This window comes from Schistocerca cancellata, chromosome 6 (assembly GCF_023864275.1).
Source record: "Schistocerca cancellata isolate TAMUIC-IGC-003103 chromosome 6, iqSchCanc2.1, whole genome shotgun sequence".
NCBI classification, from domain to species: domain Eukaryota; kingdom Metazoa; phylum Arthropoda; class Insecta; order Orthoptera; family Acrididae; genus Schistocerca; species Schistocerca cancellata.
In genome coordinates, this window is record NC_064631.1 from 603697162 (window position 1) to 603841340 (window position 144179).

The 144179-nt window shown below is 44.1% G+C and overlaps 1 protein-coding gene across 1 annotated transcript; it reads left to right on the plus strand.

The window, feature by feature from the left end:
* The first annotated feature begins 33426 nt into the window (after positions 1-33426).
* Positions 33427-114040, plus strand: LOC126191075 (probable nuclear hormone receptor HR38). Its single transcript, XM_049931794.1, has 8 exons — positions 33427-34040; positions 73418-73572; positions 91034-91342; positions 95218-95498; positions 98538-99147; positions 103268-103470; positions 105655-105833; positions 110694-114040. Exons 1-8 carry the CDS (start codon positions 33944-33946, stop codon positions 110948-110950), a joined length of 2091 nt encoding a protein of 696 aa, XP_049787751.1. The 5' UTR covers positions 33427-33943; the 3' UTR covers positions 110951-114040.
* The last annotated feature ends 30139 nt before the right edge of the window (positions 114041-144179 follow it).

Consider the following 144179-nt stretch of genomic DNA (forward strand, 5'->3'; position numbering starts at 1 on the left):
GCACAAAAACTACCTCCTGACACACATCGTATCGTGACTTGTGGAGTACCGTCGTAACCCTAGTATCCGAAGAAATATTCGAAATACAAATTTAAAGGAAATAGGTTAGAAAGATGCGAGCTTAGTTCCTGATCAATCACCAAAGTCGAGATATTTAACTAAACAATAATAATCACCACCCAAGCATGTCTCCATCCTAGGAGAACTGTCGTGCTCTAAAATTTTCTTCACAGCAGGTCCCATAGCTCTTTTGGCTTTTGTACTTTAGGACTGCTTTTGAAATTCTTCTGTGAGGCATCGGCTCCCATAAAGCGGTTTTCGGTACTGCTGAATGTCTCCAATATAGGTCGCAGTCGAAGTTCACGTAGGCGCTCGTCGTTTCTGTTTTCTGTTCCTGTTCCTGTTTGATGCTCGTCAAAATCTCTTCATAACGGTATGAAAGAATAAGGCCGTAAGACGCCTGTTATGTGAACTGGCATGTTTCGGTGTCGAGAAATATGAAAGGGAAGAGAACGTCCTATCGACGTACAAAACATCAGATCAGTTGCACAAGAAATGGAGAGGGGAGGGGGGAGCAAGGTAATTGGTCCGTGGTCTAGCTGAAGGATCTGTGCCGAGGCGGACTACGCAATCAGATGAGATCGACTGACAAAGATATTATCGTATGGTTTACCTGCCTATGTTTGTGAATAATACAAGAAATTACTGTGCTAGAGACGACAGTACTATGAATTAACATATGAGTGTCGGGATGGCTGGGTGGCTGAGTGATTAGCCTATCTGCCGGAGGTGGATGTGAGTGCAGCAGAAGAAGGCAGCATCACGTGGATATAATTGCCGTTTGTAATTTATTACTTAGAAGCATTCAGTCTTCTTGAGCATGCGCCCGTAGTTCCTCAAACGACTTCATGTGCCTGAGTGCCGCCTGTTCCATTCCTCCCACTAAGGAAAAATGCCTGGCACAACCTGGAACTGATCCAGGGCATTCCGTATGGCAGCAAGACTCGCTAACTGCTCAGCTACAGAGAAGAGGAGAACATGCCGGAACAATCTTTAGCTTTTCTTCCTTCCGTTGGCAACACTTCGTTTAAAATAGCAAGAATCCTCCGAAAATTTCAGGTAAAAGTGGTTTTCCGCCCACCATCGAAGATTGCGGACCTTGTGGGATCAGTTAAGGACAATCTGTTACTACGAAAGGCCGGAATTTACAAGATACCGTGCCAATGTGGCACGGCTTACATATGTCAAACCACTCGCACCGTGAAAGAACGCTGCACTGAACATCAACGTTACACCCGCCTTTTGCAGCCAAGCAAGCCCGCTATTGCTGAACATTGTATTTCTACTGGACATTCAATGGAGTATGAGAAAACAATGATTTTGTTCACAGCAACGTCTTTCTGGGACTCCATTATTAAGGAATCCGTAGAAATACGACTGGCGGAAAATCTGTTAAACCGTGACAGCGGCTACCAGCTAGACAGTGCATGGAATCCCATCATCTCCACGATTTGCTCAAATCGAAGACGACAGATTGCGTCGACAGCCGTGGCAAACAGCAACGCAGAGGGCGACTGAGTTCCGCTATTCCACCAGCGAGGGCGCTGCTGGCGGACAGTGTGGTTCAACTATCAAGTTTTCGACGCATGCGCAGAATAGTTACAGTACGCTATATATTGCGGAACGGACGACGTTTTCGCGACCCTCCAAACCCACCTTAACCAGTTCACCACTTGGTGTAACCAGTGGTTCCTCCGTCTCAACCCCTCCAAAACCCAGGCAATCATCATCGGCCGCACCACTCGCTCCTTTCGCCTCCAGGATTTCTACCTCACACTTTATGGTCGTCCCATCCAGCTCACCCCCACCCTGAAATACCTTGGCCTCACCCTAGACCGACACCTCACCTGGACCCCTCATCTCCAGACCGTCCAGCAGAAAGCCCATTCCCGCCTCCGCCTTCTGAAACTCCTGTCTGGCCGGACATGGGGATTGCATCCTTCTACCATCCTCCACACCTACAAATCCCTCATCCGTCCTATCCTCTGTTATGCCAGCGTTGCCTGGATCTCCGCCCCCACCCGCTTTTACAAGGCCCTCCAAATCCTTGAACGCCATGCACTCCGCCTTGCCTTCCGTATCTGCCTTCCTTCCCCCACACGGCTCCTGTATGAACTGATCCCCTTCCCCCACCTCCTCCTGTTCCTCCAACATCTCCGCATCCTTTACATTGGCCACAGGCTTGATCCCCCCCCCCACCCTCTGGTTTCCTCCTTCCTCTCCACCCCACGCCCGTTGTCGCGCCTCTATTGCTGTATCCCTCCCTCTCTCCACCTCCACACCCTCCATCTCCTTCATCAGGGCAATTTCCAACGTCTCCCCCTCCCAGATGACGAACTTTGCCGTGACATCTACCCTTCCTTCCAACTATAACCTGGCCTTGTTCCCCCCCCCCTCCCCAGAGCGGATTTTCCTCCTTTCCCCCCCCCCATCCCCTGAGACCCTGCACCCCATACTTGCCTCTTTCCTTCCCACATCCCTCCCTACCTGGCCCTCTTCAGCGCGCCCCCTGCTCATCTCCCCCATCTCTTCCCCTCCCTCCCTTCTTCCAGTCTCCCTCATCTCCTTGTGCCTGGCAGATCCTCTGTTTTGATCATCGTCAATGTGCCACATCAGTGTTGTGTTTAGTGCTGTATCTCCTGTGTGTCAAGAGGTGTGATTTTAATTGTGTACTGCCTTGAGGTTCGCTGCCAGTGTTTGTTATGTGCTACACCATCCATCGATACCTTTCATGCTCCAGTCATATTGTTCCTTGTGTTCTTTTAATTGTCGCAGTGTGTGGCTTTTTGTGTGTGCTACTTTTAAACAGTTTTAACAGTTTTTTTTATCTCCATTTTACGGTCACCCCGTTTTTTGTCTATCGCCTTCCATGATGTTCCCCCTTTTTTATATCTATGTTCACCATATTCTCTCCTTTGTTCTTTTTAAATGTCTTCTATTGTTTGTTCTATGGCTTTCGGCTGAAGAGCAGCGCATATGCTGCTCCCAGCCCGCCCCGATGGGGAATTGAAATACAATAAAGGAAAAAAAAAAAACGTTTTCGCCAGTCTGCGACGGCTCACCTGAAGATGACTGGCAGGTGCCCAGTTGAAATATCGTGCGAAGTATTGAACGACGACCGGCTGCAAGCCCGAAATTTGTTTGAAAAGCTACTGTTGTACACAGTTAATACCCGCTTGCCCTAAACCATCGTTCAATCGACTACACAACTATCGATCAGCTCTCATTATAATAAAGTCGCCGTTGCGAAATCATGCGCTCTAGCGCCGAAACGACGAAGTTGGTCTTCACTTGGCTCGGAAGTACACTCCACTATATGATTCCGGCTGACTCACCGCCCTCCTTCCACGATCGACTCCACAACTTCGCGCAATCAGAGTAACTCTCGAAATTTGTGGAATGTTTGAGGTCTTTCGCCAGTCACTTCTGCAGATGCAAAATGATCGGCTTGTTTCTCGCTCACATGTATTGTTCCTCAATCAGTCTCCTCTGCAGTTAAAATCCACCTTCTTTCCGTCGCTGGCGCATGGCAATACCAACTTGAATTTAAATTTGCAAGCTAATGAGCAAAAATGCTTTTGTGGCGTCACGGGAAGCTGTTCGAATATTGATGAGATCAGAGATTAATCCCGGAACTCCGGCAATCATACTGAAAGCTTTCGAGTAGGCCTGTGCTTCATTATATCTGGATTTAGGGAAAACTCATCCCCCCCCCCCCCCCGCCCCCGAGGACTACCGCCAAAGGGAATATTCCATATCGTGCGCGATTCCGAATATCTTCCGAAAATCCTGCTGATGCACCTGCTGGTCCCAAGTGTATGAAGTGTATGCAGTAGTCACTATCACGGTAATTAAGGTTCATAAAACTGCTATCGGGATTAAAGTCCGGATTGAACAATTTGTCACACGATGAGAGATTCCTACTGGCCTGGAAATGATGAAATTGCGTATGTTTATCTAAATTATTTACAGGAAACAAAGCAGGTGTATAAACACCGAAAACCATGAAGATCGAACGAGAGAACTCTCTTCTGCGTACTGTATCCGGCTTGTAACCAGGCTAATTAGCACGTTGCCGCACACGATTCTGTGTGTACGCCAATCCCGGAACGCAGTAACGTGGTTACGCTGCCCATTCACTCATTCGTTCGTCGTGATTTTGGAGCTCAGGCGCTTTTTCCGATTTACGCATTCCATGGATCGAAAAGACTTATGCCTGACCCTGTGTACAAGATGTTGCAAAAAAAAAAATGGCTCTGAGCACTATGGTACTTAACTTCTGAGGTCATCAGTCCCCTAGAACTTAGAACTACTTAAACCTAACTAACCTAAGGACATCACAGACATCCATGCCCGAGGCAGGATTCGAACCTGCGACCGTAGCGGTCGCGCGGTTCCAGACTGTGGCGCCTAGAACCGCTCGGCCACTCCGGCCGGCGAAGATGTTGCACTCATTCATGATTTGCATTAAACCGCATCCGCTCGGATTCTCAAACACTAGACATTGTTTGCAGCTACTGCCGGACTGGAACGCTGCAGATACAGAAAATGCTATCGGTGGCTGCATCGGTACAGATATGAGGAAACAGTGTGAACGACGAACTAATTCACATAGAGACTGTACGCCACTTGTTTTTGTTCTTTTCGGAGAGAGAAATTTCGGGTTTTGTTTTAGGGTGCAAAAACGACTAAGTTCATAAGCACCAACGTCAGAGCACTGATACGAAAAAGTAGTTAAAAACGACTACTCGTTAAACCCAATCAGTGGAAGAAAGGAGAAAGGACTTTCTTAAGAGAGGACTTTCGTGTGAGCTTTTCATGTTGCCGAACGAGTGAGAAGTGGCTACCACGGTGAAACGTGGATACGAATTTATTACATGATACGACACTCTACGAATGAAGTAGGTGTGGAAAAATTATCTTAGCTGGGACGCACTCGAGTAAACGCGCAAGGCAGCCTCTTTACTGCATAGTGAACCCGATGTGTAAAATGGACAATAAACAATTACAATTTTGTGCATAATCGTGATTGTTGGCCAATTTACACGCCAGGAGCAGTGTGGACTATCAAGATAACACCGTTCGTTTTCTCGCCTCTATAAAAATCTCAAAGTCAAACAGGTTTTCTTCCGGAAAATTGCTGCTGTTCTCCGCAAAATATAAGCAACCGCAACACTGAAAGGAAGGTTACATGACTGCTGCCACAATACCGGCCAGAAAAAGGAGGCAGCAAGAGGTTACGCAGTCGCGCAGAATCAGTCACAAGGTGATGCAGTTCTTGTTTCAAGCTTGCGAGGAGTTCATGAACCATGGACAATATGACATACATGTTTATGTTAATTCGTCTTTATTTGTATTCTTGTATTGTACAACAACTTCAGCTGTAATTATTTTGCAACAGTACAGTTACTTGTCGGCTTCACAAAGAAGTTGCAGAGACCTCACGATGGCACAGGACAATATCTGGCAGTTTTATAGAGTGGGGAAGGTTGCTTGCCATAGGATAAAATTACAATAAACTATATAGATCGACATAATTTACGTAAGTGTATCACTTTGACACGTAAGTATACCACTTTGGCACCGCCGGCCGTGGTGGCCAAGCGGTTAAAGGCGCTACAGTCTGGAACCGCACGGCCGCTACGGTCGCAGGTTCGAATCCCGCCTCGGGCATGGATGTGTGTGATGTCCTTAGGTTAGTTAGGTTTAAGTAGTTCTAAGTTCTAGGGGACTGATGACCTTAGAAGTTAAGTCCCATAGTGCTCAGAGCCATTTTTGAACTTTGGCACCTACCACTATTCCATTTACTACTTATCGAGATATAGCTTGGTTGAAAGATTGAATAAATAAGCAAAAGAAACGAAATGTGACATCTGTTTTCAAAATGCAAAGAATTGCGAGTCCATATTCAGTTCACTCAGCAAGTAATTCGCGCCACGTGTTCTATAATATGTTTTCGTTCAATAACGATGAGATCACTTTTCTGTTTGTCTTTTTACACTGTCGACAATAATTTCATCAGCAACTCACTTCACCAAATCATCATCTTCTGTGGGCAATGTGTCGCAGGTGCTGCGAACACGCTGTGACAGACGTCTGCCGCCACTGTGGACAGAGACGCGAACAACAAACACAGTCGCCAGCTTGTTGCGAACAACATCGGAAAGCACGCTGGCAACGGGAACAGTGTTTGCGAGTCGGCTTGGACACGTCTAGATTGTAGATGCGCTGAGGGATCGTCCGCTTAAGACTGCAGGATGACTGAGACGGCCCCTCCAGGATGCTAACCGCAGTGCCCCCCCCCCCCCTCCCTTCGCCCAAATCTTTCGCGGACCCTCCCTCCCCCTCCCCTCCCCGAGGCTGCCATGCCTCTCCGAGCTCCCAACGCTCTCCCCTCCTCCTCTACATCCGATTCTCAGTACCGATTACCACTTCTGCTTAGAGCGTGCGATTACCGCAGAGAGCCGCAAAAAAAAAAGGAAACATTTCTCCGACTTTTACGTTGTTGAAACTTCCAGCTGTATAAACACGAGTTATGACATCCGCAGCTATTCTTAGTCTGAGGGATACGGTGCTGATTGTTCGTCCGGATGCGAGAACACCGCCGACCTTGGGGAAGTACGTCAATCACCTCCCTCCGTGCGAAGGCAACCGCGAATATCGTTACGGGAACTCCTGTCGTGGAGCGTCACCTCGTTCATTCATGCCGCCCGTTCGTGGAGTTCACGGTGAAGGACATTTCGCGCTGCACCAAGGAGAGGTCAGCTAACGCGTAAAGAACCAGCCGACAGCCGGAGTGTCGTCGAATTTCCACGGCTATGCACACGCTGATTTTCACACGCTCTGTTTACTTCATAGATTTTGGTAATGTATCATTTCCAGGCTGTCAGTGTGCGCTACCCCTGTCTCCTGTCGTGGTCGTCTCGGCCATTTTCCGGTTAAGAGGGAAGTAAGCTTTTGTTCCACCATGAAATGATGAACTGGTTTCCCGCTAGTCCTAAATGAGAGAGCCGACTAGGCTGATTTTAAGGGTGAGTAATTTTCCCACGACGGCCGATGTTTACCAACATCCGTCGCAGAGAACTGAAAGTCGTACCAGGAATCACCAACTTACCGAAGTGCTATAAATGTGAGCTTCAAATGGGGAATGATGATGCCTACATTCTGCTTCTGATTCTGATTGGCTCGAAGGCCTATTTGATAAACAACTTTTTGTAGCAGTTTGGAACTCGTGAATTCCAGTAGCCAGACGACAGCCCTCGTGGGATTTAGAAATCGTGCGCCCTCTGGGGCGAAGGTGGTGTTTTCGTAGTATACTTCAGAAGTCGATAGAAGCTCATCCTTTCGGGATCAACCGCAGTACGGATTATAGTGAGAATCCAAAAAGGCGCTCCCGTAAGGGGGGCGTAGACTTCGGGTTGGGTCATTCCGGTTTTCCAGGCGAATTGGTAGTAAGAATGATAAGCACCTCCCATTATCAAGTGCTTAAAGATTCTGTGCCATCAGGGGGACAACGTAGTCCCGAATTACGTTGTGATAAAAATATCACACGTTTGACAACTATTGCGAAACATTCTCAGTACCAATTCATGACCAAGCGAGGTGGCGCAGTGGTTAGCACACTAGACTCGCATTCGGGAGGACGACGGTTCAATCCCGTGTCCGGCCATCCTGATTTAGGTTTTCCGTGATTTCCCTAAATCGCTCCGGGCAAATGCCGGGATGGTTCCTCTGGAAGGGCACGGCCGACTTCCTTCCCCGTCCGTCCCTGATCCGACGAGACCGATGACCTCGCAGTTTGGTCTCTTCCCACAAACAACCCAACCCAACCAATTCATGAGACAGTTGTACGATGGCTTCACGAGAGATATTCTAGGCGGATGCTGCCGTTTAGTGAGCGTGCAGACGTTCAGCAGGCAGGGACCTGAACAAGGGCTGTAGAGCAAAGCAGCTACCTGGACGATGGGGTATTCGTGACCGAGGCGTACTTGGCGAGGTTTTCAACGAAGCCAGTAAATTATATTTGATTCCGTAGAATCTGTGTATGACATATTCGTATACCTTCTTTCCTTTTGACTTTAAACTGTGTTTCTATTTATTTTGTCGCGGATATTATCGCCGGAGTTGCTAACAGCCAATTGGAGCCGGTGTTCCAATGGTCAGAAAATATGTGCTCTGTTCCGGTCCAATGGCTGGATCTCGGAATCTTTCTGATAGTAGTTGAGTCATGAAATGTATTCGCAAACTGCGAATGCGGTACCACCACAGCTACACAATGTACTGGAAGCAAATGAAAATTTGTACCGGACCGAGAATCGAACACCGATTTACCGCTTTACTCGAGCGGTTGCCTTAGCAGCTTCGGATATAAATCGTTGATAGTGTCTGTTCCTTCCGACACGCTTGTGTGTCCGAAGTAACATTACATCGAACTTTATAGACACCGTCAGGTACAGTCAATGCCCCAGTGTATGGAAGTTGAATCACCACACGGCATTAATTATTAACTTCGGAGTAGCGAGAAGTTTAGCGGTGCCTCGCAGTTTGCGACTATTATTTAGACTGATTTTACGTGTGTAGCAGTGCATAGATTTAATCTGGGTCCGAGCCCCTCTTTTCACATATCAAATACCTGCCACTATTCAATAACTGTAACACAACACCTGATAGTCCAGCATCTTTAGTGTTCCTATGCATGACACTAAATTTTCTGTACCTCTTTTTCCACTTAGCTATATGATACTGGAACAAAGTACCCAGCAACCAGTGTCCTATCCAAAACCACTCTGCACTGAAGAGAAGACTAAAGCTTTGTCAGTTACCGTCGGTGTGGTCTCCTTCTCGGCATATCCCAGCAGTTTTCCTTCCGCCCAATAGTGGACCGGTATCTCTGTCACTCTGTCAGCACTATCCATGCTTTTCTCATCCCAATATATTTCCATTTTCTTCTTTCCATCTTATCTACTAACCTTGCCTTATTGTTTCCTCTCTTCCTTTGACCTGTCAACTTTTCTCGATTTAATTCCTACTCTACTGCGACCATACATCTCTGTTAGATGTCATTACTCACATTCGACAAGAACACAATGACGAAATTGCTTAACACCGATCGGTGCTCGAGGGATCCATGTTGACTCTTACAGTAGAGGCTTTCGGTGCCCAAAACAATCATTTACAAAGACACAAAATGTGTTCCATGATCTCGTAACAAATCTACATCAGTGAAATAAACCTACAATTATGCGCATCAGAGAAAGAAACGACCCGCGCGTAGATAACACGTCTCCAATCACACTCCCCACAACAGATTTTCAGCATTCCGCTTCACCGTGCTTTGAACATTACCCTTTGACATCACATCTGTTTGTTCACTTCAGCGGCACTTCATTTACGTCATTATCAATGACTATTCACTGCCTCCCCTGTCTGCTTACATCACTTTTACTGTTCTGCACAGCTAAAGTCACGTGCTTCCTACGATACAAGGCGGAAGTTTTGACTCGGACAACGGAGTCAGTTTCCTTGGCAGTAACTCTGTAGCTGACGCTATCCTCCAGAGAATTGCAACTTCAGCGAACAATCTGATCGTGTTATACGTAGTTCCACAGGTAGGAATATCTCAAAACAAAGTTTCCGAAGACAGCTGTCCGTCAGTATGTGCAACTTGATATCTGCCGCGATATTAAGGCAACTGTCGTGCCCATTTTCTTATTTTACAAATGCAAAGCTGTTCTTTCTTTACATACTCGATAACTTTTGAAGATAAGAGTAAAGACATATACTTCTTGTTCGTGTTAAATGCTTCTCTATAACCGGCGAGAAACGTGATCCGCGTGACTCCGATGTCGCTGGCAGCACCCATATCACTCCCGCCGTGAGAGGTACACGCTGCAATGGAGGTGAAGCTGCTCTCTGCCGGCTGAATTTGGCTTTCACTATTAGCACCTCGTCCACATCTTTTAGTGAAAAGTCTAAATGAAGGCACTTTATCATTTTATAAGTTATTCAACTCAATCAAAAACAGCACAACTTTCTGTTTTTAAAAAGGAAAATAGTTTTTTAATATCCAGGTAAATAAAATATATATGTCGATATTAATTACACAGTACATTATCAACACAAAACGGATAGATGTTAACGTCCCGTCGATGACGAAATCGTTAGACACGGGAAAGAATCGCCCTTTGCGTACTATCTCTTCCTGAAATCTTCGATTTCCATGGTTTGAAGCGTTTATGAAATATTAGTTGTTGAGTGGAACATCCTTTACGTATATGATCCCATAACGCTTCCTGGAACACATGTGGCATTACATCTGTTTCTTACGGTTACTCAGAGTGCTGGATAATCTACTGGATTCCATCCATCAAGATCTTTATTGTTAACCAGCACAATAATCAAAGGTATATGTGGTCGAAGCATCAACAACCGTCTAATGAACGTAGCAGAAATGATCTGTTGAACCGTGAAACTATGATTCCATCACGTCTATAAATATTTTGTCAAAATTAAAATTTTATTGAAATTTACTGCAGGCTTGTTTCGGCTTTTAAGTCGTCAAGTTATTAAATACAGCGCGCCAATGGAATTATGATTTTAGGTAATAAACTTCCAAAGATTCCTAGCGATTGTGAAACTCAGTGCAAGGAAAATGATTATAGAACTGAAACAGCACCCACGTTTCCGAAAGCTAAATGGATGTATTACGGTAATACCGCCCACACAAACTCTGCTGCCACAGTTTACCAATAAGCGCGAACTAACATTTCAACTGAAATGTATGACACATTACCCGTACGTTTCTTAGCGAATGATTCTCCTGTTATCCAATAGCAAGCACTGATCACCTTTTACAAGTACTATAATTTGCATCCTCGAAGGCAAAATAGATAAAGAAAACACCCAGTCTTCACTGACGAACGGAACCCTTAAGAAGGAAACGAAAGATTGATTTTTGCTGGACAGGAACAAGTAGATTGGTAGAAACAAAAGTAATCTGTCGGAAACGACCAGCCAAATTACTGTGGCACTTCCAACTTCAGACGTATTGGATGCTAGAACACAACGCACGAGACATCAGAATTGTGAAGGGAAAGGGTGTGGATCATTGACAGTGCCATTTCAGGTGATAACAGAATTGACTAGAAACAACTTAATAACTTGCCAGATACGTCACTTGAAAATCGTAGTGCAGCAACTCTGGCGTATGCCAAAGTTGTCCCGGCGGTTCAAATGTGTGTGAATTCCTGAAGGACTAAACTGCTAAGGTCACCGGTTCCTGGACTTATACACTACCTAAACTAACTTATGTTAAGAACAACACAGACACACTCATGGCCAAGGAAGGACTTGAACCTCCGGCGGGAGGAGTAGCGCAATCCGTGACATGGCGCCTCAGACCGCGCGGGCAAACGGCTCGGCTCCGGTGCCAAATGTAAAATGCCGCGTTACTAGGATCTGCGCGAATTATCCGCCGAGAAGCTGTACCACGCAGTCCTAGACGCTTGGGAAGTACCCGACTAGTGATAACGTACGAAATGACCACAATGGGCTCATTTTCTGTATTTACTGTTATAAACAGCAAGTGCAGCAATAACAGTCTATAGGCAGCATAATGTATTTGCGAGCGCTTCCCGATACTGTATGATCACGTTACAACAAGGAGCGTGCCATCCGTAGAAGTGTCCACACGTGAGCGACGGCCGCAGTGAGAAGCGCCGCAAACAACCGCTGGCGCTTTCGACTGATATCTGCTTCCGTCCCAAACATTTTCCTTCTTAAAATTTTTTTTTTTTTAGTTTCAGGCAGTCACGAGCATTCGAAGAGGGCAGACAGACTTCACTTTACTCTTCACGCCGGCATCCAGGTCAAAAAAATGGTTCAAATGGCTCTGAGCACTATGGGACTCAACATCTTAGGTCATAAGTCCCCTGGAACTTAGAACTACTTAAACCTAACTAACCTAAGGACATCACACACACCCATGCCCGAGGCAGGATTCGAACCTGCGACCGTAGTAGTCCCGCGGTTCCGGTCTGCAGCGCCAGAACCGCTAGACCACCGCGGCCGGCCCATCCAGGTCAGAGAACATGATGTTAACATTCAGGCTACCCGAAGTAGCATCCATAGTAACTGCAGAAATTCCAACGATTCTTCAATGCGCAAAAGAATTTCAAGAAAAAGCAATAATCATTTTGACAAACTGCCTATTGGCTCCTGTCTCGGGTTCTTCGACCGACGTTCATCTAATGATTTTTCTGACGTTTCGCCAGCACGAGTGGCTGGCATTGTCAAAGCTTCACCCTCCATTGCCGGTGGTGAACTGGAGGCGAGCTCGCGGCCGCAGACTATATGTACCTGGCGCGCCAACGTCCGAGGGCTTCTCCGCGGTCATTTCCGGTGCGGTTCTCCTCTTGCTACCTGCGACGGTCGTTCGCTGCAGTACGGGAAGCCAGGATCCGTTTACCTTAAGGTTTTCCTCTTTCTTGTTGAAACTGTTCGCGTGTTTTTGGATTTCTACAGCTTCTCTGAACAAGCGCGTGTGATAGTGCTTCTCTACAGCCAAAACTTCCGTGTCGGCGAATTTTATTACGTGGTCGGTCTCATTCAGTGCGTGCTCTGCCACGGCCGATTTCTCCACCTGCCCCAACCTGCAATGTCGCTTATGCTCTTTGATCCTGGTGTTAATGGATCGTCCAGTCATTCCGACATAAACTTTTCCGCATGTGCAAGGTATACGGTATATTCCCGACATTGCAAGTGGGTCTCTTTTCTCCTTCGCCGATCTAAGACACTCTTTGATCTTCCTTGTCGGTTTGAAAATCGTCTTTACGCCGTGTTTGCGCAATATACGGCCGATTCTGTCCGTCACTCTGGGAATGTATGGCAGAAAGGCCGTACCCGACATTTCTTTTTCTGGTTCCTTACTTCGCCGATTGTTTGGCTCTGTTACACTTCTAATGTAATTTGTGGAGTACCCATTGCTCCTCAGAAGAGTTTCCAGGTGTTGCATTTCTCGTTTGAGGTGTTGAGGCTCACATATTCGTCCTGCTCTCGTTACGAGCGTACTAATCACGCCTCTTTTCTGGCTTGGGTGGTGGTTTGACAGTTTGTGCAGGTATCGGTCCGTGTGTGTCGGTTTTTGATACACGCTGTGTTTAAATGGTGAACTGGAGGCGAGCTCGCGGCCGCAGACTATATGTACCTGGCGCGCCAACGTCCGAGGGCTTCTCCGCGGTCATTTCCGGACCGATACCTGCACAAACTGTCAACAAGTGGCCACGAAAGCCTTAACAATTTTGTAATAATAATTTTATCAGATTCACACTCATCATTAATGTTGTTAAAATATTACGGCGTCAACACCATACAATAAAGGACTAGAATGGAACGGAAACCTGAATATGTCTTACGAAATTAAAGGGAAACTTTATTCCGCGGTGGTACCCAATCTCCCATCACTTCCTTGGCACAAAAATTGCTTTATAGTGACACTTCACAGCGACAAAGGCGTGCCCTCGATTTAATCAGGGAAGAATATGTCAACATCTATACCGCCCAACATGGTCCCATCTTTTTCATGTGGATTCGGCAATGAGGAAGATGTTAACCACAATTTCTTCGGCTGCGACAGAAGATGACAAGAATCTATGGTACTAATGCAGAGTGTAATGCTCTGCGGCAATGCATTACCAACGAATAGTCAAACTCTTTTAGAGACAGAAGAACTAAAAATATAGTATGCTTTCTGTTAACAACACTCCTTGTATATTAACGAATTTTTTAATCTTCTTAGAGAATGGATCCAATTTCAGGAAAATTAATGTAATGTGTAATCGTTGTTATAATGGTAGCTGAATCACATGTTTCCCTTCACCGGTTTTGGGGGTTACCCACTTAAATGTTAAGTTATTCTAAGGCTAACTGTATGAAGCCGTTAATAAAGAAAAAAGCCGAGGTGGTGTTCTTGAAGATTTACCTAAAACATGAACATGTCTAACCATTTATTGCTGTGGAGATAGCCATCTAAATCTTGAAATGTACTCTGATTTCAACGAAGAATATAGCAGCTGTCCCGGCTAGCCTGACCTCCGACTAGCATCGATGCCAGAGGCTGCACTTCTGTTGGCAACTCTAATAACGGCTGTGTAATATGGTTCAAATGGCTCTGAGCACTATGCGACTTAACTTCTGAGGTCATCAGTCGCCTAGAACTTAGAACTACTTAAACCTAAATAACCTAAAGGACATCACACACATCCATGCCAGAGGGAGGATTCGAACCTGCGACCGTAGCGGTCACGCGGTTCCAGACTGGAGCGTCTAGAACCGCACGGCCACAACGGCCGGCGCTGCGTAATATCTCGAGTAACTTTGGCAACCTTTTTGGATATCTTAACTACGCACTTGTTGCGCCAACGACAACTTTCCCATAATGATAGTCCATTGATTTAATGATTTTTTTTATTGTGTTCATCTAACCTCTATGGACTTGCCGGCCGGTGTGGCCATGCGGTTCTAGGCGCTTCAATCTGGAAGAGCGTGACCGCTACAGTCGCAGGTTCGAATTCTACCTCGGGCATGGATGTGTGTGATGTCCTTAGGTTAGTTAGGTTTAAGTAGTTTTAAGTTCTAGGGGACTGATGACCACAGGTGTTAAGTCCCATAGTGCTCAGAGCCATTTTTTTCCTACGGACTTCGCTTTTCGCACACACTCAAACGGAAAGAACTAATACGGTAGCACGTTGCGGCCTACCCGATCAGTCAACGCCCTCTGTGACGCTAAAAGAGCACGTGCTTTCTCGCACCGAAAGCGACGCCACTTTCAGTGGTCCCCCATTCTGCTGTAGGTGTACGCTCGCGTGGTCCCAGCGAAGGCGGATGTACGGCGCAACATTTCCTATCCCCCACCATATAGCACACCGCGCCATCCACTTGCAACCAATCCTGTGAAAAGTAAGCTATTTTTAATGATCATCCATCTTCCGCCGCAAAGTCAACGTGCTTCATATATGCACTCACGAAGCAGTTTCATTGTTGTTAAGCAGTGGGTAATCACTTGAGACCAGTCCGCCCCCAGTAGCTGAGTGATCGCCGGTACGGTAGCTCAGCGTGTTCTGTCAGAGAGCTGGTTGGCCTCTGTAATAATAATAAAAAAAACTGAGTGGAAGGATCAACAAACGAGCCGAAACGATCATACACAACGCTCAACAAAGGAAAAAAAGAGTGGTCAGCGCGACAGAATGTCAATCCTAATATAATGAACATACCGTTCGGGGTTCAGGGTTCGAATCCCGGCTGGGTCGGAGATTTTCTCCACTCAGGGACTGGGTGTTGTGTTGTCCTAATCATCATCATTTCATCCCCATCGACGCGCAATTCGCCGAAGTGACGTCAAATCGAAAGAGTTGCACCCGGCGAACAGTCTACCCGACGGGAGGCCCTTGTCACACTACATTTATATTTTTACTAGAAGCCAGGTTATATACATTTGCATGTTGCATATGCATTTGCATATTTGGCTCCCTATCACTGTTTTTGCATATTTTAACTAAAAGCTAGTGACAATGCATATTTTCCCTCTATGTTTACAACATTTAAAAATTTAGACGGGCGGTCTCTAGCTCGATTTAGTTTTGATGTCTCACAGAGTTACCGCGACCTAGAATTGAGTGCCACTGCCTAGCGAAATCATTACAGAAAAGGAACAGGAACATGCAGACAGAGTCAATGCTCCTGCGCCCGCATCCCCGGTTATTCCCATCCGTTGACATACCGTATGCGTCGGCATCAATTAAATTAAAGTAAGCAAGCTTTTATTCGCACGTCCACTGTTTCAGTTTAGCTTTCTATTTACTGGTACACAGTTGAACGTGTTTACGATGCGTGGTGTGTAACGTGTTGTGCGCCATGCCGCCCGAAAAAAGAAACGTCGTTTCGTAGATAGCTGACCATCCTGGAACATTTACATATGACGGAATTGTTTTGTATTGTCGAATTTGCGAGAAATGCGTTCCGTGCAAAAAAGTTTCAAATAGACCAGCATGTCAAGACAAGTCTTCATATTGCAGGAATGCAGAAGAAAGGATCATGACAACAACTTCTCACAACAGCAAGTTGCGGTAGCAGGGATTTGCCGAAAGGTAAACAAAAAAGTCCGTTTAACATGGATCTATGTGAAGCATTCATTGCAAGCAATATTCCTCTTCACAAACTTACAAACCCTATCCTCAAAGGCTTCCTCCGCAAATACTTGTTAAATCAAAATATAGCACATGAATCAACATTACGTGAAAATTACATACCGACAATTTACGTAAATGTTCTGGAAGAAATACGCAATGAACTATAGGGCAGCATTATCTGGACTTCAGTTCACGAAACTACAGACGCTTGTGGCCGTTACATAGCAAATTTAATTGTTGGTGCTTTAAAATAAAAGCTTTCTTCTTCCTATTTTGCAACCTGCAAAAAACTTGAAAAAGTAAATCATCCTACGATCGCGATATTTGTGAATGAGGGTATTAGAAAAATATTTCCAGAATCTTCTGAAGGTGAAAGGGTGTTCATGCTTATTTCATATGCTGCTCCCTATGTAATCAAAGCAGGAAAAGCCCTCCGAGTACTTTATCCCATTTTGATTCATATGACATGATTTGCTCATGGAGTACATCGCCTTGATGAAGAAGTAAGTTCCATGTTTTTGAATGTTATTAAACTGATTTCATCCACAAAGAAAGTATTTCTAAAGGCTCCTTCTCGCATCAAGATTTACAAAGAAAAACTGCCAAATGTGCCTTTACCTCCAGAATCAGTGGTAACTCGTTGGGCTTGGCTCAAATGGCTCTGAGCACTATGCGACTTAACTTCTGAGGTCATCAGTTGCCTAGAACTTAGAACTAATTAAACCTAACTAACCTAAGGCAACACACACATCCATGCCCGAGGCAGGATTCGAACCTGCGACCGGAGCGGTCGCTCGGCTCGAGACTGTAGCGCCTAGAACCGCACGGCCACTCTGGCCGGCTAACTCGTTGGGGTACGTGGGTCGAAGCTGTGTTGTTTTACAATGAACATTTCGTGGCTATCAGAGGGGTAGTAAACGACTTCGATAGTGCAGAGGCTTTGGAAGTTTGCCAGTGCAAGGATGCTTTTAATAATTCCGGTATTAAAAAAGGCATTGCTGTGTTTAGCACCCATTTTTCTCATATACCTGCAAGTATTAAAAAGCTTGAAAATCAAGGTTCAGCGTTGAATGAATCTATTCAGTTAATGAATAAAATTATTCTAGCGATCTCCTCATTGCCGGCGATATTTCCAAGAAAACTTAAAGAAAAGTCTGAAACCATTTTAAACAATAACTCATTCTTTGAACCCTTCGCCAAATTGATAGTATTATTCATGATATGGGTGAACTTTTACCAGAAACAATTATGTGCCAACATGTCACCCAAATCCAAATGCTGACCAGTTACTTCAGTTAATGTAGAACGATCCTTTTCTGCTTATAAAAATATTTTGAGTGATCGAAGACGCAACCATGCTACTGAACATTTGGAACAGTACTTGGCCATTTATGCCTATAGTAGGAAAATGTAAAATAACTTGTAAATGATGCTTTGGTCCAATAGCATTAATTAAAAGTTAATGATGTGCAAAAAATTCATGATTGTATGTTCTTTTTAAATAAAATATTACGGAGTTTTTGAGCGTGCCCCTCTGCGTGCGATATATCTCGAAGTTGGTCCTGTACATATCGATTGTTTCGCTGCGACTCACTTGCATCGCACCCACTTGTTACCGACAACAATAGCAAAGAAGGATTGGTTTGTGGGGCGCTCAACTGCGTGGTTATCAGCGCGCAAAGAAGGAACAATTCTTGAAACACGGTATGCGTCCCCATTTTGCAACTTTTTAGAAAATAATTCCAGAAAGGCCCCATTGCTAACCTCTACCAGGAATTATCCAGAAAATATCAGCGTTCTAAATGTACCTATTTTTCGCGTGGCCGGCGCTCTTCCTCGTAATCGAAATGCACAAGTTTTTTTGAGATATAATGCACGCAGTAACTACCATGTTTTTTTATTGTTTGATCTTGCATATTTCGACACTTTTCACGTATTTTAAGAATTTTTCATCCATATTTGCTTCCATATTTTAAGCTTTTTATGATGCATATAATCCGGTCTCTAGTAATCACAAACAAAATTCCACCTCATCCGTGAATAGCCTTTATACTAGCTAAGCCAGAAATGCGTCGCGATTGCCATATATGTTTGGGAATTGGATATTCGTCGTAACTTAGGTTACTCTGGGATTTGTGTCAGGACGCAATACTTCAGCTCGCCGTTGCGAGTTCTCCCACTTCGATGGAATGGAACTTGAAATGCAGTAATTCATGTAGAATATGAATGAAAAAGACTCCTTTGTTTTCGTGTTTGGTTTTTATACTTATTAAGAATTTTACGCTTTTGTATACAACGTAATTACAAAATTTCAGAATATACAATTGTTTCCGTTTTTCCGGTACTGTGTTGTAAGAGTATGAGCTGGTTTTCTGAACGGGTCCAGCAGCTAGAGAGGCAAAATACAACTGACCATGCAACATACAACTGACTATGCGAGAAGTGGGTGACTCGACTGCGGTCTTCGGCATACCTGATATGAGGGAGGCCTCTGTGTCTGCTGGATCCGTTAGGATAATTGCTTCAATTGGCACAATTGGATTGTCTTCCTAGCCTGTACTTCTTAAGGACTTGTAGTCAGATAGAACTTTCCTAACATAAAGGTTTCTGTTAAGACCGACTGCGAGAAAGAAAACAAACCATCACATTGTTGTGAATACAATTTTTGTGTAAAATTATACATACGGAGAAACAATATACATAGGAGAAAAAATTTTTGTAATGGTTTAAATTCCCTGCTATCGCAGTTAAAACCGACTGCGAGGAAAACGAAACGAAACCGCACGTTTTCACAGCACACCGTTTTCTTTCTCGAAGTCGGTTTTAACAGAAAAGCTGTACGGTGTTGTTTATTGGAGTCCCTTGTAAAAATACAGTATAAGTAAAACAGTCAAGAGATTTTCGAGACTATTGCTACCAGCTTTCCTCAGTGTCTGTCACAACGTTTATTTGAGTATTGTGTTAAAATTTGAGAAAATCAGTCAAGAACTTTTCGATATTTTTGGAAATAACGTTTCCGCTTTATATATTAGTATAGGATAATGTTGTTCATGCTTTCGGTCTGCAAACCATCATCAGACAACATTACAGGCAGTGGTGACCAGGGTTTCGAGGTAACGCCCAGTGGTATCAGTCACATGGTGAACAAGTTCCACTCGTGAAAGCATTGCAAGCACCAACTTCCAGAAGAATTAAATTCGGGTCTATTAAAGACGAAGTTTATCAACACTTTACCCGTCATTTGTTGCACTATAATTCCTTCAATACAAGTATAAAACTTCTAAATCTCACCACACATATGTCGGTATCGTTACTTGCCCATTCCTGTTCAAATGAGATAGTGTTTCGCCCAAACAACCACAGTATGGAAGAAATAATAGTCTCCTTTTCTCCACCATAATACAAGTACGTGTATCTGACAAGCAATTTATCTTCGTTGCTAATGTCTACCCCAGTGGTCGCCAGAAAGCGGGCCGCGGGCCTATGTGGCCCGAATAAAGTTTTCCCGCAGCTCGCGCTCTCAGCCGTATTTTATAATAATATGCATCAAGCAATTAACAGCCAGATCCGGAAACGTCAACTAAGGTTAAGAGCTTCTTAAGAGCGCATTTTTCTTGCTCAGTAACAAATAAAAATAGTTAGACACAGCAATATTTTAAGAACTGCTTAATTTTCGTTGACGTCGGTGAATTCGGCCCTGAGCTAATTAAAATTTGCTGCTTCCGTCAGGGACAGAGTGGTATGTAGCGCGGCCACTGGAGGGTTAATAGAAGTGAGAGGCGGAGCATTTCATTGTCTGTCTTCGAATGCTGACAGCTGACGAACGCGCGCAACTAGCGCCGCTCAGCTGCTACGGTGCAAACGTCAAACCAAAATAATCGAATTCGTGAATGAGGATTATAAAGACGGTCATCTTCAAATGTAGTATATGTTTGTAACAATTAAAATGGAATCAAATTAAGACTGTTGTACCACATGCAATCAGCAAACATTTAGTAAACATTAGTGATCGTGAAACATGGACGATAACTAGTTTGGACAAGAAGAGAATAGAAGCTTTCGAAATGTGGTGCTACAAAAGAATGCTGAAGATAAGGTGGGTAGATCACGTAACTAATGAGGAGGTATTGAATAGGATTGGGGAGAAGAGAAGTTTGTGGCACAACTTGACTAGAAGAAGGGATCGGTTGGTAGGACATGTTTTGAGGCATCAAGGGATCACAAATTTAGCATTGGAGGGCAGTGTGGAGGGTAAAAATCGTAGAGGGAGACCAAGAGATGACTACACTAAGCAGATTCAGAAGGATGTAGGTTGCAGTAGATACTGGGAGATTAAGAAGCTTGCACAGGATAGAGTAGCATGGAGAGCTGCATCAAACCAGTCTCAGGACTGAAGACCACAACAACAACAGTGATCGTGTCTCATATTGCGGTAAAAGTGGCCGTTACATATTTTTTGCCCTGAAGAGCGCTGCTACCTGCCGAGAAGTGGTCGGTTTAATTCTAACTCACATCGGCATTGTTGTCAGTGAGAATGACGTAGGAAGCTTGCCCTGCTCTGTTTTTAGTAAAAGCGTTTTTGTTTTTGAGTCGTTTATTTTTATTCTTGTTATCTCACTTGTACGGAGAACAATAATATTTAGGATAAATTTTTTCACCATATCAATGTCTGAATAATATCTTCTTCGTTATTTAGTTTGATAGTTTCTTCTGTGGATCACGAATGCCAACATGGTCGGGAGAAGTGTCCGCACTACTCGATACTTCTAAAATAAAACACGCATAATACAACAGCTATAACTGACTTCTAAACCCTTTCATACACAAAGCTATCATTCGCCTTTCTATTTCTTTGTGACAATTTTGAATTAATTAAGTTATATTACTTAAAACCGTCTGTGTTCTGTTATATTTTTGCCTAAAACAATCGTAAGCGGTCTGCTGCAGTGACCGTTTGGTAATCTTTCAAAAACTAGAGCTGAAGAGGCCTAGAAAATGTGCCCGGAGATCAAAAAAACAAAACATGGGATCCCGTCGTGATGCCACTGGCCACAATACCCGTTAAGTAGCGAAAGTTGATGAGTACGTAAGCCTTCAGAAAAATGCATGTACTTCCAATATATTATTTTTCTTTCTCACATTCAAAATATGTAAGTAATAAGCGTCTATCAATAACCATGGTTTGGTGAAAATCGAATTTCTCTTTGAGTGGCCAGTTTACAACCCCCTCCCCCCTCTCTTCCCATTCCCTAAGCGGCTCTTACGCAAAAAAGTTTGACGACGACTGGTCTATCCGAATGTGAGGAGCGAAGATTGTAAGACTTGTGACTCTCGGAAGTACACGTGCATCCACACCCTGAAAACCGTTGTCGACTGCAAGACAGAGGGTGCCTAGGACTTTTATCATACACTCCTGGTAATTGAAATAAGAACACCGTGAATTCATTGTCCCAGGAAGGGGAAACTTTATTGACACATTCCTGGGGTCAGATACATCACATGATCACACTGACAGAACCACAGGCACATAGACACAGGCAACAGAGCATGCACAATGTCGGCACTAGTACAGTGTATATCCACCTTTCGCAGCAATGCAGGCTGCTATTCTCTCATGGAGACGATCGTAGAGATGCTGGATGTAGTCCTGTGGAACGGCTTGCCATGCCATTTCCACCTGGCGCCTCAGTTGGACCAGCGTTCGTGCTGGACGTGCAGACCGCGTGAGACGACGCTTCATCCAGTCCCAAACATGCTCAATGGGGGACAGATCCGGAGATCTTGCTGGCCAGGGTAGTTGACTTACACCTTCTAGAGCACGTTGGGTGGCACGGGATACATGCGGACGTGCATTGTCCTGTTGCAACAGCAAGTTCCCTTGCCGGTCTAGGAATGGTAGAACGATGGGTTCGATGATGGTTTGGATGTACCGTGCACTATTCAGTGTCCCCTCGACGATCACCAGCGGTGTACGGCCAGTGTAGAAGATCGCTCCCCACACCATGATGCCGGGTGTTGGCCCTGTGTGCTTCGGTCGTATGCAGTCCTGATTGTGGCGCTCACCTGCACGGCGCCAAACACGCATACGACCATCATTGGCACCAAGGCAGAAGCGACTCTCATCGCTGAAGACGACACGTCTCCATTCGTCCCTCCATTCACGCCTGTCGCGACACCACTGGAGGCGGGCTGCACGATGTTGGGGCGTGAGCGGAAGACGGCCTAACGGTGTGAGGGACCGTAGCCCAGCTTCATGGAGATGGTTGCGAATGGTCCTCGCCGATACCCCAGGAGCAACAGTGTCCCTAATTTGCTGGGAAGTGGCGGTGCGGTCCCCTACGGCACTGCGTAGGATCCTACGGTCTTGGCGTGCATCCGTGCGTCGCTGCGGTCCGGTCCCAGGTCGACGGGCACGTGCACCTTCCGCCGACCACTGGCGACAACATCGATGTACTGTGGAGACCTCACGCCCCACGTGTTGAGCAATTCGGCGGTACGTCCACCCGGCCTCCCGCATGCCCACTATACGCCCTCGCTCAAAGTCCGTCAACTGCACATACGGTTCACGTCCACGCTGTCGCGGCATGCTACCAGTGTTAAAGACTGCGATGGAGCTCCGTATGCCACGGCAAACTCGCTGACACTGACGGCGGCGGTGCACAAATGCTGCGCAGCTAGCGCCATTCGACGGCCAACACCGTGGTTCCTGGTGTGTCCGCTGTGCCGTGCATGTGATCATTGCTTGTACAGCCCTCTCGCAGTGTCCGTAGCAAGTATGGTGGGTCTGACACACCGGTGTCAATGTGTTTTTTTTTCCATTTCCAGGAGTGTATATTAAGCTTCCTTTCCGTTCTGTTCGCATATGGTCAGCAGAACGAATGTCTAAATGAATCTGCGCACACTGTGTTTAGTCGAATCTTGCCTTTGCGTCACGTAGGCGGTTGTAGTATTTTCCTAGATAGCTCAATAAATATTGATTGTTGAGAGACTTCGTAAGTAGGCTTTGGCCGGATACCTGGTGTCTATCATCAAGTTCCGTCCAATTCAGGTTTTCGGCATTTCCACGAGGCTCTCGCTCGACTAAAACAAATCTGTTCGTCCAGTATGGTGTGGGTCCAACACACTTGAGCAGCATTCTACGATGGGTCACACGGGTGTTTCGTAAACAATCTCCTTTGTAGACGTACAGCATTTCCCCAGTAAGCTACAAATTATCGAACTTTGCTGGCTGCTTTAACTACGATCGAATTTATATGATCATTCCACTTCATAGCCAAAGAAGTCGTTTCGCCCACATATTTGTATGAGTACACTGATTCATTTGTGCTTAACTGATATTGTGTTTTGTGAAATGCATGATTTAACATTTCTGAACGCAAAATGCCATTTTTCAAGCCTTACTCTGCTTTCAAATCCTGTCAAGATCTGACTGAATATTTGTGCAACTTTTTTCAGATAGTACTTCATTACAGATAACTGCAAAACGTTACTATTAATATTGTCTACCACGTCATTAATATGGAACATGGTCAGCAAAGGTTCCAATGCACTTCCTCGAAGAACTCCTGAAGTTATTCCCACATCTGTCGATGACTCTCCATCCAAGATAAAGTGCTGTGCCTTCCCTACAAGAACATTCTCAATCAGTCACCAATTTCTTTTAGTACTCCATACGATCGTAGCATTAACAAGCTTTGGCGTGGAACTTGCTGACATGCACTATCCGTGTGACTGCTCGCGAAGGCCAGTGTCGGTCGATATCAATCAAATACCGCTGCTCGACCTGGTAACAAGACAAGTGTTGTTTAACTTTCGCAAGAGCCCGTTAACGCACTTGATTAGGTATCAGCCGCCCACGGCCGGCTGCGAGGAGATGAATGAACGACAGCTCCGCTTATCAGCCGCTGCGCACGCTACCTATGTGATTCTGCGAATGCTTCAGAAAAGTGTTAGGGACTTGCGTAAGGGAACGATAAGTTTCGAGACTCCCCGATAACTCTCCAAACGCTGCGTCCCTCTCGGCGTACCAGCAAACATGTACGTACTCAGCAGAGCGACAGATAACCGCCCAGCATCCCCAGAAACACGACGACAAGGGACACTTTTGGGCGCTACCGGAAGGGTCGTGTAAAACCCAGCTCGCGCTATTCGTTCACAAGACTCAGAGGGCCATAGACACGGGTTCACAGGTAGATGCCGTGTTTCTTGACTTCCGCAAGGCGTTCGATACAGTTACCCACAGTCGTTTAATGAACAAAGTAAGAGCATGTGGACGATCAGACCAATTGTGTGATTGGATTGAAGAGTTCCTAGACAACAGAACGCAGCATGTTATTCTCAATGGAGAGAAATCTTCCGAAGTAAGAGTGATTTCAGGTGTGCCGCAGGGGAGTGTCATAGGACCGTTGCTATTCACAATATACATAAATGACCTTGTGGATGACATCGGAAGTTCACTGAGGCTTTTTGCAGATGATGCTGTGGTGTATCGAGAGGTTGTAACAATGGAAAATTGTACTGAAATGCAGGAGGATCTGCAGCGAATTGACGCATGGTGCAGGGATTGGCAGTTCAATCTCAATGTAGACAAGTGTAATGTGCTGCGAATACACAGAAAGATAGATCCTTTATCATTTAGCTACAAAATAGTAGGTCAGCAACTGGAAGCAGTTAATACCATAAATTATCTGGGAGTACGCATTAGGAGTGATTTAAAATGGCATGATCATATAAAGTTGGTCGTCGGTAAAGCAGATGCCAGACTGAGATTCATTGGAAGAATCCTAAGGAAATGCAATCCGAAAACAAAGGAAGTAGGTTACAGTACGCTTGTTCTCCCACTGCTTGAATACTGCTCAGCAGTGTGGGATCCGTACCAGATAGAGAAGATCCAACGCAGAGCAGCGCGCTTCGTTACAGGATCATTTAGTAATCGCGAAAGCGTTACGGAGATGATAGATAAACTCCAGTGGAAGACTCTGCAGGAAAGACGCTCAGTAACTCGGTACGGGCTTTTGTTAAAGTTTCGAGAACATACCTTCACCGAAGAGTCAAGCAGTATATTGCTCCCTCCTACGTATATCTCGCGAAGAGACCATGAGGATAAAATCAGAGAGATTAGAGCCCACACAGAAGCATACCGACAATCCTTCTTTCCACGAACAATAGGAGACCGGAATAGAAGGGAGAACCGATAGAGGTACTCAGGGTACCCTCCGCTACACACCGTCAGGTGGCTTGCGGAGTATGGATGTAGATGTAGATGATTCGCGGCGAAAACAAACGTGTCAGAGCTCAAAACTGGTTGCAATGGTCTTACGACGCTTCGACTCTGGTTACATCTTGTTTCCACAGCTTTGCGAGTACGGGCTGTAATACACATAGACTAGCAAGTTTTCTGCCGCCGCCCGTGACAGGTTCGGCGATCGCCGCGTGGTATCCCATCGCTGTGCTGCATACACTACACCCTACTGTTTGGGATGCCATCCATTTACGTCGTGTTCCTATGTTCACACTCCGAAAATGCGTCTATGAAAGTGTTAACGAGTCGTCTTTGTTGACAGTAACTAACTCCGTGGCTGTGCCCTTGGATTATCCGACTTGAAATAACCCTAAGTCTTTTCGTTAGTTGTTATTTCTCAGAACAAAGGTGGGTGAGAAAAGTGGTGAGACCGACAACACTGCGAGCGACCTGGCAACTATATATAGTAGACTGTTGGTTCCAAACCTCGGGATAATTACCTCCTGAGGGGTCAAATGAAATCTTCTGATGAATACAAACTAAACGATTAGGTCTGTTTCAGTCACGGAAGTAAATTATTTTCTAATGATCATTACTATCATCACAATTTTTTAAGACTCTAATATTGATTATATAAGTTATCAATAATTACGTTTCCTCAATTAGTAGTATTAATGCGGTGGAGGTTACGAGTTCCTCACATAGTCCACCCACTACACACACATGTTGTGCTTTGTCCGTACATCGCTGATGATAAAAGTGCGACATATACGTAACAAAACGTAAATATCTGAAGAAAATTTCTTCTCTAAGTTGTAGGTAGTACCTGCAATAGTCCAGAAATGGCTTCGTTACTCGTTTCGAAACAGATACATGAATTACTTAACAGCGCGACACAGCAGTAGCTACATAAGGGCTACTATAGTGTTGCACACGGTAATATTGTTATTGGTGTGGTCAGACACACCGTGTTAAAAGCCCGAAGTCTTACAATTTCCGCCAGTTCAGAAGAAAGGAGTGCAGCGATGAAGTGATTTACGTGCTTACTGTACTTACTGTATGTATATTAACAGCCCGAAGTCTTCCAGTTTCCGCCAGTTCAGAAGAAAGGAGTGCAGCGATGAAGTGATTTACGTGCTTACTGTACTTACTGTATGTATATTAACAGCCCGAAGTCTTCCAATTTCCGCCAGTTCAGAAGAAAGGAGTGCAGCGATGAAGTGATTTACGTGCTTACTGTACTTACTGTATGTATATTAACAGCCCGAAGTCTTCCAATTTCCGCCAGTTCAGAAGAAAGGAGTGCAGCGATGAAGTGATTTACGTGCTTACTGTACTTACTGTATGTATATTAACAGCCCGAAGTCTTCCAATTTCCGCCAGTTCAGAAGAAAGGAGTGCAGCGATGAAGTGATTTACGTGCTTACTGTACTTACTGTATGTATATTAACAGCCCGAAGTCTTCCAATTTCCGCCAGTTCAGAAGAAAGGAGTGCAGCGATGAAGTGATTTACGTGCTTACTGTACTTACTGTATGTAAATCACTTCATCGCTGCACTCCTTTCTTCTGAACTGGCGGAAATTGGAAGACTTCGGGCTGTTAACACGGTGTGTCTGACCACACCAATAACAATATTACCGTGTACAACACTATAGTAGCCCTTATGTAGCTACTGCTGTGTCGCGCTGTTAAGTAATTCGTGTATCTGTTTCGAAACGACTAACGAAGCAATTTCTGGACTACTGCAGGTACTACCTACAACTTAGAGAAGAAACTTTCTCGAGATATTTAGCGTTTGTTACTTATATGTCGCACTTTTATCATCAGCGATGTACGGACAAAGCACAACATGTGTGTGTAGTGGGTGGACTATGTGAGGACCCTATAACTTTCATCGCCAGTGTTCCAAGAAAAGTCTTTCATTCTAGAGTTTAGTTAGGTGCCAAAGTTGGTGAGAATGGATAATGTGGGTGGCGGGGGGAGGGAGGGGCGACAGACGGCAGTGTAGGACACACATTTTAATTGTGGTTGCTTGTGCAGGTCAAGGAAGTGATGCAATGGAGAAAGGAGTAATGCAAGGGAAGTATGTTTTGTGATAAGTGTCTACCCTCACTGTGGATTGTTAGCTTTCTTATCTCAGAAGTAGTTGTTGGTAGCACTTGCAATGCACCATGAATTCCTTCGTCATTTATTCTAACACACACACAGTTTAGTTTGGTGCTACAGTTGGTGATAATGTGGGGGAGGGGGGCAACACACGGCAGGACGGGTGGGGGAGGTCTGGGACTACTGTTCTAGACCGATGTGTTCGCCCCTTTCAGAGGTTCAATCCGAGTTTCATCTCCGTACATCCGTCACGTGATTTCTGAGAGCGCAGTCAGTGAAGTTGTGTTTTTGGGTGCAGTGGAATATAGTGCAACGTTATGCTATCAAGTTTTGTGTTAAACTTGGGGAATCTGCGAGTGTGACCTCCGAAGAGTTGAAACAGTCCCATGGGGAAAATTCCTTATGGAGAGTACAAGTTTTTCGCTGGCACGAATCATTTTTGGACGGCCGAGAACACGTTGAAGATGAACCTCGCTCAGCGAGACATTCAAGTTCAAAAACCGACGAAAACGTCGAACGTGTGCGTGCTCTTGTGAGATCAGACCGAGCGTTTTACAAAGATGTTCTTGAAAGGCTCAGGAAAAAGGTAATCGAGTGAAACCGAACACTGCAGACAAAAAGGATGCTGCATCACGACAACGCCTCATGACGCACGGCCTCTTCCATCACGGAATTTTTGACCTCAAAAGGCTTTCTTATTGACTTCTTGTGACATTTTTCTTCTCCCGGAATTGAAAAATCTCTTACAATGGGACTCTGGAAAACATTCAGAAGAACGTCACCGACATGTGAAGGCGCTACCAGTTGACACTTTTCAGCAGCTGCTACCAAGACTGCGAACAACGACTCTGCCTCTGTGTAGCTGCCGAAGAGATCTACTTTGAAGGGGACAATATTGTAGTTTGGAAAAGACAAAACTTTGTTAGACAAAAAACAGTCTCAGACAAAAAACAGTCTCATTGCTTCTCTGACGCACCTCGTATGTACCTATCAGAAGTTTGGGTTAGGTGAAGCAAATCGGTCCAATGATTCGTTTTCGCAAACCACATCCACGTGTTCACATAATGCACACGCTCCTGGTGTAACAGATGAGTGTTTTCATAACCTCAATTGTCCAGCGACTTCATTTACCCTAGTAAACGCAACCATACTTCATCAGAAAAGACAGTATTTCAGGATCAATCTCTCTATCGTGCACAGACTGAAATAGCTAGTTGCAGTGCTGCTGTCGAGCGATTTCTGAGTTGGTCAGACCCCGAATTACCGTTACTTTGTGCGGTTTCATTTTGAGCGTGTGCACAGCCCTATGACAGACACTACTGACACAACCAGTGCGGAGTGCTCAACGGTGCAAGCATTGGCTCTGACTTCTTTCCGACGCCGCTCCTCAGTCGTCTCGTCCTGATGTGCCGCCCGTCAAAGTCCGTGTAACGGGCCGGGCCGTGTGCAATGATGATACCCCCGCCGCGGTACTAGCTACCCCGCCGTACGCGGGACACACTGTACTTTACACGACTTTCCGATGATTTGAGGTAAGGTGCTCCATAAAAATTCACGCCTTGTACGAGATTATCGGCTGGCCACGCTAAAGAAAATGTGTCGTCTCCAACGAAAGTCTTTCGACAGGCAATGGTTTCAACACCAGTAAATAGTAATGACACAATAGCAAGCCAGATTCCGTAAAAAAAAGTTACTAACGTGACAACTCCCAAAGTTTCACAACGTTCTTCAACGCCACGTCAAAGGGGGGGGGGGGGGGGGGGTCGTGAGGGGGGCTAAGGGGCGCACAGGAACTTACGCTACTTTTCGTGCACTCTGTCTTTTTCTCTGAATGAAATTTATTACGCCGATAAAAAAAGTTACTTCATCTGCTAGGCAGAACAACAAAATAGCTACTAAGTAACCGAAGCGATCAGTACGGAGAGACAATTTCTACAGCTCCAAACATCAATTTTCGACTAAAAATAAGCAACCAGTAGAGTAAAGGCAGAGATTTGCTTATACCTACCACCGAACTCTAGGCCAATTTTGTATCATTTTGCATTCTGCGTAAAATGCCAACTTGCAGACAAGCTATTATTCCAGTCATGTATTAGAAGATTTTCTAAATCTGACATGTGCCACATCATCAGAATACATCATTTATTATATGCTGAACAACAGACGAAACCTTTACATTAAAAAATTTGAAACTGCAATTTTAAAGTCTGTCAAATGAAGACTTTTTTCTAACGCGTCTTAGTGTTTCTTTACAATCCCCAGTACGGATTCCCGACCCAGCACAATTACGCCGATGCACATAAATTACAGCGTCAACTCTGAAGACAGCGACAGCATATTAGCAAAACAAACTGTTACCGTTTTTCCTGATAGGGATATTTATTCTATTACTTCATATATATTTTTCTACGTAGAGAAGGTGAAATGGGAAGTGTGAGTATCGCAACATATGTGATCTCACCTAAGCACTACTCACCTGAGCAACACTCAGTCAAACTAAATGACGAGACACTTTGCAAAGCAAAACTAAAATCACGCTCTTTCAATATACGCTGGGCAGTGACACATTTATATTTCGACATTAAAAAATTCATATCTTTGGAAGTATATGGTTTCAAATACGTTGTTCGATTATTATACTGGACCTTGGTCAGCTGATATTGCAGCTGTTACTGTGACGGCGCCCCGACACATGCACAGACCTGCTTCGGTATTGATCTCTTCCAGCTGCGCGGCTAGAATGCAGCTGTATGGGGAAGCTTCTCTCTAAATTTTCTCCTGTGTGTGTACCGCCATGCCACAACTACTCAAGCGAATAGATGGAAAGTGATGGCTGTAAGATGCTGCCTGTTAACCATATTACGGCATTTTAGACGTTTGCGCGCGCACACAGACACACACACACACACACACACACACATACACACACACACACACACATCCGCACACGTAGATTCATGATGAATACCAGTAAGTGAAGATTGTCGAAGGAGACCACAACAATAAGCCACAAATACTTTTGAAAAGATTTTATTTTATTGCCCTACCGTTTCGAAGAGCTATGCCCATCTCCCGATGGCTACATTTACTTCTGTGGCACAGGCCTTGTGAATGTCTTCAGTGACACTGTAATTGCTGTAAGTCTGCATAATCTATTCACTTACCGTGCTCCAAAACAATCTTTCTACATTTATAGAATATGTATTAGTCATTTAACCGATTTTGATCTGAAGTTTCACAACGTTATAAGTATTGAGTCTCACAGCGGCACAACACGACACAGATGAATTTTTGAACAGATTGATCAAAAATTGTTTTTGTAGGCGGTTGGGTTTCATTCATCTAATTTTATTGCAGATTAAAAAAAAAAGTTATACGAATGGCCTGCATGTAGCGATGTTTTCACAGAGAAAATGTACGTCATTGATAAACCTACGGAGACGCTCCAAAACATAGCGAGTTGTCGTGATGTGATATACAGAACACGCAAAATACTAAACTTCCGCGTGAAACATCCACTGCTCAGAGTCAATGCAGCAGTCTGGAAAATTGGGTACGCGAGAAAACAGACCCTCTTCTTTAGGATTTCTTGCTGATCACATTTAATTTAACAAGAGCCAGGGCGTTCAATTAAAATCTGTAGGACTTTTTTAAACTAATAGCGCACGTATCGTATCACTACATCCGACAAGTTTTTGCCATACTAACGGTACAGACAGATACCTCCGCCAAGCTTACACAGCTTAACATCTACGCAGCAAAATGTTCCACTCACAAGTGCCGCGATGGGCAAACTTGGCCTTTCACCAAGTGAGCGATAGCTGGCAAAACACAAAAGCAACTTGCACATTTCACAAATGTCCGTTAACTGTTAACTGCTACGCCTGTGCTACATTTCGAATGTACGCTGATGAGTTGCCCAACTTTTATTCTGACTTCCTGTGGACGTTTGCAGTCCCGTTGGAAAGTAACCTTCAACTGCTCGTCTCTGCGAGGTGCTCACTGTCCAATTGCGACATACCGCACAGATACTGAATTGGGACTGCAAACGGAACCCAAAGTCAGGAATATCCTGCAGTGACGTCTTTTAACGCAAACACGAAAAAAACATGGCAGCTAGTACAGAATACAGATGGCATTGTTCTAAATGTTTTAAGTGTAGTGTTCGTACGAAATGTAGCGGATGAAAGCAGACTCCATGCGCTATGAAGCTGCTTCATGGGCTTAATTTCTCATCAGGTGTCGGTAACTACTGTGCCAATGTATTTTCCTAGGATTGTTACAAGGCAGGAATTGTTTTTCCCTTATAGTCATTTTGCAATGGATATTTTCATATATCCATGGGACACAGTCTCTGAGAAAAAGTCCGGATTCCGACTTGTGGTCTCCTGGAATACGAAATACAATTATTTATTTATCTTTTCTCTCTGCCAGGGATCACCTGCAAAAAAACAAGTAGTCACTGATGACTCACTGCACATACAGTTCACAAATATCGGTACAATTTTTTTTTAACTAACATAGGGATCGAGAAGTTTGCTGTAATAGCAGTGAGGGCATTTGTGCGCAATATTCTAACGGAAAGGGCAACGCTATTCTTCTGTGATGAATAACAGAAGTGTACGGCAAAGATAAACTAGTTTGATTTGAAAATCTATAAATATAGCGCATCGTTTCTCTATTTTTTTTTCTCTTGTGTGCGAGTCTTATCAAAATTTGAACCTATAGAAGAGTGCGCACCTTTCAGTTAGTATATGTTGTAGTCACTTTTAAATTGGCCCACGGCATTGCCCTAAAATTCCGTGACGTCGTATAAGTGCAAAGGTGCCAGGTTCTGTGTATCTAGAAGCTTGAACAGAAACCTGCACCAAAATAGCAAATCGCTGCCTCAGACTACATCTCATTTTCATACGCTAAGAATATCAATATGTGCACAAATATAAAAAAAAAAATAAGCGGAAATAGCTGTGTAGTGGAGATGTGGCAGTTTAATCTGTCTATTTACTGTCTCCGTAAGACCAAACTAAGCAACTCTCAACAAACATTCCGCAGGCACTCCCGTCGCATGCAGCAACACTTACACAACGATACAGTTACATCCATACATCCAGGAATGCAGTTTTCGCATATATTTTTTGCGAACAAACAGACACACTGACAAGCATGCAAACATCCATACGCGGACAAATGTCACAATCACACTGTTTGCCTAAGCAAATACACAAGACAACACTTGAGGAACCACACGAGTGACAACTGTTTTTTACATTTTCACGGCAATATCCGCCGTGCACTCTCTCGTTTCTAATCCGCAGCGCAGGACAGCGTCACGACGCTGACTTGGCGCCTCTCGTTCCCGGACGGAAATGACGGCGGTACCGCGAGCCATAAATTGAGAAAAATCACAGCCGCTACTAAGCAATTTGAGCGTCGTTTAGTACCCATTGGGATAGTACGGCAGGGAGTGCCCCTTTTCCCGCGCGCTAACGCAAGCCGCGGCCAGCTCCCGCTATCGACCGCATCCGTCTGTCCTCCGCCCGGCCAGATGGTGGGGGCTGGGCAGTGGAGGGGGCAGGTGGGCGGCGCGGGCTCCCGGGGTGGGGACCGCCCCTCCACCGAGCGCGCGCTCTCTGTCTGGTCTGACGTCACTGCAGTGACGCTGCCGTGATGACGGCGCGGCCGGCCAATAGCGGCGCCGCTTCGATCCCTCAGCTGCTACGGCTCACTTCCCCGCCGGCCGTTACGTCACACAGCGTCTGACGTCACGGGCCGGTCTCTGAAGGCGGTGTTTTATAATAGGGTTAGAGGGCCGGTGCGAGAGCCAGTCTCGTGCGATACTTGTCACGGTGCGGACGCGCGCTGCCGTACAGCGGTGCACCCACAGAGGGACACAGTTACTAGCCAGCCGCGCCGCAACTGGACAGTCAGCCACGGCGGATCGCACCGGCAGTGAGTGAGAGGCGAACGCGACGCGACAGGCAGAGTGCAGCGTGCTGGAGCAGTCGGAACAGCAGCAGTCTCCACAGCCGCCGTCTCCGCCCCCACGAGCGTCTCCGCCCCCGGCGCCTACGCCGCCGCCGCCGCCCCCGGAGCCGACTTCGCCGTCGCCGCCAGGTGGGTGGTGAGCCGCCTTGCCGCCGGTTCGCGGCGGCGCGACCTGCCCCGACAGTGAAAGTGCTGTGACAGAAACACCACCCCTCAGACCTCCCAGCCCAGCCAGAAACACACAAACGTAGCCGTTGCGGCCTATGCCGGTTCTGTCCTATGTCGGATAACGCTACCACGTACTGTTCCGTGCGACAGTGCCCGGGGTGTGGGGGGATATCTCGGTCAGGATGATGCTCGGAAGACATGCGAACGACAACGTGCTCCCACCACAGCAAATGCTACGACAGCAACAACAACAGTCAGCAAGGTGTCCACGACATCAACGCTGCAGCGTTCTTTAGTAAGTCTGGCCCATGTACAGAAATGGTTTTTGTTTTGCTCTCTCTGTCTGTCTCTCTCTCTGTCTTTGCTTGCTGAGTGAGAAAAGGAAACACTAACATACACCTGTGCACTGACCACTCCCGTTTCACGTCCAGAGCACCTTGTGCTAACTAACAAACACACCCAGCATGAACAGGGCCGAGAATCCGGTGTATCACAACACGAGCTCACTGCTGCTAAAATGTCAGTAAATCCGCTTTAACCGCACGTATGCCTCTCAGATTGGGCTGTAAATATTACTTTATTAAGAGGTGTAGACGATAAAGGAGGTTTTTGTTTGGGACTATCGTTTATTGATCATTCGTCGAGTGTGCCGACACTGTCACCGAGTGGATTCATTCGGAGCTGTTTTTTGAGCGATTAGAAAGTGCCTGTTCTCGGCTCGGAGGCCAGAAGTGTACTGCAGCTGGGCAGACGCCGCCCGCCGCCAGCCTTAACGGTACAGTGGCGACGCCGCGCGGAGAGAAAGTGTAGTGGACCGTGCTGGTGTCGGTGGTGGTGGCAGTGCCGGTCTGGTGATGGTGGAGGAGGAGCGACAGAACCGGTACCACACGCCCGGCCGGCGCCAAGAAAAGCTGTCGCGCCGCCCGCCCTCCGGATGACTGACGACCGTCTTGACTGAAGGGGACCCACCAAACGAATTGTTTCGCCGGCCAACAAAAACCGCTTGGCGATCTCAATCGTCCGCTGCCGGTGTTACCGAAACTTTTTTTCGACCCGTGGGCTTCCTGTCCGCTCGCTCCGGCACGCCGACGGCCGCCTCGTGTTTATAAATACGCCGGCGCATTTTCGTTTCCCGTGCGTTATTTTCCGCGCGACGCTGGCCGAACGCAGCGTGTCCTCACGTGGCCCGGCTGTGACGCGCTGCCGCTGACGTAACCCCGACGCTCCATCTTCCCCTGCCGCCTCCTCTTTTTTTTCGCCGCAGGCGCCGCGAACACTTTACGGGAGATCCCGTAATTGCTTGCGTCACTCGTGACGTCAATCCACGCCCATGCGCCACGTGACGTCATGCGGGCGCATCAGGGAATTGATCCGGCGGGGTGACGTCATTGCGGGCTATCTCAGTCTTCCCGTGCGCGTCTCTCTCGCACAACCGCATTCTGTCTTTATCTCGCTCGGTAACGCGACCGCAGCGCTTCCCAGCGGCAGCTGCCGAAAGCTCAGCCTTCGCCACTGCCGATACGCGCTAACCTGTGAGCAGCCTTCCACGTAAACTAATCCGTGTTTCTTTCAGGCAGAAAATTAGCGATCGCATCAATCTAATCCATGTTTGTTCCGTAATACATCATAATTTTAATAATACGTCAAAAATAACCCCTGACAATGCTTCCCGTCTATCTGTGCTAGTATTGTCAGGAAGAGATGTATAACCGGCTTGCTAGGGCCAGTTGTCTCTACACAGAGTGTTGCAACCGAGGGAAAAAGTTACGTGAAGAAACGGTAAAAGGGATGTCAGTAGAAAGCACCGGCACAGAAATCCCTCGCACTTGGTAACGAAGAAAATCAGTCTGAACGGCAGGTGCTGTCAGGAGAATAAGTTTTTCTCCCGTGGCTTGTTGCCTCCCAGTGAAACTCAGGCAACGCCCCCTGCCCCCACCTTCGATGCGAGTTCAGTGACGCTCAAATCGAGTGACGTCACCACCCGGTTGCAGTCGGTCCCGCTAGGTGGCAGCAGCGGACGCCGTGGAGATAACACCCCGTTATTGGATCAAGAAACCTCACTTCGGGATTATGGTCACCCCGAAGAGATTCGCAAGAGCAAAAAAGTGACTGCAAACTGACTCTTGTGGCCTCAGCTCTCGCATGCTGGTGGTGAATCCTTTGGAGTAAACAACAGCGCTAACAACAGTTATGTATGCTGTTATGGAAAGACCATTCGATTTCAATCCGCCGGATAGTTCGTCACGCCGAAAGAGAGTGTAGGTCATGTCAGTTAATTGTTATTTAATGATTCAGAAATCATTTGAGTAAAGCGACATCGGATGGCAACTAATGCAACATGCAGGAAGTTAACATTCTAGCTCCTGGTGTGTTAGCATTACGATTTCTAAAATGCATTTATATTTCAACACAGTACTTAAGAAAACTTTGGCTTTTAGGAAGTTGTCGAGTGTACGGCTCCTTCTGTCTGAACGAATATGTTGCTTCTTGTCTTCGTTTTGCTTATATTACTCAAGCCACTCAGAACTGAATAAATCACAAAAAATTGCGGTAATACGCGAGCGTTGAATAGATCAGGCTTTTTTGATTATTCTGTGTACGAAATGAATGACACTGAACGATACAAAATATCGTTTTATAGGTCTTCCGTTTAACTGTGACTTTTAATTCCAGACATCTTTGCGAATTTTTTAAGTTCCGCTTTAACGACATTCACATTTACCTCTCTGGGCTGATGTAATCTCTGCAACTTGTCGAGTGAACGTTCTTTTACGTATGACTGAAAGCGTACATCTGGTGCGAATTTCTGAAAGTGGAAGCAGAAAAAATTAGTCATTATTGCAGCCTCTGTTTAGTTCGCGTAATTTTGTCGTACGTGACGAGACTTTGGTTTCGTCGCATTACTACCAGCAATTTCACCTCCTGCGTGTTCTGCTTATAGTCCTGTTTGCCCTCCAGGCAGAATCATCTTGTTTGGCACAATCCGCCCATTTCCATTCGCTATAGCTACTATGTCTCATTGCTATCTATCGACGTAGTCATGATTTAGCCCTCGGTTACATTTTCAATTGAGAGACACGTTTGTATTTAGCTTCTGGACTAATCCACCGTCAAATGCAGTGGATAGGTGTTCGCTGCTTGCCTGTGTTTCGCTACTGCGTTGCGCCCTTGTAGACCCAACGTCTGCACAGTTGGTATCAACATAGCTACGTCTATACTTCGCAGACCATTTTACGGTGTGTGGCGGAAGGTAACTCTTGTACCATCACTGCCCCCATTCCCGTCCCATTCACGAATGGAGCGTGGAAATAAAAACTGTCGATACACTTCCGTATGAGTTCTAATTTCTCCGACGTTTTCGTTGTGGTCATTTCGCCAGACATTGTCGACTCTTTTTCGAACGTACGCTCTCGAAACTTCGGCGTAACTTTATCCGTCATACATAAAGCTTCTCTTGCAGTGACTCACACTGGAGTCTGTTGTGCATCTCCGCAACGGTCTTGCGCTTTTAAATGACCCCACGACGAAACGTAACGCTCCTCTTAGGATCTTCTCTACTTTTCTGTTAAACCGATTCGGCAAGGGCTCAGACTAATGAAAAGTACTCAAGAACCGGTCGAACAAGATTCTTGTACGCCACTACTTTCGCGGATGAATTTCATTTCCTTGAGATTCTTCTCATGATACTCAGTTTGACATCTGCTTTTCCTACAACTGGTATGTGGTTTTTCCACTTTAGGTCGCCTGAGCGGTTGCTCCTAAGAGTTTTACTTGGTTCAAATGGCTCTGAGCACTATGAAACTTAACTTCTGAGGTCATCACTCGCCTAGAACCTAGGACTACTTAAACCTAACTAACCTAAGGACAGCACACACATCCATGCCCGAGGCAGGATTCGAACCTGCGACCGGGATCGGTCGCTCGGTTCCAGACTGTAGCGCCTAGAACCGCACGGCCACTCCCGCCGGCAACAGTTTTACTGTCTTCACTGTTTCCAGTGGAACAGTAACGTATCAATGCGCCTGTTGACGCACAATACGTTATGTTTATTTACGTTCAGGGATAACTGCCAGTCCTGCGCGACGTCTGCGGGTCGTACCTCGCAGCTCAGTGCGTCGCATGCTATTTCACTTACGTTGTGTCCCTTTGCTGAATGACTGTTAGCAGTTTTTTTCCAGTTTGTGTACGCATAAGGTAGATGTCGGAATAACACCTTTTCGCACCGACTCCTTTCCGACACGCCGGCCGGAGTGGCCGTGCGGTTAAAGGCGCTGCAGTCTGGAACCGCAAGACCGTTACGGTCGCAGGTTCGAATCCTGCCTCGGGCATGGATGTTTGTGATGTCCTTAGGTTAGTTAGGTTTAACTAGTTCTAAGTTCTAGGGGACTAATGACCTCAGAAGTTGAGTCCCATAGTGCTCAGAACCATTTGAATTTTGAACTTTCCGACACGCTCATGTACTCCCTCTGTACTGACCTGATCTTCCTTTCTTCTGAACTAGCGTGTTGCCAACAAGTCTGACAGAATGGTGTACAAAAATTGAACGTGACTGTGAGGCAGTAGTGTTTGTCGCACGGAAACGACGTACACGGCTGTGACAGGGAGGCAACGGGCAGATTTCCGACGTGGAAATTAATTGGGCTCGGCTGACGGCTGTCCAGACACCGCTGCAGATACGCCTGGAGACGGCAGGTCCTGTTCTTGCGTCCCCCTCCGACATTAATCACCGTGGAATAGCTTTCTGGCGACTCGTTTTCCCGCACTCTTTCTGCGCATTAATTACGCCGCGCGCTGCAGTGTGAGACGCCCCGCTGCCGCTGCACGGAGGCTGGCGGGCGCAGCGTTTTTACTGAGGCTCCGATACGACGGCGGCCGCGTGGCGACACACATTAAAAAGCCACGTGCGGGCATTACTCCGCTTTTACGCGAGCCGCAGCCACTGTTCCGCGCTGCGAATAAAAGGCGCGCGCTTATTTCGAGGCCCGTAAAGTGTGTCTGCGCAAGTGGGTCCGTACCACGGCTCTGCGGACACACACCAGAGTCGCTGAAACCAGCTTTCGCTTTTCTCTGGATTTCCTACAGTCCAGCCACAAATGTCGGGAAGCCTCAATGCTGATTTTTTCTCAAATCAGAGATTTGACAATATCCTTTAAATGCTCAGAAACGTGAAATCGTGTCGCTCTCAAAACGAAAACACATAGTGTACTTTGACTACAAAGTCACTGAATCACAAGTCTACATCTACATGATTACTCTGCAATTCACATTTAAGTGCTTGGCAGAGGGTTCATCGAACCACAATCATACTATCTCTCTACCATTCCACACCCGAACAGCGCGAGGGAAAAACGAACACCTAAATCTTTCTGTTCGAGCTCTGATTTCTCTTATTTTATTTTGATGATCATTCCTATCTATGTAGGTTGGGCTCAAAAAAAATATTTTCGCTTTCGGAAGAGAAAGTTGGTGACTGAAATTTCGTAAATAGATGTCGCCACGACGAAAAACGTCTTTGCTTTAATGACTTACAACCCAACTCGCATATCATATCTGCCACACTGTCTCCCCTATTACGTGATAACACACAACGAGCTGCCCTTTTTTGCACCCTTTCGATGTCCTCCGTCAATCCCACCTGGTAAGGATCCCACACCGCGCAGCAATATTCTAACAGAGGATGAACGAACGAATGTAGTGTAAGCTTGGACTTGTTGCATCTTCTAAGTGTCCTGCCAATGAAACGCAACCTTTGGCTCGCCTTCCCCACACCATATAGCAATCTTTTCTAAATCGCTTTGCAGCTGATACTGGTCTTCGGATGACCTTACTAGACGGTAAATTACAGCATCATCTGCGAACAACCTAAGAGAACTGGTCAGATTGTCACCCAGGTCATTTATACAGATCAGGAACAGCAGAGGTCCCAGGACGCTTCCCTGGGGAACACCTGATATCACTTCAGTTTTACTCCATGATTTGCCGTCTATTACTACGAACTGCGACCTTCCCGACAGGAAATCACGAATCCAGTCGCACAACTGAGACGATACCCCATAGGCCCGCAGCTTGATTAGAAGTCGCTTTTGTGGAAATCTAGAAATACGGAATCAACTTGAGATCCCCTGTCGATAGCGGCCATTACTGTCTGGAATCGGTCATCTCATACAAATACCTGGTTATAATATGTGTAGCGATATTAAGTGAACAGTCACATAATACTGTTGTACTGTAGTGAACGCGTACGAAATAGGACTAACATGGGGTAATATTATATAAAGGAGAGGTGGGTAGCACGAATGGTCTCAAGCTGGTTTCACGCATGAAAGAGTGTCACGGACGTATTGAAGAACCTGACTTGGCAAACGGTTGAAGAACACGCAAACTATCCCGAGAAAACTTAAAAAGTTTCAATTAATAACAATGAGCACAAAGGCGTTTAAGCAGTTATCTTTTACCACGCTCCATACGTGAATGGGACGGAAAGAAGCCGTAATAACTGATACAGTGGGAAGTGCCCTCTGAGATGAACTTCACACTGGTCTCGACATTGCAGATGTGGATGTAGAATCTCGCGAGCCTCGGCAAGCAATAACCGACACGCAAAGGCTATAAATTCGACAGTAAGCAGAACGGAAACTCCGGCTGCCCCTGTACGAACGGGGTCCTCCCTTCCGCAGTCTTCAGGATGGTGTACTCATGGTCTGAATAGCGGTCGCTTCCTGACTCGCCTCAGCAGCGGAAATGTATGAGACTCTGCCCTCGATCGCTTAAAGAAGGTGATTACACGGATCGTTGCTAGAATTTAGCCACGGCTCATCTTTGGGTGGCGCGCCTGTCACACGTCGTGCTCAGTGTATCACTCAGCTGACTGCATCACAAGAATTCTCCGCAACAGCCAGTAGTTAAAATTTTTTTCGGTACTTCAGAATAAAATGGTTAAAATTTTATTCGTGGCTGTCGGTCAGCAACTGTGAAGCTCGTTTAAAGAACAGAAATAATCATTCGTCAGCTGCAGCAGTTTAATAACAAAATTTGTGCTGCTGACGGCTGGTTATTTCTATTCTTCAAATAAAATTGTTAAATATAAGTTCCGTCGAAATAAATACAAGCACAGTGAACGAAGACTGGAACAGAAATTAAACACGCCGCAGTCGCATGTTTCACATCTTGATGGAAAAAAAAACACTATTTACACGTTCTAGACTATTTATCATTGGGCTTTCTCGATCTCGGACGTTTTAGGAGTTGGTTGGTTCCCTGCTGGCTTTCAAAATTTGTCGTAGTTCCCTCTTGATAAAACTAACACAATGGTTTAGCCTACTTAAGTGTCAACTTCTCGTATAACCTGTGTTGTGCGTATTTCTCCATTTTCTCATTACCGTATACTGTATACCGACCCTGGCCAGCTACGCAGAATTATCTGAATGGGCGCCTTAAATTGATATCAGTATTACATCCAATAGAATCAAAATCGTTCGACCAGTATACTCACTAGGCGCAAAAGTACAGAAAGATCAACACATTTCGGCTCATAATTTCTGTGAAATACGGAAAAGCCAAATCTTCTTCGTAAATATACTTGTCAAGTTTGCTGGAGTGGAGAACAGGAAAGGTGCGATTATTCCTCGATATTGCCAAGGAATATGGCGATCGTTGAAGAAATTCAGTTCAGATTGCCGTGTAGTTACGAGGAATTAGCTCGACTTTCGGATTAGCAAACGCGTTAATTGACTGAAGTAACTGTAACTGAAATCTCTGCAAAGAAACAGCCGCAGTATCAATGAGAGGATTCAAAGGTACGAGCAAGGCGATAACCAGTGAGAAATGATGTATGCGGGCTAACTTAGTTATACAGTTAACGAAATTACGTTCTCCGAGTAACTTTATCGAACTCCATAATCTTTTTACTAGCTGCTTCTTACTTTGTTCGAGATATCTCTGAAAAAATTAAGAAGCTCAGATGACGAGTGATACTGCACCATTCTGGTACACAATCGTTCTTTACGTTACTGCTTCGGTCACCAGCTGAGCGTGACGAATTAACGCAACATCTCTCCGGTTGTGCGGTTACTTGTCTTCTGGAGAAACAACGTCACGGAAGAGAAACTCGCTTCTCCTCGGGTATCGATATTTATCGACCGGCTGCCGCCACTAAGTAATATTCTGGAACACCTGTTTCGCGAAAGCTGATTTCTTTCGCTCGCGCGCGTACAGAGTTTCGTAACTAGCGTTGCGTTTACGGCGCCGAAAGCGAACCACCACAGGCTTGCGGCCTCAAACCTCAGACTCCGGGCCGCGGCGCGGTTAACTGTTGCGAAGGAGACCCGCACTGTGTCGGAGCTCTCCACCGGTCTGCGCGCTGCCCTGAGCACGGAACCGACCCCCACACGGCACCTGTACGCCAATATAAACAGTCAGATGAATTTTCATCCCATCGTTTGATCTGAACGACTGCTTTTGTCGTCTAATGTACGCAGATCTGCTAAAAAAAGAACACAGGTATCAAAGAAATGACAAGAAGTATTAAAAAATTCAAAAACCATTAAAATGGTGACAGCAGTTTTAGATAACAGGTATTGTAAGCAGTTACTACCCTGTTCTGGTCTAATGAGAAAAAACAGTAATTGTTTATCAAGTTGTTCCCACAACGCTGAGACGTTTCAGAACACTACACTATTACTGGGCAGAAAACGTTATTCGTGATTTTGAGTAGGGCCTATAAATTTTGTATCCTTATGCTCACAACAGAGTAACAGAAGACAACACGTGTAACACAGTATTTACAAAGAGTTGCGTCCATAGCTGAATAGGTGACTTTACTTACAGCACTTTTTTTCTTAAAAATCTCTCACACTTAATTTTTCAAATGCGTAAAAATCTATGATAAGTAATTCCAAAATATTCCCAGCTGGGAATTCATTTGCCTCACTCCCAGATTCCTTGGCTATTTGGCTGAGAAAAGGCTCCCTTGCTGTCGTAAGCACGGAATTCAAAAAAGGAATAAATAAATAAAAACATAAATAAAAAATGAAAACCTGAAAATGTACTTCTTTGGTGTATTTTGTATTAGGCCAGTAGCGAAAGCGCCTAGTGCCGCTATGATATTTAACTTTATTCAGTGAAATGTAGAAATATTATTGAAATCTAGAAGAAATTTCATGACTGCGCTGTGAATAACGGGATTCGACTAATTCTGTCAATGGAGTAATGACGGGTGACAGCACTCTAAAAAGAAAATGAAAGTAATATTTTAGACGGCACAAGGCACGTCCACTGTAATTGTTCTTTTACCACTCCAGCCTTTCATTACTCTTGTCACTTCAGTCACATCTAATTCGATGTTACATGTAAGCTGTAATTAGCATAGTTCTGTACATAATGCTGCAGTTAAAAATTGTGGGTAGAGAGGTCACGATCGATGTATAAAACTATTTACCAAAGTTTCGTCCCCGTCTGCGGCAGACGTCGTCAGAGTAAGGACAGGCAACTGAGGCGAAAGTGTAGCAAATAGTTTTATACATCGACCACGGGCTCTCAGTCCGCAAAGTTAGACGGAAGTTAACACCATCCGTGAAAGTCTTCGTGGTAGTATTTGCACATAATGCCAACTTCCACAATGAAGTATATAATACGTAGTTCTACATCCATATCCATGCTGTGCGCGTGGCACAGGTACTTCCCATGATACCAGCTATTTGATACACAAGAATGTTGAAAACTAGGTGGGCTGATAAGGTAAGGAATGAGGAGGTTCTCCGCAGAATCGGCGAAGAAAGAAACATATGGAAAACACTGACACGAAGAAGAGACAGGATGATAGGATATGTGTTAAGACGTCAGGGAAATAGGGTAAGGTAAGGAGGGTAATTTCGTAGTATTTTCAAAAAATGTATTGTTTTATTAGAGCAAAATAACGAAAAATTTAGCAATTACTTTTATTACGTAATTACGTGTGCGAGGCACACTTTATAAACATATTAATATATTGTTATTATTGGCACTGTTGGTAACTGTACATAACCTTGAAGCATACACAGGAAGGTAATTTTGCAATAGGTAAAGTTATTCTGTAGTAGCGGAAAGGTAACTTCGCAACACAAAGTTTCATTCATCCTACTGCACCAATCCTCATTTTCAGAACTTGAATGTTCACAACAGTGGTACAGATCTAGACAGCTTCCTTAGTCGGTTGTTTTTGGCAGCTTTCGCGGCAGGGTATGAAGCAAAAAGAGCATTGTGTTTCTATCTTCACGTCAGTTATGTGTGTGAAATACTTGTCTCCAATAATATTTGCTACAAATGTCTTGCAGAAAATTGTAGAACTTATATGAGAGGAACGTTGAGAGTCAACCAAGTGAGTAACCCAAAATGGAGTCCGATTATAACGCTAACTGTTGAATTCCTAAGGTCCCTGTCGTCACATATTTCACAAAATAAATAAACCAAATTACTTATGTATCACTATAAGTCTCACAGTGACCTACCGTATATAATTTTAAAAAAACATTTCTCGCTCGTTGAAACACACGACTATAACTTGTTTAAGCAGCGCATGCGGGAGATCGAAGCTGTAGTGCTACTCGAGAATAGAGAGCCTGTATAGGGAGAGAGGGGCCAACCGGACGATACGGCGGCCATTTTTCTGCCAAACTGCGGGCGGGACTTTTGAATGGCCAGTAGTGGAGTAGTGGAGTACACACTCACCGAAACAACAGCACAAGACAATATGGCGAAATCATTCGTTAAATGTCTTTGTTTATAAGAATAATGTGTTATAATAATTTTCACACAGCCAATTTACAGGTCTGTTTTCAAATTTAACTATGTATATTTCAAGTTGTTTTGTATGTAGTAAAAAGCAAAACCGACTTACTTCGCATAAATTAGAGTACTTGGTTGGTTTCCACAAGGCTCCTGTTTGATTTATGTCAGCCCTGTTGAAAGCGACTGCCCACTGCTTTCGTCTTTCTTCATTGCGTGGAAATGCTAACATGCGAAATCCACCTTCGCCTCTATTGGAACAAACAAATGCCGCACAACCTGGCATCGTTTACGAACGTCTGCAGAACGAATTACAGATGTCAAAAACAATACTGTACAATTACTAACGTGTTTACTTCAAACATGTAGGCCTACCGACTTCATCACAAAACGCTTCATTATTTCAACTCGTATTTAAGATCGCAAACGCTAATTACGTACTAAAAACGATATACAACTAAATCGAATATGCATGCACAACGCATAACAAGTTTCTCAATAATTCAAATACCTTTTAATCGTTAACAAAAGGCCTCTGAACTTCATTTCAACTCAAAAGCACGGCGAACATAGGAAGCGCGAGAGACGTTTGGCGCCATTTTTTCTGCCAAAGCTAGTCAACCAATCACGGGCAACTTCACCTATGGCTACTCTCTCTGTATACAGGCTCTCTACTCGAGAAGACATTGTCATGCCATCTGTTGACAAAACCACGAAACACTGCACTGAATGGGATCATCGCAGCTATAACAAAATACTACAAAATTACGTATAGTGCGAAATTACCTCACCTTACTGTAACTTGCATTTGAGTTGCGGAGCTGCATTCGCTGTGTGTTTTATTTCACGAATGAAAAGCTACAGCTTTAAAAAACCAGCAAGTAAAAAAAACAACAAACTCTGTGGAACTTCATTAAGAAGTTGGGCGAAAGCTCGAAACACAGTTCGACGAAATGAAGTAATAAAAGATGATGGGTGACGATGCTTTTTTTTCAGTTGTAACTGCAGTGATCAGCTAGCATTATTACGGTAGAAAAAAAATAATTGAAGAGCACTGTGCAAAGCGAAAGAAACTACCGTCCGGCTAGGCCACTGTGGGCCCTAGAGTCTCACCACTGTTTCACTTTCTTCCTCCCCTCCCCCCTCCCCCTCTTTTCGTGCGGCGCCGGCGTCTCCGAAAGTGGCAGACGGCGTGTCCGCGGCTGGGCCGGGCTGAATGAATATGCAGATGAGCCGCGGCACGGGGCGGTCCATTATTCATGGCGGGGCTGGCGAGCGTCAACCCCGATCACCTTGGGCACCGCAGCAGCCGACGTCGCCTCATCCGCTATTGCGCTGTTTCTTCGCGGGGCGCCTGCCTCCTCTCACAAGGCGCCGACACACATCGACGTGCTGCAAGAATGCGGCGCCCCCGAGAGCCCCGGGTCAGTGACAGGGTGCCGAATCTACGGAGCACGCAGAGTTGCCCAACACATTCGCACCTTAGATACCGGCTCAATTTTTACAGCAGAGCTTTCCGCCCACTATTAGCCATCCAAGTACGTACAACGACATAGGGTTCTCAATCGTGTGTTATGTTCCGATTCATTTAGTGCCCTCCGGAGCTTCTGTGCGCTGTACCCCTTAGTACAACGAGTCCAACAATGCCTCCACTCGCCCGCTCATGATGGAGCCAACGTGATGTTCACGAGGGTCCCGAGTCACGTCGGAATGTCGAGGAATGAAGCTACCGATGCTGCTGCTAAGGCTGCAGTCCGACTGTCTAGGCCTTTTAACTATTCTGCACCTTCTGTGTTGCCGCACCTAGAAACATCGTGCCATTATGGGATGAACATTGGTCTTCTCTACATGCGAACAAACTCTGAGAAATTAAACACCTTCCAAAGGCTTGGACGACTTCCTCTCGCGCTTCTCGTCGCGTGGAGATACTTTTAGCTTATTGGGCACTGTCGTTTCAGTCACCGTCATTTGTTAAGTGGAGATCCCACACCACTCTGTGCTTACTGCAACCAATCACTGACAGTGCGCCATTTTCTGACCCAATGCCGATTGTATAACCGTTTACGTTTTAATGTATGTTTACCATGCGCGTTATCAGATATTTTAGCATACACAGTACGAGCTGTAGGTCGTGTTTTACTTTTTATTCGTCGTAGTAACATTACGGCGGAAATTTACTTTTCAGTCGTTTGACAAACCTCCCGAAAGGAGAAGTTATTATTTTTAGCTATCCCTTTACTCCAGTCCATTAGGCTCTGAGTATTATCAACTTCAAATTCATTCGGTAATTGACCATTTTAAGGCATGACAAGGGCGCTTATGACCTCAGCTAATTCGCCCTAAAGCAAAAGAGAGGAAACATTCGCACTTTGCATCCTGGTTACACACTCCGAGTGTGGGCTATTAAAGCGTTCGCTCGGCCGTCCCTCACATTATTAAGAATTTTAAGACGGCAAGGTGAAAATTTCTTGGCGTGCTAGTGAAATATTGTGTTGTTCAGGTCAAAAATACACTTAATTTTCCACGTGATCCTCTTGTGGATCACTGTGTCCAACATTTCTCAGGGAGCAATTTCCATCATCGAAGTGCGATTCTGTAACGCCTTCGGAAGACACCTGCGACTTCCTTTGGTCGCGTATCTCTTTCATTTGGCCGGTCTAGTAATTTTCACGTACTACTCACTTTACAAAGTAATCTAGCGGAAGAAGCCATATTGCATTCCAGACAATTAGCTTTCCTTTTTTTGCTTCAGGAGCACCTCTTCCCACCAAGAGCTTTGATTGCTGTTGCGTTAACAGCACCAGATGCAGGACTTATGCCTCATCAAAACCAAGAAAACAGCGCAAAAATCGGATGGAATCTCTTGTCAAGGGTCTACACATTGCTAACAAAAAAACACCGTTTTCATATTTGCTTTTTGTCAACATTCAACAAATGTTGTTGTTGTAGGCTCCAATCCAAAGACTAGTTTGATACAGGGTCTCTTCATCTCCCATTAACTACTGCAACCTACATCGTTCTGAAACTGCTTACTGTATTCATTCATCTCTTGCTCTTCCTCTACGATTTTTATCCCCCACACGTCCCTCCAATACTAATTTGGCGATGCCTTGATGTCTCAGAATATGTCCTATCAACCGATCTCGTCTTCTGGTCAGGTTATGCCACAAATTCTTTCTCCCCAGTTTTATTCAGTACTTCGTCATTTGTTACGTGATCGACCCATTTAATCCTCAGCATTCGTCTCTTTAACACCACATTTCAAAAGCTATTCTCTTCTTGTCTAAACTGTTTATTGTCTATGTTTCACTTCCATATATCAGCCATTTTACACCAGAGAGTTTCTTATAATTCATTCTTCAAGTGGGAAACACCATAACTTTTCTTCTAATACGAATATTGCTTCAGATAGTTCATTCATTCTTCTATCTCCGAGCACCTAACAGAGTATATTCCAGTATTTGTACGCCGTTCACACGTATCACCTTTACTGTTGTAAATGAAGGAGCAGTCCTCGGATACATCTTCACTAACTTTACACGAATTTCTGTTGGCGATAAACCTTTCAAAACAGTGTTCTGATCAAGTCACGGTATGCCTGTTTATGCAATGGAACGAAACACACCCAACACGACTGTTTCAGCCAGTCGTACGAACAAAACCGTTCTGCAAGTAAAGTCGTTACTTGATTTACTTTACTGTGCTTTTCTTACGGACAAAAAAAAAATATTGGCATCAGTTCACTGTCTATACAACGCCGAAATTTTCTTCCTTGTCGCTGCAAAATCCAGCAGCATATTAATCGATCGTTTGGCTATTCGTTCGTTGTGTACGAACGGATAGTAAACCCGCCACGGTGCTCAGTCAGCGAGCACCGTTACCGGAAATTTAGGAACCCAGCCCTCTTCAGATGGAGCGACACAACATTGAGTTATTCTAGTCTGAAATCGTCGACAAGTGCGGCTTTGGTTACCGTCCTAGTCTCCTTTAATATTGCCATCTTCATTCCCTTTCCCGTCAATTTCTCACATCAGAAGATACACACGTTAGTCACTGTCAGATATTGGTATCTTTCGTTAAGACATGTGTAAAAATCTACAATATTGTCGAAATAATATTTAATTGGCGGCATTCTACGACAAAGATGCTCGTCCTTTCGGTTACTTTTCGTATTTAATGATTCCGTGTTTGAAAGTGCAAATACATACGAGGGAGTACTTTTGTCCAGATTTGTTACTGTAGTCTGAACGCAACAAGACATTCATCAATCCGCAAAAACCCGATGTCGGCTTGGTCCTTGTGGCTAAGTGGTGACTCACGACACTGTCACTAATCCACAGCACCAACATGCCGAAAACTCGCTTTAGAATTTAATCTGCCTGCATTTTTTCTGCTATATTTGACATGTCAGTTTGTTCCGTTCTGCTAACGCTATATTATTAGCTGTACAGCATCTTTCTACCGTGCAACACATAAGTAGAGATTTTGAGAAGGAAACACAGTCTAGATCACGTCTTTTTATTGTCAGGACTGTTTACGTCCGGACTGAGACACCTGCTGGTGTCAAATACACAGCTGCGTCAAAACAGCTGGTGTGTGTTGGCTCGGACGGTGTCTCTAATCACTCCCAGCAAAACATGGCTTAATTCGGCCGAAACCGTTCATAACAGCAAAAATACGGGATTTAAACTGTGATTTCTTGTGGAAATTATAAAACAAGACGCCTGTTTTCTCCAAGCCAAACAGTGGCGCTCTGCTGTCAATAAATGTAGGTGAAATAGCGAGAAGCATGTCGTATGTCATTGGATAAACATCTGTAGGTGAAATAGCGAGTAGCATGTCGTATGTCATTGGATAAACATCTTCAGTGTCCATTTACCTTGCTCGTGTATTAAATAACTATTGCACGGTGTCTGTTTTCCCCTGTGTGTTAGTGCACCGCATCCTCATGAGTGCCACTACCACCACTCAGAATACTTTTGTTAGTTCGTGATCGTTTCCATCAGCGGCTTCTCTTTGCCAGATACATGCGTCTCTTTCTCTCTCTCCGTGTAAAGTAACTGCGGTGATTCTGCACGCAGTCGAGTGGTCAGGAAGTTTTGTAGATTTATCTGTTGTTTGCCTGTTTCTGCACACTGCGCCTCGTAGGTTCTAACATTTTGCAAAGGCGGATACGCTGCGGACCTGTCGTTGATTTGAAGGAAGCGCGCTCGCCTCTTCTGCGTCACAAACACCGCCTTCCACTGGCTTCTCTACACACAAAATGGTTCAAATGGCTCTGAGCACTATGGGACTTAACATCTGAGGTCATCAGTCCCCTAGAACTTCGAACTACTTAAACCTAACAAACCTAAGGACATCACACACAGCCATGCCCGAGGCAGGATTCGAACCTGTGACCGTAGCGGTCGCGCGGTTCCAGACTGAAGCGCCTAGAACCGTTCGGCCATCAGCTCTCTACACACAGCTAACTTACAAAGTGGCTATTAAAGACTGCAACAGAAGCTCAGCCGGCCGCGGTGGTCTAGCGGTTCTGGCGCTGCAGTCCGGAGCCGCGGGACTGCTACGGTCGCAGGTTCGAATCCTGCCTTGGGCATGGGTGTGTGTGATGTCCTTAGGTTAGTTAGGTTTAAGTAGTTCTGAGTTCTAGGGGACTTATGACCTAAGATGTTGAGTCCCATAGTGCTCAGAGCCATTTGAACAGAAGCTCAGTCAATAATCCGAGAAAGTAACAAATATGGTTCTGAGCACTATGGGACTTAACATCTGAGGTCATCAGTCCCCTAGAACTTCGAACTACTTAAACCTAACAAACCTAAGGACATCACACACAGCCATGCCCGAGGCAGGATTCGAACCTGCGACCGTAGCGGTCGCCGGTTCCAAACTGAAGCGCCCAGAACCGCTCGGCCACCAAGGGCGGCAAAAAGTAACAGATCGTGTGATCCTAATGTCACCCTAAACGTTCGTGGGTCAGTTCCAGAGTACTGAGTAGCTGTTATAGCTTCAAACCGTCGTACTCACACGGAATTTCCTGATATCCAGTTAGGTTTTCACGTCTGTTCAGAAGTAAGCCCAAATGAGTGCCGGAAGAAGTCCATCGACTTCGCGATTGGCTCTTCCTTCCACGCTCGTCAGTGCTCGGTGTCGATGAGTTGATGCAGAGTGGGGGTGGGGCCGTACCTGGAGGAAGCAGCAGACAGGAGCGAGCGAGAGCAGGCCTGCAGCAGAAGACGGCGGGAGGCGCCAGAGTGTGGCTGTGTGCGCGCGCGCGCCTGGCCGTGTGCAGCTGCGGGGAGCGGCCGGCGGCCGGCGGCCTTGCAGGCATGCTAATGCGGCGGCCGTGTGATTCAGGCGACGCGACGCGACGCCGTCTCCAGCCGCTCCAGTCCCGCTGTCCAGGCCTGATGAAAGCCGCGTCCAGTGTCGCGTCGCGCTCCACACACTCTTTGTGCCGCGATGCCTTCTGCCCGATACCAGTAAACTGGTCCGCTGACGTCAACTCGAGACTTCCCTTTGGGCGGAGGTGGTTGTATCCGTTTCGAATCCGCGCCTCGATGAAGGTCTATTCATCCTATTCGTCACATCAAAGCGGATAACTCATAGATAGTATTCAAAGCTGATAAAACGACTTACTTTTCAAGAAAACCACGCTTTCCAGAAGCCTATTAACTCATTAGCTCCTTCCTTTTATTTGAAATAGGAGTTTCAGCTAGAGTATTTAATGGTCCTTGATTAGATCTGCGGGCGTCAAATGATCAAAGCTTCACTGTCCCCTGTAACGCCGTCGAACGACAGTATTAGAAGCTCACGCGGCCGGCACACAGTTATCCCGGCCATTAATGACGGATTTTCGAACCTGAGCCATTATTCCTCCTTCAAATAGCTGATCATATGTCCTCACGGGACTGCGTGGATCCTGTTACAGTCCTTCCAGCCAGGGAAACTCATTGGCGATATCGATGATTAAATGTCCTCGCCCTATATGTTGACCGTTCACGTATGTAATCACCATATCGACATATAAAAACCAAACATGATTTTTCTAACTGGTCTAACAGGGGCAATTATTTCTGTTATTTCTTTTCGAGTGCATACTTGTGTGTGTGTGTGTGTGTGTGTGTGTGTGTGTGTGTGTGTGTGTGGTAGAGAGGGTCAGGGTTGGGGTGGGAAGAGAGTTTGTTAGAGAGACGGAGAGCGAGACAGTACATCGTACAAAAATTTTACAAATGAGACAAGTCTGAAGTACAGTTTTGATGAAAATTCGGCTCTTGGCACAGTTTCCCGCCTATCTGCCAACTAACCCTTCTGTTCCACTCAGACATGCCTAAAATGGCTCTGAGAACTATGGGACTTAACATCTGAGGTCATCAGTCCCCTAGAACTTAGAACTACTTAAACCTAACTAACCTAAGGACATCACACACATCCATGCCGGAGGCAGGATTCGAACTTGCGACCGTAGCTGTCGCGCGGTTCCAGACTGAAGCGCCTAGAACCGCTCGGCCACCGCGGGCAGCCACTCAGACGTCAGTCACGCAACAACGAAAGAGCAGATGTCGCTAGCAGTGGGCAGCCAGACAATGTTTAATGTTTTACTTTGCCCTATTCGGACGTGTCCTCTTCTTTGTCGGTCAAAGCTTCGGGAACGTGAAATTCAAAGAGAATGGAATTTCAGAGACGCACTTTGTTGTTATGTCCAGATCTGCTGTGCCAACCGCCCAGTGCAAGTGCTGTTCGTAATAGTATGACTTCTCCGTTAATCGGTGCCCGTCTGTACGCCTCGGCGACACTGCGACTCAGAGATACACCTCTCCCAGTGGAGCCGTCCTGCTCTCGCGTATTCCCGAGCTGTTTCTTTCCATGTTTCCGACGACTGCAAATATCGAATGATGGTGAGTACGGACCGAAATGGAGCCAGGTGTGCGAGTAATAGGATGTAGCGGACTTCTCTCGAAAAGACACTGCTGACGGGACTGCTATGTAATTGAGGACCTTGAAAACACGGTTTGTCGAAACGGAATCCTCTTGCGTTCGTCCACATGCCGTTGACGACAGTGCTAACAGCCGGCAGGGTTCGAACGAGCTACGCCTCCTCAGACGCTGTCTCGCGCAGAGTACCTTTCGCCTGATTCTCCACAACTCTCTAAGTAATGAAGTGACAGTGCCGTGCAGAAGCCTGCGGAGAATCGCGTCTCTGGCCCTCGCTCTCTTTCTTAAAGTTGGCCGCGACAGAAAAAAAAGAGGTAAATATGCTGCGAGAGACTGGCGGTTTGGAGGTCCACCTTGTGCTTACGCGGCTGCCTGCCCCGGCCAGCGACACCCGCCCGGCAGTTCACTTACCGCCACTCGACGCCAACAGCTGCGGCTGAATCTTTCCGCCGCTCTTTTTTTTCCCCCCGAAGAGGACAGTCGCGGAGGCTTCAGCTGCGCGCGGAGCGGCCTCGCTCGCCTTGGAGCGCGCTGCTGGAACCGGTAACGGCGATTTTAAGAGGAAAACACGGCGCGGGGAGGGGCGGGGAGCGCTCGCCTAGGCGGCCCGAGCGCCGCCGCGGACCCTCGCAGCCGCCGCTCCCACCTCCGGCAGTAAACTTGCGCGGATGCTCCCCGTGTGACCTTCTAATTGAAAATAAACTCAGGACGTTATCGCCTCCCACTGAATGGAAAATAAGCGGAAAGGAAGCGGGACAGTGTACTTAATAGGAGCATTAACGGCTGCCTGCCTGGCTAACTTCGAGCCGACTTGTTTACAGAGCTAATGGCAAGGGACAAGGTGATCGTTATAATGTATTCCCTTCCAGCGTAATGTGCAGTGTTTCATAACACGGGACTCCGTAACTGCGAACAAGCCACACGACTGCCGCTGTAATTGTACAAATCGCGAAATTTATTCAGCTAGTTGCATCTCGCCTATGTCTCCCGCAAACAGCGCAAATACTTTCTGAGAGACACTACTACTGCAGCCGGTGGGGCCCGCTGCTTGGTAATGTTGCGTAATCCGCAGCTATGCCTGATTGCCTTTGGTTCTGAAATGCAGACATAGTCTAATTACACAAGCAACAAGTCATTTCAAAGCAGATATTGTGAGATTAGATCGAATGTCACTATACGATACGAAAGTCGAGAAACATATGGTAGACGTAACTAGAGGTAACTATAACCATTGTCTAATCCTATATATGTTTGCCACATCTTCTCGTTTGGAGTTTTCCTGAGCGATGTTGTTGTCTTTTTTTCGGAAACACGAGGATAAAAAGACCTGAAAAACAGTACATATCACGAATACGTCGCAAAAACATCTTTCACACTAACACTCGTCCAGAAAGCACGCAAGGCATTTACCTGACGTTCAGCTATTAACCTACTAAACGAGCTGTAGGAAGTTGGTGCGTAAAGTTATGAATAATTACAGTGTACCGTCTATTGTATACTACGCACAATTCAGCGTGACAACCTTTTTTTGCATTAATGTATACCGACCGGCTACACATAACTCATTAAGTCATCTCTGCCCTTCCCTCGCGGCACAGACGAAGATAATATGAGTGCGAGTACGGCGTCGCTCTGCAGCTCTAGCAAAATTGTGTGGAACCCGTCAGCACCAACGGGATCAGTTAGCTGAGCCGACTTTTTCAGTTTCAGGTTTGTCATACTAAAATGTCACTGACGAAATACACATTTTTGCTTCTCTATTGGGAGTGGAATGCGACAACTATGCACGGAAAACTGAACATTGAGAGCTGAGTTACCGACAGGGGAGGGAAAGGTCGTTCAATTTTATTCCGTCTCAATGGTTCCCTGGCAGATGACAAGCTGAATGCCTCGTCAGATCGATGTCGTTAGATCCGGCTCTGGAAAGCAAGTATCTGAGGACTACCTACAAACAACGAAGCGTTATGGGTACTTTTCTTTTCTTCGTTATAGATCGTCAAAGGTAAATGGAAGGTCAGCTTCATGGAGCTGATAATTTACAGATGAAAAATTAAGTGCAAATAATGACATTGTTCTTCAAATCCGTACAAAAGAGGGCAATACGAAGTGTCGCATATTTGGGCAGAGCAAGAGCCTAACACTACCAAATGCGGAGGCAAATCGTGTCTGAAAGAAGAAAGCCAGGAAGATCGGGGTTTAAGGATTCACGATACTTCTTTAAACAAGGCCTCGATTGATTTTCTCCATAATGTCTGACAAAGGGAGTTAGGTCGTCGTCTCTAATGATCTCGATATCGACGTGATATTAGCTAATTTTACATCTCTTGCCGAAGATAAGAAAGTAATGAAGAAAAATCTGAAAAGATCCTCGAGTCAGAGTGCGAATCAAGGGGTGAGGTACCGCCCTCTCGGCTAAAGATTTGACGCGCCGGCCGGCCGTGCACCACCTGTCGCTGAGTGACAGCCTGGCGGTAACCGAGGCAGCGGGACGAATGCGGACGGCGTAATTCGCTAAACCGCGAGTCTGAAAGCCGCGAGCTACGGCGAGGCTTCAGAAGCAGAAGCTGCTGGGAGAAGAGTCGCGCCTGGACAGAGGTTGCGCAACGGCACCTGGGCGAGGGTATTTATCGTGTTCCGCTAGCGTTGAGAAACGGACAGAGCGACCGCCGAGCGCCTGGTGCTGCGGGCTTGCGCCAGCCAGCGCGAAGGACGCGTGACGCACAGCCTCTCCTCTCTCCGGCGCGCACGCGCACGCACGCGTGTAGTGTAGACTCTCAGGTACGGGATTACTCTCCGGCGGGCACAGGTGTCCACTGCACGCAGAGGACACGGCGGTGCCGCTGAATATTCATACGGCGGCTGGAATCTCGCCGCTGTAGCCGCAGCTTATAAGACGTCGACTGAAGGCGAACTGCAGTGCGGTGCGGGGACAGGGTGCAATCTGCAGTTACCGGCGCGACTCACGTCTCAGTACGTCTATTGCGCAGCCGATGTCGTTTCCCCGGCCGTCCAACTGTGGACACTCTGGGAGTACTTCTTCCACCGGACAGGAATTTTCTTTTTCTCTCTCGAACGTAGTAAAAAAGAGTGTTTTTTGATCACCGCCGCAACCCAGTGGTACGCCAGTTCCTCTGCCTTGTAAACCACCCCACCCTGCTTTACCAAAGATTTCAGACAGTGCACCTTATAGACGCGAAATAACACTGCTCACTAGAAAAATATTGCAGAACCCACTTTGGGATGGAGTCTTGAACATTGAGATTGCCACCCACTTTACCACTATTACCTACTTTTCGAAAAATAAGTCATCGGAAGGATCTGAAAATTTCAGTCCAGTGTTAACCAACATGCGGTTTATGGCCGCTAATACGAAGAGCGTCCCATGTACGAGGGGGGACCCAAAATTAACCGCAATTTCTTTCTAGAAAGCATATATTGTTTTCAAATAGAACCTTAATCTCCTTCGAAGTACTCTCCATTAGCATTAATACACTTGTCCAAACGTTCATACCAGTGTTCGAAGCACCTTTTAAATTCGTCCTCTTTGATACCTGCTAGCACTTTCATGACATTGCGCTTTACGTCTTCTACATCCGCAAAACGCTTCCCTCTCAAGTCTCTTTTCATCCTCGGGAATAGGAAGAAGTCCGAGGGTGCTAAATCCGGCGAATAGGGCGCGTGGGTAAAGGTAGTCGTCTTCAAAAAATGTTCAAATGTGTGTCAAATCTTATGGGACTTAACTGCTAAGGTCATCAGTCCCTAAGCTTACACACTACTTAACCTAAATTATTCTAAGGACAAACACACACACCCATGCCCGAGGGAGGACTCGAACCTCCGCCGGGACCAGTAGTCGTCTTCGCTGAGGCCAAAAACTGGCGAACGCTGAGAGCCGTGTGCGCGGGAGCGTTGTCGTGATGCAGGAACCACACGCCAGAATCCCACAAAGCCGGACGTTTTCGCGACAAACTTCTGCGAAGCCGTTTCATAACCTCCAAATAGAATTGTTGGTTTACTGTCTGGTTTTCAGGGACAAAATCAGAGTGTACGATCCCTTTGATGTCAAAAAAAAAAAAAAAAAGACAGATCAACATCGTTTTCACATTCGATTTCACTTGTCGAGCTTTTTTTTTTTGGTCGAGGTGAGCCAGGTGACTTCAATTGTGATGACTTGTTTACTTTCTGGATCGTACCCATAGCACCATGACTCATCACCTGTAATGATTTTGTTGAAAAAATGTGGATCATGTTTGAACGCGTCCTCGTAAAGTACTCACTCATAATATGTACAATCTCTCAATATGGCGGTAAAAGGATTCGAACAAATCACAGTATGCAAAGGAGCGATTACTTTGCAGGTTTAATGCCTGTAATTTTATTATCTACGTGATTTTCAAGCAACATATTTTTTTCTTTTCTTTTTTAATGCAGCAGTATACACGTCTGAAAGATATTTAATAAAAATTCGCGAAAATACGTAGTAACAGAGAGTAAGATATACCAACGCTCCAGTAAATCTTTTCGCAAAAGGAGTCGGTGAACGGGCGAAAATAGACCAAACAGTGTATCCTCAACGTTCACCCTCACGTAAGCGTTGCTTAATAGAACTGAAGCAGCAGTGTGCCTGCAAACATAGACGCCGTGTTTAGAACATCCACTGTGAAGAATGAAATGCTTTGTTATTAAGGTACTCTCCTTTTTATGAGCTACCGAATGTCTTTACAAAAGTACATCGAAGAACTAGACAAACACAGCTTATACCTATCTCGGCCGACCAAAAATTACGACCGTGAAGCGTGTGCAAAATGATCGCTCCTAAACTCTGCGTTGCGTTGCGCACTGTCGAACACTCCGAACTAAGTGAGGGCTGACGTGAAGAGAGATATCTGGGAAGTCCCTTGCTCACTTAAGGGAGTGATGGCTCGAACTCCAAAGGTAAAATCACTCAGACTTCCAGTGACGTTAATTACTACGAAATAACGTCGCCAACTGTGGGGCACTGCGCTCGTCTCTAATCGCCAGGAGATCACAACGTTTTCAAGTCGGATTAGCACCCCAAACCTAAGACAGTGGCCGGCCAGTGTGGCCGAGCGGATCTAGGCGCGTCAATTTGGAACCGTGAGACCGCTACGGTCGCAGGTTCGAATCCTGCCTCGGGCATGGATGTGTGTGATGTCCTTAGGTTAGTTAGCTTTAAGTAGTTCTAAGTTCTAGGGGACTCATGACCTAAGATGTTAAGTCCCATAGTGCTCAGAGCCATTTTTGAACCTAAGACAGTGAAGGAATCATACGGAATAAGAACCGAGAAAAGTGGCACAGTGATAAGATACTGGACTCGCATTTCGGAATGCTTAGATTCGAGCACCGTCCGGCTATCTATACTTCGATTTTCTGCGGTCCTCCTGAAACGATCAAAGTAAATGCGGGGATTGTCCGGCCGATTTCCTTCCCCTCCTTCCAAAATCCGAGCGTCTGCTTCTCATCGATTCGATGTGGAACCTTAATCTCGAACCCTTCTTTTCGGAATAAGTACAGTGAGGAAACATCCCTTCTCATAAGGAACGTGGGTACGCTGCTGAAGACAGTCCTCTATTCGGGAAATCAAAGGACGCCCGCAAGAGAACGACACAATCACTGTCGTACGCGCCGTTAATCGCAGAACACATCCCGAGGGAGGCCCGACACGCAGGGGCCCCTCTGCTTTGTGGTGTCCGCAAGAAGGCAGGCCGCGGAGTGCAGCAGGGGGAAGGCGAGACGTGGCAGAGCGCTGCTCCAAGCGGAGTGGCCACGCCCACCCGCCGCTCTGCAGTCGGCGCAGTTGCGTGTCAGCTTGCGAAACACTGCCGGCGGTGACTGGCGATACCGTAAGGCAGAGGCAGCCCGCGTCAGCTGGCCGTTGGAGACGCCTTTTCCGCCGCCACTCGACGCACGTTTTCCAGTTTGGGATCTCCGCTGCATCCAGCGCCCTCGCTAGATGGGCGCTAAGCGCGCCTTTAGCCGTCTCCCTGAGGTTGATCCATGCTTCCCTCTCTTTCTCCGCCCTTTGAAACAGATTGTTCTAGTCTACAATATGTTGTTGTTGTTGTGGTCTTCAGTCCTGAGACTGGTTTGATGCAGCTCTCCATGCTACTCTATCCTGTGCAAGTTTTTTCATCTCCCAGTGCCTACTACAACCTACATCCTTCTGAATCTGTTTAGTGTATTCATCTCTTGGTCTCCCTCTACGATTTTTATCCTCCACGCTGCCCTCCAATACTAAATTCGTGATCCCTCGATGCCTCAGAATCCCTTCTTCCAGTCAAGTTGTGCCACAAACTTCTCTTCTCCCCAATCCTACTCAATACCTCCTCATTAGTTATATGATCTATCCATCTTATCTTCAGCATTCTTCTGTAGCACCACATTTCGAAAGCTTCTATTCTCTTCTTGTCCAAATTAGTTGTCGTCCATGTTTCACTTCCATACATGGCTACACTCCATACAAATACTTTCAGAAACGACTTCCTGACACTTAAATTGAAGAAATGTATGATGAAATAAAAGAAATTATTCAGACAGTGAAGGGAGACGAAAATTTAATAGTGATGGGTGACTGGAATTCGTTAGTAGGAAAAGGGAGAGAAGGAAACGTAGTAGGTGAATATGGATTGGGGCTAAGAAATGAAAGAGGAAGCCGCCTGATAGAATTCTGCACAGAGCACAACTTAATCATAGCTAACACTAGGTTCAAGATTCTTAAAAGAAGGTTGTATACATTGAAGAAGCCTGGAGATACTGACAGGTTTCAGATAGATTATATAACGGTAAGACAGAGATTTGGGAACCAGGTTTTAAATTGTAAGACATTTCCAAGGAGATGGGCCTACAATAATCAAGTTAATATTGTGGTGGGCCGTGCAAGGATGCATGTTTCTTGTGAAAAATAATTATTACTAGAGTTTTATAGGTACCTCACTCACTCTCCCTTACCTAGCGTCTATGCCGTCCTACCAGATCCCACTTTTTCATAAACTGGTACATTTTTTTGCTTTAACTTAAGGGACAGCCTGATGTGCGGAATTGTCTGTTTCGCCTTGCGTACCTATTTGTGTATTGCTGTATTTCTGAGGATGAGGTTGGGAACCATCCCAGCATTTGCCTAAACGAGCGGTGAAAACCGTCTAAAAAGCCCTCAGAGGCTGCCTAGTGTATCACACCAGCGCTTGTTAATGCTCTGCGCGGATTCGAACCGGATCTAGCTAGCCTCACTGTCTCGCAAGACAACCTGATTAAACGAGCCATTGACGAACCTTAAATTTTTTTCCTTGAATCTTCCCTATTTACTTGATTAATACACCATGATAAAGATTCCGGACGAGGGTACTCGTACATCGAGGCTTCCGCGGTTGAATTACAAATGCCTTGAATTCTTCCATTAATCTAAGTCTGCTACCTGCCTTCTGCACAATTATATATAAGCGACTGTTGAACTTTAAATCGCTCCGGGTGGACATCCCTGTATATTTAACTATTGCGGCTATTTCCAGTGACTGACCATCGATGATGCGATCGACGAACAGAGAAGTATTTTCGCCTATTCGCGTTCACAAGTTCATCTCTGATCTTGTAACGACTTACTACGGCCTTCTTTCTGTTGTCTACGGGCGTTGTCATGCATTTCTCCGTACTTAAAGAGAGCTACCATTTATAACCCCACCCTCCGTTAGCTGGCTTCCGGAGTGTGATGCTGACGTACATGTGGAACGTTTGTCTAAGTCTTTATGGATTTCCTTGACATCGTCCGACGATGATACTTTCTAGTACACATCATCGTCAGCGAACAATCCATTAAAGCTGCCTACCCTATTCGACAAAACTTTTTGTTTGTTGACAATATTTTTAGACCTGTTACGCTTCCTTGGTGCAAACCTGATGATACTTTCGCTTCTGTTGAACACTCGCCGTCCAGTTTAACGTACTGGGGTCTATTACTAAAAAATTCAGTTAGCCAAACGCACATTTGCGAAGACAGTAGTACCTAGGTTGGCAGTGGACGTAGTGTTAGTGTCCTACGGCTATCGGAAATCTAGAAAGTCGAAGTGTGCCTGTTCAGTGGAGTCTACGGTTTGTAAAGAGGTCGTGTACGAATAGAGTAAGCTATGGTCCACACTTTTGACCCGTCGCAGCACCAAAGCAGGATCAGCACAATATCAAAACATTACATCTGCTCTCCTCAGCTTTAAAATCCCTTCTATCGACACGTGACGTGAAGCGAAAGTTAAGCCGAATGGTCGCCGAGCATGACGATGCAGGTAAACACGGACTTTCACACTGATACACCGGTAAGGAGAGAGAGAAAGAGACAGAGACGGAGGTGGTGAGGGAGGGAGGGAGAGTGTGGGACAGAGACAGGAAGAGACAGAAACAGAGAAAGAGAGAGAGAGAGAAAGAAAGAAAGGGACGCAGAGAAAGAGAGAGACAAGAGAGCAGAGCAGAGCCGCCATCAGATAGCGAGCGCTCCGGCCCCGGCGCGCCTAATGTGATGTTCGTATTAGACGGCCGCAGAGTCGGCAGGGCGGTCCTGGCGGCGCAGCGTTAGCACGTCGTCCGCCTTCAGGCTGATTGACGGCGATCGCGGCTCGAGAAGCTGCAGTTGAGGCACGTGATGGCTGCTTCGCTCTGCTGTCGGTAGCAGTATCAGTACGGTCTAACTGTTACTTTCTTTCGAGATTAATGGCCGACTAGAAGTCGAGCGCGTCGGAGAAGCGACTGCTCTCGCTGAGAAATCTCGAGATGCTCGTCCGACGTAATCTCGCGTTGTCATACTTGTGATGGTGTCACTTTAGCGCTATGCTGGTAGAAGATTAGTCGGTGCTGCAACCTCACGGAGGAGCAGGAGTAATAGGAAGAGTCGGCTTGCCTCAAATATTTCAGGTCGAAATTATTCTGATTCTAAACTGATTTACGCAGTCAGGCTTACTGCCTAAGAGGAAGACAACGACTGTCTCGTTACAGAAGTGTTTAACAGTATTTTTCGGCCTCGGGTCCCATAAATGGTATAATTACCGGTTATACATCCTCCTGGCCCTTCAGGTGACGAAGGAACTATGTAGCGTACTCCAAACTGATCGTGACTTACTAAGAATTCGAAGCCGGCAACAATTTCATTTGCGTAAGCCGATTTTGAAAAATACAATAAGAGAAGTTCTAAAGCGAGAATTTGGAGGTAAGCACAGGCCGCATATCAATATTTCAGGCATTGCTAATCTCGAATGACCAGTACGCCTAATGCACATACTTCTAAATGGTTTACATTTCGGCACTGACCTTCGTGACTCTGCTTTGAAAGACTATACCTAATCGCCTGTGATAAGTCTTTTTTTTTTCTTATGGGACTGCGTGAAGTCGTCTATGTAAAACTACAGTAGAAACTGAAACAGAATTGGACGATAGGTCCTAATCGTCTGCTTCATCGTATTACAGACACCTGGGATTTGCGAGGGAGTGACGAAAATTTGTTTTCGACACTAACGCATGCATTTATACTGGCGGTCACTCTTACGAACAGTTCATATTAGTTACAGTTCCTATACGGTCTGTTTTTATGTCAACAAAAACAATACTCATTTACGACGACTGCCTTCCTTCTCTCAAAAAATTCACTTTGCGATCTTCTACCCTACTATTTTCACGCCAATATTTTGGGACACCGTGTATAATTATCAGCTAAAGTCCGTGCGTTTCTGGCACAAACAGGATTCAATGCTGCTGGAAACACACCCACAAATCAGTCGCAATGTAGCTTCTCTTCCGTCCCAGGATATCAATATTCTACATCAAAATTGGTAACAGAAGTGACTGGTAAGAGGATGAGCTTCCGTAGTGTTAAGAACAATCTTTCTTTTGGTGGGTATGTTGACTCTTTCAAGAGCCAGACCCCCGTTTTCAACATTCCTTCATTTAGGTCCAGAGTACGTTTCAAACTTTCGCAACAACACTACATGTGATTTTTTTTTCCCCAGATGCGAAAAGAAAAAAGAAAACAAACACACAAAGATTATACAATAGATTTCTTTTATCATGGAAGGACTAGGAGATACAAATTTTACAAATTTATTACTCCAAGAAACGATTTGGCGATAATTTTTTATGTTCCAGATATTTTATCTGCGGGAGATTAAAAGACATTATAAATCTCGCGACAAACGTGACACGTATTCGCAACAAACCAATGTGACGTCTCTAATGACATAGCTGTTCTCGGGACGCGAAACCCTGTCTCCTTCCTTTGCCTTCCCGGACGCTAAGCGGCACTGCCAGTCTTCTTCTACCCTTACAACACTTTCGACATAAACTTTTTCTTTCGTGCTGCCAATGATCCTTTAGAGCGGGTGTTGTGACTAGTGCACTCCTTAATTAGCATATAAGTTGCGACGTGCGTTGTTTTGACTGAGTTTACTATCACTCAAACATTGCCACGAAGATGTCCCAAGTAGCCCGGTGGATGTGGCAGCAAGTCTGTGTCGCTGTCATCAGCTCGCGAGTGACGAGCGGCCCCAGACGGCGATCTCGCGGCGGGTGTGTGATGTGCCACCCGGAAGACCGGCGCGGCACGGGATTTATGTAAGCGGCGCTACCAGTGAAAGTGTGCCCGCGTGACCCCGATCGCTGCAGCAGCCGCGCCTCAGAGGGAACATATGAAAAGAGTCACTCTCCCCCCCCCCCCCTCCCCAGCACGATGCCGGAACCTTTATCACATTACACTCGTTTATTTGGTCCTCCCCCTGCGGCTTCCTACAGCGTAAAGCCGCCGCCAGAAGAATTGCTTGTAATGAATTGGGCGACGGAACAGCTTTCCCGTCGCCTCAGCGCGACACCCAGAGTTTTCTTGAGGTCCCGTGTACGTTCTCCCTGACTGTTATCTTTTCTCCTGCTATTTCTTGATAATTTAAGTCCCTTCATAAAATGGGGGCCGATTGATAAAGGCTTACGAGTAGCTGCTTCCCCCCCCCCTCCCCCCCCCCCCACTAGCCACTAAACTTGGAGTTGCACGGAGTTAGTCTCTCCTCCGCCAGGGACCGCCACACGTTGAACCGGATTCGCAGCGCCAGGCAGCCGTCAGTTGGCTGCCTAACCGGCAGGCGCACTTATCGGTGTCATTTCGCTTCTAGTCGGTAGCTGTTTTTAAAAGCAGTTACCCAATAGCTTCTTCTGATAGCGGACACCGCTAAGCCGTTACGCCGTGCAGTCGCAACAATGTGAGTGTGAAACTTGTAATGCACGGGAACATCTTCCGTGATCGTTAAAAACAGCACCAAAATTCACGAATAAAAGAATATTCTACAACAACCGTAGCCCTGCAACGCAACTTAACTCGAATAACTCTACACATTTCGTAACAGTAAAGTAAAAATGATGTTGCGTTTGTCAATAATTAACTAACATGTTCCACTAAATCTGTACGAAAATATTTTTGAATCTTCCACCTCCCTTTGTCTATCTACTATACTTAAGTCCTTACGAAAGGCAACAGCTTTTTCTCAGACTTCATAATAAATTCAGTTTAACACGGGTGACACTGATAATCGCGAAGGGAAATTTGTCGTATCGTGTCGTTGGTTGCTCAGTTCACGTGATGTCATTTAAGAGAGTGTGGAGTGTGCGTTTAAATTCTTTCAGTCTGTTCAACGACTCTAATGGATATTATCACTCCCATAATAAATAATCTGTAATACCGAACTCTCTTTTTAGAAGTAATTGATCACATTTTGCTGCTTACGGCTACTATATCAAGCATGAATCGAACATTCTTTTGCACACACAAATATAGTGCTACAGTCTGAAGGAAAGAAAAACGACCAGTCGCGAAAAAAGTGTGAAAAAAGAGTTATGCAAAGAAAAAGTGACCAGTAAAGAAGGTTAATATATGTACAGAATCTAGGTCCCGAGAAGAAGACCCTTTAGAGTAATCAGACCGACTACTGTCGCAACAAAGCATTAAGTGAAGTGAGTGATGTCTAGAAAGATGTGGAACGGAGGCGACAACATGAGAAAGAAAGAAAAGTGCAAATTACGGCTAGAACAAAATGTAATTGGCGGATTGTAAATCATTATGCTATTTATTGAGCACGCATCGGGTGGAACGATGGCTTGAATCTAAATCTGTTGCGTCAAAGAGACCAAAAGTTTTGTTAAGTCCTGCCCAAGTATTGGTTCCAGACTTGTTGGATACGGGAGATCCTGAAATAATTGGCGTACAAAACATGATTACTGACGAACATGGAGCAAATAAATGGAAAATCCGATATCTGACATTCATGACGCTCGTAAAATATGGTCTTCCAGATCAGAAGCTACATCGCGGACGCTTTGCGCATAGACCTGATTTTTATTGGATATATCAAAATATGACTCCTAGCGACAACACATCAGTACCATTACACGTTATGTGCGGTGAGATATTAAAGACTGCCTACAGAAAACTTAAACAGCGAAAACTGGTGACTGCGTCGCTACTGTAAGAGAGAAAAGTGAAACCGTTTGCCTGCAAGTTGCAAGTCTTCTCAGATGACGCCACGTTTGGCGATTTGCGTGTCGTTGACAATGAAATGACGGTGAGGACAACGCGACAGCCGGTCCCCGAGCGGACCCGCCCGGTAATCGAACCCGGGCCCGCTGCGTGGCAGTGAGATGCGCTGACCACTCAAGAAAAGGAGGTGGACAGATACAAGATCGGAGTGCAACGACGTAATGTCCGGAGCACCGGTGCTAGATCGGTTGCATAAGGACAGCAGAGGAAACCAGCCGTAGCCTTGTCAAAGGAAGTGGTTCTAGGCAACCCTCAGAAAACCTCCAGCCAGAATGGCCGGCACGATTCTGAACGCAGCTTGCCCCCGAGTAGGACTCCTTTGTCTTGACCAATGTATCTCCTCGTTCAGTGTTGTATCACTTTCTTTGCCAGATAAAGAAATAAAATAAAAGGTAAAATAAATGCGATGTCAAACCTGCGATGTGCCATCTCCGATCTTACTTTCAGCACACTTCCCTGCAGTTCTACCAATAAACTGCACTTGAAACATGGACCTATGCAACTGAACTAGTCTTCTCACGATCTATCGAATGCCACAAAAAAGCTTCAGTACTTTGGTGTGTGCAAACGTTACAAGCCCTTTCGTGCACTACAACTGGCCGAAAGCCTTCTCGCTCTATCTTGAACAGTTGTGAATTACATCTACATCTACATGATTACTCTGCAAGACATAATTAAGTTCAAAAATGGCTCTGAGCACTATGGGACTTAACACCTGAGGTCATCAGTCCCCTGGAACTTAGAACTACTTAAACCTAATTAACCTAAACACATCACACACATCCATGCCCGAGGCAGGATTCGTTTCTGCGACCATAGCTGTCGTGCGGTTCCAGACTGAAGCGCCTAGAACCGCTCGGCCACACGGGCTGGCCATAATTAAGTGCCTGGCAGAGATTCATCGAACCAGCTTCAAATTATTTCTCTATCGTTCACTTTCGAACAGCAGGCGCGGAAAAGGACACTTAAATCTTCGTATTTTATTACGATGATCACGTCTCCCTATGTAGGTGGGCGCCAACAAAATATTTTCATACTCTGAGGAGAAAGTTGGCGCTTCAAATTTCTTGAGAAGATCTTACTGCAAATCAGCGTTAGCGATATGGGTCTGTAAGTCAGTAGATTACTCCTATTTCCTTTCTCGGGTATCGTTGTGACTTGTCCAACTTTCCAGTCCTCGGTTGATGCTGAGGGAATTAGATTAGGAAATGAGACACTTAAAGTAGTAAAGGAGTTTTACTATTTGGGGAGCAAAATAACTGATGATGGTAGAAGGAGAGAGGATATAAAATGTAGACTGCCAATGGCAAGGAAAGTGTTTCTGAAGAAGAGAAATTTGTTAACATCGAGTATTGATTTAAGTGTCAGGAAGTCGTTTCTGAAAGTATTTATATGGAGTGTAGCCAGGTATGTAAGTGAAACATGGACGATAAATAGTTTAGACAAGAAGAGAATAGAAGCTTTCGAAATGTGGTGCTACAGAAGAATGCTGAAGATTATATGGGTAGATCACATAACTAATGAGGAGGTATTGAATAGAATTGGGGAGAAGAGGAGTTTGTGGGACAACTTGACTACAAGAAGGGACCGGTTGGTAGGACATGTTCTGAGGCATCAAGGGACCACCAATTTGGTACTGGAGGGCAGCATGGAGGGTAAAAATCGTGGAGGAAGACCAAGATATGAATACACTAAGCAGATTCAGAAGGATGTAGGCTGCAGTAGGTACTGGGAGGTGAAGAAGGTTGCACAGGATAGAGTAGCGCGGAGAGCTGCATCAAACCAGTCTCAGGACTGAAGACCACAACAACAACAACAGGTACGGATCTTTCAACGAGCGATCGGTTGTATACGACTGCTAAATATGGACTGCGGCAGCCGATGCGCCACATCCCTGGCTCGACTACGCACAGACCAAAAGCTGGAGACCGGCCCCATTCCCCAGCGGCAACCCGATCCTCCGGCAGGCGAGCGGAAGGTGACGCGGCGGAGGGCGAGTCCTGGGGGTAGGGGGTGGGGGTGGGGGTGGGGGCCCGTCACGCCCCATAACCCGCACCCCGCGCTCCGACAATAGGCGGCACAAAAAAGTAGTAATAAAGCGACGGGCGGAGCGCGACCGAGTTTTCATCATCATAATCATCGTCATCGCATCGGCGGCCGGTGCGGCCGAAATGCCAGCGCGGTCCCCGGGGGCCTGGGGGCGGCTTATAAGCGCCGGCGGCGGCGCCGCGACGCCCCAGACGCCCGCCTGCCCGCTGCGGACGAGAGCATGCTCGCGCCTCCTTCAGGTTTGGCCGCGCAACGCAGCGCAGCACCGCAGCGCCGCGTCCGCCCGCGAGACCGCGGCCAGCCTACAGCTGCAAGGCGACCACTCGTACTGCTGCTGACTGCTGCCCGGGTCTCGCTTCACTCTACGCACGCGATTCATCTGCGTAACCCGATTGCCGGCGCGTTTTCTAATTGTTGCGAAGTTTTCTAGTGATCTTAGCCTATTTGGTTACGCTCGAGTTCCACCTAGCACAAATCAGAAACTGTACCCGTAATTTATAGCACAAGCGTGTCAAAAAAGTTTAGCGCTTACCGTGAATGTAATGTACCGTATGAGGCCTGTCGTGACAGGTAATGCAGTTTTCGATTCCAGAAGCCGAATGCATCGCCTTTTTTTTTTTATCATCACTGAAGGCCTACATGCCGACATTGAATGCAGCTGCTCGTGTTAAAACAGTTAAAAATTTTAATTTTAAAACTCGACGCTTTCTCTTTATTAAATTATGTTCTTAATTGCAGCTTCGCCCGTGTAGCCTGAACAGTAGCGTTGAAATCAAAGTTAAGACATATTAAACGGATTTTACCAAACTTGATCACGTATACAAGATTGTCGCTGCTAAAGTGCTAAAGTGCGTTTTTTCTGAAATTAATGAAGATATTTTCTATTTGAGTTTATTGTCATGTGTAGGCGAAATCTGTCGAAAATCTAAACATTGTTTACCTTTGACACTTGACTTCGTTCAAAACAGTGCGAAATCTCACCACATATTCAAATTGTTCGGAAATTCCCGTTACAAACGCCTAAGACTTGCAGAGGGGACAGAATACATACTATTTTGAATAGGATCCCATGTCCGGATACATCATTCAGCGACGCTGCGGACGTCAAAGTAATAGGCGTCGGTGCCTATAAATGTATGTAATACAGGTTGATTTCGTTATATTGTTGCAGGCCTTCAAGGATAATGGAGACGGATGCATGTATCAATTTGAGGTAAGGGGCCCTGGTTCAGCAACTAACAAGTTCAAAGTTATAAGCGAAAATCATTCTCATGCCCCCCACCGTGGAAGACATGTAGCGGTACCGTTCTTTCTAAGAATGTAGGGTAAGAAACTTTCAGAGGTGGTAGTATGGACCAAAACAAGAAAAAATGTCCAGTAAATATGGGCTCGAAAATGCATACCGGAGGATCTATGAGCAGTTTTCCATCTTCGCAATTGAACAAGTGGTAATAGCTCTTAAAGCATGCATTTCAGAGCCCACGTTTACTGGACATTTTTTTCTTATTTTAGTCCATATTACCCCCGCTGAAAGTTGTCTACCCACCAATCTTAGCAACAAGCGTTTCGGTACATGTATTCTTCCGTCACAAGTATCACAATGATTTTCGCTTATAACTTTCGATTCGTCCGTTTCCAGTACAGGGACCCTTACCTCACATTGATACATTTATCCTTCTCCAGCATCCTTGAAAGTTTGTAACATCATCACGCAATCACCCTGTATCTATATTTACAGCCGCCAGCGCCTGTAACCCTGACGCTTCCTAGCGTCGCTGTATGACGCTGCAGGACATAAGTTTTATTCAAAATATTATGTACTCGTTCCGCTCTACAAGCCCTAGAAGTTTGTAACGGGAATTTCCGAACACCCTCTACATCGCAAAAACGAAAATTAATACATCGTCACAAACTCCAGGACAAAGGCAACCGATCACTCTGACTGGGAACAACTGGGAGGTCAAAATATGTGAGTGTATTATGTACAATGTCTGTGTTTGTGTGTAAAGGGAATCAAATTTGAAGACTTGCGCAGCACGTATTGAAGTCTGTCGACGAATGCGATAACCATGTTTCTGCAACTAGTTGTAACTCATCAACATTGCAAGGAACCGCAGTTCCTCGATTATGACACATGGAGGTTTCTTCTAACCGTGTATACATAACGAGCGTCCAATTGTGCTCCACCGGGTAAACGTCCGAAAAGATTTAACTAACTAACACCGTTAACATGTAAATATCTGTCCCCTTTTCATAGCCTCAGTACTACAATTAAATTTCTTCAAATCAACCCTGTTTAATACCAACCGCCGTGCCTTCTGTAAAGCTACTTAGCGGCGGACCAAATAGATTATTTTACATATGTTGCCTTTTGCAAAATGCTTTTGTATTTTTATACAAGTATCTTGTATTTCAAATACGTATATGTGAATATTTGTATTATTTGCAACACTGGAGAAACTAATGTTTAGCACTTTCTTATTCAGATACAGGCAAGTACGTCCATCTCGACTTTCTTATGACTCGAACTTTGACTGATTAATTTCAATCAAGTTACATAGTATCAGTTTAGATGCAACATTAATAGAAATCGAGTATTTATTTGGTTGCATATGACTTTGCAACTATACAGACTGCATCGCTTTGCAAGTACTTTGCTGTTCACCTTTAAAACTACGTCATCTGTAATGAATAGTGAACCGCTGTTTGTATAAATGTGCAGCGCTTCCTCTCCTGTAGTTCTTTTTTCAACTATTAGTAAACTCATTACAATGATACAACAACCTTGCTTTGAGAGACTAAGTCGCTAGGCGTTATCGGCTTTACCCCTGTTTCGTATCTACAACTAACGCTTCGTTGATCTCAAGAAGTAAGGCGGTGAGAATAATTTCTTAGAGCGCTGTCGATTTCATGTCACTTCGGCGCTACTTTGCCAAAACGGTAGTCGGAAGATTGTAGCTGAAAATTCCGACCAGCTGCGATTGTTAAGATTTTCCATGGCTGCCCTGCAGAAGTTGGGGTTAGTGCCACGATAGTCTCTTCAACAGGTCCACGCGCAGTTTCTACCTCATTATTGTGCAGCTGAGATAGCTTACTGTCTATCGAGATCTCTACGCCCACAGAACGCAACTCACACATTCCCCTTCTTTCCATTTAAAGAAAGAAGAGGAACAGTTCTGACGTCCAAATAGCTATTCGGAAAAACAATGTTCTCCAATATCTTACACAAGTTCAATGTTCTAATGGCACTCAGTGACGAACGCATCGTGCATCTGAGATGCCAGCTACGTAAACTGCTCACCGCGTGACTGCCTCTGGTGCAACTTTCTTGGGGAGCAGACCGAATTGCAGAAACCAACTGCCGCACACGCATCACTTGCAGACTAGTGCAGCTAGGCATTTAGCACCGCAGCACGGTGCGCAGTATAGTAGAAGAGAGACGCACACTCTACACCTGACGCTGCAGCATCCAGCTCGTTCCTCTCCATAACAGGCTACTGTCTCCTGACGTGACAGCTATTAGCACAGAGTAAGAAACATCTCACTGTTTGTTCTTCTTCCGGAAAAAAAGATTAAAAAGGAGAAGCTGCGGAAATCAATTTACAGGTAACTGACGAAGCAATCTCCGCCGTCTCTGAATCGAACAAAATATTTTCCTTTCATTTCTTCTCTCTCTCTCTCTCCCTCTCTCTCTCTCTCTCTCTGTCTCTCTTTCTTTGTTCTTGTGTTGCTTGATAAAAAAACACAATGCGGAATTATTGGTCGTTACAAGCAAAATCCACTCTTGGCTACGCAGTGTCAGACGTCAAAGCAAACCGCGATCGTTCGTTTACTGTGCAACGTGATATACCAGATGTCAAGTACAGTAAAAATTCGCGGGGGCAAAATTCGTGTAACAAACATAGCTTCAAAGGATACAGAGGCGTCTAAATGCACTGCCTGGCCAAACAATATTCCTCCGTCTAAACTATCCTATTCGAAGCGAGCCACAAGACTCCTCTGTGAACTGTTATACATATACACAACACACACACACACACACACACAAAGGTTTTTGAAAGTTGTATCATTGTGATCATGTGTAAGGCACCAACGAAGCAGCTCAGTTTGCGACACATCATGCGACCTCTGAATAGAGCGGTCAACTTTCTGTAACTGCTTCGTACCCCCGTACACACCGCTATGTCAAGGAACAATGTAGGGGTTTTAAGCGCTTAATATCACCCGATACTTCGTGTTCTGAAAGAGAGATTTCAGCTCTCGGCCGCGCGGAGTGGTCGCGCGGTTTAGGGCGCGATGGCACGAATTGCGCGGCCCCTCCCGCCAGAGGTTCGAGTCCTCTCTCGGGCATGGGTGTGTGTGTTGTTCTTAGCGTTAAGTTAGTTTAAGTAGTGTGTAAGTCTAGGGACCGATGACCTCAGCAGTTTGGTCCCTTAGGAATTCACACACATGTAAATATTTTTCCGGATCTCGACACGAACCCAGTATCTATCTACCACCGCATTAGCTGTTTAACGTTCGTGGACATCGAGATCGTTGCGGATTGAGTAGTAACTCTCAAGGAGCAGGAAGGGACAAGATGGCGACCGAAGACAAACTCAGATTTCACCTAAAGTGATTCAGGGGAAGCACGGAAATTCTAAATCAATATGCAACATACTCTGGTACAGGCAGTCTTTGGAAGACGGTAGTCTCCTAGAGTGTGGAGAGTTTTTGCGGGATTCGGATGGGGTGGAGAGATTTTAGTGGGAGTTTGACACTCAGATGGCCCGCGAGGCTTCAGTCGGATACAGCAACGCCGATTGTAACTTGCCTCATAAGCTAACCGAACAAAACATTTAAACCTTTAAAGAGCACGCCCTGGTCGCTTTCGAGCGCTGTACTTGGTGCGGAACAACGAAGTCATATGACCGCGCACCGCCGACGTAAGCCACGGCAATGAGCCACGGCAATGAGAATGACAGAAGAAGCTGTCGTGTGTGGACCTTCCCATGACGACACCGTGAATGAAGTTGCTGGATTTGCTGGTGTACCAATGCAGCCTGTCCAACATACGTACTAAAAATGTGTAGCTAGCGGGCATGTAACACGACGTAAGGACACCGCTCCGAAAAAGATCCTCAGTAACAGCGTCCCGAGACGGCTGTCACGGCAATCGGTTTCCAACCCGACAGGAATTGTTATTGTAAGCGAATACAGGTCCATCTCGACCACGTCCCGAGAGAACATTGCAAAGCGAACTGCATGCAATCGACATCCGAAGTTGTGTACATCTCAGAAACCCGTTGCTCACTGCTGCGCACAAAGCCGGACGTGTTCAGTGGGCCGAATAACACAGAAACCGGACAGTAGTTTACTGCAGGAGTGTACTGGAATCCCACTACCGCCATTTTGCTTCTTTTCAAGTGATGCGAGGTGTCAGCTGCACCAACGACCCAATCATCCCTTCAGCTCAGCGCGTGTGGAGGCTGTAGTTAGGGACGATGATTCTGTGGTCTTTTTCGTACCCTTCGGCCCATTCATCCAGGTTAGCAAGAAAATGGACCATGGCGCTTACTTCAGTATTCACGCTGTCCAGTTGTTGCTCTGTCTTTCTACACCATCATGATGGGTACGCAGTGGAGACTCCCGTCTCCCAAGATAGCAACCGAGTGATAAGGCTGCACACTTACGTTCCTGGTCTGACTGATCCGCAACATCAGCCGATCGCAATCGCATAGAAAATGTCTAGGACTGAAACTTCCTGGCAGATTAAAGCTGTGTGCCGGACCGAGACTCGAACTCGGGACCTTTGCCTTTCGCGGGCAAGTGCTCTACCAACTGAGCTACCCAAGCACGACTCACGCCCCGTCCTCACAGCTTTACTTCTGCCAATACCTCGTCTCCTACCTTCCAAACTTTACAGAAGCTCTCCTGCAAACCTTGCAGAACTAGCACTCCTGAAAGAAAGGATATTGCGGAGACGTGGTTCTAGAAACATCCCCCAGGCTGTGGCTAAGCCAAGTTACATATCAGCGTACATTCCGCTGTAGAGTGAAAATTTTCATTCTAGGTGTGTCTAGGACTATTTGGAACAGTCAACATTTAGGTAGCTCAACGCATCTAATCAATGACGATTTACTTCAGCTAGATGTGGCATATCTGAAGAAAGTCGTGCACTCTGTTCGTCGAGCTGAGTCCATTGTCGAGACTAGAGGCGGTGTTACTTGGTATTAGCGTAAAGCGTCCTATGACTTTTGTCCGGTGTGCTTATGATCGCCGTAGCGATAATAAAGGAACAGTATGTGAAGGAAGCGAGCAGTTGCGAGAGCGTCGTTGGAGGGTGTGCGGCAGCGCAGTGAGAGAGCCGGATGCTTGCGCAGGTCCCGAGCTCGGCAGCAGCAAGGAGCCGAGCGCAGCCGCCGCCGCCGCCGCCGCCGCCGCCGCCGCCTCCTCCGCGGACCTCGCTCTGAGTCGCGTGCCGCTGGGCTCCACGCCTCTCTCCGTCGCCTCAAGTATGCTGCTTCTGCAGACGCAGGTGAGTCCGCGCGCCGCCGCCCCCGCGGCCGCCCTCGGCATGCCGTCCGCTTCACGCAGCATGCAGTAGCGCACAGCTCTGTCCCCCCAGCTGCACCCGGGGCGCCCCCCACCCCCGGCCAGTCCCCACGACACGGAAGCACAGCTTTTGCTCGCTAGTCGCAATTGTTGCCCCCCTTGCGGTGATAACAACACGTACCACGTCGCTATTGTCGCGGTTGTTCCGAAGCCCTCGTATGACCAGTTACAAGTGTGTAACACCCCGACCGAAACACGCCAGAACGGTCGAATATTTGGCAACAGACGGTGGTTCCACTACACAACTCATTGCAACATAAGCCGTATACTACAATGCCAGGCACGACCCTCGGTTTCGATTCGTCACTCGTATGGCTACCAATCTAATAAATGATAGGATGGCTGGAACAGCTTCACTGGAATGCCATGCGATCTTCCTGACGTCTTATTGCAACGGAGTCACGACGACCCTTCTTGGATCTAGGGCCCATCTTCTCAGCGACATTCTTCTCCTACGACCGAAGTGGTCCATTCCCATTGACTAAGCTCCCTACCTGCTGTTGAAGCCTAATACAGAGAGAGCAGTATTTCTGCACTGCGTAGAGCAAATCTTTCGATGCCGATCGCTAAGAGTTAAAATCAGATAGGAGGAGACTGTTATTTCAATAATCGGAGGCGCAACAGAATTAGGCAGGTCGTATTTGTTTAAAGCTTCCCCCTAGACACTTCACACACCGCACTGTGCTCTCTTAGAACCGCTTCAGTTTTGTCTGAGACGCGGCTCACGATAATTCCTTCAATAAGCATCCGAGAACTCTCACTGAATATCACACGATAGCGCTACAAAGAACACCTGTCTTCGCGTAACATTTGCGGTAACAGTAGGAAACTCCATTCAAGTTTTAAAAAAAGCCACAAATAAATGAATATGTTAAACAGATCTTAGAAGTTCATTACTTGTTGCAGGATCTTTTCTTTTAACAACTTACTGTGGACGAAGAAAGCTGCTTGTTAAAAATTTCATAAAATATCGAGTATGACGAAAGTCTTAAAAACAAGTTTCGGACAGGGCAAGCATTCAAAACAAATCGTACTGCATACCAAGGAGACCATCATAGTTTCTGTGATGGAAAGTAACTCCTTTCGGTCATGTGTCACACAACTCAGAACTTCCCACCGCTCGATTTTCGGGAATCAGGCATCAAAATCTCTGCGTCTTTCGTATCCAAAAAGATATTCGCTAGCTCTGGGAACTCGCTGGCGATCTGCCTAAAGTGAGAGGCCTGTGAAAGTGTATTGACTGCAACTTCAAATGTTACACAAAGCAAGAGAGTGGACACTTGATGAAGATTCAAAACCTCAGTTTGTCAGTCCTCTTTTCTGTCTTTCAGAATTTTCCCCGAATATTGCAGTGGCTCTCGAATACCTTTGCCCTACTGTTCTTCAGCGTTACATGTGTTTCACGACTTCCGAAAGGTTCAATCAGCGCTCAAAATTGGTACGCCACACTCTGCTCAGTGCTCACTTAATACAACATACGACTAAAACAGCACGCAGTGCCACTGCCCTTTTTTTTTTTCAGATACTCCAGCTCTACAAATTTCGAAATAAATGGGAAACTGGGCGATTAACGCAAAATAAAACTGGCGACTGGCTTGATAAAGCCCTGCGTTTCCGTTCAAGTTCCGGTTAGCATCCATCATCAGGAAACACAGAATGGCACGGCTTTGCATGGCGCGTGCACTTCCCCTGCAATTGCTGCATGCGTTAGCCTTTCCGCTGTACAGATGGTCCGGTCCCACGCCACGGAGACAGCCCCTAGTCGAGGGACTCACAGTCTGCACCGTTCGCCGTAGATATTGCCGACTCAGACTGTCAGTTGACGGCCCCAAGAGAGAAAGACTACCGGTTGTAAATTTTCGGGCTGGCTGTCGGTGAAAGTGGCGTTGGGGCGGAGACCACCAAATCCACGTGGATGACTCGCTTCTTGTAAAACTTATTGGTAGTTCTCAGTGTGCAAATTTTATTTTTCGATGATGACAAGTTAGAAGGAATACGACACTTATTTCATTGTGCAGTATTTTAACTGTTAATGTTCTAACTACTGTGTAACAAAATGGAGAAAAGCGCTTCTGTTATTACTAGAGGGCAAATTAAGCAATAAATTTCTCTAGGATTGTAATGAAACAACGTAACAGAACAATGTGCACCAAGCAGAAACTGTTGGGTCAAATGCTTTGCCAACCTTTAGAGATGTCCGATTGACCTGGAAATTATATTGTTTTGGTGTGTGGTGTATTTTTTGCCATAATCAGGTTTCGATAATCTCCATCACCGTGTCTCCCTCTCTTTCAGCCATCTGCAAAATATTGCTAATTACTGCCTGCAAGGTTGATTGCAGCAGAATTGGGAAAGGATTGGCGACGCAGACCGTCGAAAAGTGGACAAGTCTCTCATAGAGACAGGCCTTAGTAACTCGTTTTACAGTTAAGTAAACTCTTACTGGTACAATTTTGCGAAGGTTTTATGTAAGTATTGGTGGGAACTAAAATCTCTTGTTGTTCTGTTACATATTAATATGTTTGCCTTCTCAGTTTACTGTCATTAAATACCTTGAACCACAGTATTTCTATTAGACAGTGTCACGCAATGTTTCCCTGTTTGTTATTACCTGCTGGAGTTTCAGTGCTGTTAAACTTTATGTACCCTTAGAGAATCTGAATCATGTGGTGGAGGTCACGGAAGTCTCCTTCGCCCAGTGTCTGCTAATAACAGCATTCCGTCTGTAATTAACTTACTGTATATAAGACACTTGAAATATTTCTAGTTCAAAAATATGTTTCAGTTGTTGCTTTGCTACTATTTCTTTTTGAAACTATCTCCGCATTTTCAGTTCAGACTGTCACAGCGTTTTATTATTAACGAAAAATAACACCTTTCCAAATGCTATCTAATTGACGTATATTTCGTGGAACTCGTATTTACAATGATATAGTGAACTCAAAAGTGCTGCTCGACCTGTGTAATCTGACCGAAAGGCCGTAGTTCCAAGCGTTCGTGCTCTTGAGATAACGCTTAAAGATTAGTGAACCAAAGCCCTTGAGTCCATTGAAAAATGATATGTGTCCCATTCATAAAACGCTGTTATTTCGAAATGTCACTATTTCATTGAGACTCCTCAACAACAGGAAGTGTTACGCAACCCATTTTTACGACTTTAAGATAAGGAATTTTCGATTTCTACGAACGGCTCATTTAGATAAGTAACGAGCTGAGCACCTGGCGCTACCCGGGTGTGTATTTATACCAACCTTCTGTTAGTCTGTCTCATCCTTCCCCCTCTCTCTGCCCATCCCTTCCTTCACCCCCTCTCTGTCCATCTCCTCCACCCGCCTCTCGTTCCATCTCTTCCTGCCCTCTCTCTATCCGCCTTCTCTTCTTCTCCCTTCTCTCTGCACGTTATCACGTTCACCCCAATAGGATGCTGGTGGTTCTTATCCCCATAGTACTTCTTTCCAGATTGTAACTAATATGTGTACCAAATTTGGTTGAAATCGTTCCAGGGGGTTAGGAAGAGCTTTTTACCCGTGCCTTTGCCCGTCTTCGCATATGTAAATATATTTGACACATATTTAACATAAGTCACACGTATCTGCACACACATTTCATCTATCTCTCGAGCTAATTTAGCCCTGCAGTTTCATTTCAACGAAGCTCAATGTTAATGACGTCGTATCTCCTCAACTATGTGCTGTACAATGATATAATTTTGTAGCTACATCCAATGTTATATGTGGCTGCCGTTTACGAAATGTGTTGTGAATAGAGCAAGTAGTACAGAAGTAATAAATTAAAACGTCATGCACGATGAGGCAGTTTTTCACACAACATGTCTCCTGAACTGTGTCGTACAATGATATATTTTTCTGCCCAGTAGTTCAGGAAGAAATGCGGGACATACATACACACATACGTACAGACACATATACGAACATATACAGGGTGGTCAGAAAGAGTCTGGAAAATTCGTAAGGCCGTTGCAGGACAGGTTATGCTGAGAAATCTCTGTTAAGGGAAAAAAAATCGATACGTTGAGCCGTTTCCGAGTTAATTAACATTGAAGTTAGCCAATCAATCCTTACTACAGCCCCACGTTCAATTTTTGTATCGCTCTCTTGTTCGATTTCAGGAAACCAGGTGAAGGGCACGTTTGACGACACTGCCTCCGGCTGGCCGCTTGAATTTGCGCGCACCACGGCCTGTCTTTATAACCGTAGTGCTAATTAACTCGGAAACAGCGCATGTATCGAATTTTTGTTAATAATTAGTTCTCAGCGCAACCTACACCGGAACACCCTTAGAAGCTTTTCAGACTGTTTCTGACCATCCTGTATACGTACATCCATTTTTATAATACGTGTGGATTAGGAGATTTCTGGGAACGGCCGATTCCGATAGGAGACGGGCCACAAATTAATGTATCATTCATTGAACGAAATAAATCTATAAAATGTCATCTGACTTGGTAGACGGCGTCAAGAGATGTTGCAGTTTTATCTCAAGGAGTTCACGCTATGCTTTACGACTCTGATTCGCGTGGATTCAAATCTCGATTGAGAATACTGTTCTGCATCCTTCAAGGGTAATGCATACAGATGCATCCTCCAAGGGCAATGCACAACAGTACCATAACTGCACAGATTAATCTGTCTTTCTATTTTAACAGTGTCTGTTAAGATTTTTTCCTCGAAGTGTTGCTTCCTGTGTACAATGATGCTACAAAGATTATGACGACAATGATAGTGAAGACTGTCTGATAGACTTTCAATTTCGGTCACTATACGGCTCTTTTCTATACTCGCGGAGAGTTTTCTTCCAAACACGAAATACATCGATTGTATGTGTGCCCTGAATTAAATTATGCTCATATCGACCACCTTAACAAATTAAATTGTTTGTTTTTTTCATATGCCACTTGTTAATAAGAGTGCAAGGTATTAAACATTGCACATCTTTAAAGCTTAAATATTACGTTAGAAGCGCGAGATATCTAGACTGTCCCTTTTCACAGTATGTACCATATTTTAGACTGCACTATCTGGTGTACAGAAAGTATTCACTCTCTCTGCTGACAACAGAGGATGCAAGCATGAAACTTAAACCAAAAAAGAACCTGGACATACAGAAAAATGAGAGCTGAATAATTTAATACGCCTATAGCTATTTCATTCACCTTTCTGCACCGATAGTCCAACAACTTTTCGTACACTTTCTGGATGTTTTTATCTGTATTTGTAGGCTTAGGACGTCTCTCTCACGTGTTATCATCAAGAGAAGTACGGCCGACCATCTGTTAACTGTTGAAATGGAAAGAACAGCCCGCTCTTAAAAATTCAGCACCTTTTGATGAACTTCCCTAGGCAATAAATAAGCCCAAATCAAATATTACATGATGGCACATTTCCCCAGTTTATCAATTTGAACGAAACACATGCGACATCGCTGTTTTCATGGACCTCATACATAAAACTGTTCATAGCCCTCAGAAAAAGTTGACACTTGGCGCACGTTGCTGTACGAACATAAAAAAAACGTTGATATCAACTCTATACATGTGCCGGACCGAGATCTTAGACCTTGCAAATAAGTAGTCAGGGGCTGAAGCTGCCTACCAAAGGAGCGCACGTGTAGTTTAGGGAGCACTGCTCCACCCCTTTCTTTTTACAAATTTCCTGGAAGATGCGCCGACAGAAGAATGCCGCGGCGCTGCCTGCAGCACGGGACACGACAGGGCGGGCTGACATTTGGCGGAATGTGTCCCCAGTGGCGGCGCGATTGCTGCGAGCCCTGGAGCGCGACCACTCCCCCTCCCCCTACCTCCTCCTGGTCCCAACCCCCGCTCCTACCACCCGCCCACACTCATCGCCCCCTCCCCACAGCCTTTATTATTAATTTCGCACGCTCCTCGAGCGACGGCCGGTACGCCGTGATTTAGCGCGGCGTGACGTGCTTTTGTTCTCTACCAAATCAAAAACAAGTAACACGAGCTCGAAAGGCGTTTCACACCCTCGATTTCACCCCCTCGATCGTGTCCGATTAATCCGAGGGCCCTAGCAATGGAAATTCTACGCAGAGTAGACTTGCCTCTGATTAAGTAAGAGGTTCTTCAATAACTCCCTCGTGTAATTCGATATTAACTCGTGTCGCTTGCAACAAAACCAGGTCACTCACGCGCCATATTTCGATCGTTAATAATGGTTCATTACTATTCAGATACTTCTCCCAAGGTGACGCTAATGTAGAAATGGGAAAGCGAGGCACGGATTATAGATTGCACCAAGGATTTCTCTAACGCCCAGTTCTCGGTGGAGCTCGTAAAAGGTTGACACATCTGTCAACGTCATAGCCATGCGGCGCTGCTGTGATCACTGGATGCTGGGAACGGGGCAGCTTTTGTCGCTAAATTGGATATATTGCAAACACGGAGCGCTGGCGTTCACCCTTACCCTAGTCAACAACAACAAAGATCAATAAATATCGTAGATTACAACTTATCCAGTTACAATTTACTTATTTACCTCTGCTCAGACTGTTCCATCCCTTACAAAACGAGCTTTTTTTTTTTTTTTTTTTGACACTGCTCTAAATTAATAATTCTACCGACACTATGAACACATGAAAATTAGTGACGTGGTGTGTTGAGTAATGAAACAACAATATGTCTTGGTACAGGTTCACAGCCTACAGCGATGATCATACATTACTCCTGACTCGGAATTCAAAACTTCAGAAGTTACAATCGTGATTTATTCAGAATAGAGATACGTATTTCTCATCAATATATACCAAACGCGTAAAACATTATAAATTCCGTTTACAAGGGGTTTAACTCGCCAAAGTTTTATTTAATATCGGTTCAATCGGCGTCTGAAGAATTTCTACATTCGAAACAAATTCTTTAAAGCTGTACATAGTATTTATCGGTAACTCAATATTATGAATCCGGATGACTGGTGAAAACTGTCATTGTTACTATACTCACTAGAGATATCGAAGCTTAAGTTTCGTCCCAACTTTCTTCCATAATTCTACAGTTTGGAAAATTATCCTAAACTCTGAAGCTCCAACCATGCTGTCGTCGAACACGATACTTCAAAGTCTACCGTAGATCATCACACGGATAATATTGAAAATTTAAGACTATTAAAAATAAACTACAAACAGTGATTCTCCACGATCCTGGTTTACGAATAATTTCTCCTATCTGCACGTTTGCTGACGCCAACAGCCGTCTGCAACAGACAAGGGATGCGGTGTTCGGACGCACGAAGCCGAAACGACGTGGTACCCTTTCAGCTCCACCCTTGTGGACTGGGCACTATTCTTCAAGCCCTCCATTCAGCTGGAGGAGGATACTCGCCAGTGATCACAAAGGCGCCCTACGAGTAGCGATCCGCCTCCACCACACTATTTGTCGTTTCGTAATAAGGTATAGCATCTTCTACATTGATATCGTTTTGGCCGTGGTCAATGGCGGGCACTTCTTTGCCACGTGAGTAGCAAGTTACGAGGCGCTGTCCAGCCATGACCACCGGATGAAAACTCTTAACATACTGCAGATAAGACGCACCGTGGTTTTGAGTGCATTTTGCGGACCAGCTCTTCTTAGATATAAATGAGCACTTTTATCAGATCCCCGCGATGGACAATCACGATAATAACGTAAATCTTGTGCTACAACGAAACCGTTTTGATTGGTATCATTTCAAACGAGTGCGACTGCTCTCAATCAACTTCACAGGTATCTACAGCTGCAGCATACTGAAATATGTGCATAAGAGAAAAAAGCACAGAAGCTACAAGAAAGCAGTTCAGTGATTGTAGACAAATACGTTACAAAATTGGGCAGAGGCTCTTTTTTGAACACGTCCAGCGCTCAGTATTAGTTATCTTAATTGATTCATTTCACAGACTGCCACAGCGTAAAGGTAAAGAGACGGGCAAAAGGGTCAGCTTCTTGATGGCGTCATTCATAACAACACGAGAACAACTTTTTCTCCCCGAGACAAACGTACATGAAAGCTATTTCAGAAGTAACACCAAGCAAGCATTTTGTAAAGCACTAAGCCAAATACAAGGAACCAACAGTGACAATGATACACAAATACAAGCACATATAAATAATATGCTTTGCACATTCATTATTATTTCTTGAATTTCGTTCATTAATAGCCTAGAAACAAACCTTACTCTACTACACTGAATTGCTTAGTCTGCCGCCACAGTATTATTAACTTGCCGTTCTTCCGCTATTACCTGAACGTTTGGCATCAAAGCAGTTTTGGTCTAGCGCCTGATAATTATGTAGCAATAACGGATATTAATTTCACCGCCGGCTCCGCTAGTGTTTGCTATTACACGTGCTGTATTCACTCTAAATAAGATTGCAATGGGGCTAGAATTCTGCGCAGTACGGAAATGGTACATGACATAACATTCTAATAAAAACGCCTTCCGTCCATCAAGAATAAAGTAATTAGCTCAGTTGGTGCAGCCGAAACACCAACAACTCAAAATAAGATGGTAATAACAATGATTTCATTATCTTATAATGACTAGTTATTGTTCAAGGTGATTAAAAATTAATGGACAATGTTATAAGGCTATATCTCTCCAACACCGAAAGTAAATAAAAGGCATTGTCACCATTTCAAGTAACGTTGTATGGAGCTTTTATGCTGAGCTTAGATGCTGTCCATGTGGGTTTCCCCAGTAACACCACAGTTCATAGTTCGAATAGCGCCAAATCCTTCAAGCAATGGCACATCTCGATTCTGATAACGTTCAAGACGAAACGTTAGAGGAAGAAATTGCACTGAATCAGCCTGAGGAAGCATGAAGCATGTAGGGCGGCGGGGAGGGGGGGGGGGGGAGAGGGGGGGAACTGACCGCATCCTTCTCGATGGAAACATCCCGGCACTTTCCGTTAGCGATTTTGGGAAACAATGAAAAACGTAAATCTGGATGCCGGATTCGCATTCGAACCGCCATCTTCTCTGATGCGACCCCAGTTCTTAGCACTGTGCCACCTTGCTCGGTAGTTATATAGCCGTAGAGCCATTGCGTGTGATTCCCATGCGTAGAAACTGTTGCCTGCGACCGCTCGATCTTCTTAGAAATTGGTTTCGTTACTACTGTAAGTTCGTATCTCACAAAAATGAAGCCTTCTTCTCCGTCCTATTCGGCTTCCAATTGTGACCTTATCCATTGTTTGAAAACGTTCAAATGCACAGCGGGATTGGCTTAGAAACACTACAAAGCACGTCTCACTTTTGCTTTTATTCTGTCACCAAACTCATATTCGTAAAATTGTGAGTACTGGTTTTTCCACATAAAAGAAACGTCACTCCATTATCCTTGAGAATTCGTTCCGATAAACCTTTGTACTGCATGCTGTTTTGTAACGTACACGTGTCACAGATTCACACGAAATTCATTCTACTCTATGGTGTCACTGTTCAAGTCGGATTAGGGAGGTCAAAGCGCAGCTCTGCGTTTCGTCACAGGTTCGTTTAGCCAGTGTCATAGCGATGCTCTTCCAACCTCCGTAGCACGTTTTACAAGAGAAGCGTAGAGGCTTACAATTAAAATTCCTAGAACACACGTTCCAAAAAAGGTCAGGTAACAGATTACTTTCTCCCTCTCACTCGCGGAAGCAAGAAGGGCGGCGGCAGGGGAGTACGTGGTGCCCTCCACCCTCTGCAAAGCACCGTAACACCATCTGCGGAATATAAATGTAGATTCAGTTTGCGTACAGGCTGCAGCTTTGGCAAGATTTATTCCTTCCGTGGCATTTCCTGACTTGGTGTTGCGGCCAGTAACCTCTGACTGGCTCTTAGTAATGATTTCTACAAGCTCCGAAGGAAGCTTTTCGACCCCAGTTTTCGACTGTTTGAGTCTACCGTATCCTTTTCTTCGACAGGACACGGTTTCCTTGTCGCGAAATTGTTCGAGACGATGACGCCAGAGAAACACGGGCCGAAATTGTCCTCTAAATGGAGGTCGAACAGCAACGAGACTGTCTGTGTCTTCTCGTGATCTTAGGGCCTCCACAACTACGATCAGTCGCAAACGCAGATACGTTTTCCAAAAATAACAATAAAAAATGCACGTCTTCAATTGTGTAGAGTACTACCGCGCCCAAAAACTGCTCGCAGTAGTAAGAAACAGTTTTTTGAGGCCTATCTGTGCGAGACTGTTTCTCGGCCTCGGGCTGAACACCTACGCTGTGGCAGTTGTCAAAGTCGATCGACTCAGTGGCAGTGGACGAGCCGTTCGCTACAGACGTCTTACCACGTTCCGCCATCGTGTCAAAACAGCGGAGCTCCTGCGAAGCCTCGCGGAAATGTTTTGCGCGGTGTAAGAGACGACTGCAGATTTGTGTGTACTTATGTAGATCCTCCTTTGGAAGAGACACCACCAATTCCACGTATCTGGAATGTACACGAATTTTCAACATCGTTCTCGGTTCCATTATGACCGACCTCGAACACGACGTTTCACAGCGGAAAGCAATAACATCATGTCACAGCGTAGCGACGACAGCTCGAGTTCGGAAAACGGTGGTGCAACGATACGCTACGGCAGCCTCACTGCTTCAGTGTGAAGGCAATGCGCAGGCAAATGTCTGTACGAGACGATGGCGAGGTCACATAACATGTGTAGAGAAAAATCTAGCCCTATGGAACCGTCCAATAATCTGTGATCGCCCTGTGCTTTAGCTGTTTTGAGATGCCACTGATGGGGCAAAATAGGTTTCAGTTTCGGAATATTATGTCTCTACAAGTGTGTCCTCCAGTACGATAGGTAGTCATACAGTTACATCATTAATTTTTTGTTTGTCTGCAGTACACGTGTGTTATACTGGTAGACGACGAAATCACCGCGTCACGGCAGGAGCGAAATGAAGATGGCGCAGTCCGTTGTTAAAGTGGAGTATCGTGCGATAATTCGTTTTTGGCAGCAGCAAAAATGTGGCAGCTGTGTCAGACCAATCCAGATTACTTCTTTAGCAGTCTGGACTGGCCTGACGCAGCTGCCACATTTCTGCTGTTATCACACGACACTCCACTTAAATAATCGGCTGAGACATCTTCCTTTGGCTCCTCCAGTGGCGTGCTACGGTACTATGGCGCCTGGATTTCAAAGCGTACCAAGCCTGCAAAAGTGTTACTGCAGACAAAGAAAAATTAATTACGTGACATTATTTTTTCGAGGCTGCCCGATGAGGTAGACATGCGAGCTGCGCAGCAAGAGGAAGGCAGGGTAGAGTAGAGGCGCGCGCTGCGCATGCGCAGGTGCGGCCACCCTGAGTGCACACAGCGGCTCGGATAGCGAGGCGAGCGCGCCGCCAGCGGCCCCGTCTCCGCCGCCAGCAGCCATGGGCCGGCCGGAGCTGGAGCCTGCCGCCTCCGCCTCCGCCTCGCAGTCTCCGCCGGGGCCCACCCCGCCCTCGCCGCAGGCCGTCGCCGGCTCGCCCCCGCCGGTATTCGCACCCGCACCCCTAGCCCTGCATCCGCCAAGGTGTGCGAGCATCGTAAAAATAAATAAATATTATTCTCGAAGAAGTCGTACCGAATTGCACGTTGTACGCCAATGGCGCCCACGGACAACGAGCGAGAATGGACTCAAATTGGGGGCACTATCACAGACAAAAGAAAGAAAAATTTGGAGTAGGAATTAAAATCCATGGAGAAGAAATAAAAACTTTGAGGTTCGCCGATGACATTGTAATTCTGTCAGAGACAGCAAAGGACCTGGTAGAGCAGTTGAACGGAATGGACACTGTCTTGAAAGGAGGGTATAAGATGAACATCGACAAAAGCAAAACGAGGATAGTGGAATGTAGTCGAATTAAGTCGGGTGATGCTGAGGGAATTAGATTAGGAAATGAGACACTAAAGTAGATAGGAGTTTTGCTATTTGGGGAGCAAAATAACTGATGATGGTCGAAGTAGAGAGGATATAAAATGTAGACTGGCAATGGCAGGAAAGCGTTTCTGAAGAAGAGAAATTTGTTAACATCGAGTATAGATTTAAATGTCAGGAAGTCGTTTCTGAAAGTATTTGTATGGAGTGTAGCCATGTATGGAAGTGAAACGTGGACGATAAATAGTTTAGACAAGAAGAGAATAGAAGCTTTCGAAATGTGGTGCTATAAGAAGAATGCTGAAGATTAGATGGGTAGATCACATAACTAATGAGGAGGTATTGAATAGAATTGGGAAGAAGATGAGCTTGTGGCACAACTTGACGAGAAGAAGGGACCGGTTGGTAGGACATGTTCTGAGACATCAAGGGATCACCAATTTAGTATTGGAGGGCGGCGTGGAGGGTAAAAATCGTAGAGGGAGACCAAGAGATGAATACACTAAGCCGATTCAGAAGGATGTAGGCTGCTGTACGTACTGGGAGATGAAGAAGCTTGCACGGGATAGAGTAGCATGGAGAGCTGCATCAAACCAGTCTCAGGACTGAAGACAACAACAACAACAACATCACAGACAAGATCCCCAAAACTTCTATAACCATCAGGGTGTGACGCTTCATCACTGACGCTAGTTTTGGGTAACAAAAATGGGACAAAGCTTTTTCGCCCTTAAATCAAACAATTCCTCTGAATGATTCGTTGTGAAAAGTAGCTCGATCTGTTTGACCACGAGGCCCAGATGGCTGTACTTTGCGGAACCCTGTTCCACGACTTCCGGAAAGCTGTAGGCACCATTCGCATCGACGCCCTATAAATAAAATACTGTCTTATGGAATGCCCCAACAGACATATGACTGAAGTGACGGGGAGAGAGTGGAATAGGGCATAATTGCACGAAGTGTCACAGAACCGTTACTGTTCACGATACACAATGTGTGGCTTCACGTCGGCAGCCATCCGAGCCTGTATTGTCCGAAAACTGATACCGGCATTTGGTGCAAATGCGTGTCATCTAATCTTTTCAAAGCTGGGCAACAGCTATGCAAGCTATTAACGAAATTCTTACCGAAGCCTACGAGTTACCGATGCTCGCACACCCATGAGACAATCATTTCTTGTCAGATTTTTTCAATTCTTTTTCTGGAGCATGCCATATATGATTAGCATGTTTTGAAGTCTGGTCTACAACCGCTGTCGACCGTCTTATGTGCCACTTTCTTCGATGTGCGCATACCCGCTTCCAAACGTCGAACCCCGTAACACAAGCCAGCCAATTTGTAGACATTACCTCTGTGTATTTTTATATATGTCTATGCTGCAGCAAGCCTACGCTCTGCATCAGACGGATGCTTCTGAGGGAATCGGACATCTGAGGTTATCCCAACTATAAAACCATATTAGTTACAATACGCCGTATTTATCACAACAATGAAAATCGGCAAATGCTGATCATAGAAAAACGTGTTGGAACAATTAGAGCGATTTATGTTATCTTAGTAATTAATGAATATTTTTCAAAGAAAGAACTAGTTAGCTAGTCTTTTAGTCAGTGGCAAGTAATAAACTTAATGTAGCTGATGTTTTTCGCATGTTGTGCGAGGCAGATCCTCGTTGCTATGTTCCTAGATTTTTTTCCTCTCTCTCTCTCTCTTATTTGGGCTGCACATTGCGTAACTGTTATGAAATCACGACCCGCATGGATAGCAACTTTCTAGATGGCAATTTCCTGGCTATCATCTGCATGTGGTCACGCTGATGCATGGCGAATTAAAATGTTAAATGCATGTTAAGACATGGTAAAAGTTGAGCCTGTATGGATCCAGTTAAATGTAGTAGCTGCGATGTTACAGCACTAAGCAAGCAAAGCTTCAACCAATCAAATTTCTGCGCTGCCTCTTGACTTTCTAAATAGTTTTCTTTTATGCATGGCATGACATGTGCATAGCAGTTTTATTTTGTTATTGTTAACTGTTGTAGCAGCCTGCGCTGCCCTCACAGCTGTTAAACGGTTCCTAAAATGCATGGCACTCAGGTACTCATTTATTTCATAAGGTAATAACATTAAATTACCCATATAAATTATGATATGTAGTTTTCATATCATTTTTACGACATATTATTGTGTGCCAGCAACTCGCTCCTCTCCTTCAGAATCTGCCCGGGACTGGATGTTTGTGTTGTCTTCATCATTTCATCATCATCATCATCATCATTCGTGACAGTGGCTCAATTGGACTGTGTAAAACTTGGGACTTTGTACGGACGCTCATGAGCGCGCATTTGGGTGCCCTACAAACCAATCATCATCATCATCATCTCCTTCAGAGATCTGTACTTGGCCTCAAATTTTTAGAATAGAAAAACTGTATTCGTACACTTATATATTTGCATAAGCTTAAGTCATATCAAGAGGACACGCACGCCCTCTCATGTCGACGCAAGATAATTTCTTGGAATACACTCAGTGACAAATTAATACAAACATTGTATACATCTTACTGTTGCTGAAACTTATTTTATACAGTTACACATTTGAAACCCACACGCCTGGCATCTTTTTGCCGTGACTCTTTACTCTGCAGAAAGTCAGTGTTAGCTTAAAATTTAATGCTATTTCGAAAACTAAGCCATTAAGTAATGTTTTTCTTCCCTGGATAAAAGGTAATCAGACTGCCAATAAAGTCTGCTTTTTTTAGTTCCAGATGAGCAGGACTCAGTTTCATTGCCCCTGTCATCCTATCTTAACTGTTTCCCTGAATTAATAGACTAGTAAGGGTTGCCGGTTGTTTCCTATATGCGATGTTCAGAAAAGAAATGTACACTGGCAAATGGCGATGAGCTCTTGGGACATTTCTATGTCTCCCTTCCACAAACTGTTCTCATGCTTTGCCTTAAGCAAACACTCGCCTACTTCTCTTGTCACCCAATACATTCCACGCCATTGTTGTACTATCAGCTTAACATGTGTAAGGTTATTTTAAAAAGTTACTCACATACACAAACATTTTCATTAAACCGAAGGTGGGCAATATTAATATGTAGTAGCGTACTGAAAGGCCTACCGAAGTTGTGCAGAGTTGGCACTCCTCATTGCTTTACAAGAAGGGTCGGGTGATGTGAGCACCCGTGATATCAGGGAAACGGATGAAGGCATCGAAACAAGTGTTAGTATTCGACGGAGGGAGCACTTTTCCCTGTGTTTAATAATCGATTTGATTTATCCGGCAACAGAGTGAAGCAATTATAAACTTACTTTATTGGAACATACTACAACGACATTCGAAAGTCCCTGAAAAGTATATTGCTTCTTAATGTTTGGAGTGAAAGTATTCGGAAAAATAGCGGAAAATATGATAAATATGCAGAGCAAGGAAGTGATCATAGCACAGTTTCACTGTCATAGCCATAGAAACGTCGGGACAATAGGGCGGAAACTGTGCCGCTCCTGCAGCCCACATTTTCTTTTGTCGTCACGTAACAGACGTTTCATTACCTTCTTTCTGTTCTTAGGATCTCTCGAATGGTATTGAGGAAAGATACATCGACCCACTCCATATACTTCAGTATCTGGGCAGACGAGAAAGGGTATTAAAATACTTGCCTATTTGCGCATTATCATTTCTTGTTTCAACATCTTAGGCATTTTACGATCTACTGCGGGCATACACGTCACATGCGTGGTGTCCCATTTGTTTTGACCACCCAAAGTAACTTTTTGTCCGAAGCAAAATAAAAATAAAAATGTTTCAAGTACATGTTTAACTCAGTTTACTGTACACAACACATCGTTAAAAGTACTACAGTACTATCCGATCAGGATATTACTACACCTGCCCCCCCCCCCCTCCCCATGGCCGTTGTCAGAAATGAGTGACGTTACAGCAAACAAATACAGTGATGACTAAGAAAAGCGCCTTGCACTGTGAATGATTTCAAGCCAGTTGTGCATAAACTATCAAGTGGTTCAGAGTGTCCTCGTGAAATATTACAAAAAAGAACCTCATGATAAGCTGACGGAAGTGGCCTTACTTCCCGGTGGAATAATATTATGGTCGACTAGTATTACACTACTTGAACTCATATAGTAAATAAGGAAACATATTTGCAGTTACTGTTCTATTAGCTTACGTTCTTCACAGATGAATAGCATTCCAGATTATTTTCGTTATTGTTATTGTACTCTCAAATTCAAATGGCTCTGAGCACTATGGGACTTAACATCTGAGGTCATCAGTCCCCTAGACTTGAAACTGCTCAAACCTAACTAACCTAAGGACATCACACACATCCATGCCCGGGGCAGGATTCGAACCTGCGACCATAGCAGCAACGCGGTTCCGGACTCAAGCGCCTAGAACCGCTCGGCCACAACGGCCGGCTATCGTACTCTCAGAAACCTTCACCTGAAGAAAGTTGACTGAATCAGTGTGCATTTTCCTCGTGCTTCCATTCGTTTACTGTCATGTCCAACAAGTGTGTTAGTGCAGGAGAGTCGAAGACAGTTTCGTGGTACGTTTTAATAACGTCATGTTGATATGGACAGGTCTCGAGGAGAAGAGGTAGATTACCGAATTAAAAATTGTAGGGTGCTATTAAAAGAAAAAAAAGACGTACTGTAGTCCATATCCTCACAATGTAGTGCTGTTTAATGTACTCCTGGTAGTAAAACAACATCCGTTTGGTATCTTTTATTATGCTTCTGGCCAAATGTTATGTGGAGTGGTAAGAGAAGTGGGATACATTGTATGGCACGGCCAACGCAAATCAAGGTATACTTGAAAAAAGAGACAGAATTGGTCATATATTTTTTACTATTGCAAAATCGATTTTCTGTCACTGAGTGACCATCTTCAGTGCTATATTGTATAACAAATTGGGATGCACTGTTGTCACTAAGCTTACGGCAATCACATAGAGTCTATGTGATTGCCGTAAGCTTAGTGACAACAGTGCATCCCAATTTGTTATACAATATAGCACTGAAGATGGTCACTCAGTGACAGAAAATCGATTTTGCAATAGTAAAAAATATACGACCAATGCTGTCTCTTTTTTCAAGTATACCTGTTACCTGGTCGTAGTGCACAAGACAACATGGAGTCGCCAATCAAGCAAATCAAGGTCCTTCAGGTACAGCCAAGTCCAAAAAGATGCAACCCCGCTTCATCGGTGATGCGTCTGTCGTTATTGTAACACGTGAGTAAGGACGACTATTGGCTATTCGGACACGGTAATCCCCTCGCGGTGCACGCGGTCAGCCACCGAAGAGATGGGGCCAGCGGGAGTAGGATGTCCACGTGAGGGAGGACGCGGGTCGCTGGCTGCGCAGCAGGCAGCGCGGCATTGGCCGGTAGCGGGTGAGGGGAGCGCCGATTGGCTGCCGGCGGGCATGCGCGCGCCGCGCCGCGACGCCAGAGAGCGATGCCATGCGGGACGGCGTCCACGCTGCCCACAGGCCCCGTTCGGATCGAGCAGCTTCGCGGACCTGCTGTCCGCGCCCTACTCGGAAGAGACCGGCGCCCTTTCCGAGGACATCGACCCGTTCCCGGACGTGGTCTTCCAGACCGCCCCCGAACCGCCAGCGCCCGCCCCCGCGCCCGCGCCCGCCCCCGCGCCGCTGCCCAGCTTCCAGGAGACGTACTCTCCGCGCTACCCGCACCAGGCCGCCGCCGCCGCCGGGCCCTACAAGATGGACGACGACTGCTACAACGTGGCGCCGCCCTACAACCACCACCAGCACCAGACGCACCACCACCACCACCAGGTCAGTACTCTTTCCTCCTCACCAGTCACCCGACTGCGCAATGCCAACACCAGTTTTCTCCCTTCAAATCTTCGGCATCCGCATCAATACTCTGCGAGAGCAGCGATTGTTGGTAAGCCAGAGTCCTTCTAATCTTGCCTTCATTGTCTTTTTCCGAGATATACGTAGGAGGAAGCAAAATATTGGGCAAGTTTCCTAAGATATTCAGTAAGATGGTATCTGTTCTTTCGGACATGTTCAGGCTCACCGGCCACTTGACCATCTTCTTCTTCTGTGCGAATTCACAAACAGTGCCCGAACTCTTACGGGAATCGGCAACGCGCCGCGAGTAATGAGTATAATGGGCGGGGGCACTACGAATGTAGTGCGGGACAATACGTTGAGAATGTGGGTTTCGCGGGAGGCGTGACAGAGATAAATCACTGCAGTCGCACTATCCTCTGTGTCCTCGGTGGCTCAGATGGATAGAGCGTCTGCCATGTAAGCAGGAGATCCCGGGTTCGAGTCCCAGTCGGGGCACACATTTGCATCTGTCCCCGTTGACGTATGTCAACGCCTGCAACCAGCTAAGGGTGTTCATTTCATTGTAAGTTTCCTAAGAATATACGCTCTCGAAATTTTAACAATAAACTACGCCGTGATGCATGTCGTCTCTATTGTACCGTCTGCCAATGGACTCAGATGAGCATCCACATGACTCTTTCGCACTTACTAAACGAACCCGTGGCGAAATGCGCTGATCTTTTTTTGATATCATCTGTCAGTCGCAACTGATAACTGTCCAAGAATGAAGAGCAATACTCACGTATGGGTGGAGCGTTGCATATTTCAACCCCGCCTACAAGTCGACAACACCCCCCCAAAAAAAAAAAAAATAAAAAAAAAAATAAAAAAAAAATTCCAATGCACAGAAAAGACGGACAGGAGCAGATCCAAGTGTCTCCTTTGCTCTCGTGTCACGCACTGCTCAGCAATTTGCAGAGTATTTATGTGATTGTAGATGTCAGATGCCGTGCCACTATTCTGTACTTTTTGATTGGTACGCAAATCGTCTTCCTTAGCATAATTGTACCCGCTGTCCAATGCAGTAATGTACTGTAAGATGAAACACACACACTATATATATATATATATATATCCAAGTACTGTCCAGCAAGGAGGATGATAATTAATTAACGTGTGGAGGTATTAAAAAAGTCTTCCACTTATACATGGCCGTGACTTCTGCTACGTGCTTATAGGGCAGTGGTGTACACAGTGCACCTAAGACTGGAATTGTGATACACCGCGACATACTTATTTAAGTATAAAGTCCGCTCAAAGAATTTGCTTTTGTATGCTAGCGATGAGAACATTAAGTCCGTGTACTACTGAAAACATGCTTTTTTGACTATTGGGAAGATGTTACATACGAAATAAATAAGGGAAGAAATTACCAACAGTACATAGAAGATACAGACTACGTCTATGGTACCAGTTACATTACTGCAGTTGGCATTCGACAGATAGCGGGTTGTACTGCTCCCTAGCCCGTCGGCACTGTCGTGTCCTACTGCGTTGCTACTTTCATTTTGGAAAGCACTGAACCTTCTAGTTCTCAAATAGTAATTGTTTTCCAAACGAGAAAATATCGCCTGTTTCAGTAAAAAACATATGTCCGGCCTTAAAAGAAATAAGAAAATATTTTGACATGTTAAAAATTAATACCATAAGTGAATTTCAGAATTTTTACCTTATTTTTGTGGTAGATAAAGACTTTTTTAAAAAATCATACTTGTTACGAGTTGAATATGGGCAATGCTTAAAAAAATAGAAAAAGAAAATTCGGAACCTAATACAAAGCAAACGCATCGCAAAGCGCAACTTCGGAAAGATACGTTCACGAGGAAGGTATTTTGGCAATGAAGGGAAAAATAGCATCCTAATCCAGTGAGTTCAATAGTTTACGAGATAGGACTTGATAAGTTCGAAGACACAGAAAATTTTGCCTATTTCAAGAAAAAAAATGTAATTCCGGGTATCATTAAAATTGAAAACAGACTTTTACCATTCGTAGAGACATGTAGAGAGCTACGCCGTAGCTGAACCCGAGGTTTCTTACAAGATTTTTGTAGGAATTACAACCTTTAAAGCGAATTTCTTTCGTTGCGGAGAGCGGAACTCTGTGGCGGCTGCCTACGCATCGCCACGACCTCACAAGTTCACACGTTCAACGTCAGATGCCAAGTAATTTAAATCGGAGTATACCTTCACACGATGAATGCACTGGTTTTTTTCCTTTGTTTTTATTTCACCCTCTCTGCCCATATGGGCAGAGGATAGGTTGCCAGTGATAAAACATTCTGTTCTTCAGCCAAAAAAATTTAAAATGCACTTCGAGAGGAAACGAATATGATTAAAAGGTTACAAATTTTACAGATGATTTTAAAATCTACTAAATGATGAATTTTGTTGGAGTTTGCATGACATTAAACTGTTGATTTTATTTGTTGTTTGCATTAAAATCGAAGGATTAAAAGATAAAGGAAAAATAAGGATTAACGGGTGAAGATAAAGGAAAAATACAGGGTGTTACAAAAAGGTACGGCCAAACTTTCAGAAAACATTCCTCACACACAAATAAAGAAAAGATGTTATGTGGACACGTGTCCGGAAACGCTTAATTTCCATGTTAGAGCTCATTTTAGTTTCTTCAGTATGTACTGTACTTCCTCGATTCACCGCCAGTTGGCCCAATTGAAGGAAGGTAATGTTGACTTCGGTGCTTGTGTTGACATGCGACTCATTGCTCTACAGATTTTCTGTAAATGTTTGTCTTGATTGGGCCCCATGTTCCTCCACCTACGCTCAATGGAGCACGTTATCATGATTTCATACGGGATACTCTACCTGTGCTGCTAGAACATGTGCCTTTACAAGTACGACACAACATGTGGTTCATGCACGATGGAGCTCCTGCACATTTTAATCGAAGTGTTCGTACGCTTCTCAACGACAGATTCGGTGACTGATGGAATGGTAGAGGCGGACCAATTCCATGGCCTCCAGGCTCTCCTGACCTCAACCCTCTTGACTTTCATTTATGGGGGCATTTGAAAGCTCTTGTCTACACAACCCCGGTACCAAATGTATGCTCGTATTGTGGACGGCTGTGATACAATACGCCATTCTCCAGGGCTGCATCAGCGCATCAGGGATTCCATGCGACGGAGGGTGGATGCACGTATCCTCGCTAACGGAGGATATTTTGAACATTTCCCGTAACAAAGCGTTTGAAGTCACGCTGGTACGTTCTGTTGCTGTGTGTTTCCATTCCATGATTAATGTGATTTGAAGAGAAGTAATAAAATGAGCTCCAACATGGAAAGTAAGCGTTTCCGGACACATGTCCACATAACATATTTTCTTTCTTTGTGTGTGAGGAATGTTTCCCGAAAATTTGGCCGTACGTTGTTGTAACACCCTGTATATATTTGGAACACGATCAGAAACAGTGAAGTAGAACAGCAAAACACTACTTAAAAGGCGGTGGGACCTACACTAGGGAAAAAGGGAAACGGGAAGGGGAAAATGTCCTGTAGGATTGAGAGGCGTCAATGTAGGGGGGAGGGGGGGGCTGCCCGTTTGGTAGTATCTGTGAATAGACAGTGGGAAGACAGAGAGTGAGGAGGAGTGTGGGCACGGCCGTAATTTCGAGAGTTGGAGGGATGGGGAAAGATAGAAATGGAAGAGGAAAAGGGGAGCCCTGATGTGGAGTGGGATAGGTGGGGTAAGATAACCTGTGGTACGGACAGAGGACCGAATGCAAAAGAAACGTGCTGGGAGCGGACTGTCTGGTCTGCCGGCAGCCGCTGGTGACGGCCATGTTGCGGCAGGTGGCGGGCGCGTCGCCGTACGAGTTCGCGCCGTCGCCGCACCCGCAGCACGCGCCCTTCGCGCCGTACTTCCCGCCGGCGGGCGCGCCGCCGCCGCCGCAGCAGCCGCCGCAGCCCAGCCCCGGGGCCGCCGCCGCCGCCGCCGGCTTCGACCCCCTCGTCTGCCACGAGTCCTACTCGCTGCCGCACTTCCCCAGCGAGCTGCACGTCGCCGCCACCGCGCTCAGCCCGCGCCAGCGGAGGGCCTCGCTGCCCCTGCAGCGGTCAGAGTCCACCACCAGGTGAGCCAGCCTCCCTTCCCAGAAATCGTCTACTTGTACTTCTCTGCATTTCTTACGCTTACTTAGATTTTTCCGTCTACGAACGTTCTTGCGACGTCTCAACGCAATAAAACCATCACGCGTTTCTTGCCTCAATGCCAGTCACCCGTTTAAGAAAGCTTGCTCTCTCTTTCCATCCTCTGGTGTCACAGACCGTCTCCTTATAAAGGCTCCAGAACAGTGTAACAGCAGCCTGACTGTTTGTTTACGTCCACCGCTGCCCACACACGTCTTACTGCTCCAAACGCTGGCAGCCGAGCCGCACTGAGGGCAAACCCCGTATCTCGATTAACAAGATTCGTCGACACTCTTATCTCGATTGCCTCCTCATCGCTCCTGTCCCAGAAACCAGTCAAACGATTCTCAAGTGAAAACGTTCCCGGACGCTTAAATATCGCGTATTCTTTTTTTTAAAAAGATAATGAAACTTCTACTCCAATTAATATTAACAGCAGATATTCGACATCTTCATAGACACTGTGGAGATATCTACCATAGGTGAATTTCAGAATTAGGAGACAGACACTTTAATACATCGTATTTGTTACCAGTTAAATTTTGAGGGACAAAAAAAACGCCGTTTTCGGGACCTTATGTATGGCAAAAGTAGTGCGACATGGAGTTTTGGGAAGATCCGTTGGAGAGAGAGGTATTTTAGAAGTCGACAAAAAAAAGTAGCCGGCCGGATTGGCCGAGAGGTTCCACGCGCTACAGTCTGGAGCCGCGCGATCGCTACAGTCGCAGGTTCGAATCCTGCCCCGGGCATGGATGTATGTGATGTCCTTAGGTTACTTAGGTTTAAGTACTTCTAAGTTCTAGGGGACTGATGACCTCAGAAGTTAAGTCCCATAGTGCTCAGAGCCAAAAAAAAAGGACTTCAGAGAGTTTAATATATTTCGAGGTATGACAAGTTAGAAGCTCTTTCTCAGACTAGAAAATTTTAGTGGGCTCAAAAGAGTTTACATGGCTCCAGGCATAATGAAAATTAATAACAGGTTTCCCGACATCCTTATAGACACTGTAGAGATCTAAATCGCCGCAGGGAGCCGCGCGCCTTTGTACCGCCAACGTCAGATTATATGGTGTCGTAACCTCTCCTGTACGTTGACTCGTCTGTTATCATATTTCCTAGTCACGCCTCACATGACTGATTTCGATTATTGCTACGAATTTGTTCTACTGATTAACCATTGTTTTCTTTTCGTCAGCCACACTCTTTCTTTTCTTATGAATGGCTTAATAGGAATTTAGCTAAAAAATATTCTGCTCGGTAATGTTCAGCCACAATAAATGTAAAAAAGTGATTATTGATTCCTCCAAAACTGATTACGCCAAACTCATCGCATGCAACACCCCACTATGTGCTAAGATTATTGTCAGAACTTTGATACTGGAACTTTATACAGTGTTTAACCACGACAATCAATTACGTATCCTTCCATTCTACCTCATCGTACGTTTTTACACATTTCTGTCCCCAATTTGAACCTCGGAAAACAATAAACTCTTATTATCCACGAATACCACCCATAATACTGCCTAACGCCAATTTCGCCACAGTGTCATAACGGATACGTTCGTCATACGTCTCACATTGAATTCTGCCGTTATTTCACGCAGTGTTGCATGTTTGTTAACACTGACAATTCTGTGTAAACGCTGCTGCTCTCAGTTATTGTGTGCAGATAGTCGGCCACTGTGTTGCCCGTGCCTGAAATGTGGTATTCTCGGCACACTCTTGACATTGTGGATCGTGTAATATTGGATTCCCTAACGATTTCCGAAATGAAATGTCCCATACGTCTAGCTTCAATTGCCATTCCGGGTTCCAAGTCGTCGGACACCTCTCACACGAATGAGAGCTACCTCCGCCAATGCACTGCCCTGTCATACCAGGTGTACGCGATACTACCGCCACCTGCCTATGCGCATATAGCTGCCCCATAACTTTTGTCTCCTCACAAGGGAACCTCCCCATCGCACCCCCCTCAGATTTAGTTTTAAGTTGGCACAGTGGATAGGCCTTGAAAAACTGAACACTGATCAATCGAGAAAACAGGAAGAAGTTGTGTGGAACTATGAAAAAAATTAGTAAAATATACAAACTGAGTACTCCATGCGAAGATAGGCAACATCAAGGACGCTGGCAGTCAAGGAGTGCCGTGGTCCCGTGGTTAGCGAGAGCAGCTAGGGAACGAGAGGTCCTCGGTTCAAGTCTTCCCTCGAGTGAAAAGTTTAATTTTTTTATTTTCAGTTTATGTGACAAACTCTTATGTTTTCATCATTTTTTTGGAGTGATTATCACATCCACAAGAAAACCTAAATCGGGCAAGGTAGAAGAATCTTTTCACCCATTCGCCAAGTGTACAAGTTAGGTGGGTCGACAACATATTCCTGTCATGTGACGCACATGCCGTCACCAGTGTCGTATAGAATATATCAGACGTGTTTTCCTGTGGGGGAATCGGTTGACCTATGACCTTGCGATCAAATGTTTTCGGTTCCCGTTGGAGAGGCACGTCCTTTCGTCTACTAATCGCACAGTTTTGCGGTGCGGTCGCAAAACACAGACACTAAACTTATTGCAGTGAACAGAGACGTCAGTGAACGAACGGACAGATATAACTTTGCGAAAATAAAGAAAGTAAAATTTTCAGTCGAGGGAAGACTTGAACCAAGGACCTCTCATTCCGCAGCTACTCACGCTAACCACGGGACCACGGCGCTCCTGAGGTCACAGCCTCCTTGATGTTGCCTATCTTGCGCATGGACTACTCAGTTTGTATATTTTACTAATTTTTTTCACGGTTCCACACAACTTCTTCCTGTTTTCTCGATTGATCTGTGTTCAGTTTTTCAAGGCCTATCCACTGTGTCAACTTATAACTAAATCCGAGGGGGGTGCGATGGGGAGGTTCCCTTGTCAGTGTAGTGGCCGAGAGCGCTAACGCATGTGCGTTTTCGACGCTTATTGCGACATTTGTGACGGACTGCCCACAGCAGCAGCAGCGAGTCGCCGAAGCTGCGCGTGCTCACTGCCGCGGGCCCGCCGCCCTCCGCTTCGTCGTCCGCCTCCAGCTCGCCCGGCGCCGGGCCGGGCCCGGAGGCGCTGGTGCCGCCCCCGGCGAGCGTGGCCGCCGCCGCCAGCGCGCAGCCGCCGCCCCCGCCCGCCGCCCCCGGGCCGTCCGGCAGCCGCGCGGGGCCCGCAGGCTCGGCCGCGCCGCCCAGCCCGTCCCAGCTGTGCGCCGTCTGCGGCGACACGGCCGCCTGCCAGCATTACGGCGTGCGCACCTGCGAGGGCTGCAAGGGCTTCTTCAAGCGCACCGTGCAGAAGGGCTCCAAGTACGTCTGCCTCGCCGACAAGGCGTGCCCCGTGGACAAGCGGCGGCGCAACCGCTGCCAGTTCTGCCGCTTCCAGAAGTGCCTCGCCGTCGGCATGGTGAAGGAGGTGGTGCGCACCGACTCGCTCAAGGGCCGGCGCGGCCGCCTGCCGTCCAAGCCCAAGTCGCCGCAGGAGTCGCCGCCGTCGCCGCCCGTCTCGCTCATCACGGCGCTGGTGCGCGCGCACGTCGACACGTCGCCCGACCTCGCCAGCCTCGACTACTCGCAGGTTCGTCTCGCAACGTAGTGAAAATTGGATGACCGCGCGAGAATTCTGTCATCTGTTGCACCTGTCACGTGATTTGGGACGGCATCGTAACCCGTATAGCGCTTAGTGTAGTTTTGGTGTTATTACTTCGCTGCTACTGATAGATCACCTTCAGTACTGCAGTGAAACTTTCTATAACCGTTTTACAGACATGATGATAATTTACTACCGGGAACTGAATAGCGCTTTTCGTCACGGTATAAGATTCCACGTTATTTACGTTTTTTTGGCGATGTTTTCTATTCCGCTTATTCATATTGCCGGCCGGCGTGGTCGAGAGGTTCTAGGCGCTTCAGTTCGCAACCGCGCGACCTCAGAAGTTAACTCCCATAGTGCTCACAGTCATTTGAACCATTTTATTCATATTGTCGAATCTCTGTTCTAACTGATTATGAAAAAAACCGCAATTGGTGCTGTGAAAATGTTACAGTACATACGGTAAGCGATTTGCACCACCTGCTTATCCATTATTTATTTACCTTTCTCTTTTTATGGTCAATTAAAATATCTATGAATTTTGGATATGTCATCAGAAAAGGAAACCCCTACACTACATACAAAATAAATAAAAAATACAAGACCATTCCTCGGATTTTGGAGTAATAAAAGAAGTGACAGCCAGTTTTTTTTCCTTTTTTACGTTTTCTATTGCCGAATCTGTTCTATTTAACTATGTTATTGTGGCACAGTATAGGAAACTATTTCATGCGGAATAACTTCGATACACGCAAGAGCTTGAGAACCTGCATAAATTGGAGGAAATTAATCAGGCTGTCTAGGTGTCAACGTAGCATCGATATATAAACACTGACTGGCAGTTTACTCAAACAGACATGCGAATTTATCTAGTCTTGGCTCATAAACACCTGGCCTTCAAATCGCAGAAATTATCTCTACAACAGCCGGCCGGTGTGGCCGGTCGGTTCCAGGCGCTTCAGTCTGGAACTGTGCTACCGCTACGGTCGCAGGTTCGAATCCTGCCTCGGGCATGGATGTGTGTGATGTCCTTAGGTTAGTTAGGTTTAATTAGTTCTAGGCGACTGCTGACCTCAGAAGTTAAGTCGCATAGTGCTCAGAGCCATTTTTGTCAGCCAATAAACAGATTTTAATAATACTTAGAAACTATATTTTTACATATATTTTTAAAATGGAATAATGCCTCTTGAGATTAACAGACTATAACTAGGGTAAGTCACAATATTAGTGGTGTTTTTTGCAGGACTCAAGTGCGAGTCGTTTACGAGATATCGAATTGTGCAAAGTTTCCACCCCGACACTTGATTCTGTCATTCAGCCTGCTTAGTTACTAGGCACGATGTTGTTGTGATTGCTTACAGAGTGCTTGTATGTTCCTTGAGTGCACTGCGACTTGCCAGTCAGTTAGTGTTCGACAACGCAAGCAATAGGTTGTGAGTGGACGATGAGATTTACCAATGCAGAAAAAGCCTACATGGTCATGGTGTACGGGTGGAGGGTGTAGGAAGAATGCGGTTTGTTCTCTGACGGTGCAAGTGGCAATATATCCCAACAGACGTCGACTGTCTCGGAAGTTATTTAGCAACCACCTCAACAAGTTACGTGAAAGTGGTAGTGGAAATTAATCTTCTTTCTGCTGTTACGGTTGACCCGCACGTTAGCACCCGCGCAATTGCACGAGGAAGTGGTGTGAATGAGGCCAAGTGTCCCACGCATACCCCATCGATACAGGTTCCATCCGTGTCACATCTCTCTTCATTGAGAGCTGCACGGAAACGATTATGAGAATCGTGTTAACTTCACATTGGCATTAGACAGGATACTCCAAGTGTATCATGTATCTTGTTCAGTGGGGAAGCCACATTTACCAATCATGACCAGGTAAACCGCCCAAACATGCACTACTGGTCTGTTGACAATCCCCGATGGCTTTGTGGGGTGGAACATCAGCGTTCATGGTGTGCAGACGTGTGGTGTGGGATAGTGAAACATCAGCTCATAGGCCCGTATTTCGTAGACGAACACTGAACGTGCACAAGTATTGCTGCCTCCTAAGAGATCATCTTCCACGGTGCTAATAAGACTCTGCACACTAGGAGGAACGTGTGGTATCACAACGGCTGTGCAGCCCGTGGAGCACGAAGTACTACAGCATGTCTTCACGAATTGTTTCCAAATTGTTGGACTGGACGCAGAGAACCTGTACCGTCGCCTGCCCGTTCCCCGGATTTGACGCCTGTAACCTTTTCTCTGTGGGTAAAGCTAAAAGATGCTGCCTAGAAGGGCATACCAACAACACCCGATGATACACAGCGACGTATTACGGCAGCCTGCACGGCGATCTCCGCTGAAATGGTAGCACGTGTACAGCAGTCGTTCAACGCCAGACTGGAAGCGCGTACTGCAGCTGCTGGTCATTTTGAACACAACCTCTGATGGTCAATTGTCTCGTTACTTGTCAAGGCACATAACTAGTGTATGAGTCTGTGTTGTTCTTTAGTATGTGCTACCACAGATATTATGTGCCAGTGTGGGAACTTTCCAAAATACGATATCTTGCAAAGGACTCCCACTAGAATCCTGCAGCAAATAACACTGACATCCAAATTTACCCCAATTTTAGTTTGTTACTGTCAATAGGTATTATACCATTCAAGAGTGTATGTTTGCACAAAAATACACTTTCTAAGTATTATTAGAATCTGTTGACTGGCTAACAACACACGTCCCTGACTACCAATTCGTCCCTTGAAAACCGCACATCAATAGCACTTTCCATTTCCGCAATATGTGTGGTGCAAGTTTTAGGCGATTCACTCTGTATATACTCTATGGTTCATCTACGGCCTTTCCCCAGCATAGGATCTATCTTGATTAATGAGGGCGACAATATACGGTAACAAAAGGAAAAACGTTCCAGTAAACATAGGTCCGTAAAAGAGCCTTTTTCGTAATAACTGCGAATCAGTGGTTATGAGTTACCTCTGTCTTCAGTATGAAATACCAACGTTTTATTACCGACGTTTGTAAAAAGGGACATGTTTGGAAATAAACTGATAGACTTGCGTTCTTTTATTTTTATATTTTTCGAAACACTTAAGAGCGTTTTTCAATGCCGTCACCAGTTTCGACTAGACAATGATCGACTATTGCTGCAAGCGGTTTTCCGTTGGTTTGTCAACAATACTGAAGGCAACGGTAGATACAGGTCGAAGTTCTTCATACAAAACTCAATAGCTTTAACGGCCTTCTCGTTGGAAAAAAAAAGATCTTCCGCTTTGAAAAGAAACTCCATCCTTGGGCACAAGAGCAAAATGTCCGATCGTCTGTGGTTCTCTACATTCACAGTGGTCATCTTCAGAGTAGCCCCACTTAACCATGTTTACTTTGCATTTTATAACTCCTGTTCTTAATTTATTCACTGCTCCCCACGTGCTACATTGTAGTTGCTGCCCTTGTGCAATTTCCTCTTTGCGCTGCAGATTCGTATTTTGCAAAGAATTCAATCGTGAAGATACCCGATGGGTCTCAGGCCGGCCTTATAGTGGTACTGTACTCTCTCCCTTGACCTACGACGAGTTGGAACTGTTTGTTGTTGTATATTAACTGCCGTGGGTCAGTCTGCTCTTTTTTCCTATCTGTTTCACTGACTACGCTTCGTCTGATTGTCGGTGGCGTTATGGCCGCAAGTGGGTTAACTTTGTACACGAAGGAGGCCCCAGACATCTAGTGACAATCCTTTCATTTTTACTAACGAACATAATTGCAACTAATTAATTTTTTACCTTCTTCAAGACATTTACTGACTTAAGAACGAAACGGGTAAGGCAATAGTTAGCGGCCACATTAAAGGATGTGACTCCAGGACGTCACAGAAAGTGTAAAACAGGATGGTGGGCGGAAATTTGCACCTACTCGTGCGATCATGACTCCAGTATAGCAACAACACTTCTGCAAGTGTTTTAATTACACATTGATGCCTTCTAAAATTATGAGACAATCCTTGTGGAAGATTCCAGAACTAGAACAGTGTCCTATGTATTTGTCAGATGCTCGCTGCTTTCCTCAAAGAGTACCGTAATAACGTCCGCCGTTTGTTTTACAGTACCGTGAACCGTCGCCAACGGAACCACTGATCAGCGAGGCAGAGAAGGTGCAGCAGTTCTACAACCTATTGACGACGTCCGTCGACGTGATACGCGCCTTCGCAGATAAAATCCCCGGCTTCACGGACCTGTGCCGCGAGGACCAGGAACTGCTCTTCCAGTCCGCTTCCTTAGAGCTCTTCGTTCTGCGGCTAGCACACAGGTAAACATTAGCAAATGTTCTGTGGGACTACCGCTTCGTGGCATTCCTTCGTTTCTAACCCGCTGTAAAAGCAAAATCACTGATTTCGTGCGCGGCCGGCCGCGGTGGCCGAGCGGTTCTTGGCGCTCCAGTCCGGAACCGCGCGACTGCTACGAACGTAGGTTTGAATCCTGCCTCGGGCATGGATGTGTGTGATGTCCTTAGGTTAGTTAGGTTTAAGTAGTTCTAAGTTGTAGGGGTCTGATGACCTCAGATGTTAAGTCCCATAGTGCTCAGAGCCAATTGAACCATTTGAATTTAGTGCGTTTTGACATACCTGCCGCTAGCCGTGTTACGGTGTAACAAGCATCGGATTTTCTCATATCATCTGTGCAAATATTGGTCGACAATATATTCCAATATTAGTTACTTTTGTCCGTATTGTTCATTCGTAGAACTATACCATTGGAGACCAGCCTTTTCCATCGCTTCCAAATAAACAATTGCGTGCGAAAAATTAAGGTGGTTTCTACTTTCTCCGGTGAATATTTACTTAAAATACATGTACTAAGTTTCAATTTTCCTATGGTTTCTATTTGTCCCTGTGGTAATATAGTTATACAGTGTGCTTGAATTAAACAAGCGCTAAAATATATGGTGACTTGAAGAAAATAAATACAGACAGCCGTAATTTTGGCAATTATTTTATTGTATGTTCATTGGAGAAACAGTCAAAGATTTTTGTGGCTGCATGGCACTTCACTCCTTTTTTTGCCAATCAGACTGCGCAATAGTTGGTGAGGATCGAAAGACAATCCTAACAATTTGTACGGCAGAAGAAAAGAACACACAGTGGAATATAGGGTCTAAATGCGTTAGATTTACTACCGAATATATCAAACCGCGATCTTCACAAAACTGAGCACAAAGTTCAAATAGATGTACTAATTTTCTGCATTAAAACTAATATGACTTGACAACATCATGCTGTTGTTGAAGAGTCTTCAGTCCAGAGATGGTTTAACTCAGCTCTCCACTTAAGTCTATCCAACACGCATACTTTAGCACTTTTTTTGGGCATGCTGTGAGCAGCATTCAAAAGCCACCGAGCACGCGGGCCACTGCTGTTCAGTAGTAGTGTGGGAGGGTGGCACAAGCTTACCCACCGTCCTTACTATTGTATTGATACGTCGGCTGTAGAACTGGTACGTTATTCTTCAATCAACTCTAAGCCAGCAAATACAATAAAAATACTCCCAACAATGGGATTAATAACATTCTTATTGCATCAGTAAGAGATAACTCAAAAGATTTTTTAAGGTTCAGCTATTCACAAAACTGATATCAATCATTTTATAATGAATACTGTCGAACGCCACGTGCAGGAAAACTCATTATTTACAATGCAAAACATGATAATCATTCGGATGTTCGTCCAGTTATTTTACTCGCGTTCGGGAGATCAACGGCTCAAATCTCCTTATGGCCATAAGGATGTGGGTTTTCTGCAACTTTCCTAAATTTCCAAATGCCGGGATGGTGCCTTTCAAAACGGGCACTGGAGATTTCCCCGTCGTTCCCCAATCTGAGCGTCTCCAATGGCCTCATTGTCGATGGTACATTAATCGCTCTTCCTTTTTCCAATTATTTTATGTACATACCTTGAGTATTTTATGACACACGCTATGCTGCAATATTCCCTCGCTTGTTCAAACTTAATGCGCAAGCAAATGAATCCGTGAGACCGAATTAGTAAGTTCCGCAACACGGAAGACTTCCGCCAGTCTTCATATACAGCTGCAATAAAATACAAACTTCTTAGTGTCCTAACTACAGAAATAAGACAAGTAATCACAAAACATAGATTTTTAAGAGTGCGGTTCATTCGATGCATCAAAAACTTACTTTATTTTACCATATCTGTTCTGCGGTTTCCACAGTGAAGCTTGTTCACAAAGCAGTTATACCGAAGTACGCTTTGCGAATATGGTTTTAATATAATAAATTTGTATCACTTACATCAATTTTTGTATCAGGAAAAACTGACATACCTCTCGCAGTCTTGTATATTCTCTGGACTATGTTTTAAACACTCCGCCGTGTATTGTAAGATATCACAATTGATGAGATGCCTCTTAAAACTATTGAATGCGACTGTTCTGTGGAAATTATCGAATGCTACTAATTAATTCGTATGTTTTGTAGAACACGGCCAGATGACACGAAGCTGACTTTTTGCAATGGAGTTGTGCTTGACAAGCAACAATGCCAGCGAAGTTTCGGAGACTGGTTGCATGCAATTATGGAGTTCTGTCAGTCCTTACATGCTATGGATATTGACATCTCTGCTTTTGCTTGCCTTTGTGCACTCACTTTGGTCACAGGTGAGTTGATGTACTATTATTAGTTCGTATTATTATTATTATTATTATTATTATCACCGCGTACGTCGTTGGACTCCACAGAGCTCGTGCTGGCAAATAAGCACAGATATCCTTGAAAATTTGTACTTTGAATTGATTAACTTTGAGTGAAAAAGGTTTTAGTATTTTCGAATTCTCGTTCTGAAACTTGAACAGTCAAGTCTGGCACGAAATAGTAGATGGTTTTTTGTTCAAACTTACCACGTCTCGATCATTACAACCGACTTAACACAGTTTTTTCATTTACCACTTCTCAAAAAATCATGATTCCAATCGTAAAATTCACAGGCTTCCGTTTCTAATAGTAAGACTAAGTTTCATATTTATCATTTTGTTTTACCTCTCATGAGTAGTGCTGTAAAAACCGATTTATTTGGAAACATGCCACAGGTTGACAAGCAGCGCGTCTCAGCCAGAAACGTATGTTCATTTTCGCCCTTTGCACACACAGTAGAGACACAACATCGAGGAAGGAATAAGTATGGCGTATGGCATAACAATAATATAAGGACTGGTTGCACTGTATATATATAGAGCTTTCATTCTGAAGCTTTCCATTGTCTTTGTCAGCAGATCATAATACACATGTATTTGCATTTCCTCATATTATCATATTATTTAAAGTTTTGAAGAATACCCAATGCCAGAGGATAGGAACAGCTCAAAAAACACCAAGCTTGAGTCCTTTCATAAAGTTCATAGGCTATCTGAAGTAGATGAGCCACTTTCCCACATTGCATCTCTTATGAGCATATGTCAAGTTTCATTTTACTCAGTTGTTTTCATCGACATTGCAGATATCTGTCATCGTGTACTACTGGAATATGAAAGAAACTATTAGATTAAATAGCTGTACATGCGATTTCAGTCTTTCTCGGCGTATTCCACTGATGAATTCTTCTCGGGTTATCAGCAGAGAGGTGGCGTCATCTTGTCGCAATGCTTCAATGAGTTTCGTACCCGTCATCTTCTGGCCAGAAGATGATGGGTACAAAACTCATTGAAACATTGCAACAAGACAACGCCACCACTCGGCTGATAACCCGAGAAGAATTCATCAGCAAAATAGTTGTACCTACTGCATCGGTATATATCCATTAGTGCCAGTGCTGGCTTGCTCCGGCTGTCAGTGAAGAAAACTATCCTACTCTATGTACAGTGATAATACTGACAAATGAGTATTTCGTTATTTGCCATTGACATCTACCTGCTTGAAAGTGTTACGTTGATGTATAGATTTGTGATATTTCATATTGCCTAAAAATAACTGGCAGTGTGGTGATTACACTTTTAAGTAACCTCTGCTGGCCACTGCTGCAAAATATACACTACTAACAACAAATTATGACTCGCTGATCTACTGAAACTGATAATTATGGTAAATGTTTCTAGATTACTTTGTATATGCTCGCTAAGAGAAAAACAGGTAATTCCTGAGTCCAAGTACAGAGATGTATTGCAGAAGGAGTAGCCAGACTAGTCACTGATGATGCAGTTATCAATAGTGAAGTATTGTCTGAAAAAAGCTTCACAAATATGGTCATATTTTGATAAGATTTATTTTAAAGCAATGCAAAGACTAGCAACTCACTTTGACTGTTCAGATAGAAATACATGGGTATAACGTTTCATAGAGATATGAAATGGAAAGTTCTCAGTCATAGATAAACCAGGTGGCAGGATATTGATACAGGGCCCATATCAGATAGAACTAATGGAGGATATCGAACAGATACAAAGAAAAGCAGTGAAAATGTTCACGGGATTGATTGACCCGTGGGAGAGTGTCTCGAAAATGCTGAAAGAGTTGAATTGGGAGACACATGAAGATAGACAATATCCCATGAAGGCCAATTTTGAAAGTTTCTAAAACAAACTTCAAGTCATGAATCTAGGAATATCCAACAGTCCCCTATGTATCACTCCTATAGGTATTGCGAATACAATATTAGTCTAATTATAGCACACATTGAGGTGTTTAAGCAGTCCTTCTTCCCAAACTCTGTTTGTGAATGGAACTGGAAAACTGGTAAAAGGAGATATATTTTTTGCCGCATACTCCAAGTTACTTTGGAAGAGGATGTAGGTTTCCAATTTCCTGCCTGATGTCTACTGCTAACCTGTTTTAGACTTTTGTCCCAGAATATAAAACTCCATTTTGAATCCTTAGTAGATGCATAGACTGTATGGAAATTATCAACAACCAGAAGAATATGATCTGTATTTGGTTTGGTGGAGCTGCATAAATTCATTGCTTTTCATGACAATATAAAAGAAGAAAGAATTCTTTAATGTTTCAAAAACAATTTAAAATGTAAATGTTGAGTAATAAGGATACTAAAAGGCTATGAAGAGAAATGACTGAACTGACACAAAAAAGTGGATTTTGACCGAAAATCGCAGTTAGGGTTACATTTTTGGATGTCACACAGGCTTTTTTATGCTATAAACCATAATCTGTCACTTTCAGAATAAGAATGAGTAAGTATGAAAATATCCGCAGCTCGTGGTCTTGCAGTAGCATTCTTGCAGTCCAAGCACGGGGTCCCGGTTTTGATTCCCAGCGGGATGAGGGATTTTCACCTGCCCCGACATAATAATAATGTCATGTGACTAGGGCCTCCCATTGGGTAGACTGTTCGTCTGGTGCAAGTCTTTTGATTTGACGCCACTTCGGTGACTTGAAAAGTCGCAAAAGTCATCTGTATGGGTGCAGTGCAATGGAGGTATGGAAACTTGTTGTGGCCCAGTGTTTTGCTGTTGGACGACAAGGGTGGTACACAGTACTGCGCGTCGATGGGGATGAAATTATGATGATTAGGACAATACAACACAACACCCAGTTCCTGAGCGGAGAAAATCTCTGTCCCAGCCGGGAATCGAACCCTGGCCCTCAGGATTGACATTCTGTCACGCTGACCATTCAGCTACCGGGGTCGGACTGCACTGACATGACTGGGTGTTGTTGTGTCATCATCATCATGATCATCATCATCATTATGATTCATCCCCATTACAGTCGGAGGAAGGCAACGGCAAACCACCTCTATTAGGATCTCGCCTAGTACAGCGGTGTGGGTCTCCTGCATCGTTCCCCTACGCTCTGTCAAGAAGCATGGGACTTAATTCCATTTCCAAGTATGAAAATGAACATTGTTAACTATAGATCAGACAAATCAGACAACAAATAGTGGAAGTCACTTTTAGGGAAGGAATACACACCTGTACCACTAAACAAAACGGTATTCACTAAGGTCCAATTTATGATGTGTTCTTGCAACTTTTTACAAATGACTCTGATCCTCCACATCATGCTTTCAAATTGCAGATGACACCAACATAGTGATCAGGAGAAATTGTTGGGGACTTCGATAATGAGAATGTGAATCATATACTGCATAAAGGTTCTCCAACAATCTCGCCATAAACACAGAAAATACAATCATTGTGTATATGTTGGAAGCGAACACATTCTTTAAGTCCTGTCATAACATTATCTGGTAAAGATCAGAAGCTGCAATACCACTAAATTTCACATCACCTGTAAAATGGGATAAGGTACAAGCTTCCTCAATCAATTTGTGTCAAAATACCTACCAGGACCGCAACACAGCAGTTACGTTAGTGGAAGCACAGGTCTCATATACACAAATAGAATCACTGTTAAGTTGTTATGTTATTAATTGAGGAATCTAGCCTGCCTGAGGGTATAATAGTCAAGAAATGAATTAAAGGATGATTTAAATGTGTACAAGACATTGTTTCTCAATAACATGTGTTTGTATACGTAGGGTTACATCTTTCACAAAGAATTTTACTTATATGCGAAACCAGCCAATGTTTACATACATACATATAATATGAGGAAAACAGCGAGCTGCATAGTGAGTATACACAAGCAACCACAGGCAGTCATGCCATTACTAACAGGAAAAATTGTACAACTAATTACTGCACCAAATCAAGGTAATAAAGAATATCATGTAATTTAAAGAAGCTCTTGTTATGTGGCATCCACATATAAAAAAAAAGAAAGCTGGTCTAAGTATTCATACAATATTTACAATGAATATGAAATGACAAACTTTTGTCTATCATTGATGGTTACCTGCCTCTTGTTGTTCTTTTAGGTTCACGAAGACAGTTACATGATCGTATTTGTATACATCTGTTTAGAAATCTATGAGTCACGTTGGAGCAATAACTGATAGAAGATTTTTAAATGTTGTACGTTACTTTATGAGTTTTTTTCGGAACATTTTTTGTGAAAGGTACAATTAGGTATGGGATACGTCAGCAAAGAACAATTGCCTTATTGGTAAGTTCAGCAGCAGGAGGAAGAGTAGAGACTTCTGTTGGATATCAGGTGGAACATTGCTCCAGTGCTCTGAACAGAAATGTCCTGCTACCAATCCCATCTCGGTCCCTAACCTCCAAACTCAAGTCATTGGAATACATGCACAAGGGACACCACAGGCCGTGATATTAAACACATTGCATGCCAGGTCAAATTGCACCGGTGAGGGCTGTTTGTTCATTTATATATGTGCATGGACTTCAGCAGAGTAGTTTATCTAAATTACCAAATCATTTGAGGCAAGTGAATGAAAGCTGAAAATTTTTATATACTGCAAAATTTATGTAAGTACAGGTATTTTAGTAAGACTGATTTTTCTATTTTGCTGTAGGACAAACAGCTATGGGGAGAAGCACATCTACTCTAACTGCAGAAATTTTTTTCTAGTTTGTTTTCCAATATTTATTAATAGTCTTGTTGTAAAAAAAGATGAAATGTAAACATTTTGTTCTTTTTGTTTACAGAACGGCATGGTCTGAAAGAACCACATAAAGTAGAGCAACTGCAAATGAAGATCATAAGCTCACTCAGGGACCATGTCACATACAATGCTGAAGCTCAACGCAAGCCACATTACTTCTCCCGCTTGCTTGGAAAACTTCCTGAGCTTCGATCACTGAGTGTACAGGGGCTCCAGAGGATTTTCTATCTGAAGCTGGAAGATCTTGTTCCTGCTCCACCACTGATTGAAAATATGTTTGTGGCAAGCCTGCCATTTTGAACTGAATAATGACATTTTATTGCATCTCAAATGTTGTCAGAACTCAGCACTGCTTCTAGCAACAAACCTATTGTGTTGTCTAAAGCAAGTGTATTATGTGAAAGAATTTGCTTGGAGATTCCATGCAAGAGAAATGCTGTACAATTTGAGCACCTGTCTTCATGTTGCTCATGAGTTCAGAGTGGCACATTCATGTTCTTTTCTTGTTCTGGATGTGAATATTTCGTGTGATACATAGATAACAAATGAATCTCCAGTTACATTATAGATTCTGTGGCAACCCAGCTGGTCTGGTGCATATGGATTTCATTTTTGCCTCCAGCTAAGATTCTTACAAAGTGAAACAATCTGCAGCAACAATTATCTGTACATACACACACACAAACACACACGTGTGTGTGTGTGTGTGTGTGTGTGTGTGTGTGTGTGTGTGTGTGTGTGTGTGTGTGTGTGTGTGTATAAATATGTGTGTGTGTCTTATTGCATTCACATGTACATGTGTTTGCACTCATACATAAAAGGATATAATCATGTATGCATAAGTCATGTGTTAATACAAGAACATGTTTGCCGATTTGTGTTGACTGTGTGCGAGTGCACATGCATGAGCAACCATGTGTGTGTGTGTGTGTGTGTGTGTGTGTGTGTGTGTGTGTGTGTGTGTGTGTGTGTGTGTGTGTGCATGTGTGTGTGTGTGTGTGTGTGTGGGTGTGTGTGGGTGTGCATACATGATCAGTGTACAGGAAATTATGAATAGATGCTGCTGATGAGACTGAAAGAAGAGTAGATTAGCATGAACAGGAGCTGATATATGATATGAGAGGGCAATGAAATGACGGTTTTGGTTCTGTCAGAAGAATCAAAGTATCTGTGTTTGTAAATATATGTGTGCAGATTTTTAGCATTTTGTGTAATGGAAGACGTTTATGCCTTCTGCCACACATCATAAGATATGTGTGCATCTTTCTTACAGTGTTTGAAGAATTGTGATTAAGAGAACATTGTTCTGCCTCATGATGCCATGTGCAGCTACTGTGCTAACTTTGTGGACAGTAAAAAACTCTTTTGTTAGTGGACTGTGATGAAAACTGTTTCATTCATCTTGTGAATGTGACGTCCTGAGTACCTTTGATGAGACAGTACTGCATTGTGATATGATCTGAAATGATATGATGTTAAACCTTTTAGTATGTCAACAACACAAATTTTAACATTCTAAATATATTTAAACGAGTAAGAGTATAATATTTGTGCACATACTATCGACGAGTTGGACTTCACGCACAATGTAAATGTTTTGTGAAAATGCAATATATTTGTTTGTGATTGAATTTACATTTATTGAAAATGGAAGTTACCTAGTTATGCCAGAAATTACTGTTACTACCACTACCACCATTATTATTATTACCATTATTATTATTATTGTTATTATTAGTATCACCATTATTTTTGTATTAATGTTATTATCATTATTATTGTTGTCATCATCATCCTCATCTCAGACTGAAGTCACATGACGAGTTGTTTCATGTTGACTATTACATTTCAGAAATGCTCGAAAGGGACAGAAAATATTATCATTTTCAACATAATGTTTTCTTTCAATGTTTAATGAACTGCCCAGTGAGTGTGGAATAGACAATATCTTCAACCATACACTAAGATTAATAGTGCATTTCATTTTCACGTTTTTTCATCAAACAGCCCATGAAAGAGGGACATAAAATAACATTCATGGCATTGCAATACTGAATATGAATGTTAATGTCTTACTTTCATATTTTTGTGTACAATACTGATCCCAGATGATCCATATTACCTTCAATTATAAAGTTAAATCTCTTTCAAACACTTTTTTATGATGTTTCTTGAATGTTACATATCATTAATATTACTTCACATTATCATAAATTCACTGGATGCTATAAGTGTATTTAAGACATATTACTGTAATTGTTATCTGTCATTCATAACAAGATGTTTAATAACATGTATATTCTGTGGACTTACTAATAGATGTCTTAAATTATTTTACATGGCCATATAGGATAAATACACACTCTATTCTCATATATGATATATTTTGAGGTACAAAGCATTAAATGAATGTATTTTCAGAAACAAATCACGGTATCAGAGCAGACAGTCTGTTATTTCATGACAGCACCACTATGTAATCAGAATTGCCTGTTGTAATCCTAGTGCATTTATATCAGAATTATTGTTTACATGTTGGATTCATAAGAAAGGAAGTTTCAGTAAGTCCATTGTTTTTTCGTTGGCTGAAACAATTATATGGCCCGTGACTGATATAATTTAGTTCAAGAAATGCACTTTTTTCAAAATTTGACTTTTTTCCTTGGAATTTCAGTTTGTCATGAAACTGCAGACTAGTTGAGGTGGAACTATAACGAGTGTGGTTATGCTGTGCCGTAGTGTTGTTGAGTGCTACGACTCGTGAGAGTGAGAGTTTCAAAGTATTAACAGATTTTCCATATTTTCATCACATAATATATACCGAAAACTGTTAAAATGAAAGTGAAGCTTCAGAGGTTATTGGATCTTTTGTACTGCCTTGGAGAAATACTGCCTTTCAAGAGTTCACTGTTATATCTAGACGTAGTGTATGGTACAGTAACTATATGCTTCTGCAGAAGATTTGATGTCTTTTGAAGCTGTTTTCTTTTTATCACTTTTGTAGATCCTTTCTTCTGTTATAGTTCTTGCCAAAACAATGAAGTACTTGGTTTTAAAGTAGGCATTTTCCCAGACCTGTAATATTTAAATCACATTGCATTTCTGTATGATCTAACCTTAATTATAAGGGCTGATACAATTATTTATAGTAGCCGTAATAAATGTATATGTGAATGTGCTGTTAGTCAAAGAATATGATCCATAAAAGCAGAGAAACGTTTTGATAAGATGTCTTTCTCCATAGTGCTGCATCGAATGAGATAGTCAGTAAAACAAGTTACCATAATTTAAATTAACAGCAATACATTGTAATTATTATTATCATTATTATTATTTGCAGTGGTTATGTTATAAATATATCTCTGAATGAAATGGATGTTTTCTTTCCAAGTGCACTTTATTATACAAACTTCAATTACATTTTTGCTGTTATTTGATTGTATACAAAGCTTCCGTAAAGCAATACATTTCAGATGTGTAATGAGTGTTACTGATCTAAATATGACACATATCATTCACTTTAAGCATGTGTAAATATTATATTTTTGTGACTTCTTGAACCTTATATATAAATCTTGATGAGACAGAAACATTGTCATAATGTTTGTTTACAGAAATTTCATACTGCATTAAACAAATTGTTTTATATCTTGCATTTTCTACACATCTGGAGAGAAGCCCAAGCTTTATCAGCAGCAGTAAGGAACTACACATTACTCTTAGTCCCTGTTGCATAGTTAAATGGTAGCTGTGTGCTTTTGTGATATCTCTACACAGTGCATTGTGTGTCTGATGCAAGTGAATATGATACCAAAGATATATACATATGAATATGTAACAGATTATTTTTATTGATTCAATGTAACAGCGATTATCGCTGTTTATTTTTAGTTAAACATTGAAGCAAAAGTATTTTTAGTTAAAATATGTCTTATTTGTGGGTGCTGTGATGCCATTTGCTCCAAAGGAATCCACCGACATCCACTTGCCATAACAATGTGTTAATGACGTGATTTGAAAATCTCTTTTATCAAACAATTTTAATTCTAATACTTAATGTTAAAATATATGATATTACATGTGAGAGCCAACACTTTAATTAATGGAAAGTGTTCTTCCAGACACAGATTACTCCTTGAATGTTTTAACTATTGTTAAAAATAATAAAGAGCTTTATGCTACGTTAATCTGGAACCATTCTCCAGCAGAACTAACTTAGTACCCTTCCCAAAAATTAAATGAGTAACCAATTTCTGACAGTACTTTTTGAAATGGTGGGTGAAACATTTAAAACTATTTTAGTGAACAGCACAACAGGAAACGTCAGTGTGAAAACTACAAAGAAGAGTGACTGCACCCCTAGTTAGTACATGCAAGCAGTCATGTAATGTTGGAACAAAATTCACTTTTTTTTTTTTTTTTTTTTTTTTTTTTCAGTTACTGTGAAGTTAGTACAACACAATGAAACATTTTATTCAACACACTACAAAATTTATATGAGCTCTTTGAGTGGGTAATATTACAGTGTACTTAAGTTTCTGCATATTAATGTTATGTTCAGCACTTTCGGTAATATATGTAGAACGGTTATTTGATAAATAAGCTTCCATGGGGAAGCCACTTGTACTGAAGAATTGTAGTATAATTCTGGTAATCATGAAGTTGCAACATATTCATAAAATTTGTACCATCAGTGTACAAAGTACCCACATGTACCTAAAAGATATCAACATTAAGCCACAATATTCAGAATATCTGCTCAGGTTGTAATCGTTTATTTATACGTAACAAGTTAAAAGTTGAGTGACATTTCAAGCCTTAGACCTGGCTCCCTACATTCCGATGAAAGTACAATGTCTGAGCACAGTTATGGCTTGGCTTGTCACAATTTTTTTGCCATTCCCTGTCAACTACATAAATGTAATGAGAGAAAAATAGCTATCCAAATGCACATAGTCAGAAAACTCAAGTTGTAAATTACCTCCCATCATACACTTTGCAGGTGTGTAAAAGATAACTAAATACTGAGTAACATCCAAACTGATTTCTCACTCTGCAGAGGAGTGTGCACTGCTATGAAACTTCTTGGAAGATTAAAACTGTGTGCAGGTAAGTGCTGTACCAAATGAGATAGTAAAGCACAACTCATGAACTGTTCTCACGGCTGGATTTGTGCCAGTACCTCATCTCCTAATTTCCGAACTTCACAGAAGTTCTTCAGCATAACTTTCAGGACTAACACTCCTGGAAGGAAGGACCTCCAGTTTGAGTCCCATTCTGGTACAAAGTTTAAATTTACCAGGAAGTTTCATTGTGTGGCACGTTGGAGTTTGAGACAGGATGGTCTAGAACCTCCCATTCAAAGGTCCAGATGACTCCTATGTTTGATATATTCAGTAATGCGACACCTGTTGAGAGAAACGCAGACAAACCTCTGCGGATTATCTCCCATAACTGGGTCAGTCTGTCCCAATAATATATGGTCCATTGTCACTTGTTGTGAAGAAATAGAGCAGAAGCATTCTTTGTTGCTACATTTCTTTGGGGAGAAAATTCGTTTCCAAATCACATACATAAGATTTGTCTTTGTAATGATTTACAAGTAAAGCAGACCACTAGCCGAATAGCAGAAGAGTTGTTTCATAAACAGGCAGACAAAAAACAATGAAGACTGGGGCAGCTTTTGGAAGAAACCGTTTCATGAACAACAGCAATTGGACACTTCATGCTGAAATTGCAGTTTGGTAGGTGGAATGGGATGGTTGTGTCAGGTGGAGTGGGCAGAGACTGGAAAAAGGAGGAGAGTTTGGGGATGGGTAGCTATGTTTATTAGGATTTGTCGGTGGTGATACATGGTCAGGCTACATTTAAATGCACGTAATGATTCATTTCAGTAACATTGTTCATTTCTCGTGAAACTGCATCAAGTGCTTGATATCTAATCAAAGCTTGAGCCTCTGATGTTTTGTGAGTTGCCATGGTAAGCAGCATGAACATGACTTCCAGCAGCCAAGATGGTATCTGCACACTGCTCAGACGAACTTGGCACCAAAGAGATATTTTTAGGGCAAGTGATATGTCCATATGAAATTCACACTTATATACAGCACATTTTAGCCCAGTCAAAGAAGGAAAACTAGGGAAAAAACCATGTAGTCACAAATTTGTATACAGTGGTAGGAGGGAGTGTCATGAACAACATACTAAAAATAACCATCTGTGTGACACGAACATCGAACATAGATGAGAGGGACATTTAAAAGTGACTTTTGTTAGTCTTGAGTATCTTGAAAACTATGGCCTCTGGTGAAAATATTTCCCAGTGTGAATTTAAACTTCATTAAATTTCATACAAAAAAGGTTATGTTCAGTTTTTCTCTAGGACAAGTGTTGGAAAAACTGTAAATTATTCAAAATAATGGTTTAATGGTATAAAATTACTCTTAAATAAAGTGGTGATGAATAAATAGTAAATATGAGTGCCACATCTAAGTTCAGTAGATCTTTATTAAGGGATAGATTGTGTTCTGGGTTTGTAACAGGATGTTAGGAGTGGGACAGAGACTTAAACTATGAGGGAAGGTAGGTGACCAAATAGTGGTCATGCACTTCTCTCCTTCATTAGTCTGCAAACTGAACAGTGAGCTGGTAGTTTCCCACTTTATCTGCCCTGTGTCACAAGGGGCAACCTACAGTGTGTTTGACGAAGTTATACCAACTGTCCACAGTACGTCTCCTGAGTTACTGGTGATGTAGTGCACAGGTATGCCCAGTGGATGTTTGTTTCCTACAAAGTCCATTAACACTATAAGGAATACAGAGTTAAGTTACTAATAATTGTAACTCATATGGATAGAATCTATGTAAATCTCTGCAAAAGAGGAAACTGATCCTTCCTCATCGTGTATGGCAACTTTAGCATTCTTCTGGGATAAGCTATCTCCCCCCCCCCACGAGTACTGCTTGCTTTGCAATTTGCTGACAGGCTATATCTCCCCAATATTTCTTGTCCAGCTCTCTTATTGAGCTCATGTTTATATAGTGGAGTTATTTTTGTTTCTGCTGCACTTAGACATGGTACACACATTTAGTATTTGTTCTTAAACCACTTTGATTAACAGTAATTTTATACCATTAAAACACTATTTATAATAATTGTGATTTTCCCTTCACCTGGAATGTCTCCTAGTCCTGGAGAAAAAGTGAACAGAATGTTTTTTGGTAGGAAATTGAATGTAGTTTAAATCTGCACTGGGAAACATTTTCACTAAAGCCTCCATGCTCACTCCCCACCAGTGAGGATTTTTAGTATGTTGTTCATGACACTCATTTCTACCACTGTACAAAAATTTGTGACTACACAATTTTTCCCTCTATCTGACCTTTTCTGGTCCATGTTAACTAGGTTATTTGCTCCAACAAACATTACTGCTCATCATTTATTTTTATCCTGCTGCTATTGAACTGTCTACACTAAACTGACACCTGTATTCATAATGTTAACACAATGTACACACATCAAAAAAAGTTTTGCATCATGTTGGTTCTGAGAGTTCCATAACCTGCACAGAAAACTGGAATAAAAATCAACATAAACATCATTTCTGCCCTTCCCTTGTTATTGCTCATGAAAACCACACATTCTATGTTGTACCACCATACAGCAGGACCTTCAGAGGTGGTGGTCCAGATTGTTGTACACACTGGTACCTCTAATACCCAGTAGCACATTCTCCAGCGTTGGTGCATGCCTGTATTCATCGTGGCACACTATCCACAAGTTCATCAAGGCACTGTTGGCCCAGATTGTTCCACTCCTCAACAGCGATTAGGTATAGATCCCTCAGAATGGTTGGTGCATCACGTTGTCCATAAACAGCCCTTTTCAATCTATCCTAGGCTTGTTCGATAGGGTTCACGTCTGGGGACATGCTGGCCACTTTAGTCAAGCGATGTCATTATCCCGAAGGAAGTCATTCACAAGATGTGCACGATGGGAGTGCAAATTGTCGTCCATGAAGATGAATGCCTCGCCAATATGGTTGTACTATCGGTCAGAGGATGGCATTCACGTATCATACAGCTGTTACAGCACCTTCAACGACCATCAGTAGCGTATGTCAGCCCCACATAATACCACTCCAAAACATAAGGAAACCTCCACCTTGCTGCACTCACTGGACAGTGTGTCTAAGGCATTCAGCCTGACCAGGTTGACTCCAAACACGTCTCCGACAATTGTCTAGTTGAAGGCATATGCGACATTGGTGAAGAGAAATTGATGCCAATCCTGAGCTGTCCATTCAGCATGTTGTTGAGCCCATGTGTACTGTGCTGCATGTACCTCCTTCCTTGGTGGAATGACTGGAACTGATCGGCTGTCGGACCCCCTCCATCTAATAGGCGCTGCTCACGCTTGGTTGTTTACATCTTTGGATGGGTTTAGTGACATCTCTGAACAGGCAAAGGGACTGTGTGTGTGATACAATATACACAGTCAACATCTGTCTTCAGGAGTTCTGGGATCCGGGGTGATGCAAAACTTTTTTTGGTGTGTGTATTTTAAGATGTTGAATATGGACTTCTGCCCTTTAGAGGATCACAAAAACACCATACATTTTCTTTACTATTCATCATGCTCACATGAGCACAACCATCTTGCTACTGATAGTGCAGGCACTATCTGGTGCTTGATGTGCATTGTCTACAGATGATGCAAAAGCTATGATTGCCTGTAGTCTGATTCGATTCTAGTAAAAGATGTGCAAACCAGAGGAATCTTATGGCTGTGACAGCTCTTCACCACTCGGCATTTAGTGTTGCTGCCATAATCTGTTGTGAAATCATCACAAAATCAACAACAACAAAAATATTTTGTTTTATTAAGTATAATCACAGACCCCATTTAAGTTTCAATGTAGACACTATTTATTCCATGGTTATGTTACTCTAACTTTGATACTTTTCTCCAGAACTGTAGTCTTGTTCTGTTTCCTAGAATAATTCTCCTTGCAGCGTACTACACATTTTTTTACTAACTGAAAAAAGGGTAAGTTCATTTCACAGTAGATAAGCATCCATGACTTTATCTGATCATTAAGAGCAAGTGCCAGTTTCACTGTATGAGGAGAAATTACTAAAAAATTGTGCAAAAAGAAAAGGTCTAATTTTGGTTTAGAAACAATAACTTGTATACCTTTCTAGAGCATCTTCATAACATCTTTCAAGTGATAATCGGAGCTTTACTGTGGACTGCTCACATGTAAGGAAAAGAAACTATTCAAAACTCATTTTGATAAGACTGACTGGTTTCATAGTAAAAACAAACAGGGATTTTTGGTGCAAAAAATGTATAAATCATATGTGGAGATCACCGCTATCTGCGCAAAGCCTATAATGGCAGTCTTGTTTTGGAACGCATAACAGAAGTTCTGGACTCTTGTGTAGTTATAATGGCAGAGTTGATTTTTAGCAGAAAGTTTCTGGATTCTCCTCAAACTTCTATGTCCCTTTTCATTGACAGTGAAAGAGTTTTAAGTCTTAATCTCACAAAAACTCGCTTTACAAAATATAAAATGGGCAAAAATTTACTTGCTAACTGCAGAAGTAGAAATTAATGGTCATATATTAACTGAAACAGTGTGTATAAAATTTGATGCGCTCCAGTAGAATAACAAGACAAAACAGAGCAGCATACAGATATGCTATTCAAAAATTTCACAAGCTGATACTCCTGTGACTTTGCTGCTAGTTGTTGGTACTTTCAGACAAACTCCCCACATTGAAATGAGACAGCTTCTTCCAGTAAGATACACTATGTGATCGGAAGTACACATACACCTGGCTGAAAATGACTTACAAGTTTGTGGCACCCTCCATCGGTAATGCTGGAATTCAGTATGGTGTTGGCCCACCCTTAGCCTTGATGACAGCTTCCACTGTCAACGGCATAAGTTTAGTCAGGTGCTGGAAGGTTTATTGTGGAATGGCAGCCCATTCTTCACGGAGTGCTGCACTGAGAAGAGGTATCATTGTCGGTCGGTGAGGCCTGGCACAAATTCAGGTTCCAAGACATCCCAAAGGTGTTCTAAATGATTCAGGTCAGGACTCTGTGCAGGCCACTCCATTACAGGGATGTTACTGTCATGTAACCACTCCACCACAGGCTGTGCTTTATGAGCAGATGCTCGATCATGTTGAAAGATGCAATCACCATTCCCAAATTGCTCTTCAACAGAGGGAAGCAAGAAGGTGTTTAAAAAATCAATGTAAGCCTGTGCTGTGATAGTGCCATGAAAAACAACAAGGGGTGCAAGCCCCCTCCATAAAAAGCATGACCACACCATAACACCACTGCCTCCAAATTTTACTGTTGGCACTACATTCGCTGGCAGATGAAGTTCAGCAGGCATTCGCCATACCCACACCACACCATCAGATTTCCACACTGTGTACCATGATTTGTCACTCCCCACAATGTTTTCCCACTGTTCAATCATCCAATGTTTATGCTCCTTACACCAAGCGAAGCGCCATTTGGCATTTACCAGCATGATGTGTGGCTTATGTTCAGCCGCTTGACCATGAAATCCAAGTTTTCTCACCTCCTGCCTAACTGTCATATTATTTGCAGTGGATCCTCATGCAGTTTGGAATTCCTTTGTGATGGTCTGGATAGATGTCTGCCTATTACTCATTACGACCCTCTTCAACTGTCGGCAGTCTCTGTCAGCCAACAGACAAGGTTGGCCTGTATGGTTTTGTGCTGTCCAAGTCCCTTCACATTTACACTTCACTATCACATCAGCAACAATGGACCTAGGGGTGGTTAGGAGTGTGGAAATCTCGCATACATACATATGACGTAAATGACACTCAATCACCTGACCACGTTCAAAGTCCGTGAGTTCTGCGGAGTGCCCCACTCTGCTCTGTCACAATGTCTAATGACTACTGAGGTTGCTTATATGGAGTACCTGGCAGTAGGTGACAGCACAATGCACCTAATATAAAAAATGTATGATTCTGGGGGTGTCCGGATACTTTTGATCACATAGTGTAGTTCATGACATCATTCTTATGTCACTAACTGACCCCTAATTATAATTACAAAATGCCTTTTGAACCAAATAATCACTTGTACAATTTTAAATGATACTGAACACCAGTGTTAGCCTTATCTAATGGACTAAAATATATTTTGGGGACACAAACAGATTACTAGATCTGTTCGCATGCAAATCATGTATATAATGTACTGATTGAAATGGGTTACATCTGCAACTACATACACCATACAGTGCATTGTAGAAGGTTCCTTGTCACACTGCTAGTCATTTGGTTTCTTGTTCCACTCCTAAATGGAGTGGTCTGTATGATTCTCTTCAAGCCCTGACTTCTCTTATCTTGTCTTCAGGGTTCTTACATGAGTTGTATCTTGGTGGTGGTAGGCTCATTCTGCAGTTTAACACAAATACCTGTTTTCTAAACTTTCTCAATAGTGATTCATAAAAAGAATATTTTCCCTCCAGGGATTCCCACTTAAATTGACACTGCATTTCCATAATACTCCTTTGTTGATAAAAACTACTAGTAATAAATCGGGTAGCACACCTATGAATTTCTTTGGTACCTTCCTTTAATTCAGACCTGGTGGTGATCCTAAACAGTCAAGCAGTATTCAAAAACGGATTGCACAAGTGTTCTGAGAGATGATGTACACTTTCCTAGAATTCTCCCAATAAACCAATGTTGACCACTTGCTTCCCTACAACTGACCTTATACACTCATTCCATTTCATGTCAATTTGCAACAGTAAACCCAGATATTTAATTGCCATGACTGTGTCAAGCAGCACACCACTAATACTGTATTCAAACATTACATAATCGTTTTCCCTACTCATCTACATTAATTTACATTTTTTTACACTTTCTACATTTAGAGCAATTCATCATTCACCGCACCAAATAGAAATTCTGTCCAAGTCATACTGTATCCTCCTACAGTCTCTTAGACATGAGACTGTCAGCATCATCAACGAACAATCACAGATAGCTGCTTACCCTATCTGTCAGATCATTTATGCACACAGAGGTCAAGAACAGTTCTGTCACCCTTTTCTGGAATTCTCCTGATGATACCCTTGTCTCTATTCATTCATTCTTTCATTGTGTCCTGCAAATCCCATCAAGAAAGAAAACCTTCAGGGATGTGAAATGAGTTTAGATATACATTAACTTGTAACAAAGACATCATTGAAACTTAATCTGTTTACTGCATTAACAATTATCTGTCACACGACATCATTTAATGCTTTTCACCCTTATGTCGTCTGATTTAATCAAGTAAATTAGTGAGAAAGCTACTACTGGGAAAAAATATGCTGCCTCTCTAGTTTTATTGTACGACTGCTTTTTATCTCCTATTAGTAGCTTAATATTTACTTGATGACAACAGCATTTTTCAAAGAGAATATTTTCACAACTATGAATACTGGGTCCTATTTACACAGGGGTGAGTCATAAATGAGAAAAATATTTCATACAAAGTATCACACATTGAGCTACAAACATAAATTCGTTTTCCCCATGTTCGTGTGTCACTAAATGGCAAAACAACTGAATGTTATACAGTAAGTCAAGAAATGTTATGCAGGCTTTTTGTGTGTCCCTGTGTGCCAGTATAGGCCAAGGGGAAGATCAGTAACACCATGCAACGTGCAAGTGTTGTAGGTAGTCAATACTGCCAACTAGAAGACGAGGCATGTGGTGCCAAGTGACGGTCTGCATGACAATGCAAGCAGTGACAGTATCCACATTTATCTCATTCCATTTTTGCCAGCCAGTGTTATGTATTGTGGTTAATCAGCATGGGAGAAGGAAACTGAGGAGGAACTGTATTACTGCATTTGCATGTTTTATTATTTGGTTTTTGTGTCCTGGATTTAATATTAAGGGATGAACACAAAGAATCAGAATACATAATGCAACTGCTCAGTTATGTCTTAGTTAATCCAGACAAAAACAGTACAACTGTACTAATCTAAACTAACATAGAAACACATGACCAGAAGCTGCAATGGAGTTTCATAAGTACAATTCAAAATAGCAGCCAAGTGTGTGTGTTTAAGTTCAACTCTTCGCAGAAGGGATTGCTGAACATGATCCATCATGTCTGTACCTCTTTGCGTAATATTAAAGGCATGTTGTATTCAGTGTCAGAGGTTGTTGGCATCAACAATTCCTCGTCTATAAATCACAGATCTCAGATGGCCACACAGAAAGAAAGGTTATAAGATCAAGAAATGCTATGCAGGTTTTCGTGTGTTCCTGTGCGCCAACATACGCAAAGGTCTGTCAGTCTAGCTGGCCATGCTTCAAGGCCTCCACAACCAATCCATCCAGAAGAGTCAAGAGGCATTGCACTGTGCCACTGAAGTGAGTGGGGTTCTGTTGTACATGTATCAGAGATTCATATGAGAGGCCAAACTAACGTCTTCCAACAATTCTGGTGATATTGTATCCAGGAACTGCAGATGTTGCTCTCCTGTCAGCATTGATGGTAACACATGTAGCCCTATGAGATGATGACCAATGGTTCCACAATAGATACTGATACTGCATCATTGTCAGTACCCTTGTACCACTCTGCTGTGAGGTTTTTCTTCTACACATTTGTGCCAATAATACAAATTCACTATGCCCTCATTCGTGAAACAGGCTTTTTAGGTGAACAGCATTGTTCGTGAACAATGTCTCTGACAGCTTATGATGAATATGCAGAAGTTCATTCTCTGCCGGTAGTCTCCTGGGGATAATGCTTGTACCTTCTGCATGTGAAAGGGGTAGTAATGGCTTCTGTGCAGTACTCACAGAACAGTAGAATGTGACATTTTGACCACAGTGGCAAGAGACCTGCATCTTATTCTTTGGCCCACCAAAACAGTTTGTAAAAATTCTCTTCATCATCAGCACTGTACATCGATGGTCAGCCTGGAGGTGCTACACATGCACCACACTCCCTCAAGTGCCTATCCACAGAGTAAGATGTGTTTGTGGATGGAAGGCACCAGTTAGGAAACCTCTCATGATATAGTAGTCTTGCAGTGTCAGGTCTTCCCTTGGCAAGCCCATAGGTGAGGTGGGTGTTGGTGTATTCATCGTTTGTGAAACTCGCCATGGTTGACATTACGACACATCCCTTAACAGCTGTTGGCAAGGAAAGTTTCAACAAAAATGAACAGTGCAGTGTTGTAAATAAGTCAGATACGCCATGGTTTTCCTTCCACCACTGTCCGCTCTTTCTGTTTACAGGACAAACATTCCCTAACATGAGTCTGCACACTCTGTCACCATCAACAACATGTCATTCAGAAGTTCTAATACAATTCCATATACACTACAATGGGATTTGTTCTTTCTTGTGTCTTTCGAACACTGACAGATAACAGATCAGCTCATTGATGTGTCATGTGATCCATCTGTGGGTGATGAATGCCTTACCACCAAAGGGCCTAACTCAATTCTGAACCCTGGTCAAAGAAGCAAAGTCTACATGTAAGTTATTTTTGTGTCTTGTATTGTGTCTCAGTAAATCACTGTTCAGCTAAAACTGATTTTTATTATCAACAACAAAAACTAGGAATAAATGTATTGGGAAGTGAGAGTAAGAATTGCATGATCCTTAAAAGGGCTTTTGTGAAATGTACAGTTATCTACTTTACACAGTATTCTTACTTCTCTTTCCTGTTGAAAAAAAAAAAAAAAAAAAAACAATTTATTTAGTTTAGATGCACTGCCCCAGAAGATAATTCTACATCTACATCTACTCTCCGCAAACCATTGTAAAATGTATGGCAGAGGGTAATTCTCATTGTCCCACTGATATAAGCTGCAACAATTATAGTGTGCAACATATTTTGTAAATGTAATTATTGTCATATTATTATCTCCGATATTTGCAAAAGCTCTCATTGTGCTGCCTCCATGCACAGGAAATGTCAGTAAATGAATATGAAATAAATAAATATTAGAGTTTCTACCCATTCTATTAACATACGGAGTGTGAGAAGAAGGGTTATTTATAACACCTCTGTGGGTGCTGTAATTAATCTAATCTTGTTCTCACAATCACTATGGGGGGTTATAGTATATTCCTACATTCACTATTTAAAGCTGATTCAGCAGGGTTTCCTTCTATCTTAATATGTCTGCCAGATCAGTTTCTTCAGCATCCCACAGGTCAAATGAACATATGACCATTTGTGCTGCCCTTCTCTATATCTCTGTATTCCTTCAATACCCCTGTTAGTTCTATTTGGTACAGGCATGGCCATATTTAAGCAGGTGCAAAATATGCAGTTGCTTAGGGTGCCAAAATTTTGGAGGCGACAAAATGATGCCATCAGAATTTTTTTGAAGTATAATTTGAATGTTCATTAGATCAGCATTCAGGCATTCAATAATTTATTGGTGAAGTGTTGTTAAATATTTGCACCTGTCATTAAAATAATATTTTACTATTAGTCTACCTGTATAATGTCTTCCATGTTTGCGCACATTAAGGCTCTGTCAAAAAGGAAGTGCACAATATGTGTGGACAACCGCCTTGGACTCTGTGCTGCACAGATGTACATTACAACATCGTCCTGGTCAAACGGGGCGGGCGCCCGCACTGGGCTGCCCTTGCCTGTGGCATGTAGTTGGAAGGTTGTCATTTTCTACAGAGTCTGTGGCAGGTAAGTGTGTGCAAGATGGCAGAAGAAACAGAAAGCTCGGATTGTGTTGGTGTGTGCAAATGTATTTGTTATGATATACGACACTGTGATTATAAAAAATGCAATGAAAAAGGCAGCAACAACGAAAAAAATTGAAACAAGTATTAATCAAACAGCTGTTGTCTTTGTTCATAAATAAATGCACAGTTGCATGATACAGTACCAGATGAACATTGCATTGTACAATACAGTTCAGTTGAAATAATAATATGTTTGCACAAACTAATGGGCCAATGTAGTATAATTTAAGCCACAAATATGCCATTTTGGCTACAGTTTCTGCAGCATCAATTGTAAGTTTATAGGTCTTGAAAAGAGTCATCAGTCTTGAGCAAATACATATATTTACCTGCTTGTGTCTGTGTATGTGCGGATGGATATGTGTGTGTGTGCGAGTATATACCTGTCCTTTTTTCCCCCTAAGGTAAGTCTTTCCGCTCCCGGGATTGGAATGACTCCTTACCCTCTCCCTTAAAACCCACATCCTTTTGTCTTTCCCTCTCCTTCCCTCTTTCCTGATGAAGTAACCGTTGGTTGCGAAAGCTTGAATTTTGTGTGCATGTTTGTGTTTGTTTGTGTGTCTATCAACATGCCAGCGCTTTCGTTTGGTAAGTCACAACTATCAAGTTTTATGTACATAGACTTAATAGTTTATGTAAAAATGCCATTTTAAGAGGAAAATAAGTGGCGGTAAATAATAAAGATAGAATGCCAGAATTTGGTCAGAATGTGCCTTTACATCTCATAAATAAGTGGTGCAAGTTTCAAAACTATAGAACAAAAATTACAACCAGTATCCGCGTTTTTATGAAAAATCAAAAGTGCTAAATATTGGACTTAGAAATGTAAAAATTTGGTTTATGCTTCAGTTCATCCTAAAAATCATAACTGAGAGACAACGTTATACTTTTCGAGTAATTAAGTAAAACCCAATTTTTTAACTCAACTATGCCCAGTTGTAGTAGATTAAGTACCTGTAATTTTAAGAGAAGAGAATTTTGGTTAAGACAGATGATAAAACATACCAAATATTAGAGCTATGCCAAATTTTAGAGTTGTAGTATTAATATCAGACAATATATGAGTTCTAGTAAAGGTATGGTTCAGAGGTAATGATCTACCATTAGTTCCACCATAAAAATTATAGAAGGCAAAGTTTTCATTCAAGCGAGCTGAAACTTCTTCTATACTTTCAAACAACTTAACTGAATACATGTAAAAATTAAGAAGTTTCTGAATCAATTTATAACTGTGATATTAAAGATTATGTGCCTGAGAAAGCAGTCGTTCGGAGGCTGCTGCAGTATGCAGAAAGCCATAGCCAACAGATGTTCCGTTGGCCGTCCACTCTAGCACCTATATAAATACAGCCCGAGAGGCAGTTGGAAGGTTGAACAGTGCGAGAGAGGTGGCGCCTGCTGCGATTGACAGTTCATGAGTTCTGCTCAGTGTGTTTTGCATTGAAATCCCTGGCAATGAAAGCTCACCCCTCCAACGACAGCAGGGTGTCGAAGTCCACTTCATCTAGCGGTCTGCCAGGTTGCCGGTACACCAACATGAAAAGAATCTTTCCGGTGGTGGTGTTGGCTACTCCTGTGGCCCCCAGTGCATTAAGCACTGGCAGTTGGACCCGGTGGTGGCACAGTGACTTCTTCACGTAGATGGCAGTGCCGCCCCCGTGGGTGGCTCTGTCATCTCGGTAGCAGCAAAAATTTGCTGCTCGCACGTTGACCCCACATTTGAGGAAGGTCTCCTGTGCAAGGCAGATGTTGGCCACCTCATCGCATAGGAACTGGTAAAATTTGCTCTGCTGGGGGTGGAGGCCTCTAGCATTGAACATGCAAATCGTTAACCCATTAATATGGTCATTATCCATTTTAAGGCTGGCTTCTCCAGGCAGTGGCCTGGAGAGCTGCCATCACTGCTCCCATGAGCACCAGTAGCTGAGTCACCAGCTGGTTGAGTGACCGCAGAAGCGTGGCCAACTAGGTGGTGTCTCCCTTCATAACGGCGCAATCACCGTAGGCCCGTTTGATCCCACGATTTTCCCTGTAAGGGGACAACTGGACATGCTCAATATTGCTCTTCTGGAGGGCAGCAGCATGACTGCTGAGACGTGAAACATCCTGTCCTCCAACAACATTCTGGTCATTTTTGGTCTTGACGTTGTTGAAGATTCTCTTCCAGAGAGCCGTCCAAGCTACCTCAGGCTGGACACCAAGTGCTTTCGGATGAAAGCCCTTGAATTCCTTGAGGACACACCAATCCTCACAGAGGTAGGGGCAGATGCCACCCTAGCATTCTTCACCAAAAGAATATTCCGAGCAGCAGTCGAAGCCATGCCGAGACATCATCAAGGGCCACGAGAATTCTCGCGTCAGGCACCTCACCCTATTCAGGACGCGATCACCAAGAAGAACCGACTGTTTTGTGAATGACAGCTCACTCACCAACCAGACACAAAGGACCACTTAAAATGCATGAGATGGGAAATTAAGGCAGAAGTTGAGCAACACTGGAACCAGGAATGGGCAGACCTTGTGTCTACACTCAATCCTGAGGATCGCAGTGCATGGAGGGTGGTCAAGTCCTTCCTATGCCGGTGCAGCGAATACCACCCTTATAGGTTGAGATTAAGTTTAATAATCCCCCAGCGGACTGTGTTTACTTCTTTTTTACAGGTACCCACCAGCAAGGACGAATCAAGAAGAAATGTAATATCAATTGTCTCCCCCTTGGGAACCGTAGGAATGACAATTTCTGGCTAAACTGTACCACCCTGAGCCAAGGACAGGCTCCTTATTTTCAGTGTCAGCGTCAGTTGAAAGGTTCACTTTGAACTCAGCCGCTGTAAGATGCACATCTGTTAAACGTCGGATCGCGCTCTGCCTCAGATGACGTCAGAGTTGGACTGTGACGGATTGCATATTTGCAGTAAAAATGGATTGCTTAGAATTTGCCAAAGTAACTGTTAATTTGCTGTCCGTGAGAATTATAAATCCGCTTGGCAAGTGGCAACTATTATTTCCACTTCTATGGTGAGCATCAATTTTGAACACTTATTGTAAACTTTCATTTGAGTGTTATTAGCCAGGGCAAAAGTCGATCTGGTAGGAACCTGCCGTAAAGGTCGCCGCTGAACTCCTAAGTGCATTGTTAGAATAGAAAGATTAGCGTTCAATTGAACATAGTGAATTTCCAAGTGTTGTACATGAGAAACTTTTATCAATTCATATGTTAAACAGAATTTTATACTTTAATTTAAAAATCATGGTTCTGATCATGCTCAGCAGAAGGAGAATAGAAACTTTTCTTTCAGTGGGGTGGACCAGAATATGGCCATGGAGACTGGAAACTAAGGTCAGTATGTTTCCCTTCACTTTCTGGCTGACGATAGAATTAGTTGCCAGGCTCACAGGAAAAAAACAGCGAACTGTAACAACCACTAACTTAAACATAATTCAACCTGCCACCCCACACACTGCATATTTGTTTATTGAAAATTGCTTTTGAATGATCTTCCAAGGCCGGTGATTTGGGGAAAGGGGTCATCAGATAGGTTTTAAATTTAAAACTTTCTTCACTTGTCAACACATGAGGGTCAGGCATATCTGAGCCCAGGAATGGTTTTGGAGGCCAAATACATTTTTCTCATCTAAATTCACAGATGCAGTTTTCAAAACTTTGGCTGCCACAATGTCTGCCATTGTGGTCCACGTCGATAACCACAAAATTGTGATCAATGATTGCAAGCAGGACAATTGAAAACAAGTTTTCATGACAAAACTAATTTGAGTCACTGTTTTTAGAACACTTCATTCTAACGTGGTTCCCATCTATGCTGCCAATGCAGTAAGGGAATTCCCACCATTCCATCAACGCATAATGATACAACAAATAACGATACAGATTAATATGAAGTGTCTGATACAACCATTTTTATAAGCATCCAGGTAGTTATCGGATGATACTGTGCTTCCTAAGGCCTTGGATGTGTATCTCTATAGGTATTGACCTATCTAATTTGCTAAAACACCAAATAGTTTTGTGATAACATATAGAATATTCTGGAAGGACACATATTGTCGTAATTGTCAATAGATTGTTGTCATTAACAAAATTATGTACAAATGCTAAATCAAACATCTAATACAGAAATTGAAGTAATAAATACATAGCAACAAATATTAAGAGGCTGTGTAAATGTTGGCATAAGTAACTAACACCTCTAATTACCATAATTGCACTTGATTAATGTGTTAACACAAAAAACCTCATTATCTTGAGAAACAGCTTAAAAGTTATTACCAAGCAATGTATTTTCATTTAGTATCTATTTTTATGTCCTCCTCAGTAGTTAATATTCTTTGTAATTACATTTATAATTAACCCTCCAATTGTTTACATCACACAACTTTTTGATTTCCAGAATTTGAGGTCTTATTTGCGCATTTTATGTATGTATGGGAAATGGAAATAAGGATAACTGTATATGCAACAAACTGTTCCCATAAATGTCTATACTTACATATATTTGAGCACTGCGCACAAAGAAAGATACACATGTACACTGTACAAGGTACAAAGACTGACTGGAACATTAACATGGTGCCTGGTCAGAGCAGTTAGAGTTCAAACATCATGCTTTACATGGTCGATGTCACCTATTGACGCCACACAGTCTCCCGACCCCCCTCCTCTACTGCCCCCCCCCCCCCCCCCCCTCCGCAGTACAGAGTACAGCCTGTGAGGCCTGGGGGGAAGTCATGTGGGCGTCAGCGTCAGAGTGAGTAGTGCAAGGCGGCAGGCGCATGACTGGAAGCTCCATCTCAGTCCGGGTGGCATGCGAAGGCACGGTGATGAGCTACAGGTCCACATCATAATCAGACAGCCAGGTGGGGCAGACAATGCATCGGCCAGCCTGGGAGTAGAGGTGTGGGGAGGGGTATGGCATGCGAGCGTTCTTGCCCCTAATGCCATCCGAGGAGATGAATGCACAAACTCTTGATGGATTGCACTCTCAGGGGAGGGACAGGCTATGCACTATCTTGACACCTAGTTTGTCATTGAGTGTCGAGTCTGCAGTGTCTGTAAGGAGCATGAGCACACAGTCGTCAAAAGCGACAATTGACATGTCGTTGACGCGGTTAGGTGGTACATTGCAGCGGAAGTTGAAAGTTGGGGAGCAAGTCTTTCCAGTAGATGAAACGTCATCAAAACCTGTGCATGGATTCGATGACGACATGCTTGGGAAACCTACGAACTGCGGTGACGATGGTCCGACCGGGATGGCAGAGGGGCGTCGGAGTCCACGAAAGCACGCTTGAGCCTGTGTAGTGAAATGGTCTGCAGGCGATCTTTAACCATAATGTTGAACGTCGTCTCACCCCTCCAGATTACTTCAAAGGGGCCGAGGTATGGGGGTTGCAGGGCTTGTGTACCAGAATCGTCCATGACCATAATGTGGGAGCATGTGCTGAGTGTGGTTGGCATGTAAGTGTCTGGTGGGGAATGACTGACAGGCAGGTGTAGCTGTGTGTGTCTAAAGTGGGTGTGCATTCTACTAATAAAGTCTGGGGAGGTGGGGAAATCCTTGGGTGCTTGAGGCAGGATAAGTTCCCCAGGTAGAACCAGGTTCTCGCTGAAAACGAATTCGGAGATGGTTCCCTAAAAGTCAGGTTTAAAGGTCGAACAGAGACCGTGTAACACCCAAGAAAGCACCTCAGACCAGAGGCAGTCATGGCACCTGAGTGCTATTTTAAGGGTGCAGTGCCATCGTTCCACTAAACTGTTGCTTTGCGGGTGGTAGGCTGCTGTATGGATTTTTTTGATACCGCAAAGGTTACATAGAATCGTGAAAAGTGCAGACTCGGACTGTCGACCCTGGTCGGTGGTGATGGTGGATGGGCAACTGAACCTAGCAATCCATGATGAGATGAATCCCTTGGCCACGGTTTCAGCGGTGATGCTGGGAAAAGGAACAGCTTCCACCCATCGAGACATGCGGTCAATTGTGGAGAGGATATATCTGTGACCCTCTGACAGTGGCAGAGGGCCGATAAGGTCAATATGTACATGACGAAGACATCCTTGTGGAATGTCAAACTTGCCGGAGGGATGGGGGGGGGGGGGGGGGGGGATGTGTGGCATCTGATTTTGTTGCTTTGGCAGGAAATGCAGCTGCGTGCCAAGGTTTGACAGTCCTGCTTAACATTTTTCCAAACAAAACACTCAGTGACGAGACGTGTGATGGTACGGACGTCAAGGTGGGCGAGGTTATGCAAGGCGTCAAAGGCTTGTCGGTGCAACATGGAAGGGAGCAACGGCCACAGAGTGCGGGTAGAAGAGTCACACCACACTTCGTCCAAAATGCTGGGGAACTTGCTTTGGTAAACACAAGTGATGTCTGAGGATCCATGACAAGAGCTTGAGATTCCTTGTCAGAGGCATGGAGAGTGGCGAGGTCAGGTAAATCGATGAGGTGTAAGACAGTATTGATCCTCAAAAAGAAATCAGCGGGGATTTTTTCCGTGCCTTTGATGTAGCGTATGTCCGTAGTAAATTGGGAGACCAGGTCGAAGTGGCGGAAACGCCGAGGGGGTGGGTCCTCGGGACGGTTGCAGAAGGCTTCCGCCAGTGGTTTGTGGTCAGTAAGGATGAAGAAAGAACGGCTCTCGATGTCAGGGTGAAAGTGTTTGACGGCTTCATAGACCGCCAGAAGTTCTCTATGAAAAGCGGAATATTTCTTCTGTGCTGTATACAGTTTTTAGAGAAGAAATGAAGGGGTGAAACTGTGTCACCTTTGTGTTACTGTAATACTGCCCCAACCGTGATGTCGCTGGCGTCCGTAATGATGAACAACTCGTCAGACAGATTGGAGTGGGCGAGTATGATGGCGTGAGCTAATGCTGTGCCTCTAGCATATGTTCAGTCCAACGGACTAGCTTAAGGCCCGAAGTCTGCTTGCCGGACAGTGAGTCTGTCAGCGGGGCCTGCACGGCAGCGGCAATAGGTTTGAGGTCGGCGGTAGTAATGTATAGTACCCAGGAAACGTCGGAGTTCTTTGTATGTAGCCAGAGGTGGCAAGGGAGTGATAGCCTGCACACGGGATTTGGGAGGCTGTATTTTGTCTGCAGAGATGGTGTAACCCAAAAATGTCACAGAAGAATGGCGCAATTGAAATTTATCTTTGCTGACCTCGACACCATTGGAGTTCAAGGTCTGGAGGACCTGGGATAAATGATCTTTGTGGTACTGAGTCGACTTGCGGAAAATGAGGATGACATCTGGGTATTCAAAGCAGAACTCGAACTGTCGTACAATTGAGTCAATGAAACATTGCCACATCTGTGCCACATTCTTTAAGCTGAACGGCATGAAGTTTTATTGGAACAAACCGAGCGGCGTGATAATAGTAGTCCTTGGAATGTCTTCCGGCACTACGGGAATCTGTGATAGGCCCATTTACAGTCAATCACACTGAAAATTGTGGTGCCCGCTAACATATGAGTGAAATCATTTATGTTCAGCAAGGGGTAATTGTCCATGATGGTATGAGTGTTTAAGCATCTGTAATCACTGCACATTCAAAAAGAACCATCGTGTTTGGCGATGAGGTGAATCGGTGAAGACCAATTGCTGTCCGATGGCTGTAGAATGCCTGCCTCCATAAGTTCGTTAATTTGCTGCCAGGCTGCGCTGAACTTAATGGGGTTGAGGCGGCTGACCTTGTGCCTAGTAGGAGGGCCGGCAGTGGTAATTACCTTGTGTGTCATTCCGTCAGTGACGGAAGAAACTGAGAACTACACACAAGGCTGAGTAATGTTGTGATGTGAAATTTTTGGGACACCAGGGGCGTGATGAGGCATATCCGTTAGCACAAGTGGGAAAAGGCAGCACGAAAGTCACATGCCTATTACGTGAGCGTGGTGTGCACTTGTTTGGAGAGGCTGGCTGCGTGCGCAGCATGGAGCGGATCAGGGCATGCAGCGACTGTCTGTTGTTAGCTTCACCTTGAGTAACTGGCGCGGGCAAGAGAGGGGTTGGCGTCGCACGGGGAACAGCGATGGCCACCAAATCACGTGGTTGGCGCGTGAGAGAGGGGGAATGTTTACCAACACGCGGGGCAGCTGCCTGCATGGTGGGCGTATTCGCATCATGCGTGTGACTGTCATTAGAAGCACTGTTTGAAACACATGGCAATGCACATATCGGGCGTGTGGCGGGTGCAGAGATCACTGAATGCGAATCGTCACACACAATGAATGTTTCTGAACTAACCTGATGAGTGTTTGTGCTCGTGTCTGTTGATGAAGGTCGATCAGGTGAAGGAACTGTGGATTGCAGTTGCAGCAGCGAGGTACGAGCCGTGGTGAGCTCGTCAAAAGTGTGAGCAATGTGTTATTTCAACTCATCGTTTTGCTGATGGAGTATTGCCTTTGTGTCATACTCTGACAGTAGATTATTGACATAGGTCACAATTTTGTCCGCGAGGGTGGAGCACTCACAAACCAAATCACATGTTGCGACGGAAACGGAACGATGTGCATAAGTGCCTGAGCATGGTATCTGAGTGTCAGAAGGATGGTGTAGCACTGAACCTTGGACTATGTTTCGGGAGAGTTTGTAATGGGACAAGAAATCCATACCAAGAATTGATTCGTCAATGTTGGCCATGTAGAAAGTCCATGGGAAATGTAGAGAAGGAGATAGATGCATCATAACTTTAGCAGAGCCGACAGTTTGTAATGTTGATGCGTTGACAGCGCATAGAAGCAACTTTGTCAGTGAAAAAATGGGAGGAGCCAATGATGTAGGTATGATGGACACGTCAGTGCCTGTGTCGACTAGGAAAACCAACCGCGACAAAATGTCGGTCACGCATAAACGACTGCTTGGCCGAGAGGACGAGTGGATGGAGTGCAATGTTTGAGGACGCCTGTGAAGTTCACTGCAGGACTCAGCGTCTTTTAGATCCTGTGGTCGGCGTTTGGGTGCTGGAAAGGTAATCTGCACTTCTTAGACTCATCCCCAAAAATCTTGTGGTAACAATAGTACGGAAGAGCCAGATGTGGTGGTGATTATGACAGCAGAGGACGTTTGTCCTCACTGATTTGTTCCGGAATGTAAACCAGGAGAAAGAGAAGAGAGCGAACGGGTACTGCCCGGTGGTGTAGATGGCATGGAGGTGGAACGAGACGTGCCTCTGCCAACAGAAGGCCGTTAAACAGATGGCGTTGTGCCAACCAGCGATGAGAGGTGTGCTGGCAGTTTTTGTCCAGTAGTGCATACAGCTGATCTGCGATGTGAAGGCGAGAGCTGATAGACTCAAAGGAGTGTGGCAGCAGGTGTATCTGCAGGTCGGTAGGTAACTCGGCAGACCACATCACCCACAGGGTAACATCCGGCATTATGTGTGTTCACTCACAAGTAGCCGAAGGCGGTGCCAGAGTTGTAATGGAGTGCGAGCACCCAGGTGCTCCTCGTACAGGATCTTGATTATTAATTCCTGTGGTGAGCAGGCAAGTTGGTCCAATATTGTCTTCTTAGCAAACTCGTATTTTGGTGGCGGCAGTGTGAAAGGAGGAAGTCACAAATTAAATCTGAGTGGTCATGGAGGTGTGTGACAAAACTTAGAAATTTAGAGTTGTCTTCGGTCACCTGATGTAACTCGAAAAGGTGCTGCACAAGCGCGAACCATGAAACGGGGTTGTCCTCATATAAAGGAGGTAGCTTCAGCAGATGGCCAGGGTTGGGAGTGGGGGGGGGGGGGGGGGGGGGGGGGGGCAAGGGTGGCTTTGGCGTATCTTGGAAGGCCTGCTGTCCCATGGTAGGACAGGCTGTCCTGTAACCCGGCACTACTGGTGTGGGCGTGTTACTGGCAAACATGTCCCGAACAATGGCTGTTTACAATGTCTCTGATGAGTCACATAAGCACGACACGGCAGGCACGGTCAGTACCGTGGGAACGAATGGATGAGCAGCACATGAGGTAGGCCCGTAAACTGGACTAGAGGTTAAAGGCACAGTACTTAAATTGTCCACCTTGGAAATGACACGGAAGGCCAGCACAGCAGGCGCAGACGGTACTGCAGAAGGAGCGAGCAGCTGTATGGTCAGAATTGGGGCCACCCGTGAGTGAGGGGGGGCTAGGGGAGTGGTGGTTTGGCACTTGGTGTGTCAACAGCGAGAGTTTTCTGTGCACATCAGAAATGCACCCCATCTGGTAGGATCAAAACTCACTTGTGAAACCTGTGGGCAGTCACATTGTCATGGTACAATGTTCCTGGATGGTGAAGTGCTGTCGGGTGTGCTGAAACCCACATGGTCGAGAAACTGGGCGACAGATCTGGTGGTTGAGCCTGGCGAACTTGATGTATAAAAATGTCTGTTATTAAATTGTGAGGAAGGCAAAACTGGCATAGCTTGATAGCAGTTGACCACATGTGCATTTTGCACAAATGACGGTATTGCACACAGCACTACCGTCACCGATGTCATGGCACGTTGAGGATCAAAGTACGAGTTCGAATTTGGGACCCTTTGAACACTACACAAGTGACCGATCATTACACTATTCTGGAAATCGTCCACTTCACCTTTCACATGTTGTCATGCACAGTCCGGCGACACAAAACCTAAGGCCATTGTTTGAGGTAACAGCGTAACACTCGGCCATTGTAGAGCTGCAAAGTTTGAGGTTAATTTCGTTGGAGATCATGAATCATTGTCCGTTAGCAGCGAAACAACCATTGGCAGGTTATTGGAGTGGTCTGGTAGTAGTAGCTGAGCCTCCAAATCCCCATATAAAACGTTGGGTGGGGCAGCTGTGGTGTCAAACATAAAACCTGTTGATTCAACACGGCCGGTGTGGAAGACATAGAAATGTCGGGGTCACCAATGTGGGAAACTGTATATGCAACAAACTGTTCCCATAAATGTCTATACATACATATATTTCAGCACAAAGGAAGATACACGTGTACACTGTACAAGGTACAAAGGCTGACTGGAACATTAACATGGCGGCTCATCAGAGCAGCTAGAGTTCAAAGATCATGCTTTACGTGGTCAATGTGATCTATCGATGCCACATTTGTAACTCCATAAAGCACAAGATCTGTACTGCTATTGAATGTTAGTAAGCAAATCCATAATTAATCATGTAACTAAAATAATACAAGAGACATTATTTTAATTAAAGTTCAGATTGATATTCTTATGGAAAACTACAGATATTACTACAAAAAATTATGTCATTCGATATTGTATTTTATACCTTATTTGGATGTAACAACAGTTTCTTTATGTTTTGTAGATTTTAATTGTAACATCAAAATTGTACAAAAATTAATAATGGGTTATTTTGAAATTTATTGTTAAAATGCTATATAAAGTGATGCAACAATGCTGCAAAAAGGTCATTCAGTCAGTGTTTTGTTTGTGTGCAGAGTGTGTAGTTCAATTGTCAATAAAAATTTTTAAGCTTGAAAGTTTTATTTCCAATCATCACCAAATCCCAGGTTAAACAAAATTTAAGTTAAGTGTTAACGATCCAAGGAGAAAATTACAAACAATTTGCTTCCAGATTTCTTCTGCTAGTTGAGATAAATACAGTGGTTGTAAAAAGTTGCACAGTTCTTGACACACATATTTGACTATGCTGGAGATAATTGTCTTTCCCATGCAGAATTAAAAAACGATGGTGTGGTGTGAAACACTAGGGACCAAACATCTGCATCACATGAAATAAAATATTTTGCATATGGCTTGACTTACAGGTGAGACTGTCCAAGCAAAATAGGAGAATCTACAAGACTTCCACAGTAAATACCTAAAGTTCATAAAGAGAGGCACAAGCTCAGCCAAGAAATATCGAAACTGGCCATGGGAAGGTCATCCAGAGTTTCTTCCTAACACTCTGTCACCACATCATACATCATTAAATGTTGTAGAGTAAGAGGAACCATTTCCTGATGATGGGGATCAAGAGGAAGAAGCATAATTGAATGTGTAATGTGAGTTCATCTGGCAAAAAGCCAAAACAAAAAGAAATAAATAAAGATGTAGCTGCAGTCACAAATCATCAACACACCAGAGACAGTAATAGGGGAGAGAAAAGTGAGCACAACCATATGGCAACTAATTTTTGAGTTATGCTCACTCACTCAAGACATTCCTGACTCAAACACAAACTCATTTAAAAATGCCACTGGCTCAATATTTGGAGGGATTGAACTTGTGATATTAAATGATGAAATACCACAACATCTGTCCCTACAGTCCTTGCATCACCCAGTTCATTGCTGTCACAAAGTAGTCTTGATACTATATCATAAAATAAAGTTACATTACAATTTTGGAACCAGAGGAATCTTTCAATGCCTTTTCTAGCAACAAAGAAATGTATAAGAAAGCGAAAGTTTGTTTCACTGTAGATGATAGACCCGTAGGTCACACTTGTTTGTACGCAGTACTGACAATATTTTTCAATTTATATTTTATTCATATAGTGCCATGTTTTATGCTTATTACTGTTTTTGAAAATATACTAGGTGTGACAATAAAGCAATGAGACTGATTTTCTTTGCAAGATGTGGCAACCCTGCAGGCTTGCATAGGCACAATATCTTTGACCTTGGTCTATAAGCTGCTTCTAGTCCAAGCACCACATCAATGCAACTGCTCACTCTTGAGTTGTGCTATAATAAGTTAACAAGTGGTTGTGTCTCTCGTCACGGAAATGGAGCCGCATAATATTGTGCAACGGTATGCCATTTCTTTTTGCATTAAATTGAGTGAAAACATGATGAAAACTTACGGTAAGCTTCAGAAGGCTTTTGGAGAGGAGGGTATGTCAAGGGCTCAAGTTTTTTGTTGGCATAAAATGTTTAGTGAAAGCAGAACAAATGTTGAAGATGAAGACCGCAGTGGATGACCATCAACCTCACGGACGGATGTCAACTTGGCCAGGGCGTTCATAAAGAGTGGGTGCCTCCTGGACGAACAGTTAACCAATATTACTACAAAGAAATTTTAGAAAGACTACATAAAAGAGTTCTTTGTGTCTGTGCCAACATTGCTGATGATTGGATTCTGCATCATGATAATGCGCCATCCCATACTGCTCTGACAGTACAGCAATTTTTAACCTCAAAACAAATTTCAGTACAACCACAGCCACCTTATTCACCGGGTATCGCTCCATATGAGTTTTTTCTATTTCCAAGAGTCAAAACGGCGGTCAAGCGACACCATTTTCAAACAACACAAGATGTCCAAAAAGCTGTGACGAGGGTGTTCGAGGATATTACAGGAGATGAGTTCCGGAAATGTTACCATCAATGGCAGAAGCGCTGGAAAAAGTAAGTGCAATCAGAAGGGAACTACTTCGAAGGATGCAACACTAAACTTGACTAAAACAGTAAGCAACATTTTTTTTTTTTCACATCAGTCTCATCACTTTATTGTTGCACCTTGTACAATTACAGCAAATAATAAAATAAAGTGTTTTCTACAGTAAATATTGTTCTGTCATAAATAATGTTCTACCAAGCAGCAACAGAAGAATCAATTAATATCATAAATAATGCGCTTGCCTCAAACAAATTGACAAGTCCTTCCTCTGAACCTATCGGCTTTCTCTAGTTTGTTTCAGTTTTTAGATTTTTGGTCAAATGAGCTTGTGTAATGTTTTCAGCTGCTCATGTGACATTATAACTGAAGAAACAGTCTTCACAAGACCACAGTTCCTTGCACAGACAGTGAAATTCCACGTCATCTTGTCACATAGCATTAATTTCATATTTCCACTTTCTTCGTTTCCGCAAAGTGAGTGCAAATAAAGGCAACAGTTGATCATCTTGAGAACTACTATTCATATTTACTGGACTGCAGCTGAATTGCTCACAATGAGTGCCATTCGACACTATTAGATCATTGCATGCTTCCCACATGATGTTTAACCACAGAGGGCAACAGAGCATTCTGAGTGCACAGGCAGCCTTCTCTTGCCTTACACAGCCTTAGGCTGCATTCACAGTGGCACCGACAACAGTCATTAGAGGTCACCCTATAACACTGGCTGACAGTGTGGTCAAAGGGAATCCAGTCTCATCCGTAAGTTTTGGCATGGTCAAGGAGGTTAGGTTAGGTTAGAATCTATTCTGTGTATGAAGTACATTAGAATATATTCTGTGTATGAAGTAGGTTAAATTTTAACCTCTTAAAGTGAGGTGGATACCACGATACATCTGTGCTTAGATAAGAGTGCTCCATAGTGACTTCTGCTATTAAACAGATGCTGAATGCATGTGAATGAGCTTCCCTGTCTCATAAAGAATGTGGTGAATCTCTGTCCTCAGTTATCAGAATAACCAGATAAGTTTTACAAATACATGAGATGACAGTAGAAATGTTCTATTAGATACTTGCGATAATTTGTGGTGACCTCAAAAAGCAAATTATAAACACTGTGTTTTACTGTATTTATTTAAACTTGTGCATATGTATGTCAGTTAACCTCCATATGAGTGAAAGACAAGCACAAAGTGTAGCATGAGGTACTCTGACAACCTAGAGCACTTAAAAGTGGAAATACATATGATATACCACATTTGGAAACTACTTCTAATTAGCAGAATCACTATCCTACTAGCTCAAAATGCCAGTAAGCAGTAAGAATAATTTGTAGATAACTAATGACAACCTACCACAAAAAAGATACAGTACAGCAGCTATAAGCATATAAGATATGATGCCCATTTCACTGGAACAAATTATTTTTTTGAGGTTGTAATCCTAAAATTTCCAATACATATTTTGCCTTTTTGGGGAATAAATCTGCGATTCACTCCATAGATTGTGAACTATATTCCGATTATTATATTTTCATCCTCACGATGCCACAAACTCTCTTTTTTGGACTAAACTTATCAGTTTGTCACACTTCATATTTTGTGTGTGAGGACATCAGTCGATATGACCAACGAAAAAAAAAAAAAAAAAAACACTGCCTTGAATTTCACTGATTTTTTGTCCAAAGTCTGCATGTTTAAGAAATAAGATTGGCTATACTGTGACCAGGAACGTAATGGCATACTGATTTGAAAAGGTCGGCCATCTCCAGTCGATGTCAGTTATCAGAGGAATCCACCGATATCAGAGCAACCGACAATGGTGGTCAGACACTGTCACCAGAGGTTGCCTGATAATATTCACCAATAGCATCATCATAGTGCATCCAATCTCCTTCATTCTTTTTTGGCAGGGTCAAGGAGCTTAGGTTAGGTTAGAATCTGTTCTTAGTATGACGTAGGTTAGAATTTAACCTCTTAGGATGGAGTGGATACCATGACACCTCTGTCTTGGATACAAGTGCTGCATAGTGGCTTCTGTTTTTAAACAGACACTGAATGCATATAAATGTGCTATCCTGTCTCGTAAAGAATACACTCTGTCCTCAGTTATTGGAATAACCAGACAAGTTCTACAAATACATAAGATGACAGGAGAAACATTTGGTTACATACTCGAGATAATTCATGTGTGACCTTGAAAAGCAAGTTATAAACACTCTGTTTCGCTGTATTTATTTAAAGTTGAGCAGACATATGTCAGTTAACCTCCAATGACTGTCATTTAGCACATGAGTGAAAGACAAATGTAAAGATACTATGAAAACCTACAGCACTTAAAAGTGGAAATAAATAACATGCACCACATTTGTAAATCACTTCTAATTAACAGAATCATTACCCTACTAGCACAAAATGCCAGTAAGCAGTAATAATAATTTGTAGACAACTAATGACAACCTACCACAAAAAGATGCAGTACAGTACCTATAAGCTTATAAGATATGATGCCCATTTCATTTGAACAAATTATCTATGCTTAAAATTTTGAATAAATATTTTGCCTTTTTGGGGAGTAAACCTGCGATTTCACTCCATAGATTCTGAACTATATTCCATTAATGATATTTTCATCCTCAGGATGCCACAAACTCTCTTTTTTGGACTAAACTTATCAGTTTCTCATGCTCCATGTTTCATGTGCAAGAACATTAGTCATTTTTACTGCAGAAAACAAACTGATTTGAATTTCACAGATTGTCATCCAAAGTCTGTAAGTTTGGGAGATATGATCAGCTACAGTGCGACTGCGCATGAAGTGGCATACTGATTTGAAAAGATCGGCCGTCTACGGCCGATGTTGGTCATCAGCAAAATCCACCGATATCAGAGCCACTGTGACTGCAGCCTTACTCTCCATGTAATCATGTAGTCTATGAGTTCTTGCATGTGGTGTGTTGTTCAGTTCTTCTTCCATTCATAGTTACATTGCTCTCATACACAACACAACATTTCACATGGTTCTCAGTTTAAAATTAAGGTATACAATTTGAATACTAACTTGCCATAGTGAAGTTGGTTCTGTTGTATTTGATACAATTGAAGTACAGTGGACTCTCAACTATGCGGCTCATGACTATCTGGCCTCCGGACTACCTGACCTATTTAATTAACATCATAACACTACTTCTCCATCATAAAATGACATACCAGTACTGTACTTTTCCAAAGCTTTAGCACATGCTGGCTACAATGTCATGTGAGCTTCCAAAATGTTCTATACATGTTTTGTGCTTCTGACACATCTGGAGTCCCAATTGCAATAGTGAACAAATTACAGGAGACACTTTTCCAAAAGAGATACTTAGAAGCGCTCACAAGCAACAATGAACACACGTAGAGAGCAGCTCTCTTGGCAATACTGTGTTGTTTGTTTCTTTGGCTATATATCAGACGACCAAAGTGTATGCACTGTTAAATTGTTATGCTGCGCAGTCCTTTGTATTTTAGCTAAAGAGTTTGAAATGGATCATAAACAAAAAAAACTTGTAGTGATTACGGAAGTCATAAAATGTTGTGGCATGATTAACACCATCTTTGGACTCTGATTGCTCTGCTCAGCCTCCATTTTAGTTTTCAGTTCTGTTCTGTATCTCAAGCTTTGTACACGTTTATGACTAACTACAAAATATAGATCTATGTGTGGAATTTAATGGGGATAGTTATTGCATTCGACCAATAATCGTATCCCGTTCCTATACTGGTGACCCCGAAGTTTCTACATCTTTCGTGACTTCCACACCAGGTGTTGTAAATCAACAGGTTATGCGCACAATGTCATGGCTACCTCACCCAACGCTTTATTCGAAGATTTGGAAGCACAACAACGATTGCCAGACATCTTCATTCCATTGCCAACGACCAGTTCTACATTAATTCACAGTGTTTGTGATCTCCAGCCACATTAACTTCAAATTTTGTTGCTCTACAATAGTCGAGTGTACGCCGCTAACACAAACAATGGACTCGGGTTTCATGGCGCCGGACTGTGGTCGCCAACATGTGAAGTGTGAAGTGAATAATATTCAGAACTGTGTACCTGCTGATTGATCATATGATGTTCAAAGTGATCTACATTCGCACACATACTTTGACTCTCAACGGACTGCAACAACAGTTACTGTCATGCCATGTGCAGCATCACCATTATTGTAAAATTCACCCGGCTACTATCAACCAAGACCTGTTCCAGTTTTGCCTCATTGGCAAACTAACCAAGAACATTTTAGTGCGCACAATTCTCCATGCTCACTTAAAAAGAACTTGAACTTTGGTCATGCAAGTTACCAACCTCCCACCCCCCCCCCCCCCCCCCCCCCACCGCCCCTCCCTCGC

Coding starts and splice junctions, on each gene's coding strand:
- LOC126191075 (XM_049931794.1), top strand. CDS start 33,944: ATGCGAACGACAACGTGCTCCCACCACAGCAAATGCTACGACAGCAAC. Junction 103,471..105,654: donor GTTCTGCGGCTAGCACACAG/GTAAACATTAGC, acceptor TATGTTTTGTAG/AACACGGCCAGATGACACGA. Junction 105,834..110,693: donor TGCACTCACTTTGGTCACAG/GTGAGTTGATGT, acceptor TTTTGTTTACAG/AACGGCATGGTCTGAAAGAA.